At 36.4% G+C, this 144,179-nt stretch overlaps 2 protein-coding genes and 1 long non-coding RNA gene across 6 annotated transcripts; 1 reads left to right on the forward strand and 2 right to left on the reverse strand.

Annotated features, from left to right (window-relative positions):
* Positions 1 to 27,133: 27,133 nt before the first annotated feature.
* On the reverse strand, positions 27,134 to 48,441 carry RPE65 (retinoid isomerohydrolase RPE65). 2 transcript variants are annotated; one of them, XM_043575234.1, is made up of 14 exons: positions 48,318 to 48,441; positions 47,164 to 47,246; positions 45,404 to 45,554; positions 43,549 to 43,656; positions 43,305 to 43,446; positions 40,392 to 40,539; positions 39,095 to 39,176; positions 38,725 to 38,857; positions 38,478 to 38,617; positions 37,652 to 37,781; positions 29,886 to 30,000; positions 29,710 to 29,804; positions 29,491 to 29,602; positions 27,134 to 28,393 (listed from the first exon to the last, which is right to left on the reverse strand). In XM_043575234.1, the coding sequence occupies exons 1-14, from the start codon at positions 48,326 to 48,328 to the stop codon at positions 28,242 to 28,244; spliced, it is 1,602 nt and encodes a 533-aa protein (XP_043431169.1). In that variant the 5' UTR covers positions 48,329 to 48,441; the 3' UTR covers positions 27,134 to 28,241. The 2 variants fall into 2 exon arrangements, with proteins under 2 accessions (XP_043431169.1, XP_043431170.1); XM_043575235.1 differs by lacking the exon at positions 45,404 to 45,554 and having other exon boundaries at positions 48,318 to 48,332.
* Positions 48,442 to 54,391: 5,950 nt separating this feature from the next.
* On the forward strand, positions 54,392 to 83,000 carry LOC122480626. 2 transcript variants are annotated; one of them, XR_006296605.1, is made up of 4 exons: positions 54,392 to 54,554; positions 78,329 to 78,508; positions 81,775 to 81,816; positions 82,058 to 83,000. It is a non-coding gene; the product is annotated as an uncharacterized LOC122480626 (long non-coding RNA). The 2 variants fall into 2 exon arrangements; XR_006296606.1 differs by lacking the exon at positions 54,392 to 54,554 and adding an exon at positions 76,412 to 76,522.
* DEPDC1 (DEP domain containing 1) lies at positions 74,800 to 95,702 on the reverse strand. Of its 2 annotated transcripts, XM_043575236.1 has the most exons (12): positions 95,525 to 95,702; positions 93,174 to 93,439; positions 89,801 to 89,957; positions 89,231 to 89,349; positions 88,673 to 88,803; positions 87,253 to 87,300; positions 83,480 to 83,617; positions 81,343 to 82,194; positions 80,713 to 80,885; positions 78,821 to 78,997; positions 77,218 to 77,403; positions 74,800 to 76,510 (listed from the first exon to the last, which is right to left on the reverse strand). In XM_043575236.1, exons 1-12 carry the CDS (start codon positions 95,570 to 95,572, stop codon positions 76,370 to 76,372), a joined length of 2,436 nt encoding a protein of 811 aa, XP_043431171.1. In that variant the 5' UTR covers positions 95,573 to 95,702; the 3' UTR covers positions 74,800 to 76,369. The 2 variants fall into 2 exon arrangements, with proteins under 2 accessions (XP_043431171.1, XP_043431172.1); XM_043575237.1 differs by lacking the exon at positions 81,343 to 82,194 and having other exon boundaries at positions 95,525 to 95,697.
* Between the last annotated feature and the right edge of the window lie 48,477 nt (positions 95,703 to 144,179).

Here is a 144,179-nt window from a genome sequence, read left to right on the forward strand (position 1 = left end):
GTATTAGTAATACTATTATTATTATTATTATTATTATTATTATTATTATTAATTTCAGTGGACTCCACACCCAATGTAAGGCTGGAACTCACAACCCTGAGATCAAGAATCGGATGCTTTACTGACTGAGCCACCCAGGCATCCCAGCCATGGAGATATTCTATAACTGGTTGTCTCAGATTTGGGTCACATCCTCATTCCTGTACTAAACAGCAAGGCAAGGAGGATTAAAAATTGTATATTAAAAATCATGGAAGCTAGTTGACTCTGTGACAAGTTCATTGCAAAATGACCTATAATTTCAATCAATAGCAATCTACAAACCAGTAATTTTGAGATTGGCTGTTTGTCCAGGCTTTTGCTATTTTTGTTATTCTCAGATTTAGTTCTATTCAACAGATATGTATTTAGTGTCCATCATGGCATTGTGCTAGGTGCTGGAGGATATGATATCAAAATGAATCAGCTTTTATCCCTACCTAAAAGAGGTGTATAGTATGGGTAGGGGAGAGCAATTAATGTAAGAGTAATGATCGTGGGGAGCAGAGAGTGCTGTGAGGGCAAAGAGAGGAGCCACCCAGGTCAGGCGCTGGACTATTCTCAGAAGGAAGACCCAGGATTAGAATAAAAAGTTTGAGCATGTGTAGTAGATTTTCCTGCTCATTATTAGTATGGCTTTTCTCCTTAAAATAGAAGCAAAAAGCATGTGGATATATTAAAATAATTTTTAATGTTTATATTTGAGAGAGACAGAGTGTGAACAGGGGAAGGGGAGAGAGAGAGGGAGAGAGAGAGGGAGACATAGAATTTGAAGCAGGCTCCAGGCTCTGAGCTGTCAGCACAGAGCCAGACATGAAGCTCAAACCCACGGACCCACGAGATCATGACCTGAGCTGAAGTTAGATGCTTAATGGACTGAGCCACCCCAGTGCCCTCGGATATATTAAAGATTCAACTAACAAAATATTCTTGTCTTGAAACAATTTCTGATTCAGAAATAGCTTTAGTTTTAGTTAGAGATAGCTACCCAGTTTCTTCTGTTTCCCTAAACAAAATGTGTCATTATTTCCAGTGTTTTGGTATGATAAGCAATACTTCAATATACAAATTTCTTGCAGAAATAGGGTGAATATTTTTGGAGAATAGACTTCTGGAAGTGGAAGGACTGGGTTCATTCATGTATGTGCATTTCACATTTTATTAGAAAGAAGTGCTTCACAAAAAATGGGTATGCAAATGACCAATTATGCATATGAAATGGTGCTTAACATCATTACCTACCTGGGAAATGCAAATTAAAGCCACAAGGAGATACCATCACATCCTCATGAGAATGGCTGAAATTAAAAGACTGGCAATAACAAATGTTGGGAAGCATATGGTGCAAGTGGAACTCTCATATCTTGTTTGTGAGAATATAAATTAATACAACACTTTGGAAAATGGTTTGGGAATATCCATTAAAGCTAAAGATCTTCCACCTCTATGACACAGCAATCATGCAGCAATGAGGATATATGCCCACCAAAAGACATATGCAAGAACATTCACAATAGCTTTATTCCTATCAACCTTGAATTAGAAATAATCTAAATGTTTATCACCTGGAAATTGACAAAGAATTTGAACTACTGATACACTCAGCTATATGGATGAATTTTTTAGACATGTAATTGAAAGAAATCAGACACAAATGAATACTAACTATATGATTTCTTTTACATGAAATTCAAGAATAGGTGAAACTAATCTGTGATGACAGGAGTTACCATATCTTAATGCTGGTGGTAATTACGTGATATTATACATGTGTAAAAAATCAGTGAATTGCATAAGTAATATTAGTGCACTTTATATGCTTGAGAGCATATATGTTATATCTCCATGAAAAATAAAATTAAAGTAAAAGAAAAAAAACAAATTTTACTAGTTTGTGACTGTCCACCAAAATATTGTACAAATACACACCCCATCGTTAGTAAAGAAGAGTGCCAACTTCTTCCCATCTTCACCAACACTGAACATTTTTAGTTCTTTTTTTTCTAAGCTTCCAAGTGAAGAACAACCCCTACTGGTATATTAATTATGATTTTTGTATTATTACCATTATTAAAAATCATTTCCATATTTTTATTAGACAACTTTACTTTTTTAATCCTATGAAGTATATGTTATATATTTGCCAGTTTATCTATTAGTTAGTTTTGGTTGTTATTCATTGATTCATAGGAGCTTTTTATATATTTGGGATATTAACTGCTGGTTTGTTATATTCTACAAATATTTTCTATCATACTATGTGGATTTTAACTCGTTTGTAGAGTTTTTCTTCTATGGAAGTGTTGCTTTTTACACACTCAAATCTTTGTCCTTTTTCTGGTCGTTGACTTCTAGAGTTTGTCATATGTAAGAAAGCCCCTATTCCAATATGGAATTCATTTTTGTGTTTTATGGGAGATAGAAATCTGACATCATTTTTTTTCTCAAAAGATAAGAACTTTTCCCACTGATTTGAAATACCACTTTTATTTTATATTAACCTATCATACATGCATGGATCTATCTCTGGACCAACTATTTAGCTCCCCTATTCATTTGTTTATCAATCATTGAATACTACACAGTTTTTTTTTTAATTTTTTTGAACGTTTATTTATTTTTGAGACAGAGACAGAGCATGAACAGGGGAGGAGCAGAGAGAGAGGGAGACACAGAATCCGAAACAGGCTCCAGGCTCTGAGCTGTCAGCACAGAGCCCGACGCGGGGCTCGAACTCACGGACCGTGAGATCATGACCTGAGCCGAAGTCGGACGCTTAACCGACCAAGCCACCCAGGCACCCCGAATACTACACAGTTTTAATTACTATGGATTTGTTGTATGTTTTGATATCTGATAGGACAAGTACTCTCCTTCCTGCAGAGTGTGATGGGGGGCTTCATCTCACGATCATGACCTAGCCAAAATCAAGAGTTGGACGTTTAACCAGTTGAGCCACGCAGGCACCCCTCTCTCAACATTCTTTATTGTATTTCCTAGCACAGTCAGGCAATATTAACTACTAATGGTAATAGTATTCCTGACTTAGATTTTATTAGAATGCTTCTACAGTTAATGTATCCTGCTAGTTTGTAACAGATGACTTTTATTAAGTTAAAGATGTTTCCACCTATTGTTGATTTACTAGGAGTTTTCATTACAGTTACTTTAATGTTTAATTATTTTTGAGAGAGGGAGAGACAGAGTATGAGCAGGGGAGGAACAGAGAGAGAGGGAGACACAGAATCCGAAGCAGGCTCCAGGCTGTGAGCTGTCAACACAGAGCCTGATGCAGGGACTCGAACTCATGAGCTGTGAAATCATGACCTGAGTTGAAGTCGGTCTACCAACTGAGCCACCCAGGTGCTGCTCATTACAGTTGCTTTAAAATGTATATAAATACAGGGGCACCTGGGTGGCTCAGTCAGTTAAGCATCACTCGGACTCTTGATTTTGGCTTGTCATGATCCCAGGGTCTTGGGATCAAGCCTTGCATAGGGATCCATGCTGAGTGTGGAGCCTGGTTGGGATTCTCTTTGTCTCCCTCTATCCCTTTCCCCTGCTGTGCACTCTCTCTCTCTTTCAAAAGAATATATTTGAGTACATTTAATTTTGAGATTATTTTAAACAAAGGAAAAATGTAAGTTACTAATCACTTTTCTTTAAATTTATGACTGTTCCCATTTTTAAAACCTCTATTTTAGTAATATGTTAAAAGTATTTTAATATTTTAAAATTTAGAATATAATTTTATAGCTTATAGTTTTAGAGTGCTGAGTCAAAAGTTTGAAGATGTATAAGACATGATTAATAGTATGTGTTTCAACTTGTGATATTTTAAATTTTTTTATGTTAGAGAAAGAGAGAGAGCACAAGTGGGGGAGAAGGGTGGAGGGAGGGAGGGAGAGAGAGAGAGAGAGACAGAGAGAGAGAGAGAGAGAGAGAGAATTCCTAGCAGGCTCCATAGTCAGTGAGGAACCTGATGTGGGGCTTGATTCCATGACTCTGAACTGATATCAAGAATTGATGCTCAACTTACTGAGCCACCCAGGTGCATTCAAATTGTAAATTTTTTAATAGAAATTGATTTTTATTTTATAAGTCTTTAGTGAAGTCTTCTGTGGAACTTATTAGTTTATGTCTGATTCTCTTCTCAGGCAGATTTTTCCAGATGAGAAGTATAGTGGTAGAATGATATACAACATAACATCATAATCTTCAATAAAAATCCCATAGGAAACTTCCAAATTAAAACTTTTTTTATGTAGGATTTAGAAAATGATATTTTTAATAATCTAATATATTGCATTCCATTTATAGAACTGTTACCTAAAAATAAATTTAAATGTCTGAATTTTTTTCTTTCCTATGAAAACGTACATATTTTTCTTAAAGAAGTATCACAGTAACTTTGAAAACAAAATCAAAATTCAAATAAAGGGAAAACAATGACACATAATACTGACAAAACATCACTATTATTCTGACACATTTCTTTCTGGTCTTCTCTTCATATACATATGTGTACATATCTATAATCAGAATATGCATGTGGTCTTTGTAAATTGTATGCTATACTTTACATCAGTATCATCTGCATTTTCCTAAGTTGCTATCGATGGCTGCATAACATTAAATTTTTATAAATGTATTATAATTTTCTCCATCATTTCTTTTATTGAAAATTTAGGTTATCACTAATATTCTACTATAATAAACTTATTTGGTAATTTTTTTAAATGTTTATTTATTTTTGAGAGACAGAGTGCAGGCTGGGGAGGAGCAGAAAGAGAGAGAGAGAGGGAGACACAGAGTGTGAAGCAGACTCCGAGCTCTGGGCTGTCAGTACAGAGTCCAATGTGGGGCTCGAACCCATGAACCATGAGATCATGACCTGAGCTGAAGTCCTACGCTTAACTGACTGAACCACCCAGGTGCCCCTCATATGGCAAATTTTTTAAAGACTAGATTACTTAACAGTGGAATTACTGAATAAAAGGGTTATTAATTTTCTTATTTCTCTTGATACATTTTTGCAAATTATTCCCAGAAGGAAATACAGAACCTGCTTGGGATTCTCCTTCCTCTTCTTTCTCTGTCCCTCTCCTGCTCACATGCCTGCTCACTCGCTTTCACTCTCTCTCTCTCTCTCTCTCTCAAAATAAATGAATATTGAAATAAAAAAAAACTGATCCTTCTTCAAAATGCTCAGATTATAATTGCTCAGTCTTCACAAGAATAGCCTTTGAAAAGTTGATACCTGCTGTCAACTTATTTTAATGAAGGGTATGCCTATTTATAATTCTTCCAGAAATATAGGAGAGGACCAGTTTCATTACATTCTTGCCAGCATTGGGAATTATCATGTTTTTAGAAGTTTTATATTACTGTTTCATAAGATGAATCTTCGGACCTTGACCTAGAAGGTAAATATGACAATATAATCTTAAGACCAGACAAACAATATATTTTGTTTGTTTCTCTCATTCACTTTAGCAGTTGTATATGGTTTTTGTGTAGCAGGAGCTGCTTTCATTTCTAGCCTGACTGAGGAATGTAGAATTGTAAACAAAATTGTTCCTATCAGGGCCAGCTTTAGTAATAGCTGCTACAAAAGAAGATAACTCTTTGGAAGAACTGGGAGGAGCCATTCTGCATTCCTGGTAGGAAAGGAGATGAAAAACAGCTTAGTTGCTCTCAAAAGGTGGTATTCAAAACCCAGGGTAAATTGCAGGCTATTCTTGTGGACACTGAGCAATCTTAGCATTATGAAGAAGGATCAGGGTTTTTTAATGTTCATTTATTTATTTTGAAAGAGGGGGGCATGTAAGCAGGAGAGGGGCAGAGAAAGAGGGAGAAAGAGAATCCCAAGCAGGCTCTGTGCTGTCAGTTCAGAGCCCTGGGCGGGGCAGGATCCCAGAAGCTGTGAGATCATGACTTCAGCCAAAATCAAGAGTCAGACACTCAACCAGCTGAGCCACCCAGGCATTGTGCAATGGCCATAACTTGGGTGATCACCCTGGCTTAGGGATGTGACCCTGAGCATCTCAAACAAAATCCAGAAGATTGAAATCATACAAAGAACAGACCGATGGTCTAAGCAGTCGTTCCAAGATGTTAGAAAAATGCCAACAAACTGAAATCACAATAAGCCAGAGAAAGAAAATAAATAATAAAAGCAGAAAATACTGAAATGGAAAACAAGTATATAATTAAAAAATCAATAGAGTAAAAATATAGTCTCTTTGAAAAAATAATAATATTGGTAAATATCAGGTATTAGTTGTCAAGACAAAAGGTGAGATGCTATAAAAAATGAGAAAGCATGAAAAAGGGGATATTAAAAAGATCACAGAGTGGGGCGCCTGGGTGGCGCAGTCGGTTGGGCGTCCGACTTCAGCCAGGTCACGATCTCGCGGTCCGTGAGTTCGAGCCCCGCGTCGGGCTCTGGGCTGATGGCTCAGAGCCTGGAGCCTGTTTCCGACTCTGTGTCTCCCTCTCTCTCTGCCCCTCCCCCGTTCATGCTCTGTCTCTCTCTGTCCCAAAAATAAATAAACGTTGAAAAAAAAAATTAAAAAAAAAAAAAAGATCACAGAGATGCATTATGAACAAATTCATGTCAGTAAATTTGAAAATTTTAATACAATAGACAAATTTCTAGGAAAATAAAACTTACCAAAAGTAATGGAAGAAATACAAAAGCAAGGAATTCTATAAATGGCAAAGAAATTTTTAACCTTTCTGTAGAGGAAACTTCAAGTTCAAATAGCATCACCAATGAGTTTTTCAAAATATGTAAAGGAAGAAATAATGCATGTCACACAAGCCTTTCTAGAATATGGAGGAAAAAAGAACTTTTTTTTTTTTTTAGGTAAGATTTGTATAACTTTCATAACAAAACCTGACAAGAGCTTGATAAACAAACAAACAAACAAACAAACAAACAAAAACCCCTTAAGTCAATCTTTTTTATTGATCTAGATATAAAAATCCTAAATAAAATATTGTGACACCAAATCCAGGAATTTATAAAAAGAATAGTAAAACCAGCCAATAATGCAATATTCAAAATATTTCCAATAATGAGTTTATTTCCAATAATGCAAATTTGTACAATCAATGGAATTCATCACATCAACATAATATAGAAGATACATCATAGGTTGATAGACACAGAAAAATCATTTGATAACAGTCAATATCCATTTATAATAAAAACTCTCCGGAAACCTGAAATAGAAGGGAACATCCTTAAGCTGATAAAGAGTATTTACCAAAACAAACAAACAAAAGAAAATCCTGTTGAAAGCCACCACTCTGAGGCTGTAAATAAGAATGTTTCATATGACTTTAGCCTTATACTGGTGGTTCTATCCAGCATAATAAAGCAAGAAAAGAGGCACCTGGGTGGCTTAGTTGGTTAAGCATCCAACTTCGGCTCAGGTCATGATCTCTCAGTTTGTGGGTTCAAGCCCTATGTCAGGCTCTGTGCTGACGGCTCAGAGCCTAGAGCTTGCTACGGATTCTGTGTCTCCTTCTCTCTTTGCCCCTCCCCCATTCACATTCTGTCTCTCAAAAATGAATAAACATTAAAATATTAAAAAAAATAAGCAAGAAAAAAATATAAAGATTGGAAAGAAAGAAATAGGTTGTTTTTAAAAAGTATTTTAAGGCAGTTTATTAAGTTATTTTAAATAAGCAATAATTAAAATTCAAAGAAATAAAAAGAAGATGGCAGAGAGGTAGGGTAGGAACATAAAATAGAATGAGCAATGAGTCCATAATAGACGTTTACCACAACATCTTAAATATTTCCAATAACTGAGACACAAACCTGATTCTAACCTTTCTAACAACGAGCAGCAAAAGGAATTCAAATTAATTTTACAAGTCACATAAGTTAAAAACGGTCCAGTTGTGGGGCGCCTGGGTGGCTCAGACGGTTAAGCGTCTAACTTCATTCAACTCAGATCACGATCTCACAGTTTGAGCCCTGGGTTGGGCTCTGTGCTGACAGCTCAGAGACTGGAGCCTGCTTCAGATTCTGTGTCTCCCTCTCTATCTGCCCCTCCCCCACTCATTCTCTGTCTCTTTCTGTCTCTCAAAAATTAATATATATTAAAAAAAGTCCAGCTGTTCAAGAGAAACACAATTCTTTCATTTATTTTTAAATGTTTTATTTATTTGTTTGTTTGTTTGTTTATTAAATTTATTTTTGAGAAAAAGAAAGAGCATGAGTAGGGAGGGGCAGAGAGAGAGGAAGACACAGAATCCAAAGCAGGCTCCAGGCTCTGAGCTGTCAGCACAGAACCCAACGCAGGGCCCAACCCACAAATCGTGAGATAATGACCTGAGCCAAAGTTGGATGCTTAACCAAATGAGCCACCCAGGCACCCCAAGAGAAACACAATTCTTTCTGATGCCAAGATCAGGTAGGATTTTTTTCTTGATGTAAAATATGTACACAATGTGTACTGTGTATATGAGAATGTAATTATTTTCTAATCTACAGGCTTAAATTTTTATCTATAATTTGATGTCTTGAATTGTAGTTTTTCCTGTTCATACCTTAATTTTGTTGCACTTAGAGTTAGTGGTGGTATTGACTATTTTGCACCTATTGAAGAGGAAGCCTACAACTAGTTTAAAATATTTTTCTTTCATTAAATTATGGATATCTACCTGAAGATCCTGTGGAATGTGATGTATGTTTATATAGCCCCAAAAAGCTAAATGGACTGGTATGTCAAAATTTTGAGTCTTATCTAGATCTTAAATTGGTAAGGGAAAAAGAGTAAACTTATTTCTAGATGATTGCTTGGACAAGTGAGTAATCATTTTCACTAAAAATTATGGTGCATTTATTCCAAGCATTTAGATTAGTTTTAAAATGTGGCACCAAAAGTTACAGCTTAGTGATAGTGAATAATTATCCCTTTTATAAATTTTTGTATTTAATCAGGTAGAGAGTGACTTGAGCTAGAAGTCTGACATATTTTCAAGCTTACTCCAATTTCATGGGATTTTATAGCTCCTGTGGAAATGCGATTTTTATCTTTAAACTCTGTTAGTATATTTCAAACACATGGGCGAAAGAAAATGTTAGAAATGTTTGAAAATCTATGATTGCCTAGTTCCAGGATTCTATGGAAGTGGAGAGATAATTAATGGTAGAAAGAAATCTTTGAGATGAAGAAGTTCAGAAAGGTTTATCAAGCAGGGGTAAACGCTTATGAAACTGAAAAACCACAGGAGTCACAAACAGGTTTTACCATTCAATGATCCTGATTTTGAATCTCCTTTCAGCCGCTTAAGACTGTTGACCTTTAGTAAATTATGTACTCACTAGGTCTGTTTATCTATAAAATGCTTACAATGATAACATCTATTTCATAAGGTCATTATAAGAATTTAATCCAATATTCATGTACATTGTCTGGCACCATGTTAAAAAATAATAGCTATTATAATTGGTGGTTATGTAGGTACCAAAATTCGAAGGCACAGGATTGCTATTTTTTGATAGCGTAAGAAAGCAAAGGGTCTGGCCATTAGCTTATTGCTTTACCAAGATTTGTATCCTTTGGAGTGACTAAAATATATTTGTTAGGTAAATGAATGAATATGAGGATACAATGAGTTTTTAAATTGTTTTTTAATTCATCTATTAATTTATTCAGCAAGTGATCACTGGGTACTTACTATGTGACACATGAACTTACTTGGCAGTGGAAAAGGCAGACGTTAACTAAATTAAATTACCCATAAATTTAAAACTATAACTAAATTTCTGCAAAAATCATAAAGACATTTAAATTAGTTGAGTTATGAAGGCATAAGATCATATCTCTTTTTGTAGATGTTGAGCTGGTTAACAGATAGAAGTTGATTCCATGAATTCAAGCCAGAATGCGGAATGACACTTGTAACAAGTTTTGCTCATCTGCGAGGGTAAGATACACTTTTCAGGAGCACTTTTTTTCTTGTGAAGCTAAGCTACAAGAAGACAAAGTACTCTTTCTCCTAAGGCTGATATTTTCAATGATAATCTGAACTAGTTCCTCTAAACCTCATTTTATCAACCATGTAAGAGGACTAAGGGTTTTTATGGTTGAAAGAGAATTTCAAGTTAAGTTCCATTAGAGAGAATGCTATGATGTGAATATTAGTCCCATTCCCAGGGTTTGAGAGTGTTCTGCAGTGGGAAACTTCTTTCAGCATCTAAATCTTCAACAGCTCAAAGTAAAAATTAGGCTGCACTGATTGCTATGCCAGTTGCTTTTTTTTAAAAAAATTTTTTTTTTCAACGTTTATTTATTTTTGGGACAGAGAGAGACAGAGCATGAACGGGGAAGGGGCAGAGAGAGAGGGAGACACAGAATCGGAAACAGGCTCCAGGCTCTGAGCCATCCGCCCAGAGCCCGACGCGGGGCTCGAACTCACGGACCGCGAGATCGTGACCTGGCTGAAGTCGGACGCTTAACCGACTGCGCCACCCAGGCACCCCCCAGTTGCTTTAAAATACTGCACTTTCCTGTGTCAGGCAAATTCACTTTCTCTAGAAGAAGGTCGTTGTTTAGTGCTTAAGTTAAAATTTTTCATGGTAATTAAGAGGCAAATTATACTGAATCATGTATCATCATCATAGATATTTAAAGAATATCCGGTGGGTATGTTTGAATATGCTGGACACATGATGAATTTTGAGTTTCTAGAGAGGTGTAAGAACAACTGGTTTAATAAATCTAGTGTTATTAGTTAAATGTTTCATTGGCTATATTATTTTGGAGGGCCCCCCAAAGCCTGTTGGATAAGGAATTAATGATTTTCCCCGATCCAGTGTTCTAGGAAATAATTGAAGCAGATGCCATTAAAATAAACTGCAAACTTTCAGATGACTATGTAAATTGCCCCAACTGGGATGGTAACACAAAAACATATATTGACTTCTTGCTGTGTGCCAGAACCTGTTCCAAATGTTATATATACGTTACTTTATTTAATAATCAGAATAATCCTATGAAGTAGATACTACGGTCACCCTCATTTCAGGGATGAGACCAAGGCAAAGAATAGTTAAGTAATTTGCCAAGTCAATAGTAGTGAGTACTGAGGTTAGACTTCTAACCTAGTCAGTCGGACTTCAGAGACTGTGCTCTTAACCAGTATGAGGCAGAGGGAGTAGTAGTAGTATAATATAGTAGGAGGAGGAGGGAGGGGAGGAAGAGGAGAATAACTAGAGGTAGAACTAGTACAGTAGTGACAGCTGCTGAATACTGGTGGGTGAGAATGAAGACTGCAGACAGCCTGCCTTGATCCAAACCTAGCTTCCATCTTAACAAGAAGTGAGACCTTAGGCAAGTCACACATCTTTGTGCCTCCACTTTCTCATCTGTGAAATAGGCGTTGGGGAAAGATTAAATGATATAATACATGTACTTAGAATAGAGCCTGATACATGGTAAGTGTTCAATAAACGTTAGCTGTTAGTATTTATATCACTGCCAGTGATACCCTCACACGGATTAGGAAAAACATGCGCAAAGAATCCTTTTTTATTTTTCTTTTCTCTTTGCTCATTTTTAAAATTCTATCATATGATCCTTTCTTAGTTTAGCATGCTTCCCTTTCTCCTCATCCTAGGATGAAATTTTTTAGGACAATCTGATTTCCTGGTTTCTAGAGATTTATGCCTCACTGGTCTAGATATATTATAAATTTCTCCAGAGTGTGGTCAGCAACACATTGGAAATATTGAGTTTGGTAGATGATGAGATAAACCAGTCTTGATGTAATCAGAATCTGGAAACTAGAAATCTATCCTGAGGGGACAGGCACACTTCTTTCAGGGGTATAAAGGGAGAGTTTTCTCAGCTAGTTAGAGCAAGCTTGCCATCCTCAAGGACACATAAAAATCAGAGTAAGGCAAGGAGAGTAGCTTCAGTGCTGTGCTTTGACCCTTGAGAAGAAAGGGTGGGTTAGAGAAAGGAGATTTTGATGAAAGCAGGTAATATGCTTGTTGAGACTAGGTTGTCTTGTTTACAAACAAGCTTAATAAGACATGCTAGCCACATTTAAAATGCTCAGTAGCCATATGTGGCCAGTGGTTACACTATTGGACAACACAAGATAGAACATTTCCATCATCACAGAAGGCTCTACTGGTCTAGACAGTAATTAAAACATAGTGGTTGCTCAATTAATATTAGCCAAGTGAAAGGGTTGAATAAACAAAGAATATTTACTTTGCTATCTTGCAGAGTTTTTTTTGAGAATCAAAAACTTTTTTCAGATGGTGAATGATCTGGGCACGTTGAAGAGCTGTCGTTTCCATCATGCCTTCCAAACAAATACTTCAGTGGATGACCTTTTGTTTATTGTTGTTTATGTTTTAGGATTGGTGTTTCCTCATGGCCACTATTCCTGCAATTAAACGAAAGTTCCTTTTCTGACTACAGGAAATAGGGTGAACTTGACATAACTGTATGGCCCTATTTGCTCTTCCTTTTTCCAGCGGGCTCCCTCAATCTTTTGATTATCTGCTCAAAATGCTTTGGGACAACTCCTAGGAACATTTTGTGAAGTGAGTCTGTGTTAAGGAAATAACATGAAGTGTGTGTGTGTGTGTGTGTGTGTGTGTGTGTGTGTGTGAGAGAGAGAGAGAGAGAGAGAGAGAGAGAGAGAGAGAGAGAGAGATGGTTTTGAGCAGAGCTGGCAGTCAAGGGATTTGTAATCTGCTTGCGGTGGTTTCCCAAGCAACCTGTGTGGATAACAAAAAGTTGCTTTTAATAACAGGAGTAAACTTGACTTTACTTCTTTGGTACTTTCCTGTAGTTTTTTTTTAATTAAGTTTTTGGTATTTACAGTTTACTGCTAATTGAGACATTTATTACTCTCAAATTTAAGTTATATTATTTGAGTTAGCGCCTTACGTTTACATCCTTCTCTTCGATTTACCAAAGATGTTTATATGTGTTATCTTATATGTCTTACAACAGTCTTTGAGGGCTGATAGGGCAGATATAATTCTTCCAACTCTGTGGACAAACTTCATATCAGAGCATTTTGTGTGACTCATTTCAGATTACATAGCTTATAAGAAGCAAAAAAGGGCTAGTACCCAGGGCTCCTGACCCTTACTCCTTTACAGTCTGCTGCCTAATTAACCTCATGGGAAGATGAAATCATTGGTAGGTTTTGCAGATGTACACATTAAGATGATTCCATTGCAGTTTCTTCTGCACCTTCTTCATTTGTTGACGAATCAACAATGAATTTCCATATCCTATCAGATCAAACCCCAAATCCTAACCCAAGGCCCTTTGAATGTGTCTAACTAAACATATCTACTACTTTTCCCTGTCACGAACTCCATTTGTGCGTGTTGATATCCTTAAGAGGATACTGAGACTGGGTTTCTTGCTTATAAAAATGCCAATTAAAAATTCAGCTCCTCAAACACTAGCTACACTCAAAGCTCTTTTGTCACCAGTGACATAATGATATGAAATTATTGACAGTCAAAATTTCAAACCAATAAAGGATAATCTTCCCTCAGATGGTCATATATTCCTGGAAATTTCTGTGTATATTAAAATCAAGAAAAAATATACTAGACTTCTTATAAGATTGAGTTATGTTCTGGTCTCTAACGTCATTAATGAGTTTTTCACTCACCTAAGTGTCAAGATTTTGATTGTGAAGAGTACAGAGTTATTCTTCTTTGATCAAATTGTCCCTTAAATTGCTAGAAAACTGGATTGGCTTAAATGTCATCAGTGTGTCCCCTTTTCCATCTTCATGATGATCCAGTTGTGCCTCACATATTTCCATAATCCCGCTGGGGTTGTTTCACCCCCATGGGGACTACCTGCTCTAAAGTATTTGGGGCTCATATTTCATGGGAGGTTAGACATTGACTGGTTCTAGTGAAAAATGTAACAGTTCTGGAATGGTTCTACCATGAAGGCTATAGTTATAACCACGATGAGAAAGGGCTAATATCATACTGATAGTCAATTTGCTTCTTAGGATGTTTAAACCTTAACCTTTTATTTTCTTAGATGCTATTGCTAGTATTCTAACACCACTTGCTTAGGAACGAAGGGTTCCTTTAAGCATTGAAAATATACAGAAATATTTACTATAAGCAACTCTCATGACAAGAGAATAGCAGATAGAGACTGAGTCTATGTTTAGAGAAGGAAGTGGATAGCCTTATAAGTGGCTTACACAGTTGGCCCTTGGAAATAGTCAAGTGGATATTTAAGGTCAAGAAACTTATATTTTAAATTTTATGGAGATTTTTCTTCATAGATACAAGTAGCAATTTGGTCCTCATTCACTTGTTAATTTATTCACTCATTCAATGAATATTTAAGTCCTTATTAAGGACCATGCACTGTGCTAGCTGCAGACACACAAAGATAAACAAAACACAGATCCTATTCTCAAAAAGTTTAAAATCTAGTGGAGAAGACAGAGAAACAATCATAAAACAGTAGGTAAGTGCTTTAGCAGAAAGGTGTATGGTACATGTGGGGACAAAGAAAAGACTCATTTAATAAGAGGTTGTGTGTTGTGTGTGTGTGTGTGTGTGTGTGTGTGTGTGCGGATGCCTTGTTGAGTAAGTCACAAATGACTTATTGGAGAAGTTGATGTTTTTGCTAAATTTTAAAGGATGAGTAGAAGTAATGAGGGAAATGCATAGGGAAATTTAGCTTCCCAGGCAAGGGGGGCAGCATGAGCAAAAGCAAAGAGGCAAGAGAAGACATGATCAATAAGAGAAACTATAAGAATTATAATGTCACTGAAGTTAAATTTTGGAAATGAAGTATGGAGGTAGGCTGTGAGTGAGATTCTGAATATCTGAAATTCTTGTACTTGATCCTCAATGCAGTGAGAAACCATGAAGAGTTTTAATTGTGGAATGACATAGCTAGACCTAACATTTCATTGTGTTATGAGAACAAAAGACCACTTGGAAGGGGATCAAGACTATTGTGAAGTTAAAATATTTTAATTTGTTGCAAAGTAAATATGGACAAGGGTTTTGTACCAGAAGTTCAAGTGAAAAGAGTATCCACTTGTACATTGTTCTCTTACTTTCTTGAACATAACCTGAATAAAAAATTAGTTGTTCATGACAATGTTCTCCAGCCCATAAATTTCAATCTTTCTGCTTCCTATCATGATTTCTTTTAGATCTGAAGCTTAGTTTTTGGTAAATAGGAAAAAGGGCTCATTATTGTAACTGTAACATTCTTTTAAAATTAAATCCTTATAGTAGTTTATAAGTGATTTTGGCTTAGCCAAGCAAAAATGGAGAAAATGGCTTTATTTTTCCAAAATAGTACTTAGTCTTCTTAGAATCAAAGTGGTCATACACTTAAAAGAATCTTGAGTTTATATTTTAAAGTAATTACTTTATTTAAAGTATACTTGATACTGAATATTGAAAATAATCCTGATCTTGATATTGAAAATATTGAAAATAATACTTGATCTTGTTTGTCAGATGGGCCAATTTACATTTGTTGTTTATATCTTTGAAAATATCAATTTAACATTTGATAAGCACCAAAAAGAAAAGGTAGAATAATGTAGTGATTGATTAATACTTTGGCAATTTTCAATATTGGATGTGTTAATTCAAATTAATTTCAATGAAGTCACTTTGAGAATAAGACGGAGCTACGAAATTTCCTGCACCATCCCTGATTTAACTCTACTGAATCTCCATTCCACTATTGACCTGTCTAAAAATATTTTTTATTAGTATTCAAGATCCTTTTTATGAAAAAACCATATATATTTTTATATATGTATATACCCATTATACAGCACATGAATATATATGTACATATAAGCATATACTTACATGAAAGTATAAATAATTCATTGTGAATATAAAAATAACCCCGGGGTTCCTAGAGGGACTTCAGGCAATGATCTGGCACTGGGGCAGGCCTGCCTAGAGCCTGGGACAACCAGTGCCAGTTTAGAGGGTGGGTTTGCAGGTGCTGGCCTGACTCCTGAGGCTGGGGCAGCTGAGTTTCAACGTTATACTCAGTCTCTTTCCATCTTGTTCCTCCTCTAGGCCTAGCCTTTTGCCTAATCTGCAAGGTCAAAAGTGTCTCTGTACCATGCCCTCTTTGGAGTTAGTATCAAAGAAGAAAGTGGTAGGGGAAGATATTATTTTCTTAATATTAAGGGAAAGATCTCACCTTATCTCATATTCAGCTCATGTCCCATTGTTCAGAAGTTAACAAAGTTAGAAGGGAAGCTGAGAATTGTTGTCATTACCTTAGGCAGCCATTTACCTCCACCATTTAGAGGGTCTGTTACTTTGGCAGAGACTCAGAGGCATACAGAAATTCATTATTATTATTTTTTCTATCTTTATTGCGCCCTCTAGCTTTCCTTTGAATTTTTCTCATCTTTTAGCAGCGTTATAAAGTGCTCTTCATAAAAATCTCACATGTTTCTTATTACTTGTGTTTTACTCCATGGTACCTTTTGTGGTGAGTTTTTCATTTCTTGGCAGTTTTGTTGCACTTTTCACCTTTTTTTTCTTTCACTGATGTCGTGCTAGTCTCCTCTTAGTATTCATTGTTATGGATTGAATTGTATCCCCTCACCTGATGTATTGAAATCCTAACCCCAATACCTCTGAATGTGATCTTATTTGGAAATAGGGTTTTTACAAGGTGATTAGGTTAAAATAAGGTTATTAGAGTGGGTTCTAATTCAATGTGACTGGTATCCTTATAAAAGGGGAAATTTGGACACAGAAACAGACACACACAGAGGGAAGCTTATGTAAAGATATACAGGGAGAATGCCATCTGAAGACTGAGGATACGGGTCATGGTGTCAGAAGCCAAGAAATGCCTGGGGCCACCAGAAACTAGGAAGATGCAAGAAAGGATTCCCTTCATAGGTCAGAGGGAGGCTGGCCCTGGTGATAGATATCTTGATTTCAGACTTCTGGTTTCCAGAACAGTGAGATAATAAATTTCTATTATTTTGAGCTACCCAGTTTGTGGTACTTTGTTATGGCTGTCCTAGTTGAGTTGGATTAATTACTGAGTTGGAATTTCCTGGGTCAGCAATTTTTGGGAGATTTATTTTTGTGTATTTGAGGAGGGTCGGCAGAGGGGCCAAAGTAGCATGCCAACTTCGTGCCCTAATGTTGCTCTTCTTTGCTGCTCCTTCAGAGACAGATAGCTTCCACAACTGTGGCTTGACTGTGTGTAGCCCTACCTTTTTAGCTGATTTTTATCAAATAAATCTTGGAGGCCTAAGGTTGCCAGCCCTTCTTACCTTAGTTTTTTCCCTCATTTTTGCAAGCTTTGTGCTTGCCATGCAAGCCATGGTAATATTTTGAATACCAAGACCTCTTTCTATTCTGCTGCTTCTTTCACTTTTTCCCTGATGCCCCATCCCAATTGCTTTCGATAGCCTTATGCTTATTTTGGAGCCTGAAAATATATTTATATATCTTACTTAAAATGAAGTAGGTAGGAAGTTTGTTGTTGTTGTTGTTGCTGTTGTTGTTGTTCTCCTGTTGCTTTGCTATGGTTTACGTGAAAAGGAATGCAGATTTACACAGCCTCGTTCATGAGGGAAGACTCGGCATGCACTTTCAAAGCTGTTGGCAGTGGTAAGAACAGAGGTAGAAATTATTTAAGACTAAGGGGTGATTTTGTGTTTTTCTTTTACCAGACATCTGATTGGAATTGCAGCAAATAATGGCGGCATCTCGTACAGGGAACAACTTTGTCAATTGTGTAGTCACAGAAACATCCTGATTCTGTTTGTCCCAAACACACCCCACAGCATCATGTAGCAAGTCTCTCACGGGGATGTCACCTTGGACTTTTAAGCTGCTGTCGGAAAAGGCTTAGATCTGGTTAGTTAATAGGCTTTCTGTATTTTCTATTTAAAACTTCAGCAAAATAAGTGTTTCTGATACTTTTTGACTTGACACCCATGGAGTCTTTTAGCATACTTTCCTTCAACAAATATTTACTGAGTGGTTTCAGTGTACCTAGCTTTGTGGCTAGAATGGGAAATAAACAATGAACAGAGGAGACATTTCCATGCCTGTGTGAAGCTCAGTTTAATTTCTTTGAGAGAGAGTTATCAAAAGCAGAGGTAATAGTTATATTTCGGTCTTTTTTTTATTAGCTCCATCAATAAAATCGTGTCTAAGTCATCTTGGTACTTAGTCTCTGAAAGAATTAGTTATGTCCCTAACTAATAGTAAAAATAGCAAAAAATATATCGTGACACGGTTATATTAAATTTTTTATTTTTTTCTCTCGGAAGAATGTTCTTCATGTTTCAGGAAAGTTAAGATCACAAGATTTGGAACTGGATAGATTCAGATTCAAACCCTAGCCTTGTAAATGGGAAGTTATTTAGCCTTTCTGAGTTTCTGAGCTGAAAAATAAAAATAATAATGCCAACCTTTCTAGCTTGTTAGGAGGATGGAACATGCAAAATTATGCAAATCCCTTAGCATGGCACATAGGAAGAGCAGTTTTATTATTGGTATAGTTATTTATGTCACTGGATTAAAGTTAATTATATATTACACATTCCAGGGATGGCTCCTAAGTGACCTCCTTTCTATGATACTCTGTTATACAGAGATTTTTTTTAATGTTTATTTTTGAGAGAGAGAGAGAGGGCAACTGAGGGAGGGGCAAGGGAGAGGTGCAGAGAGAGAGGGAGACACAGAATCTGAAGCAGGCTCCAGGCTCTGAGCTGTCAGCACAGAACCCGACATGGGGGTCAATCTCACCAACCATGAGACCATGACCTGAGCCAAAGTCAGATGCTTAACCAAGTGAGCCATCCAGGTGCCCTATATAGAGATTTTTAAAAATTGTCTTCTCTAACCCATAGCCTTATTTAGTGCATTCTTTATTTTTGTTTTTGTTATTAATGATGATTTATTTTTCATTAAGTTTTGTTTTGTTTTACTTTTCTCCACTTCCTTTGCCTTTGACCCAGTGATACCCACAAAGATTTCTTAGAAATCTTATAGAGTAATTCATTTTTAAAATCTATCCTCCTTGCAGGCAGAAGATCTTTCCAGAGGCTGAGAGCCCAGGCTTTTATGATGGCCACAGTTGCCCATGCAGTTTTACCCAAGTTAACTCTGGTCATTGGTGGTTGTTTTGGCAGCAAAAACTATGCTATGGTATCGACGTGAGATATTTTGAATACTGGCTTCCACAAGATGAGTTTTATTGTTTTCCCAAGCACTCAACAGTACAGAAACAATTCTAAATAGTGTCTTGATTCCATGAGCAGTCCAAGAAAGATGATAGAAATGCTAATTTCAACTTCTCTTCTGGTAGCAGGCTATGGTCCTGCATTCAGAACTACCTCTGCAATCAAAGGTATAAGTAGATACAGTTTTAATAACATCATTATCAGGGAAGACATGGGTGATGTCAAAGAAGCAAGGGCTACTGAGAGTCCTGTGCTCTGTTATAATCCTGGCTTTGTCAATCAATAGATGGACTTGAGGGAAGTCATTACATTTTATCATTTCTTTCATCATCTGAAATGTCAACTTATAGTGTGACTAAACTCATAGACTCTGGAGCCAGACTACCTTTGTACAAATCTTGTTTTTTGGTACTTACCAGCTGTTGGACAAATTCATTAACTTCTCACTATCTCGAGTTTATTTGTAGTGAAGTAGTACTTTATTTAATCATGAATATATAATCATTAGGATCTAATTATTAGGATTAATGCATAGAAAAATGCATTGAGCATAGAAAGTGAGTACATAGAGAAAGTGAGTGAGTGAGTTAAGTAAGTAAGATTACTCCCATGTCAGACTGTCTTTGGTAGGGGTCAAGAAAGTGTCTGGTAAGACCATCATTGCAGCCATCGTCAACAAAGCTCCAGAGTGTCAGTGTCCTTAACTAAGACTACTCTTCTATAGGACTCCTCATCTCTCTCAGTAGGGGCCAGGTGTGAGGCCCTGAACAGTTTTTTGCTTTCTCTCCTAAATGTGCATAACCTCTCAACAACTTTGTGCTTTTGGTGCATCAGAAGTAATGTCATGATATCCTTTGTCACTGTTCATATACTCCCAGGGCTCTATCCTACTCTAGGCATTGCCTCTTCTGTCCTCATCTTTTCTAGCTCCATGTACTAAAACTCTAGAATTCTATGCGAATCATCAGTTAAATCCTCTTTATTATCAGTCTCATTTGTGAGGTTTCTCTTCTCCTTTTTCCGTAATCAAAACATGGCTCTACCCTTTTAACGCTGCATCTCTGCAGCCTTTTCAAGTGGTGAATGCTTCCTTTCCCAAGCACCTCATACATACCATGGAGCCTGGCATTTTCAGGGCATCTTCTCTTTCTCCTCCATAAAAAACACCCACTGGAATCTCCTCTTATCAGATTTTGCCATCCATTGCCCCTCCTAATGTAATCATTTTAGCGCTTCCTAGGTTGTTAACCTTTATTCCTTGAACATTTTATCTGTTAGATAACTCTTTTCCCACCCCAAATCACCCTTGCCATAATTTGGGGGGAAATTCAATATTTATTTAGATGATTGTACATTTGTTCTGGTATTGTAAATTGCTTAATCTCCTTCACCCTTCCTTGGTCATTCATTCTAATGTCCTATCCTTTACTGCAAACTCTCTATAATCTCAATTCCACACATTCTACTTTGCACCCACTATCTCCTATTTTCTCCTACTCCCCAAATGACTTGACCTTATGTGACCTCTGACCTTATGTCTATGATCTTCCATCTTCCTGTCTTACTCTGCTTAAACTACATGACTATTCATTATAATAGTTTTTTGTATAGATACTAAACTTCCTAAACTTATCCAATGTATATGTGTTCTTTTTCCCCATTTTTTTTCTGGTCTATTCAAGGACATTGTCCCAGAAGAGTTCCTTTCTTTCTACTGAATCATCATGTTTCCCTCTCTACCAGATCGTTCTTAGTATTTAAGTGTGCTATAATTTCTCTAATTAAAAAAAATTTTTTTGGATATAAGTCTGTCCCAACCACCCCCACTATTATCTCATTGACCCTTTGCAGAGAAACTTATTGAATGTATGTTATATGCTTTATATTTTCAATTGTCTCTTCATTATTTCTTGTAGCTATTCCAATAAAGTATCTTTTCCCAGAGGAGTGCAGAAACTGCTCTTAACAAAGTCTATTAATGACTCCCATATTGCTAAGTTTGATGAGAAGATGAGGTCAATTCTCAATCCTTTAACTTGACCTATTGCAGCATGTGACACCATTGATTACTCACTTGTTTTAAAACACTTTGCTTCCAAAACACCCATATTGTTTGTTTTTTTCTCCTATATTTCTGTCTACTCATTTTCTATTTTCTTAATCTCTTCTCATCTCTCTGACTTCTAAATGTTGGAGTGCCCCAGAGGTCAGTCTTTGAAACTCTTTCTTCTCGTATCTCTGTCCCTTCCCTAGATGATCTCATTTAATTTCATGGCTTTAAATACCATTTACGAAGTGATAACTATCAAATACATCTTCAGTCCTGAACTTCCCTCAACTCCAGAAATTTATAACTAGTGGCTTACTTGACATACCATGGGATCTCTATAGACATTTCAAATTTACCATGTCAAAAACTGTTCTTAGTATTTGTCACTAAACCTGCTTCCCATGCTGATATTTCCATTAATGATAATTCTATCCCTCCAGGTGATCAGGGCAAAGATTATGGTGTTATCTTGGATTCTTCACTCTCTCCCCTGAGCCTGGTCTGTCAGAAAGTTGTGTTGGCTCTATCTTCACAGTATATCCAATACTCCTCCACTTCTATCACCTTCATCACCACTTCTTCTTCATTACCATTACCACTTCTTTAGTCTAAACCTTCATCCTGTCTCCCTTGGAGTATTGCAGTAGCTTCTTAACAGCCCCCTTATTTTTAGCTCTGCTCTATTTCAGTCAAGTCTCAGAAGAGCTACTTAAGAGATGTTATTGAAATGTAAACCAGATCACCTTACACTTCTGTGTACAACTCTTCAATTACTTGCAATCCAAAAGTCCACATGATCTCACCAACCTCCTCCTAATCCTCTAGTCCTCTCTGCCTTCATCTTCATACTCCCCTAGTTCACTCCGCTGCAGATTCTTCCCTCCAACGTGACTAAAATTTTTACCTCCTTAAGACCATTTCTAGCCATCATATCTAAAATTTTGATTCCCTCCAAGACAAAGAAAGTTTTTTGGTACCTTCCCAATATTTCATATACCTCTTCCTTCTTTATTATTTTCTTCTCAACACTAACCATTATTGAGCATACTTATTTTTACTTACTGCTCATTATCTGCTTAACCCACTAGAAGGTAAGCCTAACCCACTTGAAGGTAAGCTCCATAAGGTCAGGGATATTTGTCTATTTTGTTTCACCACTGTCCTTGGAACAGAGTCTGGAACACAGTAGATAATCAGTAAGTACTGAGGATGTTACTATCTAAGTCTATAAGGAACTAATTATCCCTAGGCTCTACCATCCTATACAGAATTTTCAAAGTTAGAAGAAACCATAAAGGTCATGTAGTCCAGTCCTTCTGATCTGAGGGCACTGGAGACCAGAGAGGTGAAGAGGCTTGCTCACAGATTTATGGATAGCAACAGAGCCTTCCAAAGTGCTTGCATTACCTATCTTACAGTAAACTTTATCTTCAACATTTATGTTGAGTGAAGGCTTACTTATAACTTTAAGTAAACTCTAGGTATTATACTGTAATCTTAATTTACTAATGTTTTTCTTAAATGCTAAGTCTGTTAGCTGTAAGGGAACTTCCACTGAAGTCAGGAAAAAAAAAAGTGTCCCCATTTGACTTGCCTCACACATGACCCTAAACACATTTTTAGTTTGAGGGATTATGGTTCTGCCATTTAACTTGTAAGACCACAAAACTTTAATATCTTAGTGATTCTCTGTTACCAGGCTGTTTTTGTTATTGTGGTTTGTATGTTTTGAGTATACCTATTATTTAAGGCTAACATAAAAATATTCAGAAGCACTGCTTTCTTGGAACAAAGCAAGATTTTTCTGTTGTTCTTCTTGGTAAGAGAGTTATTGTTTATAATGTTAATGTAAGTAGGTTTAATTAGTAAAGACTTTCTCACAAATAGATCTGTAAATAAATGGTACCTATTGTCTCAGAAATAATGGGTTCCTTTCACCAGGGAATTGAAAAAGAGATTATATAATCCCTTACCTAAAATGTGGAAAAGAAGATTTATACTTCAGATAAAGGCTAGTTTGGATGACTTCTCAAGTCCTTTCAATTTCAAGATTATGTGATTCCAAAAGGATGTTAAGTATTATGCATTGTCTATTGTATGAAAAGTATAGTAAGAAATGGGCATAATTATGCATATAATTTTTAAATGTTAAGCTTTTGTTAAAGCTAGCTTTGAAATCAAGTGAATAAAATTTCACCAATATTTCTAGTACTAATATTTCTAGGAATGTTATTAGAATATATACTACATAATCTATTATATATCATATACAAGTTCCTATCAGATATATTTTGGTAAATATTTTCTCCCATTCTATGGGTTGTCTTTTTACTTTCTTGATAGTATTCTTGAGGCACAAATGTAAAAAATATCTGTGAAGTCCAATTTATATTTTTCTGTTGTTGTTTATGCTTTTGGTATCACATCTAAGAAACTATTGCCTTATCCAAGGTTATAATTTACCCTTATGATTTCTTCTAGGGGTTTTGAAGTTTGAGTATTTACATCTAGTTCTATGATCAATTTTGAGTTAATTTTTGTATATGTTGTGAAGTAAGGGTCCAGTTTCATTCTTTTATATGTGGATATCCAGTTTTCATAGCACCATTTGTTGAAAAAACAATTTTTTTCCTCATTGAATTGTCTTGGTACCTTTGTTGAAAATCATTTGACCAAATGTGAGGGTTGTTTTCTGAACTGTCTGTTTTGTTCCTTTGATCTGTATGTCTATCCTTATTCTAGTACCATACTGTCTTGATTACTGTGGTTTTGAAATGGGAGCATATGAGCCCTTCACTTTGCTCTTTCTTTTCAAGATTGCTCTGGCTATTCTCGGTCTTTTACATTTCCATATGAATTTTAGGATCAGTTTGTTAATTTCTGATTAAAAGCAGCTGGAGTTTTGATATAGATTGCATTGAATCTGTAGGGTAATTTGGATTATATTGCCATCTTAACAATATTAAACCTTCAAATCCAAGAACATGGGATGTTTTTCCATTTACTTAATTTGCTTCAACTGTATTTTGTAGTTTCTGTGTACGAGTCTTGACATTTCTTTTATTAAGTTCATTTCTAAGTATTTAATTCTTTTTGATATTTTTGTAAATGGATTTATTTTATTTTGGGTAGCGTATAGAAAGACAACCAATTTTTGTATATTGATCTTGCATCCTGCAACTTAGCGGAGCTGTTTATTAGTTCTAATAGTTTTTGATGTGAATTCTAGTAGTTTTTGATGTGAAATTATGTCATCTGTGAATAGAGATGGTTTTAGTCTTTCTTTTGTATTTTCTTTTCCTTGCCTAATTGCTGCAGCTAAAAGCTCCAGTACGATGCTCAATAGTAGCGGGGAAAACAGGCATCCTTCTTTTGTTCCTGGTCTTGGGGCAGGGGAAAATTCAGTATTTCATCATAAAGCATAATGTGAACTGTGTATTTTTCATAAATGTTCTTTGCCTAGATGAACAAATTCTTTTTTATTTGTAATATTTTTCCTTTTTTTGAATAGTTATTAAATGTTTTCAAATGGTATGTCTGCATCTACTGAGATGATCTTGTGGTTTTGTCCTTTATCAATATGGTACGCAACATTTATTGATTTTTGAATGTTAAACCAACCTTGAATTTTTAGGATAAATACCACTGGATACAGTAATTTTTATGAATTGTTGAATTTGGTTTGCTAGTATTTTATTGATCATTTTTTTCATATAAAATAAAACTGATATCGGTCTGTAGTTTTCTTGTGATGTTTTGGTCTGAAATTGCTATAAGGTAATACTGGCCTCTGAATGAATTGGGAAATATTTCCTCTATGTCTACTTCTTGGATATCGTCCAAAAGAGTGTAGTAATCTAATGTTGAAATTGTGAAATACCTCCAGGTAGTAGTTCAGTGTGCCTAACAGATACAGATGATATTTTGAATTAGATCCCCATTCTGTGTGGAATCTTGGCCAAGTTATTTAAGATTATTGAGCTTCACTTTCCTTATCTGCAATATAAGATTATCAAATCTACACATAGGATTTTATAGAAACTGGTTAGTAGAATCCCTGGCATAATAACCTGATATATGGTCACTATTATTTAAGGAGCATTTTTGCCTACTAATCAATAGTAAGAGCGACTGTCCCATCAAAGATTTTATTTGCACCCAGACTTGAAGACTAAGTAGTATGATAGTTGTTGTATTTGAAATAAAAGTTTCAATTAGTAGGGATATTTCAAAAGGTATCAGAAACCAACCAAATTTTTAAGGAGAACTGTTAGATTTAGATTTTAATTTACGTTTTGCTTCTCATTAGAAAAGTAACTTGGCCTCCCTTTCCTCACTTTTAAAATGGTGCAGATAGTATCATGATGGATGTAGTCTTAGGAATAATTTTCCCTTTTCTCTAAAAGTAAAAGGCAGTCCGAGTATGAGTTTCCTTTCTTCCTGTCTTTCAGAGATAGTTTTCCCATCGAGGCTGAATTTTACCAGATTTGGTGTTCCTTCGGGATGTTCCTTAGGGATTCTTTAAGGGTATATTTTCTCTATAATCCCTAATCATTGATACTCTTCCTATCAGGTTTACAGAAGAAAGCACTGCATTTCAGCCAGACTGTGGGATGATGGAATAATATTGTCACAGAATTCTTGCAAAGTAGGTTGCCTTTGCTGTCTATTGGTATTTTCTGGTTTACAATACAGCACAGGAACTATGTCTAGATTGTCTGCCATAAGGCAATTATCAGTTTTTAATTAGCCTTTGGTGATATTTTCAAAAGTTTTATTTACTTGGCTATGACAAATATAAAGTGATCAAAGTGGGAGAAAAAGCACTCTAAGCAGCTTGTTATTTTAAAAATAATTGCTTATCCACAGGTTTATTTGTCTTAATCCAATTGAATTTTTTTCCTTAAAACAGATTTATTTGTAGATGGGACATGGTTCTCTAGATCCCCCAAATACGTAGCTCTGATTCTTAGCAGTTTCCTTAATTTTTTCAATCTGAATTTCCAAGTTACTCCCTCTTGTCTGACTTAAATCTCCTTTATTCTAATTAAAACACTTAAGCCCATATCCCATTTTGGGTCTTGAAAGGTAGCTCCTAAGCCTTCTTGGCATACTATTTAGCAATGATTGTATAGAGAATTCCTATTTTGGTGAAATGGTATTGGCAGAATGTTACTGTGGCGTTATCTGTTTCCTATCTTAAAAAACACTGGTGTTCTTCACAGAGCACAGTGCTCATAATGAGCTTCTACAGAAAGAGGGGAGGTGGGCACCCCAAATTGCAAGACTTGCTTCATGGAAAATGAATGGGAAGAAGGCACAGAGTGATTGGCAAATGTAGGAAGGGGCAACTTTAGGAACTCTCTCAAATTGGGAGGCTTTATTAAGCACAAATTGATAAATATCCTTCTTTGTGGAATTATGTTCATATGCCATGTCTAGAGACAAAAACTAACAGACTGATGTTTATCTACAGTCACATATTGTGTGTTATTCTCTGGCATTTTTCTTTTCTTTTGTGAAATTTCTAGTTCTAGCTAGGAATGAGCCACAATGAAACAATGATTACATTAAAAATCCACTGGAGGAAAAAAGATGGAAAAGAATTTACCCAATCTTAATGGTAGTTGAGCTTAGATGAGCTCTGTATAATTTTACTTTATAATTTCTACTTTTCTATAATTTTAGATTTCTTTGAGAAGTATGTTTCAATGAGTATTTATAACTTTAAAAAATGAGTTTGCATTTTATCTAAATAAAGAAATCAAATGGATACATCAAGTACCCTCGTCAGTCTGTTCCTTCAAGCTATTTTTACTTAGTCAAACACAATGCTGATTATCTTAAATACAATGATATGTAATACTTCTTAGCATAAAATACCAGGATTAAGATATACAATATAATTTTTTGTCAATCTTCATTTTTTTACATCATGTAGCACATAGGAGAATAATTTTAAAAATAAAAGTACTTAAAATGTATTAATATTGAATGTTAATGATTTAATATTTTCTCTTTTTCTCTCTGTCTTTCACTTAGGTCAGGTGATTGCACAGTGCTTAAATATGATTAACATAAGAGGCAACATAATATAACCCCCTGACATTATCCTATACTCTTATTTTAAGTAGAAATTCTATTTGTGAGTATTTCAAAAAGTTATAGTCACTGCTATATGTAATTGCTTTGATGTTATATAAGTTTTTAATAGATAACTTAGTCTTTGCGATGTTCTTTGGTTAGAGCCCTCAGTCGATTAGAGATAGGCTTTCTCATTGTAAAATCAGAAATAATCAGTAATTACCTATATTAAATGCCTTTCATAAAGCTTGAGAATCTCAGAGCAGTTATATATACACACATACATACATACATGTATGTGTGTATGTATGTGTGTATATATACACAATTACTAGGGTTACCCTTAGATGATAGTTCCTGGTTTGTGAAAAAGTTTGGTCCGATATTTAGGAATTAAGCCTTTTTGCTTGATACTGCTTTGACTCAGCAAAGCCACATACAAATCTGGTATAGAGAACTTTGGCTTTTAAATGTTAAAAAATACTTGGAGCAGATGGGTACCTAAAATACACTTTTATAATAGGAACCAAAAAGTTTGATAAATCCACATTCATTTTCTATTTGATTACTAACTATATAGAGTTTTTACTTATGGTCTGTCTGTCTCAGAGAAAGCATGATTATCTAAATACGTACTTTTTTTTTTTTGTAAAGGAATTGCTTGCTCAACTTTGTGCTTTCTGTAAAATATTGCAAAAATTGTGTGCATCTGCAAGTTAAAACCATATAATACAGCAGGCTAAAATTGAACAGAATCTGATTGCAGACCTGACTGTTTCTCTTAGTTCTGTCAATAGAAATATAATTTGCTGGAATGTGCTCAGGATTTTTTGAACAGCCCATGAAAGGTAACAGGGATGTTAATCTCCACTTCAGCCCTGGCAACTTCACTCAAGTCCTTGGCATTCAGAATCAGAAGATAAGCGGGCTTTTGTCCTGCCCCAGGGCTCACCACCACACTCAGAACTACACCTGTTAATCAAAAGTAAGGAAGGCAATGTTAAATTAAAAGAAGGAAAAAAAATCCCAGGACCATAGATTAAATGTCATTGAAATAATATAGAAGGTATTGCACTGACAAATGTGGTCACCCTGAAGAGGTCTTTCAAACTCTTTATGTTCCCTACAGTATCAGCTTTAGGAAGGGAGTGACCATATCTGTCTTGTCTCTGGGATTGTCATTGGGATACTTGTTATATCCCAGTAGCATAATACAATTACTAGGACAGAGTTAGCTGTTCATTAAAATCTTATTAATTGAATGGATCTGTGCTCTTATCTGTAACATAAGATTTAACATAACTTACTGCAAAAAAAGTGTGACAATCAGATGAAAAATATATATTAAAAGACTTTGAAAACAGTAAGGTGTATTATTTCTGTAGTTTCCAAGACCTAGCTAGAAGCTTACTTCCTTCTAACAAAATGGGAGCAAACATTTTGCAGTTTTGTCTGGGTTGGCTCTATTTGTAAAATTGTTCAGCCTGAAATGGCTCTATAATTCTTTATTTTATTCATTTATCTGTGATTTTCCATATTTTAATCTTAGAGAGTATAATCTACCTTCCTGTCTCAGCTAATCAATAGTTAACAAAGATTGATGCTTTGTAATTGAGTTGCTGTGTTACAGGCTGTAGCTCTGGCTTACTATAAAAGAACAAACCCAAAGCAGAGGCGCAAAGCCTCGTTCTCATTCTCTTTGATCTGTTAAAATACTCAATTTCTCTCCTTAGAAGTCTACCCTTTTTCAGAAATTTATCTAAATCAGAAAAGGCAAAAACAGAATTCACGCTGTTCTCTCTTCACCTTCCCTCCATCTAGAGTAGACAATGATGTTCCATTATGACACAGATGGTGCTTTAACGTTTTCCCATGAGTGATCAGTGATATTGGCCATAGATGAAACTTATTTTCAAATAAGTTTAAATTCTTTAGTGCTTCACATTCAGTAGTATTAAGGATCACATCTGAACATTAGGGAGTAATCACCGTGGCTTCTCTCCTAATGCACTAACATACAGAATTTCAATAAAAAGAAAGTGTTCAGACATATCCATTGCTTTCATTACCATCATCTTCCTCCAAGGCATCTGGGTGAGAAACAAAGATGGGTTCTGATGGGTATGAATCAGGCTCTTGCCATACCCAAGTTTCTTTAGTTTTAACATTCAGCTTACAGAGCTGCTTGCAAGAAAGAGAAATCGATCAATTAATCAGTCAATGTGCTTTACTTGGCTAGTAGAGGACACAAACTACTTTTCTAGCATTAGGTAAGATGGATTAATTACCCTGTCTGGAACAAAGTGATTCAGGCCAAGTCCATACGCGTATGTGTAAGGTTTCCCACCATACTTCTGGTAATTGATTTGAGGAAACTCAAATGCTACAAAATAGAGGACATGCTTAGGAAAACTCAAGTTAATTTCTGAATGGAACAGTTTGTTCCCTCGCTAAATCATCTCACCTTGGCGAGGCCCTGAAAAGAGAACCTCAGGTTCCAGCCAGATAGTCTCGTCACTGCACAGAATTGCAGTGGCAGTTGTGTTGGGGAGTGTGACTAAATTCTTGCCTGTGTCAGCCTAAGGAAAGAGGATAACAGAAACCTCAGTGAGAAGGAAGGAAAAAATCAAGCCGCCATAAATGCAGTCTTCCTGAGTTTTGTCTCTTGAGTTCTTTGTTTCTTAAATCAATGTGTAGGGAGGAGAAGTGCAGACAGCTACAGGCAAGCAAACCCAACCAAGTGCACTACTGGGAAAGCTGTCTGTGCCTGTGTGAGTCACTGCCTATGTATCCCTGGGAAAGTTGTGTAACCTCTAGGCCCTTAATCTTCACATGTGTCCAATGAAATTGTCCTCAAAGAAAATTTAGGGCTCTAAGGGAGGGCCTCTGAGGAAAAAAAAATGTTTTCCTGTAGAATGACAAAAGACTTCAAACTCTAGGGATTCATTTAGTGTTTATCTGTACTATAAAGATACAATGTATCTTTATTGCTGGGATATATTTTGATTTTGCTTGAAAAAAAATCATATAGTTATGTTGTCAAAAAAAATGCAGAAAAACTCTTGGACCAGATGTTGTCTAAGATCTGTCAACCCCTTATCCCGCCCTGTGATTTTCAGATTATCTTATGAAAGGATACCATGAGGTCTTTCTAGGAACACATTTATTTACTAATATGTATATCAAATACTTGAGTACATGTTTTGTGCTAGATTCTGTTTTAGACATTTGGGATATTTCAGAGAATAGATTCCCTCTCCTCATGAAGCTTGCATTCTAGTTGGGGAACATAAACAATAAATATAATTTAAAAGTGTATAGTGTATCATGAGTATGGGGAGAAAACTATACAGCAGAGTTAGGAAGATCAAAAGTGTGAAGGGTAGGTGAGTTACAATTTTATTTGGTGGTGAGGGTGGGCTTCATCAAAAAGGTGACATTTGGGACAAAACTTGCAAGGGGTGAAGAAATCAACAGGGCATGAAGAACATTTAAACAAAGAGAATAAACAGTGCAAAGGCCTAAGGTAGGAGGATGCCAAATATAGCTGAAGAACATTAAAGAGACCAGTGTGGCTGCAAGTAATTGAGCCTGGGGAAAAGGAGCTGGAGAGGAGGGTAGAGCTGTCTTGTGTACAGCTTTATAGGTCATTGTGAGCACTTGGTCTTTTACTCTGAGTGAGAGATGGGAAGCCATGGAATGATTTTGGGCAGAGGATTGGCATGCTATGATATTTAAAAGAATCACTCTGGCTGCTCTGTCGAGATTACCCTTAGGAGTAGGGGGGAAGCAAGAATGCAGTTGGGGAAACTAGTCTGTCATGTAGTGGTCCAGTCAAAAGAAAACAGTAGTTCAGACTAGGCTGAACTGGAGTTCAGACTAGGTAGCACTGGAGTCAGCGAGAAGTGGAAGGTAGGGTCATGAGGTTTTCCTGATAGATAGGCTATGGGGTGGGGAAGAGGCATGAAATTAAGAGAGGAGTCAAGGATGAATCCAAGGTGTTTGGCCTAAATAATTAAAGGTTGGAGCTGTCACAACAAAGATGGGGACTACTGCAGGTGGGGTAAATGGTTTGGTAGAGGAAGAGGAGAAATTTAGATTTTGTCTTACTAAACTTGGGCTGTCTATTGGACAGCTAAATGGAGACTTGGAGTTGGTAGTAGCATATATGAAGCTTGAGTTGAAGTTGAAAATGTGAATATAGGCTGCTTTAAAGTATGAGTCTTTACAAAAGGAATGAATGTAGAAAAAGAAGACAAAAAGAAGGGCTGAGTTCTAGTGCCCTCTCGCATTAAGAGGTAATATACAAGAAGAGGAATGAGGATAGCCGATGGGGCCAAGAAGAGTCAAGAGAAGGATTTTGTAAGAGGCCAAAATAATGGTAGGATATGAGTGATCCAGTGAGAAGGGAGAGTAATGATACAGGAAAGGGGGAGAATTGCTTGGGTGATGTCCTTGAGTGGGTAAGGAAGGGAAAATGGGAAGGATTAGTTCTGGGTGGGATGAAAGATAATTCAATACAAGTACAGATGCTGGTGGGTGGGGAGACGTGGTGGCAGGAGTATAACGTTCTTTTTTGATTTCTTTCATTTGTTTCAATAAAATAGGAAGCAGAGCCATCAGCTGAGTATGAGTGTGGAGGTGGGAGGTGTTAGAAGTTTGAAGAGAGGAGGGTGTGAAATACTTAACTAGCAAAGTGGGAGAGTAAATGAAGTTGAGAAATGTAGCAGTGAGGTTTGTGGTCATGTATTTAAAAATGAACCAATTAACATGATTGTGTGTTTTCAGCACCTAATTTCAGCCTTGGAGGTACAAGTGTAGAGTGGGTGGAGAGTTGAATTTAACTAGGATTGTGGTTTTGACAAATGAGTTCAATAAAGTAATAAAGGTAAGAGAAATGAAGAACTAAGATTATAATTTTTGACAATGGAATTTTAGTTAAGTAATGAGTACAGGTAAGTTCTCAGTGGAGTGAGGTATAGTGAGAAGGTGGTAGGTTCAGTGGATTGGACGTTCCTGGAAAGAATCACAGTAGGACAAGTGATCTTGAAAGATGGGAGGTGATAGTCAGAGTATGTCATGCACAAAACTAAGATTTTGGAAGGAGCACAGTCATAGGTAATGGCAGGGTCAAGTGTGTGACTATGGGGAGTGAGTGGCTGAGATAGAGTGGAAGACATGATCAGTGCAAGAGGTCAAGGAACTGAGAGGACAAGTTGTTGGAAGAATCACCTATGATGTATATATGGAAATGACCAAGAGTCAGGAGTAGATCTGGGGAGTGTGACATTGAGCCAGGAGGGGAAGTGAGTGAGTGGTGGTTCGTACATGACAACAATAATGAGGGAATGAGAGGTGTATATGCCACTTGACTATATAATTCGTTGAAGTGAGATTTAAAATTGGAATATCTAAAGAGTGGATGGAAGGAACAGTGAATCTGGATGCAGAAAAGTGGGACAAAGAGAACCCCTACCCTAACCCCAGGCCAAGTGATATAAGGGCTGTAGAAGACTGGAGGTTGCTGCTGGAGAGATCAGTATCCTTGGAAGAAAGCCAGTTTTTGATTAGAAGAAGGAGAAGAAGGAGAAGGAGAAGGAGAAAGAGGAACATTCTAAGAGGAGGATGGAGGGGATTTTTCTGGTGGTGTATTAAGAGGTGCATTAAGAGGAAATAGTAGAGGAAGGGGTGGGAGATAAAGAGCAAATAGAGAAATGGAGAGAGTTTTATGAGATTTTGTGAAATGGAGTGTTAAGTCACTTGGTGGTTTTTGGGTAGAAGAGATCAAATGCTTATGTCAGACTTATTTATGAACTTGTAAGTTTATATTGATTATCTTACTTCATTCTATCTTATTTTTTCTATTGGTAAATAAAGTTTTTTATGTAAGAAATCTGTAACATTACTTTTGCTTTCCCCAACAAACTAGCTCCTCCTTTTCATCCCCCCCCCTTTTTTTTAATAGATGCAATTATCCTTTAACCCTGAAATCTCACTTCTGAGGATCTATCCTCTTCATATATCTATGCATGTATGAAAGAACACATATACAAAGTTATTCCTCATAACATCTGTAACAGCCGAAGATTGGAAACAATTCTGTTGCTCAGCAGTGTGGGACTTGGGTGTGTTCACAAACAGGATACTGTGCAGTTGAAAACAGCAAGGTCTTCTGCATATATTGTTAAATGAAAAAAGTAGGGCACTGAACAGTGGATATAGAAAGTTACTTTTTGTGTATGAGAGTGGGAAATAATAGTTACATGTATGTGTGTGTGTGTGTGTGTGTGTGTATTCTTATATTTGCACAAACCAACCAAAGAAAAGGAAAGACATGAAAAGTTACACATAGAAAGTGAATGGAGGTGGTATGGACTGGATGTAGACAGAAGTTGGAGTGAGATTTCCCAGTGTGTACTTTTTCATATCATTTTGATTTTTGACCATTTGAAAGCACTGCCTATTCAAAAAAATAAAGATGTATTTTAAAGATGCTACCATTAGCTTAATCACTAGACTGGAAATTTCACTCATCTTGTACTCTTTCCTCTCCTTAGCCCTTCCCTCAATCTCTTTCTTATCTCTCCTTCTCCTAATTTATGACCGATATTTCCCTTCACTGCCAAACTTTTCAGTGTGGACTAGAGTAAGTGCTCCCACATCCTACCACTTGCTCATCTTCAGTGCCTTGAATCCTGATTGCTGCCTCTCTCACCCTCCTCCCTTTGGAGATCACCAAATCTAGTGTGTGGTTTTTAGTCTTCATCCTTTTAACTCGCCCATAGGAGTGGGCACTGATGAAACCCTCTTGCCCTATCCAATGTGGCATTGCCCTCTCTTAGCTCTAGCTAGGGCTCTTTAAAGACTTTTTCTCTCCCTTTCTGTCTCCTCTTTTTATACCAACTTCTGTACATGACACTTTCCCAAACTTCCATGCCTGGCCATCTTTTCTTCTCTCAGCATTTTCTGGGCTATCAAATTCATTTTTAAAATAAGCAAATGGGTAAGTTTCTTTTAAAAAATGTATTTTGAAATAAGATTTATTTTTTCCTGTTAGCAGTCTCATCTATGTGTTCTCATATAGTTGATCATCATTTCTATATCAGTAACTATCAATTCTAATTGATCTCCCAAGGCCCTGCATTGATGTATGAAAGCCCATGAAGCATATTTCATGAAGATGTTTTGATAGTGATTTTGTTGTTGTTGATGATGATGATGATGACGAATATTTATTTAGCATTTACTTTGTGTCAAGGGCTCTATTTAATAACAGACATATATCAACTCATTTATCAACCACAACAACCCAGTAAGATGGCTATAAATAAAGAAAAGGAAATTTAACAAGGTTAAATGTTTCCCTTTACAGACCAAGAGAAGGAAATTTAAGGTTAAATCACCCAGCTAGTAAGTGGCAGAGCTGAAACTCAAGCCTGGCTCTGTTTGACGTGAAATCAACCTCCTTACTCGTTATCCTCTCTCTTTCTCATAGTTTTGCAATTCATATTTGTCCCCACACCTGCTCTGCCTGTTAACTCCCTATTTCCAAAGGTATCACTATTCTAGACATGTAGGCTTACAGGATCTCTATGATATTTTGCATATCAAAGATTTAATTCATTCCTCCATCCAATCAAATGCAAGACCCTTGTAATTCCACCTATAGGAGCTCTTATTTTTGTCTGTGTTTGCCTGTTCCTGGTACTACATTTTTCTCTCGCCTGAGTGATTTTAATTGTCTTCTATTGCAGGTCCCCATCTCTGTCCTTTTTACACTTCCAGTAGCACTTATTCAGAAATTTATTTTAGAAAATCAAGTTATTAAAGCTGCAAATGACCCTCGTTATTATTTAGTCCACTTTAGTTGGGTTTCAGAGCAGGCAAGTGAACTTACAGTGATTGAGTGACTTGTTCAGGGAAGGCGGACATTTAGTAGTAGAGAGAACCATGCAAATCAGCACACTTAGTACCCAGTCCCCTAGCTCTAAATATGGTTTCCTTCTGCTCAGAAACCTTCACTGTCTCCCATCACCTGCCGAATAAAGTACCACCTCTTATCCTGGCCTTAAAGCTTTCAAAAGAGGGCACCTGCGTGGCTCAGTCTGTGGATCTTCTGACTCTTGGTTTTAGCTAAGGTCATGATCTCACAGTTCTTGAGATCAAGCTTCACATAGGGTTCTGTGCTATCAGCTTAGGATTCTCTTTCTCCCTCTCTCCCTCTGCCCCTCTCCTGCTTGTGCTCTCTCTCAAATAAGTGAACTTAAAAAAAAATGCTTTCAGAGATTACCAGCTTGCTTTTTTTTAAAGTTTATTTATTTTGAGAGAGAGACTGAGTGTGAGTGGGGAAGGGACAGAGAGAGGAAGAAAAGAATCCTAAGCAGGCTCTGCACTCACAGAGAAGAGCCCCAAACGGGGCTGCATCCCGCAAACCATGAGATCATGACTTGAGCCAAAATCAAGTGTCAGATGCTTAACCAACTGAGCCACCCAGGTGCCCCAGCCTGCATTTTAAGCTTTTTTATCGCCCCCCCCCCAACAATGTATTCCACTACTTATGCTTATGTTCCAACTAGTTGGATTAAGTCAGTTCCTGCTGCTTTTCTGTCCCTCCCCACTTCTCTGTCTTTCCTCAAACTATTATTTCTGCCTTAAGTTGATCTGCTTCAATTTCATCTCTTCTGCCAGAATATTGCAAATGACTGTGTTCCATGAATCTCTCCAAACAAGTGTGACTGCTCCATCCTCTGAATAGCCAAAGCAATTTATGCCTCCCTCACACTACTTGTCTCATGCTGACATGTGTTATCGTTACTGAATCACCTTCCTCCTCCCTACCACACTAGGTGATGAGTTCCAGGAGAGCAAGAGCATATCCTATTGATGTACGCACTGAAATAATTTAGTACGATGCTGTGTTACAGTGGGTAATTAATAACTATTGGAAGAAAGTGAAGGTAGGGTCTCGGGTGACATTAGACATTTTTCATCATCACTGAAGTTCCCTATTTTACAATTGGGTGGTCTTTCTTCAGACAGTGATGGCTACACATTTAGGAAAATCTTTCCTTTTTCCTCTTTTTGAATGTGAAGACACTGAGGTAAGGAATATTTAAGTTAAATGATCTTATTTTATTTCCTTAATTTAAAGATGATTGTGATTTTACCATTATTAGTCAAATAAGAGTTCACTAAAATCAATGGACTCATTCATTTGGTATTTTATGGGCACTAAACTACATATACCAGAGATATGCTTCCTAAGGGCCAAGTTAGAAGTGCTTAAAGTCCCATATAAGATCATTCCAATCTGTCTTTCCAGTCTCTCTGCCCCATGCCCATCTCCTCTATGCTCCTAATGTATCAGCTCCACCAACTTCTTTATACTTCTGTATCAAGTTTTGCTTTTTTAAACCCTCCCTGCCTTTGTAGAAGCTCATTTACTCCACCTCAACCTTCTCTTCTTTTCTCATTCTTCATAGAGCCTACAAGCTTGCTTAAGAGCAATAGTGTCTAGTTCTAAACTGGGTTTATTTCCCAGTACATCTGATCTAAGCTTTGAGTACAGTGTTTTACATTCCATATAGCTGTCTTACCCAGTGTGTGTCCATGTATCTATTGTGAAAATTATATTTTTCTTGATTTTGACTGGTATTCTATCACACTAACATTTCTTGATGTTAATCTAATATTCTAAAAAGAGAGCCACTGAATACAAGGAAGGAAAAGCAGAGATGAAAAGATGACTGCCAAAGGCTATTAATGGTGTTTATCCTGTGGTGGTATCTTCAGATGGTTTGCAGAAAACCAAAATAATGGGCCGATTTCCCTACAGGGGTACTTTTTTAAGCTTCATTTCTTTAGAATTTCAAATTATTTGAATTAAATTATTTATACTATTGACAAAGGATCCTAGGCATCAGTGGTCTGCACTATTCACGGAGAAAAAATATTTTTAAAGGATTTTGCAAATGAAAGAACAGCAGATTTAGAATCAAAACCTGGTTTTCATTTTGGCTCTGCTGCCATTGGCTTTTGCTAAGTCATGTCACTCTTTGGAGCTTCAGTTTCCTCATTTGTTAAATGAGGGGAGTTGAATTAGTATATTTTTAAAGTTCCTTCCAGCTCTAAAATTTCAAGATTTTATGTATAAACATAAGGCAGGAGAACAAATCCTGAGAGAGATGAAACATTCTGGTTATATCTGAAATCTGTGTAGAGGGTGGTTACCTTGTCAATATTCAGAGGAAGTACGTATCTCCTGACTTCAGGCTGGGGAGCCTTTCTGGCATTTTTTTTCACTTCTTCCCAGTTCTCACGTAAATTGGCTAAATATAGGTAATTATACACAAATTCAAATCTGCAAAAGTAAGAAGTCAGACATGAGCGCAGACAATTGCAAATGATTTCGGAGAGACAATCCATGCCTTTTAAAAGAACAAGTGCCTGCCTGTCCTTCATTCTCCAACTCAGAACCTGCTAATGACCCAGGTATATTAGAGCCATAAGCTGCTGCCCATGCTCATGCTGCATGAAAAGCAAGCAAGCAAACAAACAAACCTGCCTCATGGATATGTTTAAATAACAGCAGACTTATATGATACTTTCTGTTCTGCTTCTCCATCATGATTCCATCTGTGTCTTTAGAGGCTACTGTCTTTTTGGTGACTCGGTATTCTGAAGAAAGCATGCCTTTTTCTTTCAAATCCAGAGTGGGTGGAGTTCAAGCCCCCCCCCCCCCCCAAGGGATCTTGTCAAGTTGCAGTGAAGTTAAGTTTAAATTTACTTTTACTTATCAGGTCATAGCACTTTTTAGTTTCAGGTCAGGTTCATAGACCTGATCGGTTTTCAGTCATTAACTGTGGTTTTAATATTCAGTTTGTGAGTGCTTCTGATTACCTAGCCTTCCTACTGCTTTCTCAATTATATTCTGCGACTTAAGCATACTTTATTTTTCTAGATGTAATTCAGATTAAATATTGAGAGCATCGCTGAAAAATGTCCCTAATTTCTAGGAGTGACTGGAGACATAATATTATCCAATGTCCTTTCTTACCCTTTCCAGCAACAGAGATCCACAATCAGAAACTCACTGTCTTCGTAAGTATTGATGTGATGGAAAAGATTAAAAGAAGAGGTCCTGTATTTATTATTGAGATACTTTCTTCTCTTCTTGTCAGCAATATGAAGCCAAACCTTGAAAAGTGAGGAAAATATTTTGATGGATTTAAAAAGGAAAACAGCATACATTATGAAACACCTTCTTCAGAAGCATGAATCTGGTAAGTAAATGTAAGTCTTACCCCCATGGTTTCATTGGACTCAAAACAATCCATGTAGTTGGCTCCCCAAAGACTCCATGAAGAAAGGAACTTGAACAGGTTAATTTTGACTGGCGTCTCCACAAAAACAATATAGTTGGGAGTCAAACCAAAACTGTTTAGAAACACAAATAAACTTGTGAATGGGAAGGACTGATTTTCAAACCACAAAGAAATACGTGCACATGAGGTATGCTCAGTTATATGAATCAACAGTGCCTACGTGAAATTAATTACATTTAAATTTAGGTTTCTGCAAGAAAATGTCATGATCAGGATTGGTATCAAAGGTAGGCAAAACAGATCTTTAAACTTGGTTTTCCTGAAGATTCATAGCAGGCCTTCAAGTTACCTATGGACGTAAGATGGCTTGAATCGGTCACTGCAGGGGAATTGTACAACGACCTCTGACTTGCTTATTGGATCTTCCTTGTCTGAAATAAAGCGGTTTTAAAAGGCTTTGGAAAAAGCCTCTCTTTTCTCTTTTAATACAAAGCATTTAGAACAGCTCATGCAAGTAAAGAAATACATTTCCAGATCTTGATTGTTTTGTTTTGTTTTAGAGCTTATTTTCATTTTCTCAGTCATTGGTGTTTCTTAGGGAAATTTCATGAGAAGCTGCAGTCACCCAGGAAAATCCAAATAGCAGCAGATTTGGAAAAGTGCACTCAAAGAGTGTTGTGCAGGCAGAGTACAGGGGAGTCACATCGTACAACTGGAGGTGGTAGGTGCTAAGTCAGGGAGTAAAGGAAAACTTTTGTATGGTCAAAATGCCTTTTATAATCTCTTAAGTTTCCTACAAAGTACAGTATATGTGGGTTTGTGTCATTAGCTCTGTACAGTAATTCCTAAGCACATAAAAGTTTGTTTACTGCTAGGTCAGTGGTCTTCAAACCTTAGTGTGCTTCAGGATGACATAAAGAGCTTCTTAAAAATCCTCACTGCGGGCCCACACCCAGAATTCCTCATTTAGTCAACCACGGGTGGGGATCTGGATTTCTAGCAGCTTCCCAAATAATGCTGCTGATTCAGGAACTATATCTTCAGAACCATGCTACCCAATACTAAACAAAAATCCATTTTTATTCAAATAGTTCTGTCACCAAGATGGTTATCAAATTTCTGGCAATGAATGGAGGATGAATGGAGAATTCTAAAGAGTACTCTCTTTCTGTCTTAATATTCTTTCTCTATAATATTAACATGAGTTAATAGATTTGTTTGGAGTTTGGGGAATTAAACACACACAAAATACTTAGTACACTTTCATATATGTGTACGTGCAATTATGCATACATATAGGTTGTTTTAAAAATTTAATCTTCCCTGGCACATGAATAAGTGCTCAATAAACATTTCCTGAATTTTAATCTAACTCTTATATGATCAAATACACATATGCACAATATTTTTGAAACATTGTAGAAAACAACTTGGCCACTCGTTTTCTATATTTTCAAGTTGTCATTTTCTGCTATGGTGCCCTTAACCATCGGTCCCTGGTAGGATAGGGGCAAGGGCAATCTGAGAATAATTTCACCATGCATATATAGTGCTATCCTGGTATACTGATCTGGTATTCTGTATTTCTGGTAGCTTTCTCATAATATAGATACTTGTTTTAGGAAGAGTCAAATTGGTAAACTGACCTGCTTGTAGTGGAGGGATCTTTACAATATTGTAGGCAATTGAAAAATTTTTCCCAAAGCAATTACCAATGTTGTACACAGTTCCATCACTTTCAATATGGGGGTGAGCAGTGGCTCCATTGACAGAGACATAGTTGCAAAGATCAACCTATGGAAAGAGAGCAGAGGTCATCCATGTAAACCGAAAGATTGTATTACCCCTTTGGTCTCTAGGTCTGACCTCATTGCTACCACTTGCAGCCTCACCCTAAGTGCATTTTCTCTTTCTTTGCATCTTTCTGGGTTCTACCCTCTTTCAGGTCTGCCTGAATGCCCGTTTTCAGTGCAGAGCTCTCCTCTGACCCCCATGCTGACTCCCCAACACCTCTGAAATCTTGGAGATGTCCCTGGTTGTGCTCTTCAGTGTATACCAGATGCTACTCTAGTTAGCCACTTTCCTTTTGCGCATACAGGTTGTCCTCAAAGTGGTAATTTGAATCTTGGGGTTTCTTTATATCCCCCTTATTTTATTAAGTAAATTGTGTGAAACTGCTTATGTGCAGTAATTTTATTTTACAAAAATGGCAAATTTGTATAGTATAATCTAAATACCAAACCTGTTGTCTTGCGGAGAGTATAAATTTGGAACTGAAAGAAACCCCAAGATTCTATTTAGTATAGAGTCTTAACCTAAATAGACTTCAGGAGAACCATGAATCTCCTGGAATTAAATTAAATGCAAATGTTTTTGGAGAGAAGATTTAGCGCTTTAATTCAATTTGGAGTCTCATAAGAAATTCAGAATCACAAATCTAGCATAAACCTCTCTGTTTATAGAAAGAACAACTGAGGTCCCAGACAGGTCAAGTGACTTTTTCAAGGATACAGAGCCACATGCTGGCAAAATCAGCACTAGAATTTCTACGTGGGACTGGCTCAACACAGATTTATCGAATGAATAATTGATGAGGTATATATTTATTTAACCACAATTCTTTCTATTTGATTAGGAGAATGTGTTTTAAAGGGAGTTTTTAGCATTCTTATTTAAATAATAGGCAAGACATTCATTCATTTATCAAGTACTCATTGAGCTAATATTACTGTGCCAGGGTCTAGGAAAACAGAGATGGTCTTTGCTTTCAACAACTGTAGTCTAGACTTGTGCTGTTCAATATGGTAGCCACATGTAGTAATAAAAATGTGGATTAATTATGATTAGATAAAACTTTAAATTCAGTTCTTCAGTCATAGTAGTCACATTTCAAGTGCTCAATAGCACTTGGACAATGATGTATAGAATACTGCCATCATTACAGGAAGTTCTATTTGATAGCGCTGTATATAAAATATAGTACATTGCTGGTAAATGCAAAATGGTATCTGTAGAGAAGGGTCATCTAACCCAGACTGGGAGATTAGGCAGGGCTTCTCAAGGACAATGACTCCAATTAATGCTTGAAAGACAAGTAAAAGTTAATCAGGTGGAGAAGGATGACAGTGTGCTCTAGGGAGTGGGAACACTGATGTACAGGCATTGAGTTGTGAAATAGCACGTGCTGTTTGGGGATTACTAGTCATCGAACATGGCTGCTGTCAAAGGCATGCATGCAGGAGGAGAAAGAAGAATCAGGCGGCTGCAAAGCCCTGTTTGGACTTTATTTTAGAAACTGTGGATGCCTCCGATACCGTAACACATTTATGCCTGAGTTTTAGAAACGTTGCTTCTACTGAATTAAGGAAGTTGTATTTAAGAGAATCAGGCTAGAGGCAAAGGCACTGGTTAGGAAGCTATTTTAGTAATAGTAATAAAAAAGTTTCAGATTTTTAAAACTATATTTTTATATGAAGTCAAGGTACAGTGCTGTTGACAATGGAACCTGACCCCTAATAAAGGCTGTTTTGAAGCCATACATGAACATTATATTTGCAGTTATATTCCCATAGCAATTTGAGTACAGGTTTACTTATCAGAGTTAAATGAATGGTTTAGACCTCAGCTCCATGGTGCCTGGGTGGTTTAGTCGGTTAAGCGGCTGGCTCTTGATTTTGGCCCAGGTCATGATCTCATGGTTTGTGAGATCGAGCCCTGTCACACATGATGGGATCTGCGCTGACAGCAGGGAGCTTGCTTGGGATTCTCTTTCTCCCTCTCTCTCTGCCCCTCCCCTGTTCACTCTCACATGCTTTTTCTCTTAAAATAAATAAACTTAAAAAAACAAAAGAACTCAGCTTAAGTTCTTCTCTAAATGATCTAACACATACTCTTATATGATTACAAACATACATTAAAAACAAGAATGAGCTATTGAGAGTATATGTTAAGCCTTAGTAAATAGTCTGCTGAGAATGATAAATCAGCTATTGATATAGAGACTTAGTGTTGGGACTATTATTCCTTTCTATTTACACTACACTGAATTTCTAGTTTTGGTCTTAAATTCCCCTAACTGGTCTCCTAACCGTCTCTTATCTCTTCTTTCTTCCCACACACCTTCCAGATTAAATATCCTAAAGCACAGCTCTGCTTATACCATTTCTCTGAGCAAAAACTTTCAATAGCTTCCCATTAACTCAATAACTTATTCCAGATTTTTGTCTTACCCATGTTGTCTTACCTAGTGATGTGTCCTTTGCATCTAGTGTAAGTTTTGATACATGGAAGGGACTGAATAAATATTTGTGTCACAAATGAATGAATGAATATGTTAAGCATTTTTAAAGATTTTCCTTCAACCCGTATTATAAGTGTTTAAAATTTCATAGATGAAGGAACAAAGTTTGCCCTCTCACATTAGGTAGTAGTTGATGACAAAGCAAGGAGGTGAAACTTAATCTATCTGGCTCTCGTGTTCTTTCCCCCAAACTGCACAATTAATGGTAGGGTGCAAATTCTAAAGTCTTGAGCAATGTTGCCTGAGCACTGTGTCCTACCTGTTTAATTGTCTCCAAGGTCTCAGGATTAATCTTTGTAATGAAGTTGGTCTCTGTGCAGGCATAGTAATCTTCCCCTACTGGGTAGATGTTAACAAGGGCATTGTCAGTGACCTCCACTCCTCGAAAGTAAGAAAAAAACCTGCAGAAACAAATGGAGTTTTCAGTCCAGTAACTTCCAAGCCATGAGAGAGAAGGGCTAATGTAAAATGTCTTTAATAATATGCCGTTGAGTTTCAGTAACCTGGAAAATATATTCTTGCAGGGATCTGGGAAAGCACAAGTGCCAAATTCCGTTATGACGATCCTTTTCTCAGTCATTGCCCGAACGTAAGCATCAGTGCGGATGAACCTGGAGGACACAGAGACATGGCAAAGGGTCATAGGCAGGGCCAGTCAGTATGTCCATATGGAGCTGAGAATGGTCAGAGAGAATGTGGAATCCTAAATCCACTACATCAAGAATAAAGAGTATTGCCAGGTCACTTTCTCAGGGTGACTAAGAAAGAAAGAGACAATGCTGTGGGCTTGAATTTATGCCTTACAAACCTCCCAGTGACAGATGAGGAAATTGAGGCTCGTGGCTTGGACTTGCTGTGTCCAAGCACAGAAATTAAGCGGTTGGCGTCTGTAATGAAGCTAGGTTAGAACTCAAGTCGACCCAAGCCAGGAAACACGCATTTCTCCATATCACACTATGCAGTGGGTAGTTCACATAAGACCTCCAGCTTCCTGTAGCCTATAACCCATCAACTACACTGAGTGGAGAAATACAGAACATGGTGTGTTGAATTATATTCTTTTCAGTCTCTCTTTGTCACTCTTGTTTTTTCTTCAATTGTAAAATTTGTTTTGCTAGTTTTAAAAGTAGGGTATTCTTGAATCCAGTATCTTGCACAGGCAGAACTCCCGAACTATATCCCATACGTTGCCTAGGATTTCTCACATGGAAAATCAATTAAAATCTGATTTTGCACTTCCTGCAATCTGTATAACTGTTTAAAGTGTCATAGATGAAGAAACAAAGTTATGAAGAGGAAAAAGTACCAAGGTCTTTAGTGAGCATATGAAAGCTTTCTCTGACTTCTTAGCTAAATTTTTGCTTGATCTGATCGAATTCTCTTCTATTACCTTCTGAGGTATCCTGACTACTTCAAGCCTCCATTTGCTCTTCAGAATTCCTGATACCTGTGGTGATCAACAAAGTGTCTAACAGGTCTGAATGTTAAAGCATAAGACTATTTATTGTGGTGTTAATGGGTACTTCCTGGAGTGATGGCTTAAGCCTTCAAGCCTTTTAGCAACAATCCCCTGTTTTTAGAAAACTTCTCTTTCTTGTATTATTATGACATAATCTGGTCCTTCCCTCTTTGTTTTTTTTTTAAATTTTTTTTAACGTTTATTTATTTTTGAGACAGAGAGAGACAGAGCATGAATGCGGGAGGGTCAGAGAGAGAGGGAGACACAGAATCTGAAACAGGCTTCAGGCTCCGAGCTGTCAGCACAGAGCCCAACGCGGGGCTTGAACTCACGGACATGAGATCATGACCTGGGCTGAAGTCGGACGCTCAACCGACTGAGCCACCCAGGCGCCCCTGGTCCTTCCCTCTTTGTGCCCCACTCCCTCCTTCCCAGGGGCCTTTCTGATTATTAAAAAAGAAAAGGAGTCAAGAAAACCAATGGTCTAATAACTATAACAGTAACTGTAATAATAACAACTTATTATTACTGAATGCTTCCCAGGTGCTTCATTTAATCCTTGTAACGAACCCTGAAGTAGACTCTATTATTTCTCATTTTAGAGATGACAAAACCAAGAATTAGAGATTAACATCTTGCCAAACGTTGCCCACCTAGATAAATAGTGTCTGGTAGATATAGAATTTGAAGTCAGGCATGTTGGACCCCAAAGCTCTAGTTCTTAGGTTCTTTATCATGGCACACCTCCCAGGTACCTATGCAAATGCACTGGCCCAGTGGATTCTGAGAGTAAGCAAATATATAGGTCTCCTCTTGGGTTCAAGAGGTTCAGAAGCACGTAGGAGGAAGAGCTGAGCTAGGTCTCACCCCTAGGAGGAGTAGGACCTAGCATTCTTTACCTTCTATGATATGTGACATGTCCTTCTTTAAAGTCAAACTTGTGCAGGAGGGCTTGCCCATCAAACAGGTGGTAAAATGGTTCAGATCCAACTTCAAAGAGTCCTGGCCCACATCGAAGGAGACTGCCAGTGAGCCAAAGGGGGATCCTGCCTGTGATGAAGGCGAGACATAGAACATTGCTTCTTACTCCTGCCCTTTGCTGTGCTCATCCCTGGTAAGGTGTGGTGATTATATTAGCAGCTCAATTGGGCAGCCTCTTCGTAAAGCTGGCAGTGATTTTCATTCCCAGTTCTCATGCTGGGCATCCCTGACAAAAATGCCTGCTGACTTGACTCTCCTTTCACTAGGAGACCAAGTGGCGGGAAATGTCACAATGCCTGAGTTTGGATAAAGGGTTGGAAGGAGACAAGGAAAAGGCCCTTGAGGAAATGGATTCTAACAGATTTCCCCAGGTATCAATACATTTGCCTTTTAAGAAAAAATTCAAATTTCTTGATATATTTTGATGGAGTGAGGAATAGGAGAGGTAGATTAGGAGCAGGGATCAAAACACTATAAAAAGATATTTCAATAGAGAAGAGCATTTAAATGGAACAGTAATACTGGCTTTTTGAAATCTAGGGTCCATTGAGGGTATGGGCTACTTTCCAGATGAAGGTTAACCTGCTGTAGCAGGAATTGCACAGGGCTGGGTGTCAGAGACCTGGATTCTGGTTCAGGATTTGCCATGTGACATCTCTAGGGCTCAGTGTCCTCATCTGCAAAATGAGGGGTACACAACAAAGGCCTAAGACTTTTAGTTTAAGCGGTAAGGTCTGTGCCCTTTTATCTATTGAAAAGTGCAGTGTTTGTATAATCCTTACCAACCTTTTTTAAACAAATGGATTATTCCCAACAGTTCAGTTTCAGCAGCCTGCTTCCTAAGAATTTATAGTTCTGATAAAAACTTTAAGAGAGCATGACTTAACTAAAGGCATAACATTAATTTCATTGCTAGAGCCTAAATTGTTAGCATCAGAATCTAGCTGAGAAAGAGCATTTGGCTCATCTCTTCTATTTTACAGAAGAGGAAATGGGGGTAGGGGAGAGACTTGCCATATCCAAGCAAGGATGCTGTACGGGTCACGTGAGGTCTTTGAATGATGCTAACAATAGTAATAATAACTACTTGTTGATTGCTTTGTGTTGAATACTAGGTGAATCTTTCAATTAGTCTTACTCAATCTTCACAACATCCCCATGAGGGAAAGTTTGGTTTTTGATAGGTAAGGGAACTGAGGCTCAGAAAGTTTAAGTAACTTGTGAGATTCACAGCCAGTAAAATAATGGAGCTGCAATTAGCACCTACATCTGTCTGACTCCAGAAGCAATGTAACAGGCACGAAACCTACCACCCTTTATTGTAATGTTTCCAGATGCTTGTCACCCAAGTCCTCACTTATCCGGACACTGATGGAACAGACATTTATAGGAAATTTACTATGTGCCAGACACTGAGTTAGGCACTGACTAGTTTAAAGATGACAAAGGTGTAGTCTCAGTCCCCAAGGGATTCCAATCAGGCAGGATTTTTCTACATTAGGGAAATAAAGGGTAAATGAGAGGAAATAGATTTCTGATACAAAAAGGCCACACCTCCAGATTCCCCTGTCTGTAGCCCACAGTGGGAAACACTACTGAGAGATGCCAATGAACAAAAGCCAGTGAAGAGGGATCTCGACAAAAAAGAGAAGATGGTTTCAAGACCGGTGAGACCAACCTGTAACATGAGCTGTGAGTGGTGAGGACAGTTCCTCCACAGTTTCAAACAGTTTCTTGTAACCACCAGCAGGATGTTCAACTCTGAAAAGGTGGAATAATGGGGAAGAAGCCCATGTTGATACTCAAAAAAGTCCACTGAGACAGAGGCACAGCTTCAGGAGAGAAGGCAGTCTCTGGATCAACGACAATGCACCACTGCCAGTCTAGCCTTTGCTGGGAGCACATGGTATTTGGGGGCTGAAAAAGTCACCAGGTTTGCAAGGCAGGGCCCCTGGGTCAGTCCTCCACCTTTGATGTGAAGGGAAATGACCTCCCGTTTAATGTCATGGTGGACTTAATTCTGCCTTCTGCAGTTTTCCCATATTTCTGAAATCAACTAATCCTATTGCTATCTCTTGACTTCCCGACAGAGTCCTTTTCACAGAATTACCCTGCCCTGTTGCACTGCTTTGTTGATTCTCTTGCTTCATAAAGAATCTCCAAGAGTAGGGAGATGACAGCTTTTTGGGTTAGTAACTCATTCTCTGTTACTCACCTATATTATACTATCATCTCTTCCTATCATCTCATTTCTTCAACAGTCTCCAAGAGTTATGGTGCCCTTTAAAAATAGTCTGACTAGGAGATTCAGGTAATATTCTTGCTTATTTTCTGCCTCCTCACTTTGGCTCCATTTTAGAACTTCTTAGAGTGGGAACTCTGATCAGACTCCCTAATTATGATAGCCATCTTTTATTAAGCACTTACTATGTGCCGCACACCATAAAAAGAACTTTGTATGCTATTAGCTCATTTATGTCACCACAATGGGTAAATACTTGTATGCTCATTCTATATATGGGAAAACATAGACTACAAAAAGTTAAGTAATTTGTCCAAAATCACATAGCTAGGAAATGGCTGGAACCTAGACCTGCCTCATTACAACCTTCATGCTCACCACTGCTTTCAAGGCCCAGCCACAAAAATCCCACAGTAATTTAGACCTAAGTGCTAGATATATGCTTCAATATATAAATAGGAAGAAATTTTCCCTGTCAAGACTGGAGGCCTCCCATAAACAGGCCATCAATCCTCTTCAGGACCCCTTGAAATAGCCCATTTACTATCGACCCACTAAGGCATTTAAAAACATCTCTCAGAGATACTTACTGGATGGACATTTTCTCTCAGTGAAGGATTGAGAGTTCTGGCACGAAGTGCAGAATGAGGAAGCAAGTCCTCAACCAGGGGCCTTTATATGCCTTCTAAGTCTCTCTAAAAGGAGTTAGGGCTTTCCAAACCCTTTCCCACCCCCTCAGCTGAGAGAAGGGGAACAGAAGTGGCTTTCAGCACTTAGATCCTCCTGATGCTTGAGCATTATTTGGGCTTGCCGTTCCCATAACAGTTTTTTGGCTGTTTTCCAGAGACCTCAATCCTTCCCAAAGAGAATGACAAGTGGATTGGAAAGAAAGAAGCTGTGTGGGAGTGGCTAGCATCAGGCCTGAGCTGATCCGGGTCACCCCACTGGAAACTGGCACTATTCTCTGGCACTCACCTCCCTCTACCACCTCTGTGCCCTCATCTTCACCCTCATTTATTCACTCACTTACATCTTTTTAAAACATCTATTACATATCGTCTATGAGTCAGACAGGGATGGGCATTGTCCCCATCATCACAGATGGTGTAATTCTGCAAGGAAAACAAGAAACTAACAAACTATTGAATAAAATTTTTTAAGTGCCATGATTGGAATAATCATGATATGGAGTGTTATGGAAGCATATTGCAGCACCTCCAACCCTCTCTGGCTGCTTCATTGGCCCCATTCAGCACCCCAGTTACAATGAGGCTGAGGACTTTATGTCCTTCCAGTTTGCTAAGGATGAGCCCTTTTCATGTCCTTGCCTGTCACTAATGCTTGCTTGCTCTCCACCTCACCTTCCTGTTCATTGGTATGTGGGGAGACCTCAGAGAGTAGATGGCCTTATTTCCTTCACATTTCCATAAGCCTCAGTTTGCCAGAACAGACATGGTACTGCCTACTGGAAATGGACAAAATATATACTATACAAGCTGATGACTTTAGCATTTTTTGAGAAACTCATTATCCATTTTGAAATTAAGAAGTAGTTATGGCTATTTACCCCAGAGCTCTTAAACAAAATGATTAACCTGGGCATCCCAAGACAGAAGGCAAGAGCTTATTTTTCCAGCTTTCCTTGCAGTGAGGGCACAGACTTGTGACCTGGGCTCCACCAATCAGAGGAAGGGGCAGGGGTACTCATGGTAGTACCCAGTGCCCAGCACCAGCTGTGTCTCTGCTCATCCAAGGCAGTCATAGTGCCTCCATGGAGCCATTCGACAGTGGGGCTTGGTGTATTATCACTGGCCTGGTGTTATCCAAGCCCCATCCTTTAGCCATCTCAGGGATTCTATTAGCTACCTAATATTTAAAATATTTGTGTGCTGTTTGGTTTACTGAAGTCGGTTTCATTGTTTAGAACTAAGAGCTCTGTGTCTGTAAAATGTTGATAATATAGGATATTGTGGTATCACATAGGATGAATATCTATATTGGTATATGGAGGTCCCAGAGGATTTTTGAGGAAGTCTCTAAGCTGAGATAAGAAGAATATGTAAAAGTTAGCCAGTCAAAGGGCAGGGAGAAGAGTGTTCAGGCGTGGCTGGTAGCATTTACAAAAGTCTAGAAGTGAGTGTGATTTGGGGAAATGGTGAAAGATGAAGCTAGATTAGAGATAACCATAGGCCAGATTATGTAGAGCTTTGTAAACTATGTAAAGAAATTGAGACCCATATCTTGAGAACACAAGGAATCACCAAAATGTGTTATTCAGAAGGGTGACACAATCTGATTTGCATTACTAAGACTACTTTACTTACATTCTATATATTGGAAAGGGAGATTTGGGCAAGATAAATTACAGACCAAACAAGTAAAGGTAACTGATGTAGAGGGATGTGTTGGGGTTGATCAGATTCAAGAGATATTCCAGAGATGGACTGATCAAATTTTATGATTGGTAAATGCACTGGAGAAATAAAAGGTAGAAAAAAGGATAAGGATAGATTTCTGGATTGAAATATGGTACAAATACTTGAAGTACATACTGTGTGTGTGTGTGTGTGTGTGTGTGTGTGTGTGTGTTTTAGAGAGAGAGATGTTTTAGCAACGCAGAGAGAATGAATTCTGATTTTTATATATTTATTAAAGAAAGAGATCACTGGGGGCTGTAATAGTTGGAAGACTTCATAGGGAAGTAGAGTGAGTTGGAATCTAAGTGACACGCAGGGTATGGGCACAGAGAAGATAAAAAAAATATCTGGTAAAGGGAGCAGAGTGGGAGAAGGCAGAGTAGGCAGTGTAGGAAGCAATGTTAAAAGGAATTTCTATCTCTTGCACCACTTCTGTTGCCTCAGAAGTGTCTCTTCTTGAGTAGAGTTATGGGCCATGTTGTGATACCTGTCCACTATCCACTGTCATTCCACTGAAGAGAAATTCCAGGAATGCTATAACCCAGCTGCTTTTCTTCATTTTCACCTCCTATTGCAAGGGGCCAAAGTAGAAGGCTTTGTGGCAGCCAGGTGCTAGAAAACCTATACCAGCTGAATGATGAAGCACTGACAAACTGCATTTTCTATTGAAGAGCATTTTCTGGGAGATGAACACCAATCTGATGAGTGCCCATGACTGTACCAAATGCCTTTCATAGGTATTCCTGTGTTGACTTTGGTATTCTGGGACCATAGCCATGTTGTTTAAGAACAGGAATTAATTTTGGTGATTTTTGAATTTAGTTTTGCATCTTTGGTAGCCTTTATTTCTCAACTTGTTTCAATCCTAGAAATCAGTGGCTTGAGGGTCATTTAAAAAAATATAAGTCAAAGTTCATTCCTGGAAGACTTATAGACTCATGGATCATGTGAGTCATCAAGTTAGCATGCTTTATTAAAGTCAAAATGAAAACTAATTACTGTGCACTGAACCTCACGGAACCCGGAGTTCTTCAGGTATAAAACAAAGGAAGTATGCAAAAGCATTTTTTAGCTCAAGGTACTCTGTGCAAATATTAAGTGATATTCAGCAATGCTCATGCTTAGGGAGTGTGAGTTCATGTCTAATCTTCCAGCTAATACCTTTTACCTCAGAGATAACCCATTTCTCCATATTCTCTCTTGGGTGAAGGCAGAAAACAGCTAGGCTCTATCCTTCCCAAAGCATTGTTTTGACCTCTTGGCTTCTAAAGCCCCAAATGTGGATCTCTTTTTCATCCGACCGTACCCTTCTGTTGTTTCGGTGTTATACACTGGATCACCAATGTGTTGTTCCTTTTTCTTTCTTCCTCTCCTCTTATTCTCCACCTTAATTTTTTGTTGTTTAGAAAAATCAGATCTTCAGTTTCTGTCTGCCAAACAAACTATTTCATTTTGATATATTTTGGTACATTTACCAAAATAATATTCCTTTCTTCATGCAGAGCTTTCTTTTTTTTTTTTTAATTTTTTTTTTTTCAACGTTTATTTATTTTTGGGACAGAGAGAGACAGAGCATGAACGGGGGAGGGGCAGAGAGAGAGGGAGACACAGAATCGGAAACAGGCTCCAGGCTCTGAGCCATCAGCCCAGAGCCCGACGCGGGGCTCGAACTCACGGACCACGAGATCGTGACCTGGCTGAAGTCGGACGCTTAACCGACTGCGCCACCCAGGCGCCCCATGCAGAGCTTTCTTTACATTTAGTTATTTCTGAGACACAGAGTGACAGAGCACAAGTGGGGGAGGGGCAGAGAGAGAATGAGACACAGAATCTGAAGCAGGCTCCAGGCTCTGAGGTGTCAGCACAGAGCCAATGCAGGGCTCAAACTCACAAGCCGTGAGATCATGACCTGAGCCGAAGTCGGAAGCTTAACCGACTGAGCCACCCAGGCACCTCTACATGCAGAGATTTCTTAATAGGAACTGATTTCACATTTCTTTGAAGAAACCATTTTTGAGAGAATAATCCCAGCCATGTGGCAGACTATGCTGGGCTTAGAGGTCATGGTGAGGAACTTGAATTAGATTGTATTCTTAGAGCAGTAAGAAGAAATTAAAGCGTTTTGAACAGGGTAATGACTGAGATGATCTGATTTACACCAGTCTCCTGGATATTTGAAGAACAGATTATAAGCATCTAGAGTGGAAGCAGAGAAAGCAATAGTAGTAGTTCAGGTGAGCTGGTAATGATTTTTAGTCTAGAGTAGAGCAATGCAGATGGATTTGAGATCTGTTTGGTAGGTAGAAGTTTAGGGCTTTGTGTGATGTAACTGATATGCCTGGGATGTAAGAAAATGCAGTCACGGGGACTATCATTTATCTCTTGTAGCATAAAAATTAATCATCAAACCTGAGTGCCCTACAACAGTAAGTGCCTGGAGTGGCTAGCTAGGTAGATTTGCTGATATTGGCTGGACTTGCTGTCATAATGGGATTTGCCTGGCTGTTGGTTAATCTCTAGGTCTCAGCTGGGATGAGTGGGGTAAACTGGCTTTACCATACACATTTGTCCAGCAGGATAACCTGGGCACATTCTGCCTGTGGCAGAAATGAAAGTGAGCAAGTAGAAATACAAAAAGTCGCTTAAGGGCTAGGCTCAGAACTGATAACCACCTCCACAATTTTCTGTTAGCCAAAAGAAGTCCTGGGACCAGCCCATACCTCAAGGGGTATGAAAATAGCCTCTGCCTTTAGTGAGAACTACAGTGTCACACAGCAAGGTCATGGATACAGGGAGAGATGAAGAATTAGGGCCATTTTGTAGCCAGATGCATGAAGAACTAAGTACGATTTTTAGCAACTGAATGTCATACTGTTCTTTAAGACTAGGGGAGGAATAGTTGAGTGGAAATGGATGTATCAAGAGTTCCTGATGAAATGTGAGATTCTGCAAGATATTCATCTTCTCCGTAAGACTTGTCCACTCTTCTTCCCTCCTATAGCACCTTGGATCCTCCTTAGCCTGAAGAAACTTGTTCAGTGGAGGTGGGATTCAAACCAAAGCAGTCTGATTCCAGACTGATTCCAGTCTGTATTCTTATAAGTACTATTTCTAACCCCACACTTAAGTTCTGATAAATATTATCTTCTCGATTTTATTATGTGCTTAATAAGATTTTAGTACTCCTTGTAGACAGATGCTCCTGGAAGCCTCCCAGTTAACTTGTCCCTAATCTGCGTCTTCAACCATTCCCCAATAATACTGTCAGAGTGATTCTTCTTAAAGGAAAATTAGACCATGTCCCTTATATTCTTAGAGGCTTTCAAGAGGTCTGCATTACTTACTAGATAAAGTCTAAGCACTTTAGCATGACTATAGGATCCCCCATACCCTGATCCCTGCCTATGTCATTTGTGTCTTTGTGTCCTCATCTGCCATTCTCTTTGATTTGTGCTCCAGCAGTACCAAGCTGCTCATTGCTTCTCATCAGTTGTGTACCATTTCATGCTTCCCTTTGTTCGTAGAGTCTAGCTAACTTTTCTTGGAAAAAGTTTTCTTTTTCTTCTCATCCTTCCCTTGTCCATCTGGTATATGTCTAGTTTCTATCACCACCCTGATAGAGCATCACCTTCCTGTGATGCCTCAGACAGAATGCTCTCTTTTATACTTTTTTTGGAAACGTTTATGTAAGTCCATTTTTATATGTATCATGTTACATTGTTTTATTGTTAGCATGTCTATCTTCCACTTTAGTTTGTGAGCTTCTTGATGATTGCTGAGTGATAGAATTAAATCACCCAGCACAATGACATTTGGCTAAACCATTCAACACCTGTCAGGATGGAAACTGGCAGCCACCCCAGCTACTCCCCCAGGGTGAAAACCAATAGACTAGCAAAATCTCTGCACTCACTTCTGCTGCACCTCCATAAATCATGCAAGGCAAATATCCTGCCCCTCTTATCTCCCCACCACTGCCAAAATTAATCTGCCCTGGCATCGTTGAAAAATGTCATGGGGAAGGAGATAGATATATATATAGTCCCCTGACCATGCACACTCTATCTTCTGTCTTCTCTAGTAGATACCAGAGTGCTCTCTCTCTTTTAATTTAATTTTATTTCATTAAAAAAAATTTTTTTTACTGCTTATTTATTTTTAAGAGAGACAGAGACAGAATGCAAGTGGGTTAGGGGCAGAGAGAGAGGGAGGCACAGAATCCGAAGCAGGCTCCGGGCTCCGAGCTGTCAGTACAGAGCCCGATGTGGGGCTCGAACTCATGAGCTCTGAGATCATGACCTGAGCTGAAGTCAGACGCTCAACTGACTGAGCCACCCAAGCACCCCCAGAGTGCTCTCCTATTGGTGGGTCTTGCCCCTCAGGAAATCCCCTTGCTTTGCACATGGCTATGTGAGTAATAGTTTACTTTGTGGTCTCTGGCTTGGGTGTGATATGTTTTGACATATCCTTAAAAAGGTAGAGCCTATGCATCATTATGTTCAGGGCATCAGTATAAGAACTCAATAAAATTTGTTTGTTCAACCGAGTTAATATAGGTCACTAAAATAACTGCCTTAGTGAATTGAGCACGAGAATAATCTTAGAATTGTGTTTATAAAATGAGTGGAATTTGGGCTTGTTTTCTCTGAAGAATTTAAAATATTTTACTTAAAATGTTGATTATAGTCTTATTTTAATTAATTAGCTCTTGCTTCACACAGACACACAAAGCACAAAAGAGGATTCTGGGCCAGCCCTAGTGGATTAATGGTGCCTCAGCTATTTAAGGCCTTAGTACACTTTTAAGTTCTCTGGTTCTGCAAGTTGGTACAAATGCAAAGAAGAATGCGCAGCTGAAATCTTTCAGAACAGACTTTTTTCACCCTCTCTGGACCAGAGAACTGATTAGACAAAAGAACCTCAAATGTGGATTAGGAATAATTTATCCTCTTAACTTTAGGCACATGAATATCAGAAAAAGAACTATTCTAATAGCATTAGGAATCCTGGTTGTGCTAATCCAGTTTATGAAATTTTAGATTATTTATGGGTCATTCTCAGACAATGGGAAAATAGGTTTACTAATAAAAGAAATTTGTTAATAACAATTGACTGAATGTCCACATATATGTTTATTCCTTTACTTATTGGAGTATATTATCTGTTTTTGTTCTTGTTTCCCTACTTAGAGAGTTTCTTGAGACAGTGCCCTTGTTTATTTGTCACTGTCTGGTAAAGCCCAGCACTTAGTAAGTAGTTATTAAATATTTTATTCCAATGTAAATCGTACTTATTTAAATTTGAATTTCTGCTTGTTAGATGCTAGCTTATGGAAATATATTTTTGTAAATTGATGTTGTATCCTGCATTCTTCCTAAACTCATTTATTCTGGCAGTTTTTTAAGTAGATTCCATCATATTTTCTAATAGAAGATCATGTTGCTGTAAATAAAGACAGTTTTATTTTTTCTGTTCTAATCTAGATGGTTTTTATTTCTTTTCTCACCTTATTTTATTGACTAGAACCTCCAGGACAGTGTTAAATAGAAGTGGTAAAAGAGGACATCCTTGTCTAATTCCTGATCTTAAGTAGAAAATACTGAGTCTGTCACCATAAAGTGTGATGTCAGCTATAGCTTTTTTCATAGATGTCCTTTATCAGGTTGGGGAAATTTTCTACATACTGAGGGTTTTGAATCAGGAATGGATGTTAGATTATGTCAAATGCTTTTTGTTGTTGTTTTCATTAAGATTATCATATGAATATTATTTATTCGTTTGTTAATATGGTGAATTATGTTTATTTTCTTAGAATATTAAACCAACTTTGCATTTCTGGGATAAACCAGAAACATATATCATCATTTTAATCAACTTTTAGATTCTGTTTAAGACTTTTACATCTATGTTCATGTAGGATATTAGTCTATAGTGTATTGTTTCTTGTAATGTTTTTGGTTAGTTTATGATGGCTTTAAAGAATGAGTTGGAAATTGTTATCAGCTCTTAACTTGTCTGGAAGACTCTGTACAGATTACTATTATTTCTCCCTTCAGTGTTTGATGGACTTCATCAGTGAAGCCGTTTAAGCCTGAAACTTTTGTTTTTTGACAGGGTTTTGATGACAAATTCTATTTCTTTAGTAGAGACGGGACTCTAGATTATCTATTTCATTTAAGATATCTATTTGATAAGATTTGTTAGTTTGTGTCTTTCAAAGAACTTATCCATTTCACCTAAGCTAGTGAATATATTGGTATAATGTTGTCTATAATAATTCCATATTATTTTTTTAATATCTGTAGAATCTGTAGTTATGTTGCATTTCTCATTCCTGATATTGGTAACTATACCTTTTTCCTTTTTTTTCACTGATAAATCTGGCTAGGGGTTTATCAGTGTTATTGATCTCAAAGAACCATCTTTTTTAATTTAATTTTTTTATTAATTTTGTTTCACGTTTATTTATTTTGAGAGACAGAGTATGCAAGCAGGGTATGGCAGAGAGAGAGAGAGAGAGAGAGAGAGAGAGAGAGAGAGAGAATCCCAAGCAGGCTCTGTGCTGTCAGTGCAGAACCCAACACAGGGCTTGATCCCATAAACCATGAGATCGTGACTTGAGCTGAAATCAAGAGTCAGAATCTAAACTGACTGAGTCAATCAGGTGCTCCAAAGACCCATCTCTTTAAGCATATATATATGTGTGTGTGTTTGTGTTTAAAACTGAATTTCTTGTTGGCTGAATATAGTTTGGTCTTTTTTATCAATTTGATAATATGTGTCTTTTAGTTGGGATATATAGACCATTCATATTTAATGTGACTATTGATATGGTTAAATTTGAGCCTACCATCTTATTGTTTTCTGTTCATTTCTTCCATTCTTTGTCCCTCCCCTTTTTTCTGCCTTCTTTTGGATTAATCAATTCTGTTGTTGTTAATACCATCTAGTGTATTTTCATATCAGACATTGTAGTTTTCATCTCTAGAATTTCTATTTGGGTTTTTTTTTAATATTTCCTGTATCTCTACTTAAATTTTTGAATATTTTAATATACCTGTCTGGTACCTATAACATATGTGTCAGTGTCAATTGACTGATTTTTGTCTTAATTATGGGTTATATTTTTCTGCTTCTTTGCATGCCTGGTAATTTTTATTGGATACCAGGCATTTACATTTTTACTTCATTGGTTGCTAGGTTTATTTATATTTCTTTAAACATTTTTGTGCTTTGTTCTGGGACTCATTGTTTTTGGAAACAGGTCCTTTTGAGTTTTGTTATTAAGATTTCTCAAGTGGGATTGAAACGTGCAGCGTAAGGCCAATTTGCCAGTACTGTCCAAATACTAAGGCAGAATTTTTCTGTATGTTCTACTAAATTCTCCATGAATCATGAGATTCTAGTCTGGATGGTGGTAATAGATAGGTCCTACTCTCAGTTCAATGCAGGTGACTATAATTTCCTCATATCCAGACAGATTCCTCTTGGCCTTGGGTAATTTGCTTACATAAAAGCACTGATAAATATTTCAGCAGAAAACTTAAGGGGGAAATTATGCAGAGCTTCAGAATTCTCTCTGTAGGTTTTCCCCTCTGTGGGACTCCTTCTTGTGAATTTTAAGTCACTGCATTCTCCTCAGATTCTCAGCTTCATCTCCGCAACTAGAATCTTCTAGGTTCTATCTAGGTTCACTTTCTGGGCATCACAGCACAGAAACATTTCATAGCACTAAGCTGGTACATTTGGATGACTTACCTTGTTTAGTGATCATCATTTTTTATCGTATGATGTTGAGTATCTCGGACACTGTTGTTTTAATTTTTATTATTTCAGGCAAGAGGATAAATCTAGTCTTTAAGAGCTTAATTTTGGTTGGGAGCTGAAGTTCACCAATTGATAAAATTTTTGACATAAATTTCAGAGACCTGCTTAAACTTCATATAGAACAACTTGGGGGGTGTGTGTTACATATCTTTGGAAGTGGGAAAGTGAGATTATAGTATTTTATGACTAAAGGCATTAGGCATAATATGCTAATGCAGGCTGGATAATGCAGGAGGCAAGAAATTTTAAAAAGACTGTTAAGACTTACAAATAGTGTGTACACTATGTATATGGTAGTGAATCAAAAGAGAAACTCCCTATTCTAAAGTTTTTTAATCTACACCCGATATGGAGCTCAAACTCCAAGGTCAAGAGTTGTGTGCTCTTCCGACTGAGCCAACCCGGTGCCCCAAAGTCCCTTTCTTCATCAGACTTCATTAGAGTTTGCATGAGCACAAGTGTTTGCCTAATTTATTATTTTTTTCACTCATTGAGATGTTTTATTTAATTAAGATAGACAATATAACCCCAAGAATATATAACATATGACATGCATTACCTCACAGCTTTGTATTTCCCCATTGTAACACCTGTATTGTATTATAATTGGCAATTTATTTGCTTCCCCAACCAATCTGTCAGCTTCTCTACATCAAGATTAGGGTGTTTTTATTTAGTCTTTTGTCCCCATTGTCTAGCACAATGCAGAACACAGCCGGTATAAGTGAGTGAACAAATGAATGGATGATTAGATGAATGAATGGTATAAATTTTCAGTATTAGGGTTGACTGTCAAGGAAGTTATTTTGGATAAATGGGTCTTTTGGTTACTTTTAACCAAAAGGTCAGGTTAGGTCTGACACCTAACAGTCAAACACATTTATTCTCAAGCCCACAGCCAACAGTCTAACAGCCAACACATTTATTCTCAAGCCCAAATGAGGTTGGTGTGTAATAATAATAGGGTTATGTGCTCAGTATGTTTGTTTTGTTTTGTTTTGTTTTGTTTTGTTTTGTTGTGAGTCAGCTTCACACCCAGTGTGGAGCCCAGTGTGAGGCTTGAAGTCATGACCCTGAGATCAAAACCTGAGCTGAGATCAAGATTCAGATTCTTAACCAACTGAGCAACCCAGGTGCCCCTCAGTACATGTTTTTTTAAAGTTTTAATACTAATCTCTGTGACAACATCAAGCTTTTTATTGCCTTCAAATTTAAACAAATAAACAGCAGTACTTCCTAAACTCAAACAAGTGAGAAGCTAATTATATGTCCACTTGAGCAATATCCAGTACTTACTTCATGATATGGCAAAGGCAGCTCTATATTCTTCCAATATGAAGCAATAAATTGATAGATAAAATTTTTAAAAGGCAGCGGTTAATTGTGGATCATGGCCTTGGCAGCAGGATCCATGTATGGGTTTCTAGGACCAAGAACAATGCCTAGAAGGGGTGCCTGGGTGGCTCAGTCTGTTGGACGACCGACTTCAGCTCAGGTCATGATCTCATGGTCTGTGGGTTCTAGCCCTGTGTCGGGCTCTGTGCTGACAGCTCAGAGACTGGAGCATACTTCAGATGCTGTATCTCTCTCTTCTCTTTCTCGCCTTGTGTTCTATCGAAAATAAACATTAAAATTTTTTTTTTAAAAAAGAACAATGCCTAAAAATGAATGAAGAGGTAAATGAACAACACTTCCTCCTTCTATAGGTTAATTCACTATCTCAAAATGACTCTGGGAGCATAACTCAAAAAAAGGAAGAGGTAAACCCATTTAGCAAGGTAATATCTATATTTGATGAGGATGCTATTATTATGGTTTATGAAGAGAATACCCATTTTTTAAAACAATGTATATTCAATAAAGCATATATTTTATAATCAAATGGCCTTGAGCCACTGTAGAAAATGGGCAGGAAGATTGTTTTTTAGGATATTTGTGAAATATAATGCTGTAGCTTAGCTCAAACTATTCAAGCCATGATTCAATATCCTGAATTCCAATCAAGTTTGTAAAATGAGGTGTCACATTGAAAACCTCTGCCAGAATTAAGTTGCTTCTCAGAAGGTCAGAATAGTACAAGGGCACACAGGGGAAGAGAAGGAGAGAAGCCACACATAAAAGAAAACATGGTAAAGTTGTGCATAAGTTATGGGGCTTTAATGATATTTTATAATTCAACATCTGGCCAGATATTTGATAGGTCATCAAATATAATTATGAAGAAGTGAAATATCAGAAAAGAATTCATTAAAGATGCTCAAGTCAGACTTGTCAAATTGACTTATTTCCAAACTCTGCTTATGTTACATAAAAAAAAAAAAGGTCAAGGGGGGGCGGAAATTAAATTAGATTCTAATAGTTTACCATGCAAGCTTTGTTTTGTTTTGTTTTTTGTTGTTGTTTTGTTTTGTTTTTACCATGCAAGCTTTGAGGATTAGTTTGCAACTGCTGATAATGGCACAAAAATGTGCATTCAAGCTGTGAGATATTCCGTGAAACTGCTACAATGACTTTTTCTGGCATCAATCATAAATGCAGAAATTCACATTCAATCCGATTTGCTAGCTTTTTTTTTTCCCACTATAAATCTCTCATGATCTTTCTTTAGCTAAGTTCATAATAACTGCCTGGTCATATACAGTTGAGGCAATTATTCGAAGAAACTACATCTTGGGGCGCCTGGGTGGTGCAGTCGGTTAAGCGTCCGACTTCAGCCAGGTCACGATCTCGCGGTCCGTGAGTTCGAGCCCCGCGTCAGGCTCTGGGCTGATGGCTCAGAGCCTGGAGCCTGTTTCTGATTCTGTGTCTCCCTCTCTCTCTGCCCCTCCCCCGTTCATGCTCTGTCTCTCTCTGTCCCAAAAATAAATAAATAAAAAAAAAAAGTTGGAAACTACATCTTAAAAATCACTTTCATTTTTAGTGTTCACACTTCTGAGTGGACACTATAGATTTTTTTGTTTGAATCATCTACTGTTGAGCTAAATTGCTTTTTTATATATTTTTGTATGAGGACACATTTCTGAGTGGGTAATGTGTGATTATTTATATTCATTAATTAGGAATTTCTTTTAACAACTGATTTAGAAAGGCTCCAATTGCACTGAAATTACATTTTAACTGTTACATTGAGAAGATCTATTTTAGATTGTTATGGCTGTGAAGCTTCTAACTAGTAGAACATAGATTTGAAAGAATCAGTATAAAGTTCACATTTGAAATAGGGTAGAAGAGACAGTGGTGCCATCTCTTCTATGAAGGGCATTAAATGAATTTCTCTACTATGGAATGGAGGAAAACTATTTAATCAGTCATTGGGCCACTGGATTCTTTCAGAGCTTCTGGGAATGTAAGAGGTGAAGAGAAAAGGAAGTGACAAGGAGTTCCTTCTTCCTCCCTGCCCGATGTCCAAACTTGGATTAAGTTGGAAACATTAGCTGGGTTTACAGAAATAAGTAGATTTGTTGGTCTTTATTGAATTAACAGTCAGATTAATATAGTAAAACTACCAGCAATTCAATAAACATATCAGTCATACCAATGACTAGTTATATTTTCTTTGACTAGACCAACGCAGAATCCAAGATTAGTATAAAGGAGCTTAGAGATTATCTAGTACAAACCTCCCACTTACATGTTAGGATATTAAAGTTTGAAAAGTGTATCTAACTTATTAGTAAAAGTCTCATTGCTTTTACTCTCAGCTTAGAATTGAAATGGCCTTCAATGGAGTACTACGTGGCAATGAGAAAGAATGAAATATGGCCCTTTGTAGCAACATGGATGGAACTGGAGAGTGTGATGCTAAGTGAAATAAGCCATACAGAGAAAGACAGATACCATATGTTTTCACTCTTATGTGGATCCTGAGAAACTTAACAGGAACCCATGGGCGAGGGGAAGGAAAAAAAAAAAAAGAGGTTAGAGTGGGAGAGAGCCAAAGCATAAGAGACTGTTAAAAACTGAGAACAAACTGAGGGTTGATGGGGGGTGGGAGGGAGGGGAGGGTGGGTGATGGGTATTGAGGAGGGCATCTTTTGGGATGAGCACTGGGTGTTGTATGGAAACCAATTTGACAATAAATTTCATATATTGAAAAAAAAATAGAATGGAAAAAAAAAGAATTAAAATGGCCTTGGTGTGGAGTATAGCAACTAGATTTGGGGTATGTCAAAGCATATTTTCATATTTGTCAATTTTAATCTTTTCTCTCCACCAGAGAACATTTACTTCTGACAGCCCATGTGTGGCCCATATGGATGCCAGAGAGCACTTTTCTTTTTCTTTTTTTTTTTTCTAACATTTATTCATTATTGAGAGAGAGAGACAGAGCACAAACATGGGAGGGGCAGAGAGAGGGGGAGACACAGAATCTGAAGTAAGCCCTAGGCTCTGAGCTGTCAGCACAGAGCCCAACGCGGGGCTCGAACCCACGAGCAGTGAGATCATGACATGAGCCGAAGTCAGACACCTAACTGACTGAGCCACCCAGGTGCCCCCAGAGAGCACTTTTCTATGTCACTTTTGATTATCAGGGGTGGGGCTCTAGGTCTTGTCTCTCAATTGGGCTATACCCAATATGAATGTCCAGACTGAGTTCCCTGGCAAAATTTACTTCCCACCATGGAAACCAATTTTCATGAACCCAGCTTGTAGGAGTCTGTCAAGCCAATAAGAATTAAGCTGTGATCTTTCTAGATTCAAACAGTCATGTTAGTTAAAATCATGCTACATGAGAGATAAAGCAGTGTTTACCAAATCTACATTGTCATAAGAATCACCTGGGATACCTTTTAGAAATACAGATTCTCTCTGAAGATTCAGGCTCATTAGATCTAAGTTGGTAGTTAAGACAAGATGGAGAAACACCACAACAGGGCATGCAGGCTGGCTAAGGCAAGGCAGACACAATAGAACTTAGATGCCTGTTATCAGGGTAGGAAAAGCTTAAAAGGCAAGATCAGAGGTAGATCAGACAGAGAGGCAAGGGACCTTGTTCTTATTGGTTAGAGCATGCTTCAAAGTTGAGGCCAGTCAGGGTCATTTTTGGCTCTAAGGAAAGACTCAATTCTCTGGAACTACCTCGTTGGTTCTTCTTCTAGTATTGTCTCATTAATTCCAGTTTACTTTGCTATGTCAAATTGTAAGTTCCTATAATTCCTGATGTTCCCAGTGTCCGGCATCATTGTCACTTGATTCAGATTGCTGGAATTAAAACAAAACGGATTCTATAGGGATGGTGAAGAAAACTTACACAGAGGAATTCTTCCCGTTAAAGATGATTTAAAACTTTGCCTTTTAAAAATCATTGCCTGAGACTGTAAATGTACAACTCTCTCTTTAACAATGGTGGGACAGCTTCATTCTCTTGAGTGCTTTAGCGTCTGAATCTTGTGGAAAAGGAATGCCTTTTGTTGTGACCGGAGGCTATGGAAAAGTGTTCATGCCTTCAGATGATCTGGAGAGCTGTTCACTTCTGTCTTAATTCTCAGCAGCATCACATGGCTCCTCTGAGATCTTTTTTTTTTCCTGGTGGAGAGGATCTCTTAAATTATTTTACCTCCTTGTGCCTTTGTTTCCTCTTTTAATATGCCAGTAATAATTATACCTACCTCAAAGAGTTCTTCTGAGAATAAAATAAATTATTAATGCAAAGTACTTAGAATACTGCCTGGCAACAAGTGCTCAATAAATGTCAGCTATTATTATTTCTGTCACTTCAGAAGGAGAGTAGTTATGATGCTGAGGTAAGACAGAAAAGAATCATTGGGTCATGTGGAAGATTGATAACAAATGGTGGCCCTTATTCATGCCCTCTGCAATCTGTCTTCATAACTCTTTCTATCAAGAGATGGAATCTGTTTTCCCACTCCTCGAAACTGGGCTAGTCTGTGACTTCCTTAGACCAATGGAATGTGGTAGAAGAGATGCTGTGCCAGTTCCAGGCCTAATCCTCTAGAGGTATTGCCCAAGTCCACTCTGTGTCTTAGGACTTTTGACTCTGCCATGAAAAAAAGCTTAGGCTAGCCTGCTTAGAAGGTGAGAGACCACATGAAATGAAGACGATTCATCTCAGCTGAGGACATTCCAGGTCAGGCAAGACCAGAAAAACTATCCTGAGCCCAGCTGAAATTGCTTAACTGCAGAAGTGTGAGTTGCATAAATAGTCATGGTAAGCTTTTACATTTTGGGGGTGGTTGATAAAGGGGTAGAGGGCTTTTGGGAAGAAAGGTAAGTTGTGGGAAGGTGGCCAGAAAACGTATAGTAAGCAACAGTGTAATAAGGTTTAATAAGGTTTGTTAACCAGATTTGTCAGTGCCTTCTCCATTGGTGAGTTGTTGAGTTCTCCTTTTCCTGTTATAGGAAAGGGGGACATCTTTACAAATGGAAATTTCCTCCATAAATGTGAATTTCTTTTACAAAAGGGAAACGTGTGCCCTGATTTTAGATCTTTTTCTGGGTGTTCTGGTTCTCAGTAGCCTTTAGCTCAAAATAACCCATATGCCAAAGAGGCATATTTTGGGGTGGTGTATTCTGGTACTGTTTAAGATACAGAAGAAAAAAACCCCAAAATTTCTGGTCTTCAGGAGTTGTATTAATTTCCTATTATTACCACACACTTAGTGACCAAAACAACACAAATTTATTATCTTATGGTTCTAGAGGTCAGAAGTCTAAATTGGCTGGACAAGGTCACTTTCCTTCTGGAGCCTCTAGGGGAGAATCTATTTCCTTGACTTTTCCGGCTTCTAGAGGCTGCTTCTATTCTTTGACTTGTGGCCCCTTCCTGTTTTGAAGCCAGCTGCGCCGAATTTTCTCTTGTGTTTTTTGCTTCCATCTCCTCACATCTGTCTTCCGTATTCCTCCTGTCTTCTATAAGGACCCTTGTGATTATATTGGGTCTACCCAGGTAATCTGGGATGACCGCTCTATCTCAGGATCTTTATTTTCATCACATTTGAAATGGTTTTTTGTTTGGTTGGTTTTTGTTATTGTTTTTTTTTAAGTTTTATAAGGTTGATAATCAGGGGGTTTTGGCATGAGGACATGAACTTGTTGGGGGGCCTGTTATTCAAGCAGACACAGGAGGATGCATTTTAGTAAAGCTCATCTTTATAGGATAAAGCCCAAATTTTTGAATATGAGTCAGATAAATTTTTATGTTCTTTCTTCCCAGCTGTGTCTCCAGTAACTCCCTGCCTCAAATACGTAGTTCAGCACTTCTGCTTCTATTATTCCTCCCTAACAGTGTATCTCATCCCTATGATTCGCCCTTTTCCTGCATACCCCTCCTCAACATCCCAGCACCCACTGCCTGGAAAAATACTCAGCTAGGGGCTTCGCCTTATCTGAGAAATAGCATCCCTCTTATTTACTCCCAAAGGCCCCTTTGCCTGCCTCCACCACTGACTGTATTATACTATATTAGAACTGTTTATGTGTTGGCTGTCTTGCTCCATTACTCAAAAGCTCCTTGAGAGTAGGGAGTGTGTCATTCATTTTTTAAGGCTCATCACTTAGCATGTATCTGGCACACAATAAGGGCTTAAGAAATGCCAGATGAATATCACTGAAATTATTTATCTATTACTAATTATATGAGGAAGAAAGATGGGAAAAGTTGAAGGAGTTTTTATCTTGAATTGTTAAGAAAGTTTTTGGTAAAGAACAGATTTCTCGCAGAGCCTGGAGAAGGAACAGCAGACAGGGGAAAGATGAGATGAGATACACATGACTCACAGGCAGTGATGATAACAAGAGCCAGAGGCACTGAAGCTTGAGGGCTGCTCCTCTCGGTTGGGGTGTTTTTGATGTGTGCCTGCTTTGATCCCTGCTGTGTAGCTATGGCCCAGGATGTTCTGGAATGAAAAAAACTACTTACTGTTTCCTGTTCCCAAGATCCAGGGTGTGTTACAGAAGAAACACATGGTGAGGGGGTTGGTGGCAAAAGAATATCATTTCCCAAAGGTAAATAGTCTCTCCAACATGGCTTCAGAGCTGAAGCAAAAGCAAAGAGGATGTACAGAGAGGCCATTTCAGTGTGCAGGAGAAAAGCAGAATGCAGCATAAAAGCAGAGACAAGAGGAAAACACTGAAGGGTGAGGTCAGCAAAACTGTGTTGGTAATGGCAGCAGTGGCGCACTGAGCCATGCGTGGAGGGATTTTGTCAGCCTCTTGGACAACACATGGGTACACAGATAGTGACATCTCAAGTGCTCTTATACTAAGGAACAGGACAACACAGTTGAGATCATGATGCGGGGGGACACACAGAAATACACTGCTGCCCCTCCCTGTATGGGAGACCAAGTGGAACTCCCACTGTGAGTTTATTTTTAGAAGCATGAATTCTGTCATGAATTATGTCCAAGTCATTCTTATTAAATTTATCTGAGGTGCGGATTCAATTATTCTCAAAAATTCCTTTTTGAAATAGAGCTTCCAATTTAGAAGTATGCTAAATCTGTACAACAGTCAGATCCTATTGACCATCTCAGGCTAGACTCTCATAAATGTACTGGTAGTTTAATCTTCCCAGCTTGGTAGAGAGAGAGCAGAATATGAATTTTTAAAAGGAAGAAGTACGTAGAACACCTTTGGGAGGTCATTGTGGGAAAATCAAGCACTATCATGCCACACATATTAAACAGTTTAAAAGGCAAACAGCTGGGACTGTACCTAAGCAAATATCTGATGGGACTTGCTTAAAAAGAAGCTCTTTCTAAAATAGGCTACTTTTTAGAGTTAATTGTCCCAGCTCCCATATCCCCGTATTTGATGGGGTATATAAGCCGAGATCAAAGTCACTGTAGTTCCACAAAGGTCTAAATCACATGATTTAGCACATCAGAAAAGAGAACTGGAAAAGTTCTTGCACATTTGGACACTAAAAAAATAGTTGACAGAACGAACACAAGTGGAAAGAAGCTGAAGCACCGAATCTATAAAACTTGTGCTTGTGAATGGGGTTAGCAATTGGGATGAAACATGAATGCCCTAAGTCCTGTGAGCCTCTGAGGCTTGTTTGGGCCTCCACAATTTGGTCCCAGCAGAAAGCTAATAATATTAATAGCTGTGTTTTAATTGAGGGTGCGTTGTGTACTACATTGTGAGCTGGATATTTTAGATATATTGTTTCTAACTCTCAACTCCCCAAGGTACATAGTATCATCCCTGTTTTACACAAGGGGAAACAGCTGTGAAAAGTTAAATAACTTTTCCAAAGTTACATGGCTAGTGAATGACAGAACATCAAACCCAGATCTGACTGCTAAATCAGTGTTTTGTACTCATCATACCACACTATCTCCAACAATATATATATTCCGAAAAATATTATCCTTGTAATAAAATTAGTACATGTTTGTAATAAATACAGGAAACATAGAAATGTATAGGGGAAAAATCAGTAATGACACCTCCACTGCTTTGTAAACATATGGCAATGCAAATAACTGATTCTCATTATTTGCAATAATGTTCTATAAAGTCACCATGGATACTGAGTTAGCAAATACTGAAAACTTGCTTCTAGGATAATTACAAGTTTAGGTTCCTGTGAGATTCTGGTCACATTTTCATCAATCCATTAATTCATAACCTTGTTTTGTGTGTGTTTGTTTAAAGACATATTATTTAATATATGTTGTTGATGCATTAATGTTAACTCATAGCCAACAGTGCTATAACTCATGCCTGAATGAAGCTTATCTGACACATGCATTTTCTCTGTAAGACACATTCCAGTTTTGGTATGCCTAGGGACATTAGATAACACTTTAGCTCTATGCTTGGGGTTAATTTTAAACAGTGAAACCACAGACCAAAAGCACAATAATGCAAAAAAACATAGCACCACATAGACTGCAAAAAAAGGACAATTACTTAGAGTATGAGAGCTGAAACAAGAAGGCAGAATGTCACCTTGTTCAACCTTAGTTGGAAACATGCGAGTTGGTGATTCAAATATTACGCCACTCTGGTATGTCCAGGGATGACCGTGAAGGTGCTGCAAGTGTCAGTTTGAGGGTTAAAGCAGACGAGTTCACAAATATGGAGTTGTGAATAATGAGGATCAAAAACTGATTGGTTCTGTGAAAATCATAGACACTGTACAAGAGAACTTTTCAGAAACATTTATTCTATAAAATCTCATTTAGAGACTTCGGTGCCCCATGCCCAAGACAGATCCGTGCAGCTAGCTATTTATTTCATTTAACATCTCTTGAATCTCTCCTAAGTGTATGCTAGGCACTGATAGGTATTGGAGATAATAATGAACAAGACAGTTCTAGCCTCTAGAAGCTCATGGTTTGATGGAAGGAGACAGACAGGTAAGCAAATTATTTTAACAAATTGTGGTAAGCTCAGTACTGGACATAGGCATGGGGTCTTTTGGGAGCACACACAAGAGAGCCACTTCATAGAGGAGGGGGTGCCTCAGCTAAGTACTAAGGACACAGTCTGATTCAGTCAGGTGAAGATGAGAGGGACTGGTGACTGTTACCGCAAATAACACACGGTAACATAGTAGATGTTAACAAAGGCCAATTAATGTGATTCGGAAGTCTTTGGAAACCAGTAGTAAAATGATTAATTACTAATTATTCTGGCCTGTGTTTTCCAGATAGCACAGGTTTTACTATATTTCTTTTAGCTCAGCCTGGACTTTATGGATCATCATAGCATGATTCATGCTTCCAACATGTCTTAAATGCTGGATAAGCAAAGGATCTTGTCTTGGTGTAGTATTTACCCAGGTAACTGTATTTGTGTCAGCTTTCTACATAGATGATAAAATCCCCCAAGGCAAAGATTTTTCTGAGTTCTTGGTAGAAAAGTCTGCAAAGAGAAATAATTGTCTACTACATAATTCGGGTTCCCTTGAGAGTATATATTAAGAATTTAGAAAGTTTATCCCAAATCTGAATTGTTCAGTTAAGCCTTCTCCTTTTCTGTCTTGTTCCATGTAGAAGCAAAGACTTGAAGGGTAGAGAGAGGGAATTATCATTTTTTTAATGTTTAAAAAAATTTTTTTTTAACATTTATTCATTTTTTGATAGAGAGACAGAGTGTGAGTGGGGGAGGGGCAGAGAGAGAGAGGGAGACACAGAATCCGAAGCAAGCTCCAGGCTCTGAGATGTCAGCACAGAGCCGGACGGGGGGGGCTTGAACTCACAGACTGTGAGATCACGACCTGAGCCGAAGTTGGACGCTTAACCGACTGAGCCACCTGGGTGCCCCATTTAATGTTTATTTTTGAGAGAGAGAGAGCACAAGCAAGGGAGGGAGGACAGCGAGAGAGGGAGACACAGAATCCGAGGCAGGCTCCAGGCTCTGAGCTGTCAGCACAAGCCAACATGGGGCTCGAACTCAAACTGAGTTCATGACCTGAGCTGAAGTGGGATGCTTAGCCGACTGAGCCACCCAGACACCCCTCATTTATATTTTATATAAGGATAATCTCATATATTTTCCTTTTCCAGATATTTATATTTATTTGTTTTCACTTGAAAAAAAATGATAGAATTTAGAACAGTTACAAGGATATACACATTAAAAAATAAGCCTTCATATCCCCCCAATTCAGCATGTACTGTTTATCAATTGCTTGTAATTATCTTGAGGAAATGTTCTTTGCAGTTATCTACATATATTTAAAATGTAAAAGGCATAAAAATGAAAACAGAGGGCACAGTGGATAATAAGTATCCTAAGAAGACAGTTCCTTCAAACTCCATTTTCCCCCAAAAGGTAATGGTATATTTTACAACTCTTAAACAGACTGGGTACAAAGGCAATAAATAGTCTTTAGATTTTCTTACGTGTTTGTTTTAATTTTAAGGGAAAGGGAACTATTGTTCATTGGGACACATTGTATGCATATTCTATGCCAGGCACTTTGTACATGTTATCTCATTTGGGCTCTCAAAGATGTCAAGAAGGAAGTATCATTCTCATTTTATAAATATGGAAACTGCATGTCAGAAAGATTAAAAATGTTAATGTAATGGAGCCACAATTAGAACCCAGTCCTGCATGATCCCAATATTTATGCTCATTCCATATATATTGAAGGTCCGATACATTATGTTTATTATTTTGGCTATAATTATACATACAATTGATATTAGCTCAGTGGGTTAAAAAATCCCTAACAGGGATTTGTAACTGTAAATTTATGCTTCTTAAATTTGTGCTTCATATCACTTTGTATTTAACATTATAAAGCCATAAATATTCAGTAGAGTCGAATCCCTTTTAAGAAGACAATTCAGGACTAATCAGAGCTGCATCAGAGGAGACCTGCAGATGGCCCTGCTGCCCATGAGTCACCAAAATCAAACTTCCTAATAGTTTAAATAAACAAAACAAAAGATAGTCATTGTAGAAATTATCCAACAATGATTCCAAAAGTTAAATTCAACCAACATTAGGGTGATTCCTTCCAATCTATTGTTTGATGTTAAAATTTGATTTTCAGTTTAATGAACAATGAGTATTGTGCTTGATAATTTCTAGCCTAGCAATAGGTGGCATGAGTCTTAGTGGAGGGGACACAAGAGTATCAATTAAGCTGGGGAAGAGAAAGAAATTTGGACTCTTTGCTTGAGCATAAGGTGCTGCCTGACAAATCAGATCGTGAGAATCATGAGACAGAATGCAGTCTTCAGAACTTCCAAGTAACCTGGAAGCTGATGAAAGCCCACAAATGTAAAAATCTGAGACATTGTACATAATGAACAAGAATGGCAGGTCTTGATCATTGTATTTTTAGCTTCGGCATGAAGTTTTGGGAAATTTATTACCAATCTTAAATCCTAAGCAGCCATAGAAGTTTTAGAAGACAAAAAAAGAGCTACTTTCTCTTGAATCATTAAAAGACATAAAGTCCTGGAGAAAGAACTTCCAAGATTTTCATAGGGCTGTCTCTGGTTGGTAAGATTATGGGTGATTTAAACTTTTGTTTCCAAATCATCTACAATAAATGGAAATAACTTTTTAACAAGAGAAATTAAAATTAGTAAATGCTAAAGTAAAAACTAAATGAAAACTGATTCTCACAACCTCTCCTCCCTCCGTCCCCCTTTCTCTCTGGTCTCATATTAACAGAGATCCTCCCCACCAACCCCTCGCCACTTTTTGTTCTTTTTAATGCTAGGGATCCTCTGTGAATTCCCCCAGCTGCCAGGACTATTGGCTGCAGTCCTCTTTAGGAACTGTATGCTTGGCAGAAGGGAGTTGTCTCACTCAAGGTTACACCTCCTCTTCAGAATCAACCCATATTCAGTGACTGGTTTACATAAAGGTACAAAGGCCTAGCACTTTCTCTGTTTGGGACAATTCTGAAGAGCCATCTCAGCTTCAGAGCCCCTCATGGGATCAGCTGAGGCCTCTGTTGCAATTGCACTGTAGTTCAACTTTTTCTTTTGCCCCATCCCAACTCCATCACTTTCTTACAAGTGTTCCCAAGAGTACTTTCCAGTAATATTCTATGCAAATATTTGTCTCAAAATATGGGGAACATGACCTATAATAGAACTAAGACTAGTTCCAGGAAGATGACTAAAATTGAGTTTTAGAGTCAGATCAGCCAATGGCTGGCTCATAATGAGGGGACTATCACTGGTGGCTGGTAAGGTACTAATAGTCCCTGCCCAGACTTTTATTGGTGAACTGCCAACAGCTCCCAGCCAGAATAGCAAATATAAAATAGTATCATTCAATTGTTCTCTGGGATTGCTTTTTTACAAGTCTACTGTTATTTTTATTTTCCTGTATAAATTATGTTTTTCTCTGGATTTTTAAAAAAAATGTTTATTTGAGAGAAAGAGAGTGCGTGTGCATGCAGGGGAGGGGCAGAGAGGAGGAGAGAGCGAATCCCAAGCAGGCTCTGAGATGTCAGTGTGGAGCCCTACACAGGGCTTTCACGACCTGAGCTGAAATCAAGAGTCAGAAGCTTAACCGACTGAGCCACCCAGATGATCCTCTCTGGATACTTTTAAGATTTCTCTATCAATAGTTCTCAGCAACCTGATTGTAGTATGTGCCTTGGTGTGGTTTCTTTCTTTTGCTGGGGGTTACCTGAGTTTCTGTGGATTTGTGGTCTTCATCACATTTAGAGGAAATGCCATTACTTTTGACCAATAATTTTTGTCTTCCTTTTTTCTTCTCTCATTCCTAGGCTCCTGTTGTACACATACTCAGTTTCATAGTTTCACACACTTCACTGAGGCTCTGTGCTTTTTTCTCATTTTGTTTTCTCTTTATCTTGGGTAGTGCCTATTGCTGTTTTCAAGTTCACAGATCTTTTTTTCTGCTGTCTCTAATTTGCTCTTAATTTCATTATATATATCTTTCATTTTGGGTATTGTATTTTTAATATTTACAATTTCTATTTGGATCTTTTTAAATATCTTCTATCACTGTGTTCCCTATTTCATTCATATCCTACAATATACTTATAATAATTGTTAAAGTGTCTGTTAATTCCAGTATATCTGTCATTCCAAGGTAAGTGTCTATTGACTGATTCCCCCACTCCCCCCCCCCCCCGTTATGGGTTATGTATATTTTTTCTGTTTCTTTGCATGTCTAATAATTTTTTTCTTTTTATTACTACTATTATTTTTCTATTGAAGTATGTTGGCATACAACATATTAGTTTTGGGTGTACAACATAATGATATAACATTGTATATATTATGAAATGATCACATAGTAAGTCATGTCTGGTAATTTTTTATTAGATGCTGGACATTGTGATTTTTACATTGTTGAATGCTGGGTTTTGTTTTATTTTTAAAAGTGTGGAACTTATGGTGGCACACAGGAAGTTACTTGATCAATTTGAACATTTTGAGGCTTGTTTTTAAGATTTGTTAGGGTTAATCCAAACCAGTTTTTATTCTAGGGCTAATTTGGTCCCACTAGTAAAGCATAACTCTCCTGAAGATGCTATCCAATGCCCCATGTATTAGAAGCTCTATTCTGGCTGGTAACATGAACTATTCCCAGCTCAGTGAGGTCCAGGGATTATTTGATTTACTGCTTATGTTATTCTTTTGTTTGTCTTGTTGAATAGTACTCAAATGATTTCCTTCACACAGCCCCAATTATTACTCAGAAAAAACCTTTAGACTATTCTGCAGATCTCTAGAGCTTTTTGTTGTTTTGCAGCTCTTCAGTCATCCTGAACTCTGGCCTCCAGCTACTAAATGTAGTGAGACACTGGGCTTTGTTTTGGTTCTCTCTCCCTGTACTGTGGCCTGGCAGTTGCGTCCAGGTAGTAATCTAAGGGTAATCATAAGTCTCACCACCTTTGTTTCCCCTTTTCTCCGTTATCACAGTCCCATATTACCTACAGCCCATTGTCTAAAAACAGTTGTTTCATATAATTTGGTCTCCTAGTTGCTTATGGAAGAACAATTCAGAGATCAACCAGTGTATATGAATCTATGCTTTGATTCAAAAATTGTTTTTATAATGAGCAAAAAATCATCACTACTTTCATTTGTCTTATACATTCTGCATTTCCTCCATGCACATTCTGAAATTTTCAGGAGATAACAGCTAATCTGTACATCCCCCACCCCTAGTTCTTAGAAAATAAGAAATAAGATTCTGAGTCAATAAAAGAGCTATTTTTGAGTAATAAAAGATTGTTAGTTGCTGTACTTTATTGTATTTAGAACTGTTAAGTTTATTTTAGTGAAACTGACTTTATTTCTTTCAGTTAAGAGTTTAATATTAAAAACTAGCTATCCTTCATTTTCTCTCCTAGAAATGCTTCAACGCCACACACACACACACACACACACACACTCTCTTTACCTTCAAAATCAAAGGCAGGTATATCTGTTGGAGAAGTACACAGGTTGCCAGGATATAAAATTTCAGAACTATCTCTAATTCCACCAAATATGAGGTCAAATTATTGCCAATGATAGAATAGAAACATATGGTGAAAACTGCATCCCATGTTTTCACATACTCAAGAATATTGGTTCCGAAGGTATTTGCACTTTCCTTCCTTATCAAATTTTCCCTTTATATTGGGTTAAAATTTTTTAGCCAGTGTGTACAATCAGAACCCTAATCTCGTAACTAAACAATAGTTTAATAAGACTCACCAATTGTTCACAATTTTGTTTGGTTCATGTGTGCCCAAAGCAACTGAAAGAATACAGGACTATGTTTTTGCTAAGATCTCTTCTAAGTGCTATAATTCTAGGTAATTCTAATAATAATTGTTAATATTTATAGAATGCTTCTTCTAGGCTAGATACTGCTAAGCACTACATATGCATTATTCAGTTTAATTCTCACAATAATCCTAAAAGAGAGATACTATTATAATCTTTATCATATGGATAAGGAAAGTAGAACTTAGAGCAGTTAAGTAATTTGTCTGAGGTTACATAGTAAATAGTATGGTAAAATTCAAACCTGACTTCAAATTCATGTCATTAAAATTTTTTTAGGTTTGTTTGTTTGTTTATTTACTTATTTATAACAAGCAAGAGCAAGCAAGAACATAAGTGGGGTAGGGGCAGAGAAAGAGGGAGAGGGAGTGAGAGAGAATTCCAGACAGGCTCCATACTGTCAGTGCAGAGCCAGATGCAGGGGTTGAACTCAGGAATAGTGAGATCATGACCTGAGCCAAAATCAAGAGTGAGATACTTAACCAAATGAGCCACCCAGGCACCCCATGTTACTAAATTGTTACACCAATTTTATAATCTCAATTGCATGCACACTAGCTCAGATGAAAAATTACTCTGTCTTTATAGTATTTATATATTTAATATCAATAAATACAAAAACAAAATTAAGTTGTTACAAAACCCACAATAATTTTTATCTCAATATGCATCGAATTCACATTATTATACATCTTTAAACAGGAAGTTTTAGCATATAAACACCTTAGAAAAAGCTCTAATTTGGTCCTATAATCTTATAGCTAAGGTTTCTGGGCAAAAGATATGTAGTTGCCATTTTCTATTCAAGTTTTTAATAAAAAATCTCAAATGAAACACTGTCATTTTAGAGTACATTACATTGATAAATCAAAAGTCATTGAACAATAAGTGTTTATGACATCCCAGATACTCTGTACACTTTTACACTTGAATGGATATTAAATAATCTTAGAGTAAAATATGGAAGAAAAACTGCCTCAAGTTTGTGTTAAGTCACTAAAGCAGAAATATGGATAACCCTGTATTAAGATGAAAAGCATTTATAATCTGTATTTTCTTCCAGTGAAATAATAAAGCCAATGTGCCACCAGCTTGGTATTTACTTGTTTATAAAAAGTGTTTAGGGACTGATTCTCAAAGTTGGGTAAATATTGGTATCATCTAGAGAGTTTGAAAATACTGATGCCTATATATCATCCCTTAAAATTTGGATGTAACTGATACAAGGTAGAGCCTGAGCATGTATTATTTTAAAACTTTCCAGGTGATTCTAATATGTAACAGTTTGAAAAACACTAGCTGAGAGAACTGTTACATAATTAAAGAGCTCAGTATTCAGCTGAAGGACTCCTTCAGAGTGTGTATTGTTATTTTAAGTATCTGATAGGTGTGTCCCTTGATTAGAAAATAAATACTTTCAAGAAAGACATTTTGTTTTATTCACCTTAGTCTCTCCATAACTGGAATCATAAAAGGCACATAGTAGTTGCTAAATAAATATATTTTGAATGAATACATGATTGCTTTATACTTCTTTTACACCACTATCTTCCAGTAGATACATGAACATAAGAATGAAAGAGATATTTATTGAACAATTGAATGACCGAAGCACTCGGGATAAATGTTTAAAGCCAAATGAAGACTTACATGTACATATTTTAAAAATACACATATATAAATAGATCAAAAGTAGAAAAAGAGTATACAAAAGAGTGCAGCATTTAACAGTAGAGAATTCACTGAGTTTTCCAATATTCTTCACATTCTTATTCTTAGAAATAAGAGTATCCCTAAATAACTTGTACTTTAACTAATATTCATAAGCACATGTGCAGATAAGTTAATTTCTTTTAAAAACAGAATTATAGCTTAATCTTGATAAACATGTCAGGTTTCAAAATTCAAGTAAATAAAATTTTAGCACACACTGTAATAGCTTTTCCAGATGTTGTGTCAAAAAAAAAAATGTTTCTGGTTAAAGTATCTGGTATTGCTTTTGTTATTTGCTCACAGTTGAGACTCACTACTTTCTTAGCAGTCTTACACTGATAAAAAATTACTTTGGTACCTCCATACGTGTGTTTTATTTAGAAAAACCTTATTAATAAATAGACTTCCTTTTTTAGTAGCTAAATTCTTAAGTATGGCTTCATTCACCAAAGTTCTACAAGTATTACATAATTTTTAATACAGTTAGTATCTTAGACTACGAAACTTTGTTTTTTTTAAAATTAGCATTGGTTGTTTGATTGTAGGTTTGTCACCAAAAAGTACTGCTTCGCTCTCCGTGGTTGGAAATCTTTTCTGATATATCAAGGGATATTCCTTCTGAAACTTAAAAATGAGGTGAGGAATTAGAGAGTATTTAACATTATTATCCTAGCTGAAGCCAAGTTCAACATTTTATAAGAATTCAGTGACTTTCTCAAAGATGTATTTCAGAAATGAGTATCTTTTCAATTTATCCTTTCCTCTCCCTCTGCTTTCTCATATATGAAAGGTATAAGGTAAAATTTCTTAGATCCCAGTTAACATTAATATACTAGGATTCTCTTCTGATGTGTTTTCCTCCTAAATTCTAGATGTTCTTCCTTTCCATTGGTAAAGCCTATGAAGGCCAGAATGATCTAGTATATTTCATATTTGAGTATCTTAGACCTGGAATTAAACTTGCCAGAATCATGTTACTACTGAATTTTGGTAGAGATAAAAATTGTAAATGGTAATAATGAGTCACCAAAAGCTATGTATTACAATCAAATTTTATAACTGTTTTTTCAGGGCAATCTAAGTTATAATCATTGGAAGTAAAGGAAGAGTTATCTGTTATTATTATTGTTATTATTTAAATTTAGTAAGAGTATATTTATATTTATAAAGAGTAAAACCAGGAATGTAGGTTACATTTACATACACACCTATATATACAATATCTAAAATCCAAAATAATGAGAAATTAGATGCTAAATGTTACTAAATAACAATCAGCAACGGCATATTTAAAAAGATTTATGTGATTGAGAACTTATGCATTCTCTTACCTGTTTTAGTTTTTTCCTTTTCTCCTTTAGAGGCAAACTCTTGTTTTTAATAATATTCTCTAAAAGTTCTGCAATTGCAGCTTGTGAGGTAGACACTTTTTGTTCATCAAACTCCTGAGCACTAATCTGCTTACAGTATGAATATGTTGGCAAAGGAACAATCAGTCCATCTCCAGGATTTTTAATCTGTTTTGAACAAAATGATATAGTCCAAGTCTATTAATTCTGTTCATGTTCCTGTTTGCTAAGTGTTCTTTTGATGGGATTTAGCATGTATTCATTCGCCACCAAACATTCAACATTAAAAAAAAAAAACTGTGTTATGCAATAGAGTAGTGATAAATCCCAGGATCTACATCCCAGACCCACAACCTACTAGCTTTGTAACCTTCAGCAAGTTATTTAACTTCTCTTGGTCTGTTTCCTCATCTGTAAAATGGGGATTACATGAGATAATGTATATAGAGGGCTTAGAACAGAATAAGTATTAAATAAGGCAGCCATCCATCATCATTGCTATTAACCATGTATTTTATTCTTTTAACTACAAAACAATAAAAATCAAAGTAATATTTGAAAAGTTTTATTTATTTTGTGAGACAGGGAGGGAGGGAGAGAGAGAGTGTGTGTGGGCAGGGAGGTGCAGAGAGAGAGAGATGGAGAGAGGGAGAGAGGTGGGGGGCGGGGAGAGAGAGAGAGCAAGAGAGAGAGAGAATTCCAAGCAGGCTCTATACTGTCAGCGGAGAGCCTGACACGGGGCTTGAACTCATGAACCACGAAATCATGACCTGAGCTGAAATCAATAGACGCTTAACTGACCGAGCCACCCAGGTGCCCCAAAGTGATGTTTTAATTCACTTTAAAATATTAATGTTTTGACGTAGTAAGAGTATTCATATACTGTTTTTGAGGTGTAGGAGCATGGGAAGATACTATAACATCTGCTCATAAAGGAAGGAAATTATAGGGATAATTATGTTAAGCCAGGGCAATATTAGAATGGTATGTATGGGAAGAAACATGAATATATGTGCTGGGCTGCCAAAGAGTGAATATAATAGACATCTGTTGTTTTGGTTACTCAGTATTCCTTCTCTCCTTCTTTTAATAGTTTCTTCCCGTTCCACCTCCACTATCCTCACCTTTTTTGAAAACAGATTCTCCTCTAATCTATGGAGAGCCAATCAGAGCATGGCCCTGTCTCCAACGCACTCACCCTCAACCACCTAAAAGATGTGTATTTAGCCTGGATGGGGCCAATCAGAGTCCATGTGAAGAACTTTTCAAACTGGTAGGTGAAGGGATAGTTCTTTTTTCCTTTGGATTAAAAATGTTAAGTCTGTGATTTAAGAACTTTAATCACACTTATGGATCCCCCATCATGTGAAGGAGCCTTTTGTCAAATACAGGACCAAGATGGAAATAAGAGATGAAGGAAACAGTTTTATTGCTATTTGAGTCTCCAAATTCTGTCTACATTCCTGACTTTTAGAGGTTATTTACGTGAGCTGATAAAGTCTTCCCTTTTCATTAGGCTAGTTTGAGATGAATTTGCCACTTGGAACTGACTAATGCAGACAATTTTAAGATTTACAATACATACATAGCCCTTTTTTAAGTAGTCAAGATGTTTATCCACTGCAGTCTGTAAGTAAGAGGGTACTTGAAGAATTTCCTGGTGATGATCCATTAAGAAAGAAACTAATCTTGCAGCAAGAAGCTCATCAAGATCCACCTCTTCAGCACAGCATAGCACACACCGAGAAAAAGTGTGTATCATCTAGAAACAAAAGATGTGAATTAAAAAATTTAAGGTATTATATAAATAAGAGTATCAGTAGTTTCTGGGTATCATGCTAAAGTACTGAGATAAAGTGATAAGCAGACTTCAGCTTACAAATGAGGACAATTAATTACATTAGAAAGGTAAGAGCTTAAAGTACTTGTTAAGTATTTCCTTAATATAATTCCAAACGATTATAAAAGGCTTAGTTTTTTCTTTAATTTTGTCATAATTGTATCAGTAAATATCATGGGTTCTATTGGTATCATATAGATATGTTACTTAAAGAATGTTAAAGAATAATGACTTATTACATTAAATTAATCTCATAAAACACAAGCCAGGAGAATGCATAATATATAAACTTAGTGGTTATAAAGTTGGTACCATTTAGCTTTTGAAATTCTGGAAAATAGTCTTTAATTATTTTGTCACACTTTAAAGACAATACATGTATTGTTCAATTCCATCATAAGGAGTCTTCAAATTCTGGGATAAGTTTTGTGTTTCATAACTCATTTACTCTCAATCATATCCATATTACCCACTAAGTATTAGACACACGTAAACAGACACCTCATTCTAAAATAATTACAGTTATAAGAATTCTATTTTAAGAATTTTGTACATAATAGACAATGAACATATTTATTGAATTGAAATATTTTTGGTTTTATTCCTACATGTCAGTCATGTTTTCCTTTCTCCTTCCAAGACTCAGTCCTTAGCTTTTCTAGTCTTCTTTCTTAGTTTTGTAGAGTTCATTTACCCTTAAAGCTTCAATTACCACCTCCCTCCAAACAATCTGCCTTCTGCCCTGATCTTCACCAGGCTCACATTTCTAACAGTCTGTTGGATAAATTTCACTTGAATGTCCTGTATACACTCAAACTCAAAAAGCATAAAACTGAAATTATCTCCTTTCTAGTCATGTCTCTCAAAATATATTCCTCTACAAACTTCTCTGTGCTTTTTAATGGTGTCACAATTATGCAAGAATAATTCTTCTTCTGTAGTTTGGGTCTATCATTGTTAAAGAACTGTCCTTAATGAGTAGAAGAATAGAGCTCAACTCTAGATTCCTTGCTATAAGAAAATCATTTGAAGTTGCACTGAGGAAGTGGCAGCTCTTGAAGAGAGAGAAAGAGAGAGAAGATACTATTTTAAGAGTTCATTTCCAATCAATAGCTGTATAAAATGCCTCTACCCTTATCCTCTTATGGAGTCTGAGACTGCTTCACAGTAGTTTGTCCCAATTTCTTACCCACAGTGACATGCTATCCTGATTCACATAATTCATCAAATACAACTTTCCCACTACCATAATATTCCCATAATTCTCTAGAGTTATAGTGCCCTTATGCTTTTAACTGTGCCTGCTATCTCCTCTTCCTTCCCCACCAAACAGCATTGGCATAAAGCAATGGAATGTGGTCTGATGGTCTAGGTCAATCACTACGAAGTGATATGAATGAAGAGGTAAAGTGCTCAGACAAGATAAAGGTCAGGATATGAAAGTACAACATACTGGGCACAAAGGATTAATGCACCAACATTCTGCTACTAGGAAAGATATTTTTAAGAGCCTTTCTACCCCAAGAATCTAGGATTTTGAGACTAGGACATCATTCAAGTAGTACTTTTAGGTGATTTGCTTTTCTTTGTATAGTTTATGAACCAAGGCTTATTCTTTCCTTAAGAAATCAACTTACCAGTGATCTTGTACCCATTGCATCATGAAGTTGGGGCATATCAACGTTTTGACTCATTCGAGAAATCATGCGCATTAAAAGTTGAAGCTTTCTACGATTTGGTGGGGGAAGTAACAAACAACATAACTGTAGTGCATCGATGGCAACCCTCTCTAAATGAGGTTGCAGCAAACCTGGAAGGCAAATTATACCCCACCCCCGAAAAAAAATCATCAATGACACTAGTTGCTTTCATACTATGCACATATACAGTTACGTAAAGAATATAGTTATATAAGTATTAAAATAATATTTTAGTATCTAATTTCTTATAACTGTCCCTAGAAATTTCCACATTTCTCAAAAGCATGGTAAGATGCTCATTTTCTTCATAACCTATTTGAGTACTAATATCCTTCACTTACTACAAATAAAGTGACTCAGAATAAGTTAAAATGAAGTAAAAGAAAATAAGTGCTTTATATAAGTAGAATAAATCTTGGTTATGCCATGACAAGAGTCTTTTACGATAAAAACTTCTCCTTTTGGAGGAAAAATATAAAGCAGTTTCAGAGAAGAAAAGACAGGTAAGCAAAACAGTTAGTAAGCACTAAAAGTTAATATTACATGCATTGAAAGCATCAACCTTACTTTGTGTGCCAGTCAATACAGAAGAAGCTGGAGGTAAAGAATTTTCTGAAAGTTCTATTGTACTTTTGCAGAGTCTTTTATTGATTGTGGTACTAGACTCTCCGAGTTCATTTTCCATAGCTGTTTGTATACTTGTGCTGAGATGTCCAAGATTTGGTTTCATGATAATTTCAGCCACTGGCATATTGATATAACTATTACTTCTTGTACTACTTCTTAAAAGTAAACTCTGAGATCTACAAGGCTGTTTTGACTTGCATTTCCCAATACATAACTCCTCTTGGTCTTGAACAGTCAAAGTAGAGGTTCTCTTAAAACCAACACAGAGTGGTTTTTGAGTACTTTCCTCTGAATGAAGATTCATTAGGGATTCCTGTTTGGTCTTAGACTCTAAAAACTGCTTATTATGTTGTCCTTCTCTATTCACAACAGATTGATGGAAGACATTGGAGACCTCTTTACTTGAACTCCCTGGTAAGTCTACAATTCCTTCTAAAGAATAGCATCTTGATTTGACGTTAGAGGATAGAACATGCATACTACTTAAGCCTATTAAATTATGACAACTTCCTCCCATTATGTCATTAGCACTGGCTCTTCTATTTTTGAAATTAACTAGCTGCATTTTCTTAGCACATTTTTCTTGAAATCCTTGATCACTTATCTGCAGTCTCTTAGTAGTATCTGATTCTTCTTTGTTTTTGTCTTTATGAAGCAGACTGAGAAGAAGACACTCAGTTGATTTGAAGGAATTCAAATTGTTTAAGCGAAGGATTTTTGAAGACTGTGGATCATCTTGGATTTTATGTATCCCACTGGGTCTATCTGAAACTGTGACGTAGCCACAAACAACTACCAGGAAATGAAACAAAAATTAAGATGCAACTGTGTGACAGTGGACAAAAATAAAACAAAAACAATAGTAAAGTTAAAAAATAAAGCATTACTATAGTATATATTGTTAGTATAGTACAACAGCAGTTGCTTAATTCAGAAGCCACTTAAATAGGACACATGCAACATTCAGTTACAAAGTGCAAGACTGAGTAGAGGTTTTCCAACTTGTGATATAAATCACTTAAAAATCTTTTCAACAATCTAATTAAAGGAATTGAGTCAAATACATTAAAAAATCACTGGCTTCGTCTACAAGTATTAGAAAGCTCTTAATTATAAGACAACTAACTGTACTACAATAAAACTTACACATTTGGTCTTTGTCTCTAGTAACTGGTATAGTGCTCCTAAAACGTTTGGAATTTCCAGAGAGGGCGTCTTTTGTTATCCATAGTACATCTACTGGAGAACATCTGAGTTTTTGGTAATGAGGTGACTTAGGGCTGAACTTGCTTAGAAGGTTGGAGCTTTCAACCTACCTCAGACCTCCCTGAACAACAGAAGGATGTGGACTGAAGACTCAGCAAAATCACCAATAACTGATGATTTAATCAATCATGCCTATGTAACTAACCCTCAGTTAAAACTATGAAGTAACAAGGCCAATGGAGCATACAGGTTGGTGAACACATTGACATGATTGGGAGGGTGGAATCCCTGGAGAGGGCATGAAAGCTGTGTACAACCCTTCTTCCACATAGCTGTTTCTGATTTGTATCTTTTATAAAAACTGGTACTCATTAAATAAAGCAGTTTCCAGAGTTCTGTGAGTTGTAGTCAATTATTAAACCCAAGGAAGGTTGTAGGGACACCCAAACTGGTAGTTAGGGCAGAAATGCGAGTGAGTAAGCCTGAGGACCTCATCTGCAGGTGGTACCTGAAGTGTGAGGGCAGTCTTGTGGAACTGAGCCCTTAATCTGTGGAGTCTACATAACTTTGGGTGGTTAAGTATCAGAATTTAAGGAATTTGTCCTTCACTTGTAGGGTCTGGTCTAACTCTGGGTAGTCAGTGTCAGAAATGAATTGAATTGTAGTACACCCGATTGATGTGAATAACTGGTGTGAGAATGATATATTTGAATTACTGGAAGACAACATAACGGGAACCATAGTATTCCCAAACTGTAAAATAATTTATAGCTTGCCATCTTCATATTTACCTACACTTTGAGATCTTTTAAATTATGGGAAACTTGAAAATGTTAATAAATTTACATAATAAGTAAAAACTCATACATACCCAAAATGCTTACAAATAATTCATAATATTCAAAGGTAAGCAGAGGTTCAGGGAGATCTAGAAAATAATCTGCTATTGTTCTGAATACATCTCGTTCAAATCCAACGTAAGTTGGATTATTCATATTACTTCTTGGCCCTAAAAGATAGAAGGCAAAAAAAATTGGTAAAATATATTTTATTTAAAAAATTTTTTTTAACATTTATTCTTTTTTTTTTTTTTTTTTCTTTTTTGAGAGTGAGAGAGACAGAGCATGAGTGGGAGAGGGGCAGAGAGAGAGGGAGACACAGAATCCAAAACAAGCTCCAGGCTCTGAGCTGTCAGCACAGGGCCCGACGCGGGGCTTGAACTCATGGACTGGGAGATCATGACCTGAGCTGAAGTTGGACACTCAACTGACTGAACCACCCAGGCACCCCAATATATTTTATTTTAAATAAAAATTTAGATATACTTATAAAAAGTGTCAAAAAGTTCTCCATGATGGAGCAAAGTTTAACAAATTCTGTCACAGTTCAAACATTTCAAAGAATTGTGCACATCACATCTCATTCTTTCTCATTATGTTTTCATTACAAATCACTGCGAATAGGGGCACCTGGGTGGCTCAGTTGGTTGGGCATTCATCCGAGTCTGGATTTCGGCTTGGATTGAGCCTCCTTGTGTGGCTCTGTGCTGACAGGGTAGAGAGCCTGCTTGGGATTCTCTCTCTCTCTGCTCCTCTGCTGCACCCATGTGCTCTCTCTCTCAAAATAAATAAATAAACTCTAAAAAAAAAAAAAATCACTGCAAGTAACTACTAGCATTTTGTCTTAATACTTATTTACCTAAAAACTGTATATAAGGCAACATTTGAAATATATTTTAAAGCAGTAAGGTTATTTAATGAGATTTTATTGCAATTCATTTTACAAAACAAAGAATATGTAGATAATGAAAATAATTCTTCCAAATTATCTTTTGTAAATTTACATTTTCATGAATAAATTTTGTCTGACATGAAGCATACCCTTAATGAGTTTAAATAATATCTTTACATTGCCATTTCATTAGCTTAATGTTCTTTTTTTAAATTTTTATTTTTTATTTTTTTAGAGAGAGCAGGGGAGAGTGGCAGAGGGGAAGAGAGAGAGAATCTTAAGCAGGATCCATGCTCAGTGCAGAGCCCGACGCAGAGCTGATCCCACAACCCTGGGATCCTGAGGTGAGCCAAAATCAAGGGTTGGACACTCAACTGACTGAGCCACCTAGGCGCCCCTAGCTTAACGTTCTTCAAAGAATCATGCTTGCTCACTAGTTTTTTACTCAGAAATAAGATCTGACTTCATATTACAGATGAGGAAACTGAAGGTTAGAGTAACTTGCCTAAGATGAAAAAAAACATTGGTGGCAAAGCTAGAATTAGAACTTAGAGCACTTAAAGCAAGACTCAGAGCTTTGAGGTCTAACAACATTTAAAGTGTGCTCCATGGACTACATAATCAGACTCATTCAATGTGCCTATTAAAAATATGTAAGTTCCTCTGTACAAACCAGAATTTATGGAGGTGAAGCTAAGAATTACTGACTTAGAAATGTTTGCTGCTGGCTCACTAATTTAGTAGTTTCCAAATGCTGAGTGTGGGAATCTTCACTAATAAGAAGCTTTTGAGGCATGTTTAGTCCAACTGGAATGAACCTACCTAATGAATCATCTAAATCAGAATCTTTGGCTAGTCTCCCTAGTGACTGTAATATGCACTCAGGTTTGAGAGTCACTATTTTATCTTTCAAGTTAAAATTTTTCGCTTCCCAAACCCAAATAATTTTACTTTTCTGCCAGCAAATTTTTGTATGGTCATAATGTGAGCACACACACTGAAAAAGGATTGAAGAAAACAATCACACACATTTAACGGCTTAAAGGCTAATATGGGTTTTATGTAGAGCAAAGTAAAAATCTTTTTAAAAATTATTGTTAAAGTTTTAAGTTTATTTATTTGTTTTTGAGAGAGAACGTGAGCAGGGGAGGGACAGAGAGAATCCCGTGCAGGCTCCACACTCAGCGTGGAGCCTGACATGGGGCTCGATCTCATGACTGTGAGATCATGACTTGAGCTGAAATCAAGAGTTAGATGCTTAAGGAGGATATAAGATATATTCTTAATATGTAGAATAAAAAAATGTGATAATCATTAGAAAATTTTCTAAGAACATACTCTTATTAGAATTAAAAATACAAAATTTATAGTTAGTGTGTCTAGGTTTGAATACATATATCTTTATGTATCAGTAGAAGACTTTCAAAAGCCTTACTTTCTCTTCTAGAAAAAAACTGGGGATAGTATATTAATCACTCATTCCTATATGTCACAGGATTACTGTAGGGGATTGAATAATAACTAAAAGTTTAAATGCTACCTCTAGCTAGATATATTGGTAAACTGGAATCCAGTAAGTTATATCTTTGCTATCATTTAGGTATAACATGGACTGGTAAGAAAGGGGAAAAAAAACCTCTAAACATGGGATATTTGAGAAATTCCTGAAAATATAAGCATTGGGTTGCTAACCATGAGCCAAAGTATAAGACAGAAGGGCAGTTAGGTGGGGGAAGGCAGAAAGAGAAACTCACAAATCAAGCTTATGATTAAGATCTTTACACCTCAGTTTGATAAATAAAATCTTTCTATAACTTACATTATTTACTTTATTGCTATTTATTCTGTTATTTTGTCATATTGACACCCAGTGGACAACAAGGGAATATGTACCTATCTTGAACATTATTAATAAAATACTCATTTCATAAGAACTAGAAAAAAATCCTTTTATAAAAAAATTATTAAAATATAATTTAACTTTTAATGATTTAGAAGCACACATTTCTGCATATTTTTAAAACTGATTTTTAGGGGCACCTGGGTGGCTCAGTCAGTTAAGCATCCGACTTCAGCTTAGGTCATGATCTCACGGTTTGTGAGTTTGAGCTCTGCATCGGGCTCTGTGCTGACAGCTCAGAGCCTGGAGCCTGCTTTGGATTGTGTCCCCCCCAACCCCTGCTTGCGCTCGCTCTCTCTTCCAAAAATGAATAAACATTAAAAAAAACTTTTTTTTAAATAAAAAAATTGATTTTTAAAGCAATTAGGGCTTTGTACTTGAGCCAGTGTCTCAAATTATAAAAATTAATTATCACTGCTCACTATTGAAAAAGCTTTTTTTCCATTTACTGATTAGTGACAGATCATTTTTTTTTTATAAACATAAAAGTTCCATTAATGTATCTTATGGAGTACAAGCATGTCATGAAGCAGCTCAGTGTTGACGCTGTGTACAATGGCAAGGGGAATGAAGTAGATTTAATGTGACTTCATTTCTGATTGAACTTTTCCACTTTATAAGAGCTATTACTTGAAAGTTGCTATTTGAACTCTATAGGCCTCACTAAGGCAACTGGTGTAAGTTATACCTAAAAATCCTTTGATATCCACTAGCCTGTGATTTTATGATTTATGAAAACTGAGCTACAAATGATGAACTTAAATTATGAAATCACCATCTGCATAGAAAAAGTTATGGACTTTATAATGTATTCCACATGCAAGGAAATGCAATCAGATCTACTAGATTGTCATTCAAACATCAAAAGAAATAGCATACTTTATCAGGATTTCTATAAATTGTTTTCAAAATTTCCTTAGCTCTTATTAAATAGTATAAATATATATTTTATATAAATATATTTTATAAATATATATATATATATACATACACATTTTGTTTGTTTAACTTACAATTTGCCAGGCACTTCATGGCAGATAATACCCAGTGAGGAAGGTCATCTATACAAAAAAAATTTATATTGTTCAATAATATCACCTAATTTCCATGATACTATATTTAAAACTTTACGCTTATTATATATAATTACATACACACATATATATGTATGTATGTATATGTATGTATATTACCAGGATTAAAAATTATTATATGTTTAATAAGACATAAGGTGAAGACAATATTTTAAAATACAAGTTTAAAAGTCATAGAGATCTTGAGTTTGATTCTTTCCAGAATACATAAAACAATTACCCCCAAATTGAGGATATTTTGGTGGAGGGTTCATAAATAGTTAATGTTCATACTTGTCCACTGTCACCATGTTTTCTTTATCTTAATTTCCATTCTGATTATAGGTATGCTATTTGAATATTACTGATTTGAGTGAGACCTATGATTGAAATTATATATCTGAATATTAGGGTGCTTTTAGTGAGGCTTGCTTAAAATCTTTCATTTGCTACTAACTGAAGTATGCTGCATGAAATTGAACTGTTTTTTGACACCAGCACAAAAACCACACATACACTTAACTTAAAGAGTTTATGGTTATAAAGAATAGAAAGTCTGAATAAGAGAATATACTGTTAAATATGTGATTTTAGGTAATTTAAGATGGGAGTGGTACAAAGCCATATGCATATGCAACATAACTTAAGTTTTTGCTTTTTGTTCCTACAATTCAAACTTTAAAGTTCTTGCCAACACAAAGAAACCCAAGTAATACATACCAGTTAATTCTACAGACAACAATTCATTATAAAAAACGAGTCAACATTTTGAGATTTATTGATACATTTCTTAAAATGTTAAGTTTTAAATGTAATGCCGCTGGGTTGAATATATCATTGATTTTTCCATCTTATATCTAAAATCAATACATTATATATATATAAATATATATAATAAACCAGTGATCTTTAAAATACTGGTCTTGAGACTTTGGTCTTGAGGGTTTTGAATATGTCTTGACTTGTGTAAATTTATATATAACTGCTCATGTAAGCTCCAAGAAGCCATGGACCATTTTTCTCTTGTTCATCACTAAATCTTTAGTATAATGCCTGGTACATTGTAGGCCCTCAATAAAATGTAGTTAATCAATAGTTTTAATTATATTTTCATACCTTTTGGATGTTTAACCTTGCCATTTAAAAAAAATCATGCATAAATACCATGAGAGGCTAAAATAATAGTACCAATAATATTCACTTAAATGATTACTAAAGCACTTACGATATAATCTCCCCCTAATACTTTTTCAGTTAAAGTATTCTACTTTCTACATTTTTAGTCTCTCTACACCCCCACAATAGCTGCAACCTATGTTAGCAAGTTTAAAAGAGTCCAACTTCTTTTATTGATACCAACCTGATTTGTCTTGTAGTATAACTATTCCATGTTTACTTGTATTGGTCATGTTGTACATTATGTATTGAGGAACTACTTGATTTGGATTTATGACTTCTTCTAGGGATGACACACCTAAAATGGTTTGCAGGCTAAACAGAAGAAAAAATACAAACTTCTTTTTTCTACATAAAATAAGTGGAATGGGATATAAATATTAAAGAGTACGAATGGCAAACAAAGCCATCAGAATATTTTTCTTAAGCCAAACTGATAAAGGTTATAGTTAGTATCCACTTTCAAATATACTTACCTTAGTAACCTTGTAATGATTCCAATACAGACCCCGAACTATAGCTATATATAACTTTGACTCAAAGAAAAAACAAATCATACTGCAAACATTCTATTTCAACTGTACTAGAAGTTCAAGAGCACTTATTAAGAAATACAAATACAGGTTAAATTCTAAGCTTTAAGAACTAATCTGTTTTTTTGCATTTGTAGATCTTGATAAAAATGTCAAATTAACATTCTAGAACACCTGTGGAACTTGGTTAGAGCTTAGTTTTAGCTTACTAGATCAGAATAATATATCTCCAAACTTCTTCAATATCTTCTGGGCTTATTTCTCTATTATCAACTGAGTTTTCTTGATCTTCATTGATTATTACATGGTTCATTTTCTCTATATTTTCCTGGAAAAAAAATTACTTTGGTTTAACATGCTATGCTCAAATTAAGGAAATATTGAACTGACATAATTCCTAATATTTAGTAATTCTACTAGTAAACAGTCCACAGTGAAGCTGTAAGTTTAAGTGTCACCTGAAGGAATAAGGTTAACATATGGCAATAAAGCTTTTTGGTTTTGTAGCTGCCCCTACCACTCTCAAATCAATTTAAAACAAAACATGTTTAAGTTATACAAATACTGTTTCAGGTGTGTCTTATTACCATTTTTATTATTGTTCCTATGGGTTCTATTGTTCTACAGTAAAACATATACACATATTTTTGGAATATAATGTAGGTCAAGAGACTTTAGTATTGGCTTCAAATATTAAATGTTTTATAACATTTAATGTTTTATAATTAAGCACATGGTAATAAAATTTAAACTAGTGATTAGTAAAAAGGATGTTTTACCTGAGAGAAATGTAATCCAGGTTTTTTAGGAGTTCTACGAGATAAATTTCGTAATTTAAAAATGCTATCTTTATCTTTGGAAAAGTTCTCTATGCTGTTTTTTCTCAATTCTGGATGCCTTCGTGGAAAACTTTTAAGCGGAGAATTTGCAGGAAATCTGGTTTAAGAATAATATGCAATTAAATAATGTAAGATCAGAAACAAAGTTTTAGTGTCTGTTTATCTTTTAAAAATCACAAAAGAACTGAATTTATTTATATTATTTATATTACCAAGGAAGGAAGATTCTACATAAATTGATTTTCCCATTAAACCTTTAAAAACATTTTAATGGTTTCCTACTTTTTTAGTATATTGTATGTATTCTAACTTTATATCTGGATAAGTAAGAGTTATTATTGGGATCAATTCTGTTGAAGAAAAAAATAGTTCCATTTTCTAAATTTCTTTGACAAGCTATCTAATTTATATATATTTTCTGATCTTTGTCTGACTGTTCTTGTTCTGATTTCCAGAGCTTGGTCTCTGTTATTCCTTTTGACTATAATGCTTTTTCCCCTTTCCAGTATAATAAAAAATATTTCAAAGATACAAGAAAGTACGGAAAATAATGTAAACAACATCCAGATATGTAATCATCAACCATCAAACAATACAATATTTAACATTTTATTCAAGACTTCATTATTAAAAAAAAAAAAAAGACTTCATGATTATTTTTTTGTTAATCAAATTCTTTGCTTATTCTATTTCTTTCTCTTTCTGAGGGAAGCCATTAACTTGCAGTTAGTGTTTCTTTCTTATTCATGTTTTTATACTTTTAATAAGTATACATAAACAACATATGGCTTGGTTTTTTTTCTCTATGGTATTTATATATTAATATATAAGATATATGTATAATGTATAAAATAAAATATGCATAAGTTTTTAGTGACCTCAGAAGTTCTTATTCCATGATCCTAAAAATATTTTCTTATACCAAGTTCCCATGTACAGTTGACCTTTGAACATGGGTTTGAACTGTGCAGCACACTTATACACATTTTTTGTATATACAGTACGGTATTATAAATGTATTCTCTCTTATGATTTTCTTAATAACATTTACTTTTCTCTAGCTTACTTTAATGTAACAATACAGTATATAATACATTTAACGTACAAAATGTGTGTTAATTATTTATTTTATTGATAGGGCTTCTGGTCAACAGTAGGCTATCACTAAAGTTTTTGGCGAGTCAAAAGTTGTATGTGGATTTTTGACCATGAAGGGGAGGGGGTTGGTGCCCCTAAGCTGCGTTATTCAAGGATCAACTGTATGTATAGTTTTGTTTTTTCAGTACTTAATTATTTAAATTTAAGCCCAGATATTGGGTAGGGAAATTCTCTCCTCCTTGTTCTTCAAAATTGCCTTGGACTTTTATATTACTAAAAATACTTTAGAACCTGCTTGTCAAATTCTATAAAAAATTATATAGGGGTTTTGAATGAAACTGCATTTAATTTATATATATATCAATTGGGGAGAAATGACTTATTTATGATACTAAGTCTTCTTTCTTTAAAAATGTTTATTTCTCTTTGAGAGAGAGAGCTCATACACATGAGTGAGGAGGGGCAGAGAGAGAGGCAGACAGAGAACCCCAAGCAGGCTCTGTGCCATCTGTGCCCTTAGCACAGAGTCCAACATGACTGGAACTCACAAACTGTGAGATCATGACCTTAGGTGAAATCAAGAATCCAACGCTTAACCAACTGAGCCACCCAGGTGCTCTGGATACTAAGTCTTCTGATTCATCAACAGGATATCCTTCTTCACTTATTACTTTTAAAACAATTATATAATTTTCTCCAGTAAAGTCTCACACATTTTTGGTAAAGTTTATTTTTAAGTATACTTTATAAATTTGCTAACATTATAAAACACTTAGAGGCAGAGAGACTAGTTGAAGAGTTATGCAGAATTCTGGGTAAGAGAGAAAAATGGTTTAACAAAATGAACTATCAGAGTGAAGGGAGGAGTAGATCAGAGAACTGCTAAAGTGGTATAACAGAGATGGTCTGTTAATTAAATCATATTTAAAGGGGAGAAAAAGGAAAACAATCAAAACAGCTATAGGGAAGACAGTGCTATTCAGTTAAGTATGGAGTAAGAAGATAAAATTTGGGTTAAGACATGATAGTGATTTTTCTATATGTTATATCTGAAGTGCCTAATGGGCAAAAATAGGTCTGAAGCTCAGGGATATATTTGGGTTGGAAGTTTGAAAGTTATAAGGAAAGTAGGTGAAGACATGGCAAGAGATTGCCCAGGGAGACAGTGAAGTAAAGACAAGTCTAGGACCTTTAGAACCAGTAACAGCTAAAGGATGGATAATAGCAAAGGAGCTCACAAAGTGCCTAAGCAGTAGTTAAGACAGGCAGGATTTGTAGAGTGCTATACAAAAGGAACTACTCACATGTTTGTTACTGCAATTTACTTGTACAACATAAATCATCTTTGATACACAAGAATCAACTACTAAGGCACTTCATTTGAAAAGTACTAATTTTTTAGAGAGAAAAAACATGGATATTAGAATCCAAAGACCTAGTTTAATGATATATAACATAGAACCCTGCACATGAGAGAAAAAGCAATGGTGCTGGCCTAAGGGAGTCAGAAAGGCTCCACAGAGGAGGCTGCAATAGAATTGACAGGAGAGCAAATGTATTCACTAATCTGACAATGTCTACAGTGTTTCAAGGTAGAAGAACATATTTCAGACAGATATAACAAGATTTACTGAAGCATGGTCTCAGCTTCCTCATCTGTAAAAAGAAGTTAATACCTAACCAGGGATTAAGTAAGAAAACATGTAAATCATAAAGCAGGTCTTCTGATATATGGTAAATCCTTAAAAAATATTCTCTTTAACCTATAGTATATTTCTTCTGTTATTTATTATATAAATTTTGCTATTATTTCTTTTATCACATGTATTCTTAGGTTATATAAGATTATGTTACTTGGAGGCAAGGACCTGTGAGAATTTGTCTTATAATTCTTGAATCTATGAAACTAAAGGTTAATAATGACCTATCCTTGAAATGTTACAGATTTCAGAATATGCAGAAGTGATATCACATCCTTTCCTCCCAATATTTATTTTATTATATATACTATCTAACATTTTAAAAGTTTTAATTGTGTAGCAATTAACTTTAAATTCTAAGTGGTTTTAATTGCACTAAGAGCAGTAACAGTTTTATAAAGAAAACATGTTTTTTTTTTCTGAAAAAGCTGCAATTTTAGTAAAAGTATTATAGAAGTGGAGTTAAATTATATTGTTAAGTAATTCAGTTTTGTAGTTATTTATCTGTTCAGTACCTGAATAGCTGACTGTTGTCATCAAGATTTTCTGATCCCCATCTGCCTTTGATATCTTCAATTACATGATTTTTAAGAAATTTTCTTAACAATTGGATTGTCTGTTGCCTTGTAACTTCAGGACCAAAATTATTATTATTTCTTAATAGGTCATAAAGCCAGTCCACTGCTTCTCCTGCTGTAAAACAATTGCCATATTTTTTAAAGTGTTGCCTGTGTTTTCTTAGAGGCATTCCTGCTCGAAAAGATGTTGTAATTTCATTCCACTGCAAAAAGAAAATATTAAAAAAGAAATTAAACATTGTGCTGACTCAAAACAAATTAGACAAAGAACATTATTTTATTCATATCTGATTACATCATAATTCGTGAAATCATTGATCTTATTTACTATAGAAAATTTTATATATCATACTGATTTCTCTTTATTAATTCTGGCATTGTAATAATATGTCTTTGTAATAGTGTAAAGGCACTTATTGGCTGGTTGGCTTATTTAGGAAACCTAGAAATAATGAAGAACTGTAATGAACTTGCTTCTTAACCTTCAACAGAGAAAGTACCCCCTTTTTTTTTTAAATTTTAACTAATATTAGTAAAATGTTGGTAACATTTGTGTCAGACACCGCTCTACATTCATTACTTCACTTTCATTCTCACAATTCTATGAATAGGTACTATTATTATCCCGTTTTCATATAAGGAATATGAAGCACAGAGAGACTGATAATTTGACCAAGGTTACAGAACTAAGTGATGAACTCAGGCATTGAAACCCAGGTTTGAATATTCTAGAACCTGCAGTAATAACTACCAAGCTGGCCAAACAAAATTGATGGCAGGCAGTAGTTTTACTGGTAAAATACCTTTAATGTTGCAATATCTTATATATTTATTATAGTATTTTTTAAACGTTTATTTTTGAGAGACAGAGACACACAGAGAGAGAGAGAGAGAGAGAGAGAGAGAGAACGTGCGTTGGAGTGCAGGGGAGGGGCAGAGAGAGAGGGAGACACAGAATCCCAAGCAGGCCTCCAGCTGTCGGTGCAGAGCCTGAGGAAGGACTCAAACTCAGCAACTGGGAGATTCCGACCTGAGCAGAAATCAAGAGTCCAACGCTTAACCCACTGAGCCACCCAGGCGCTCCAATATTTACTATAGTGTTTCTTATGTAAAGATTCCAATAGTGAACACCGAACAGATGAGGCAAATTAAGTAAGCTTTAAGTCCACTATATATTTAATAACACTGATATACCTATGTTTTAAAAAGATACTCATATTTTCTAAATTGTCCCCAACCCAAGCTTTCAAGGTTTGTGGCAGCTAGAACAGCGGAGAACTAAGGTGGTGGTGGTGGTGCAAAATGAACACCTCACTTTTTAATTGAAAAATCCTCCATTAGAGGCCAAGAAATCTGACTTGTAACCCCAACTGTGTGGCACCACAACACAAAACCTAAGAGTTGAAAACACAATAACTGTATTCTTTTCTTCCCACCACACCTCCCATTTCACACATTTATTTACTCAAGAAACACTGAGCTGTAGCCTATCCATAGGATCTATACATCACAACACACGTTCACACGCAGTATCCTCTCAGGATATCCTTAAGGTAGATATGCATCATTAGCTCTACTTTCCCAATGTGGAAACTGAGGCTCACAGCAGTTAAGTCACTCTCCTAATGTCTCCTACCCCGTGGCGCTGTATTCTCTTGGTTTGAAAATTTAAGTGCACAGAGACTCTGTACAAATCCAGTGACTACCAACAGTGGTTCCTGACGAGTATCTTAAACACTCTGGGTTTAGTTTTTAAACGGGCAGCTGTTACCTAGTGCTATTCAGTCGGTAGATCCTGCATTGAATTCTACAGGCCCCGCAAAACGAAGCTGTCACATTCGGACTGTCCCCATTCTGACACTCCAGAGTAATGGAACTCCGAATTTTTTTTTGTATCCAGATGGGGGTAGAAAATCAGACGTGGGGAACGGCTAAAATCATAATATTCTCTGATGTTCCAGGGCAAGCTGACAACTGCAGGCACAGTTGTCGCCCAAACAAGGCCAGAGTATGATGCGCCATCCCGGGGACGAGACCCTTTGGACAAACGGCTCACAGGGAGGGACACAGCCCCGACCTCCAGGTAAGGGGGAGAGGCGTGTCCCGCAAGGGTTTCCTGATACCGGTTTATTCCCCCGCCCCCCTCCCCCGACGTCTCAGAAAACCAAACCCAAACCAGGTTCTGGGACCCGTCTGTCCGCCCCAGGCAAAACTCCGAACGCTCTCACGTAAAGTCGGTGGCGGCCACGGCTGCGGTTGGCCGGTCTAGTCGTTCTGCGCTGTCTTACCAGCTTGGTGGCCCGATAAGGTCCGGGAGGCACACTCCGACTCTCCATTCCGCCCGCCGGGCCCGGAGGTCTGTCAGCGCTCAGCGCGGTGCATGGCGGCCTTAGGCGACTCTAGGGCTCTGGGGGCCCCGACGGCGGCTGGCTGGGAACAACCGTCCGCCGCGCCGCGGATTTGAATAGCGCAGAGGGCTGCGCTGATTGGTCGCGGTCCTGAGTCACGTGGCGCGCCGCCGGGATCCGGCTGCGGTTGGCTTGCACAGTGGAGCCTCTCAGGGCTGGGGCGCTGGCGGTGCGTGGCTGGCACCCGCTAGTCAGCGCCGGGGCCGGGCCCGTGGGACGGGCGCTGGGCTTCACCCGGCTGTCCTGGAGCTGCTTCTCCCTCTTGCGGTTGCAGGCGAGGCGGAGTCTTGTTTCCACACTAAGAACCGGTGAGGCAGTTTAGTCACGGACTGGATGGTTTGGAGACCAGGCTTTGGATTAAGGGAATTTGAAATTTGAAAAGAAAAAGGAAAACAAAACCCTAAGCCCTTTTAGCCTGGCCCTACAGGATCTCCAGCAGTGGTTGGCATGTAAAACAAAGCATCTCTGGGGCGTAGCTTTCACCTGACAAATCCCTTGGTTTTGCTTCTAAAAAGCTTCCTGGGTGTATGTTGCTGTGCTGTCGTTCTGATACAGCTTAGCAGGGGCCATGATTCTGTTCTCAGTGCAAAAATGTAGGTTATCCACACCCCCTTTAATTTGGAGGTAAAATGGAGCGTAAGTAGATTTCCGTTAAGTACACACACCATGAAGGGCTTGGGAAAGGTTGTGTAAAACTTGCCAAGTAGCTCCCCTGAAGAAAATCTACCATGTCTTTATAGGAATGCTGGTTATGTTTAAATCACAATCATAGGCTTAAAAATTCGATGGGATTTTAGAAAATCTGTAACAAGCGTTCTTTTTCTTCTTCTTTTTAAAAGTTTATTTATTTTGAAAGAGAGAGAGCAGGGGAGGGGAAGGGAGAGAGGGAGAAAGAATCCCAAGCAGGCTCTGCACTGGCACTTGAACCCACAAGCAGTGACATCATGACCTGAGTCGAAATCAAGAGTGGGATTAACCGCCTGAGCCACCCAAGTGCCCCCAAACATTATTTTTTCAAATGATATAAACTAAGTTCTGAACGTTGAAGAGACTTACCCAAAGTCCCGGATCTCCTTGGCGGAGGTCAGAAAATAAATGCTCTATCACCAATTTGAAACTGTTTGATCGTAGGAATGCCTTGCACAGCATACTGAGAGGTTGAGTGATTGGTAACTGTAGAATAATTAATTGGAAATTAAACAGCAATTTTAGAGGATAGGACTTAGCAAAAAGACCAGGTAAGGGGAAGTGTTCTAGGGAGGAGTAGTATAATGGTCTGAAGTTTACTTTAGCTATTGAACTTAAGATAATTTAGATGGATATGCATCTGTTTTGTGAACAGGACCAGTGGATAGGAATTTTCAAAAACCACTTGGTAAACAGAAACAATCAACTCCATCTTGCTTTTGTTTTAAGGAAAAGTAGAGTGATAGATGTTATAACATAGTGCTAACTATTGTTTATCTGGCTTTATGATATATTGTCCTTTCTTTTCTCTTTTCTTTTGCCTCCTATTTCTCTTCAGAATGAAAGAGAGATGAGAATGTGAAAGCCAAATTCATTTTGCATTTTTGCCTAACTCGTTAGCTGAAAATGATCTCATTACAGCCTTTGATATGAATAGCAACAGCTTAATATGACCTAAGTTTTTAAGACGTAACCTGACAGAGGATAATATTAATGGCACAAAATTAATTTAAGTTATAAAGTATCAGGGCGTCTGGGTGGCTCAGTCAGTTGAGTGTCCCACTTTGGCTCAGGTCATGATCTCACGGTTCATGAGTTCGAGCTCGGCTGGCTCAGAGCCTGAAGCCTGCTTCGGATTCTGTGTCTCCCCCCTCTCTCTGCCCCTGCCTGGCCTGTGTTCTTTCTTTTTCAAAAATAAATAAATAAATAAATAAATAAATAAATAAATAAATAAATATTAAAAAAATGTATAAAGTATCATCTGGCATGTTTTAAAAGGTGACAAGTAAATCCAAACTTTTCATAAGAGAACGGTTGGAGAAGTTCTAAAAGGGTGTGCAACAAGATGTAGGTGTCACATCTTGAGAAAGCCTCTGAGACTCTTTTTTAGGTGCTTTTATTATGTCTGAGGACTTGATTTGCATCATTCAGCTTCACGTTGACTGTTTCTGTAGACAAGAAAATATCTAAAAGTTAGGATTTTGTCAAATGTGAGTCGTTTATATTCCTTTAGTTAGTTTTGTGTATTTCTGCTCTTAGCAACTATTTATTGATTTCATAGTTTGATTCTTGCAAGTAATTTTATTTCACTATTTTTTTCCTCATACCCCTACCTCAGGATTTCTTAGGTGGGGAACAAACCACCTCATTAGGATCACCTGGGATACCTCTTAAAATGCTAATTCCTTGGATTCCCCAAATAATTTTGGGAGATCAGGTGTGTGTATGTGTGTGTATATGTGTGTGTGTGTGGTGTGGCCAGGTAGGTACAGGATACATTGTTAGGGATGGAGGAGCCTAGGTCTTTAAAGACTTCATGGAATTGAACTATTAGAATGCCCACAGGCCACCTACCTGTCGATTTATATATAAGAGAAATATGAACCTCTGTTAATTTAATTTTAGAGCTGAACATAATCCTAATTGATAGAACAAATATCACAAAATAAATGTAGTATCACCTCTTAAATATGATGAAACAAAATACAGTGAAATGCAAAGTTTCCTACCTACATAGAGATTATTTATCTCAGCAAGCTTTTTCCACTTTGCCTGCAGTTTCATTTGGTCCTACTAGAATATAAGTTCCATAGCAGAAACTTTATCTCATTTGTTCACTGTTGTATCTCCAGCTGCTAAACAGTTCATAGGAATTTAATATTTGGTGAAAGGATGAGTTTTTCTTATCACTAAAAAGAAAGCTTGTATATGGATAATATAATCCAATCTTTTCTTCTTAGGAAACTTAAAAAAATTTCTTTTTTTTTTATTGTTTTATTTATTTTTGAAAGAGAGAGAGACAGAGCGTGAACAGGGGAGGAGCAGTCAGAGAGGGAGACACAGAATCCGAAGCAGGCTCCAGGGCTCTGAGCTGCCAGCACAGAACCCGATGAGGGGCTGAACTCACAAACCGTGAGATAATAACCTGAACTAAAGTCAGACGTTTAACTGACTGATCCACCCAGGCGCGCCCACTAGGAAACTTTTTATAAAATATTTCTCCATATTTGTAAGATTTATTTGTTTATTTATTTCTTAGTCTTTCCATGCTATGGAAAGTTTTGGGTCTGATTTCATAAATCTTGACTAGTATTTGGTCTGGTCTGAGAAAATTTCCTCTTTTTCTTTTGAGTCGCTCCAGCCTATTTTTCTCCCTGCTTTTGAAACTGTTATTGGCTATTTGATATCTTGGGTGTATCTTATTTTTCTAATGTCCTTCCTTCTGTGATTTTTATTTTATTGTCTTTTTTTTTCTGTAAGTTTTGAGATGACTGAGCTTTGAATTCACTGGTCCAATTTCCTTTACACCTTTATGTTTTATAGTAACTCACTATGAAATTCTCAAAAATGACCTTCTCTGAACTGATTTTTTTATTGTGTGCATTGATTTGCTTTCATTTACATATTCTTCTAAGATATATATTTTTAAAATTTGCCACCAGTAAATGAGGTGAGTCCTAGCAAATACTGGCTAAGTCCATGAAAATATTAAAATAACTACTTTTTATTTTGTAACCATTAATTTCCCAGATCCTGCCCGCTCAAGTATGTTGACAGCTGTTATAGTTTAAGGTTAGAAGTAAAGTTGACGCTTATTGTTTTGTCTGGCAATTGGCTCTCATTTCTTTTGGGAATAGCATTCCTCCTCCTTTGGACAACTACTTCTTCCACTATAACATGCGTTCTGAATGGATTTTTCCATGTTCCTTGCTCTCAGGAATGAACACTGTATCCAACTGAGGTATAGCATTCAGTTCCCCTGATTCAGTGAGGTGGTTAACACGCTGGATCAAGGAGAGTCCTTTGAGATTTTTTTATTTCAAATTGGGTCCAGGGGGAAGAGCCTTCTCTTTCTGGTAACTAAACTGAGAAAATATGAACCAGGGGCCAATGCTAGCTATAGTTACAACTGAATGAAACGTCTAGTCTGTAAAATACATTAATGCCTAAAGAGAAACAGAAACGAAAGCTAGAGTAGTAGTTTTAGTGTTTCTGAGGCTAGCTTACATCCCTAGAATTTGATTGTATGGTACAACATTTTTTTTTTGTTTGTTTAGATTTTCGTCACTTATAATTCAATGATCTCCAGTAAAAGATTTTTTTTAGAGTGCTAATGATGATATTTCTCAGCGAGAATGCCTTTCAATTCCTTGGTAAGGTTTTATATCATTTCAGTATGTTACAGAGCTGTATATAGAAAACAGAGAAGTCATATAATTGCATTGGGGAGATTATCAGGACTGCTCACAATTAGGTTCTGGCCTTCCTGAAGAGCTTCTCACATGTTTGACAGCTAAGCTAATTTTGGGACCTATGACTTTTTTCTTTAGTAGGGACTCTTACCTCCTGAGACTTCTAGTCTCCTACTTAGTACACAGTATATGAAAGTCCCTAACTTACTTTTCCAAAGCTTCTAGTAAATCCTATAGTCTCAAACACACTATACAAATATACTGAGGCTTGGGAAGAGGAGAGTGACAGGAACCAGTAGTCAGGTTGCCATATTCCATATTTTTCTGTGTTGTGTTTTTGTGTGGTGGGACATTTTATAGTAAAGAAAGATTTGGGGTTGAAAAGACTATGAAGAATTCAATTATGTGATTTCTTTTTCTCTATGTGAGATTGTATTAGCCGGTTGCCAGTGATCCATGCTTTTGGTGTTGTGTTATCCCATCACAAACCAAATAGGGCCAACCTGAGTAACCAATTGGATGTTGCAGAAATGACAGTATGAATCTTGACACTAGGTCATAAAAGGAATTCCTGTTCTTGCCTTGCTAACTCTTGGATCTTTTGCTCTGAGGGAGGTAAGCTGCCATATCATGAGGCTAATTGGAAAGTCTTTTGAAGATGACCATGTGGAGAGGAATCGAAGCTTTCTGTTAATAGTCAGCACTGATTAAGTGTGCCACCTTAGAGTGGATACTTCCAGCCCCACTCAAAGTTTTGGATGACCAATCTTTGACAATATCCTGACTGCAATCTTACGAGAGACCTTGGGCTAGAACCAGTAAGCTGTACCTGGTTTCCTGACCTACAGAGTCTAAGATTAATAAATGTTTATTGTCTTAAGCTGTTCTTTGGGAGAATTGTTACAGAACAATACATAATATAAAGACCCTTATTGTTCTTAAGAAATCAACCTGATAAATCGTAAAGTTTATTTTGATAAAGAAGATTGGGGGAAGAACAAATTAGAATCAAGAGGTCAGCTTTGGACTTGTTAATTATGAGATGCCTAGTAGAAATTCAAGTGCAGATGTCAAGTTCACAGGTCACTATAAGAGAGGTCAGAGTTACAGAATGAAATTTGAAAGGCAAATGTATATAGATTGTATTTAATACTGTAGGAGAAGATGTAGAAAAGAGAATGGAGCTCACCATTGGGTCACTCCTAAGGTTGAGGGGAAGAAGATGAGTCAGCAAAGAAGTTTAAGAAACAGTCGTTGAATTAACAGGACAAGAAACTAACTGTGTGTTAAGGGAGCTAAGGGAATAAAATGTCTTTAGAAGAAGGGAGTGACCCACCTTGTCAAATGACCTGAGAGGTTGAGTTGGATAACAGAGAAGTGTCTATGGGCGTTGACAACATGGAGATCAGTAGCACCTTCCTGATAGCAGTCTTAGTGTAGTGGTGATAAAAAAATGAAGCCTAAATGGAGAGAACTTACAAGAAAATGGGAATGAGGAAGTTAAGACAAATACCACTAACACATTCAAGAAGTTTTACAGTGAAGGGGAGATGAGAAACAGCTTCTTAAAGAAATAGTAACTGGAAGAGGATATGAAGGCAAGACAGGGTTTATTTTTGTTTGCTTTATTTGTATTTAAAAATTTTAAGAGACAGGATACCAGACTATGTAAACTGATGGGAATAATTAAACTGAAGAGAATAATTGATGATGCAGGAGAGAGGAGATAATTGTGAGAGCAAATCCCATGAAAAACCAGAAGGGATGAAATAGAATTGGAGAGGTTAGTCTTTGATGGAAGCAGGAAATACTTCTTTCTTTGTATTAAGAAGGCAGTTATAGGCCTTTTCTTTAGTAATACAGGGAGTTTGGGAATGGAAAATATGTCAGAGACACTGTCTTGCCATCTCAAGTCTTATTCTATATAATGAACTGGAGGAATGAATCTCTGATACAATGTTGATTGATCATTCCTTCATTTAACAAGTATATATTGAACTCCAACAAAAGCAAACGTTGCTTTGGAAAAATAATAGAATGTCTTTCTCTAGGAGATTAAAATTTGCATTGGAAATGGTCATGCAAATAAGGAATTAAAATACAAGAATTTAATGGCAATAATGGAGGTATGTTTAAAACACTGTGGGAGCATAGGAGAAAGAAGGTCCATCCCTGTTCAGGGAAGACAAGGAAGCCTTTGTGGCTGAGGCTTAATGGAAACTGGAAGGAGAAGCAGGAATTTACAGTTCAGCTGGTTAATAAACAACCATGATAATAAAAATAGCAGTGATCATTCTGAGACCCTTCATTCATGTACTAGGGAACACAATAAAAGAGTGAATCCTTTCCTCCCTTCCTCCCTGTGGTTTATGTGAATGCTCTCACATAATTGCACATTAGGTCCTGAGTGGATTGTCTTTGGAGTTCTCTGTTTAGTAGCACATCAGGATACTGATATAAGGTTGATTACTTCTAGGCCATACAGATTTAGAAGTCTTCAGAGACAGGGATTTGAACATTTCCTTAAAAACTAATAGCAATATTTAGTAGCTTTTCAACTGGAAATCCTACATTTTAGAGTGTAAACTAATCTCTGTGAAAACAGACTAAGTATATCTTATGTGTACATAAAATTGAAATTCAGGTAAAAAAAAATACTTGATTTATATGGGGTATTCTAGCCAATCAGAATTTTTTGTTTAACTAGAATAATTTTTTGTTTAACATCATTGTTGAAAGTTTTTCTAAAATCACTTTTCTTTTATGTCTTGTTGATGCTTAAAAATGTGTATTAGAAATTATGTGGAAAAATTTTTAATTAAGTAATTTTCAATTTCATTTTGGTTAAGATTTTTGTATACTTGAATATTATTGTTTAGGTCCCTCCCCTTGGATTTCTTCTCTTTGAATAATTCTGATTTGTGTTTGTGTGTGTTTAGAGCATGATAGTAACAGTAATAAAATTTTATAAATTATATTCTGCCATTAATGTAGAACTTTAGTTTTTTCCCTAAAGTCATTCATATGAAGTAGTTTCCATTTACATTTTCCTTCATTCTCTCTTTTTTTTTCTTACTCTTTTGTCTCTCCTGGTAAAGAGATAGTAGTAAGGGAGGAGGCTGTAGGGAATGCTGGTCTTCATTTGATATGTCATTTTATAGACTTCTACATTTCTTTGAACTTTAACACCAATCCTATCTTCTTCTTTAAACTCTGCTTAGTCAGGACTTATACTCTCCTGGAGGGAGTAAAATTCATTAATGAATTTTAGTAAGTATACATAGAAAATGCTAATGTAATAGACAATCATCAAATGTCTGCCCTTGTTTAATATGATTTCTATGTTTTTCAATTAAAAGTTATCCATTAAAAATTAATTGGTCTGTAGATATACAGTTATACATGTCTAAGACATATCTTGGTATGTAAGTATAATACGTATGTGTTCTCAAATCAGAAAAAAATCCTTTGGTGGACTGCTCTGTAACTACAGTATGTACATGAGAAATCCGGTGAACTCAGGGTATGACAATAACATTGGTAGAAGGGGATTTATAGAGAAGATGGGGCGGTTGGTGAACTTTTTGGTGAGAAAAGACTGCATGAAGTCTGTAAATGACTCTTGCCTTGCAGGATGAAGGAACATTCTCTCCTAGTATAGTGGACATTTACTGATTGATTAAACAGCATTGCTTTCCCTTATTCATCTTTCTTATATCCCAGATTGTTCTTACACTTTCCATTCCTTTGATACATGGTGCGTAAGTTCAGCTGTAGGTATAGCCTGGATTGCCTTAAGCTAATAAGGATATTAAGTTGCCTTGGATGCAATTAATGTTGATTGGGTTTAAGCCATTGACTATGTTGAATCTGCCATATTTTATAAAAGTCCTTCCAGCACCTCTAGGAAGGTTTTGGGCATTTAACCACATTAGTTAGGGTCATTATAATAATGGTACTAAGATACATCTTGATGGGATAATGTATTAGACATAATTTTTTTAAATATGAAATTTATTGTCAAATTGGTTTCCATACAACGCCCAGTGCTCATCCCAACAGGTGCCCTCCTCACCCACTTTCCCTTCCCTCCCAGCCCCCATCAACTCTCAGTTTATTCTTAGTTTATAAGAATCTCTTATGGTTTGCCTCCCTCTCTCTAACTTTTTTTTTCCCCTTCCTCTCCCCCATGGTCTTCTGTTAAGTTTCTTAGGATCCACATAAGAGTGAAAACATATGGTATCTGTCTGTATGACTTATTTCACTTAGCATAACACTCTCCAGTTCCATCCACATTGCTACAAAAGGCCATATTTCATTCTTTCTCATTGCCAAGTAGTATTCCATTGTGTATATAAACCACAATTTCTTTAGCCATTCATCAGTTGATGGACATTTAGGCTCTTTCCATAATTTGGCTATTGTTTGAAAGTGCTGCTATAAATATTGGGGTACAAGTGCCCCTATGCATCAGCACTCCTATGTCCCTTGGGTAAATTCCTAGCAGTGCTATTGCTGGGTCATAGGGTAGGTCTATTTTTAATTTTTTGAGGAATCTCCACACTGTTTTCCAGAGTGGCTGCACCAGTTTGCATTCCCAACAGTGCAAGAGGGTTCCCGTTTCTCCACATCCTCGCCAGCATCTATAGTCTCCTGATTTGTTCATTTTAGCCACTCTGACTGGCGTGAGGTGATATCTCAGTGTGGTTTTGATTTGTGTTTCCCTGATGAGGAGTGACGTTGAACATCTTTTCATGTGCCTGTTTGCCATCTGGATGTCTTCTTTAGAGAAGTGTCTATTCATGTCTTCTGCCCATTTATTCACTGGATTATTTGTTTTTTGGGTATGGAATTTGGTGAGTTCTTCTAGATTTTGGATACTAGCCCTTTGTCTGACATGTCATTTGCAAATATATTTTCCCATTCCGTCCATTGCCTTTTAGTTTTGTTGACTGTATCCTTTGCAGTGCAGAAGCTTTTTATCTTCATGAGGTCCCAATAGTTCATTTTTGCTTTTAATTCCCTTGCCTTTGGGGATGTGTCAAGTAAGAAATTGCTGCAGCTGAGGTCAGAGAGATTTTTTCCTGCTTTATCCTCTAGGGTTTTGATGGTTTCCTGTCTCACATTCAGGTCCTTTATCCATTTTGAGTTTATTTTTGTGAATGGTGTAAGAAAGTGGTCTAGTTTCATTCTGCATGCTGCTGTTCAGTTCTCCCCACACCATTTGTTAAAGAGACTGTCTTTTTTCCATTGGATATTCTTTCCTGCTTTGTCAAAGATTATTTGGCCATACTGTTGTGGGTCCAATTCTGGAGTCTCTATTCTATTCCATTTGTCTATGTGTCTGTTTTTGTGCCAATACTATGCTATCTTGATGATTACAGCTTTGTAGTAGAGGCTAAAGTCTGGGATTGTGATGGTTCCCTCTTTGGTCTTCTTCTCCAATATTACCTTGGCTATTCGGGGTCTTTTGTGGTTCCATACAAATTTTAGGATTGCTTGTTCTAGCTTTGAGAAGAATGCTGGTGCAATTTTGATTGGGATTGCATTGAATGTATAGAATGCTTTGGGTAGTATTGACATTTTAACAATATTTATTCTTCCAATCCATGAGCACAGAATGTTTTTCCATTTCTTTGTATCTTCTTCAATTTCCTTCATAAGCTTTCTATAGTTTTCAGCATACAGATCTTTTACATCTTTGGTTAGGTTTATTCCTAGGTATTTTATGCTTCTTGGTGCAGTTGTGAATGGGATCAGTTTCTTTATTTGTCTTTCTGTTGCTTCACTATTAGTGTATAAGAATGCACCTGATTTCTGTACATTACTTTTGTATCCTGTGACTTTGCTGAATTCATGTATCAGTTCTAGCAGACTTTTGGTGGAGTCTGTTGGGTTTTCCATGTATAATATCATGTCATTTACAAAAAGTGAAAGCTTGACTTCATCTTTGCCAATTTTGATGGCTTTGATTTCCCATTGTTGTCTGATTGCTGACGCTAGCACTTCCAACACTATGTTAAACAACAGCGGTGAGAGTGGACATCCCTGTCGTGTTCCTGATCTCAGGGGGAAAGCTCTCAGTTTTTCCCCATTGAGGATGATATTAGCTGTGGGCTTTTCATAGATGGCTTTTATGATCTTTAGGTATGTTCCTTCTATCCCGACTTTCTCGAGGGTTTTTATTAAGAAAGGATGCTGAATTTTGTCAGATGCTTTTTCTGCATCGATTGATAGGATCATATAATTCTTATCTTTTATTTTATTAATATGATGTATCACATTGATTGATTTTCCATATTTTATAAAAGTCCTTCCAGCACCGCTTGGAAGGTTTTGAGCATTTAACTACATTAGTTAGGATCATTATAATAATGGTCAAGATACATCTTGATGGGATAATGTATTAGACATAATTTTAAATGCAGTTTTTTACTGGTTCTAAATGAGTTTAAGTCTGTTCATTTATTTTCCAGTTATTCCTGTGATATATTGATTTGAGAGGACTTTTATTTCCCAAAATAATTATTACTGATTTATAATTTTATTATGTTACTCATTTAATAGTATTCATTAGAAATTTTAAGACAAAGAGTTTTTGCATGTAATTAACATTAGATATGTATATAATAATGTGATTAATGTTACATACAGTTAATGAATGCTACTTATATTGTCAGTCTTTTAGCCTACTTTATGCCAGGTACTCTGATAGGATCTAGGGGTAAAAAATGTACGGCTGTTGGTTGCAAGGAGCTTATGGTCTATGAGTAGAATAATCAGGTAAAATGGCAGTTGCATGGCCAGTTAACATATGAAAAGATATACATTCACTAATAATCATGGGAATGATAAATAATTTATTACAGTTTTTGTAGATGAGATGGTTGATAGTATCACACGTACCCCTGCCAGAGTGTGGCAAAGTGATGCTGTTTTGGATGCTGTCTTTATCCCCTTATCCTGCTTTATTTTTCTTGTTAGACATTATCAGCATCAACATGGTATATGCTTATATGTATGTCATCTGCTTTTGTGAATTAGAATGTGAACTCCATGGAAGAATGGATTTAGAATGTTTTTGTCCACTGCTAAATTCTTAGTACATATAGTAGTGCCTGGCACACAGTAGGCATTCAATAAATACTTGCCGAATAAATGAATGGCATGGATTTTTGTTACACAGTATATTAGAATTCAAGCAAAACTGAAATTACCTGTGTTATGACTTAGAAATTCCACTTTTTAAGGATGTAACTTATAAATATAAATTATTTTTATCCACAAAAATGTTCATTGGAACATTCTTTAAGTAGTGAAAAAATTGAAAATGAACTAAATTTTTTAAAAAGTTTATGTATTTTGAGGGGTGGAGTCAGAGAGAGGGAGAGAGAGAGGATTCCAAGTCAGTCTTGCACTGTCAGGGCCCGATGCAGGGCCCGAACCCACGAACTATGAGATCATGACCTGAACTGAAGTTGTACGCTCAACCAACTGAGCCACCCAGACACCCCCAAAAATAAACTAAATTTTTATCAGAAGGGAAATAGGTTACATAAAGTGTGCCACATCCATGCCTTGAAGTAGATACATGTTTACTGTCATGGATAGATGCCCTGGAAAGGGCATACTTTTTTTTTCCCTAGGGCATACTTTTAAGTGAAAAAGAAGTTATAGAACAATACAAATAGTCTTATCCAATTTGTATGTGTGCAGTTATATAAATTAGTAAAAAAACAAAAACAAAAACAAAAAAACCCAGGATAACACACATCAGTCTAGGAGTAGCAAAAGAGTATGTAATGTTACTTCACGTAAAATTTTTATTCTTATCTATGAGGTTTATATATATATATATATATGTATATATATATTATATATTTATAAATATATATATTTATAAATTTTTATATTTATAAATATATATATTTATTTATTTTCTGTTTGAAATTTTTATTTTGGATATAATATTAGTGTACTATTTAAATACCTAACTAAATAAACAGATAATATATTTTATTAAGTGCCATGACAACCATAATAAATTCTGTGGGATGCATAGGAAAGTCATGAAAATGAAATTTTGGAGGGCCTTTGTGAGAAGAAAATACCTCAGCTTATTTTGATAAATAAATCAGAGTTAGCCAGGTGAAGAAAGGAAAGAAGGAAATCTAATAAGAAAGAATAGTTTTTACTGAGTTATGGAAGCATGTGAATATGGAATATTTGGGAAATTGCAAGTAATTTTTATATGGTAGTACAGGAAAGAAAGATTGAGATGAAGCATAAGTTAAATCACGTGGATTCTTATATGCCATGTAAGGATTTCATATTCCACCTCTCCCCAGTCTATTCCTTATTGATCTTGCTTCTGACTTTAAAAGTCATTTTCCTAAAGTCACACTGCAATTGGAATTCTTACATCTACTTTTGTTTCCCTAGAATTTATTTTCTATAAAACACTCAGTTACCTTTCCACCTTAGAGTTCCCTTCATTAACCCCTTGTATTGTAATTCCTTTGTGTATTACATTTACATACATTGAAAATCCTACCAAGACAATGTTAAAATGTATACTTTAAAATATCAAACATATTTTCAAGAACTATAGACTGTAGAGGATAAGAATAGTCTATTATATTTTCCTAGATATTTACCTTTTCTGCTGCTCTTCTTTCATTCTCAATGCTGTAGGCATCTTTTGGGTATTATTTCTGTTCTGTTTGAAGAAATTCCTTTAACATTTCTTTTGGGATAGATTGACTGGCAATAAATTCTGTTGGTTTATCTTCCTTAATCTGAGAATATCCCTATTTTACCCTCATTCCTAAAAGATATTTTCTCTGGATATGGAATTATGGATTGACAATAATTTTCTTTCCACATTTTGTATATGTTATGAAATGTCCCATTTCTTTCTGGCCTACATGAGACAGTAATTTGAATAATTTTTCTCTGTATATAATACATTATTTTTCCTCTGCTACTTTTATGTTATTTCCTTTGTCTAGTTTTTAGCAGTTTGATAATGATCATTCAGGGCATGGATTTCTTTGGGTTTATTCTATTTGGGTTTACTAAATTTCTTGAGCCTGTAGTTTTATGTCTTTTCTACAAATTTGGATACTTTTCAGCCATTATTTCTTAAAAAAATTTTTTTATAAATATACTTTTTCTTGACTTTGTGTGAAACTTGGATGATACCAATATTAGACCTTTTGTTACTGTACTACAGATTCCTGTGGTTCTGTTTAATGTAATTTAATTTTTTCAGTCATTTTCTCTCCATTTTTCAGATTGTACAATCTCTATTACTCTATCTTCAAATTCACTAATTTCCTTTGTAATCTCTATTCTGCTATGGAGCCCATCTATTCAGTTTCTAAGTTTGTTATTGCATTTTTTTAGTTTTAGAATTTCCATTGGATTCTTTATATATTCTATTTCAAGATTTTTCTACTTTTCCATTTATTTCAAGATTATTTCCTCTCACTTGTTGGAGCATTTTTATAATAGCTGCTTTAAATCTCCATCAGAAAATTACAAAATCCATGTCACTCAGCATTGGCCTCTGTTGATTTTCTTACCCAATGTGAGGTGAGATTTTTCTGGTTCATCCATCATATGTCAAGTAACTTTGAATTATATCCTGGGCATTTTTTTTTTTTTAATTTTTTTTTCAACGTTTATTTATTTTTGGGACAGAGAGAGACAGAGCATGAACGGGGGAGGGGCAGAGAGAGAGGGAGACACAGAATCAGAAACAGGCTCCAGGCTCTGAGCCATCAGCCCAGAGCCTGACGCGGGGCTCGAACTCCCGGACCGCGAGATCGTGACCTGGCTGAAGTCGGACGCTTAACCGACTGCGCCACCCAGGCGCCCCTATCCTGGGCATTTTGAATATTATGTTATCAGACTCTGAGTCTTATTTCAATTTTATGAAAAAAAAAATTGATGTTTTTGTTTTAGTTGGCAATTGGCCTACTTGGGTTCAAGCCATAAACTGCAACCAGCCTTCTGCAGGTTGTGGTTTCAATATCGGTTTTGTTTCTAAAGCTTTTATAGTATAAAGCGTCTTTTTTGTGTATGTATCACTCTCAGCGGCCAGTGTGAGATCTGGGCAGTGGTTTACATCATGGTTCACTTCTTAGAGTTGTTGGTCTGCTGTTTAAGTTCAAATACACACATATGCAGCTGGTGGGTGAGCACAGAAGTTTATAAACAATTTATGGTATTACTTTCCCACACTGTTCATTCTGCAATTTTGTCTGTACTTTGCTGCTTCCTTGGGCTTCCCTTTCTGGTCCTCTGGCCAGAACCATGGGTCTTTACTCCACTCATACACTTCCTGTGATTCTCTCCATATCTGGTGCAAAAGAGCAGGAGGACAGTGGTGGGAAGGGGAGCAGTTTCCTTATTCTCTTTGGAACACAACTCATATGAGTGAAGATGAAGATTCCCCTCACATAAAGTTTTAGGCTCCTGTTCTTCCACTGTCACGTCTGTTATGGTCACTGAGCCACCAATGGATTGCTTGGGGGCTGGGGCATGAACAAATGGGAAAAAGAAAAAAAAAAGGATTTCTTGTTCTCTCTGTGAGTGTTAGGGGACCCCTTTACTTGCCCTGAAGTCCTTGATCCAGCAGTAGAGGGATTCTCTTAGCACTTTCTCTGACCAAATTCTATTTCTAAGTTATCTAATCTAATTACTCAATTTAGAGTACAGCCCAAAGGATTCCAGAGTAAAATAACAGTTAAAACTCACTGTCAGTTCAGTGGTGCTTTGATTTCTGGTTTTTCTTTCTTGGTATTCTTACTGCTGTTTACTTTTCAGAGTCCTCAAGTAGCTGCCCCATGTATTCTAGGGTTTTATAGCTATATTTGGTGTAGTAGTGAATTATTAATAAATAACTGGTTAAAAAAACAAATAACTGGTTGATTGGTTATGGTGAGAGATTATCCTAGCATTTCAATTTAGGAATTTTTGAATAAAATATTCTTTGGAAATAATTTATTGTTTTTTATGAGAGGAAATTTGTTTCTCTCATGTACAAGTCCTCTTCTAGACATTAAGCGAGTCATTGTTCTTTGTTATCCTGAAAGAAATAATGTTCTTCATGTAATTATAATTGTTTACTCCTCAAAGTATTTGCTGCAGGTGTAGTAGGTGATTGATTTTTAAAAAATCTCTCTTTATGTATCTCTTTAGTCTAGTTTGTCTGTTACTATACTTGCTGCCTTTTTTCTTAAAATGGATAGGTTCATTCTTATAACTTGAAAACCAAATTGAAATTCCTATGTAATTGAACATGAACAATGGAGATCCTTCTTTAATCTTATATTAAATGAAAGAACTTATAAGTAGAAAACCTCTATTCAGTATACATGTTAACTATTAAGGAATTGGTGGGTGGGGAAAGAAAGTGTTCATATATACCAAAATAACCTAAACTCTAATTTGTTTCTGAGTTTGTCCCTTTATAAAACATAGATCTTGTGCAGTTACAAGCAATTGTAGGGGGATTATATTGTAGCTGTTACTTTAAAATTCATGAACATTTAGTTATTCTAACTTAATTGTACCTCAGAGACTTTATAGTCTCATTGGGCTTCGGTCGTTACAAGGAATTCTAAATATAGGACATGGTATCATGAACACTGTAAAATTGGACTTTTGAGAATCAGGCTATTGCAGGTTGGATGCTTACTTCCTAGAGTCCTAAGCTTCTAATAGGCATACATTTCTTAGGCACCATAATGCTTTTAATTGTCACCTTAATGTTAACATTGATCCTCTCTAAGATTTTCCAGGAATACTTATCAGGAAGTGACAGATTTTTTAGACTATATATTCTTGACTCTTTGGTAAGTTATCACTTCTATCTAAGCATTCATTCATTGCTTCAGTAGATATTTATTAACTACCTACTATGTTTTGGAGACTTTGCTAGATCTGTGGCTATATTAGACAGTAAAACAAAGTTTCACTCAAAATTACTTGCAATTTTGCAGGAAATACAAGCCAATAAAATAAGGCTTAATTGGTTTTGTGATAGAAGTATAAGATATTATGATGGTACATAAGATGGACATCTAACTCAAAGAAGATCTAAGATAATACTCAAGGCCAAAAACAAATTAGCCAAATATAAAGATTGTAGAGGCCCTTTCTGACTTATGAGTAATTTCACAAATAGATCTCCCTGAGGACTGTGGTCTGTAAAAATAGTGATGCTTGAATGTTATTTTATCTTTTAAAGAGTGAGTTCCTGGAAAAGTTTACACACTTTTTCCTACACTAAATGACACTAAGAACCTAATTACTACATGATTTTGATCAGATATATGTTAATGAAATAATTATTTGTCATAAATGTTTTCATGCATAATTTACAATTACTAATAAATAATTTTATATGTATACAGACTCATAAGTAAGGCTTATTATAATTATTCTTGATGGCATCCATAGCAGCTTTCTTCCTTAACTGTTTTCTTATCTGACAGTGGGTCCATGTATCTATTTGCTTGTCTTGAAGTTTTATTTTCGGATCCCTTCTATTTTTCTTATCTGTTATGAATAAGGGAAAAACATGTCAATTTTGAAATGTCCCTTTGAAATTTCAATCCCATTTTTGTTCGATTCATTACCTATTTTATCCTCAATTTTACAGATAGATCACCATGGCTTTCAAGTATAGGATATATCAATTTAATATCTCTCCTAGCTTGTTTTTTGATACCTTTTGTTTTCATTTCTCCTCTTGTCACTGGAAGTTTCATTTCTGAGTTTATTCCTTCAAGTTAGTTTCTCAATATTTTCCCAAAGCATAGTGAGAGAAAAACAATCTTGTTTGGCTGGATAGCATGAAAGAATGAGTAAAAGGAGGGAATAGGCTATAAATCTAAAGCCTTCAGGAGAGAGAGAGCATGACTGAAAGGTGATGGTGGAAATGAATATTTCTGTCTTCATGGACAAGAGAGCTTTGGAACATCATGATAATTTATTTTTAAGTTATTTGCGGGTGGACTCCAGACCTCAAGGAGAGTGACAGCATATGGGGACCTAGATACTCTGATGGAGAACTTCGGTATTACAAAATGTATGCATAGATAGGCTTGTACTAAGTTTAGTACATAGAGAAAAATAACTGAATTTGCTTAGGTTGTGCTTGAATGTCCGTGTTCTCAAGGATGTGGTGAGCTCAAGTGTTATATGCTTATTGGACTGTAAATTGCATGAAGGGGTCGGCTGACATTGTAGCTATTCAGTAAGTGCTGTTGACTGAATCAAAAAATATGGCATAAACTGCAATACTGAGCTCTTCCCAAAAGGCAACCTGTCTGTCTCTTTAGAGAGATCTAGGTTATACTCTCACATGAAATAAAACAAAAGTTGTACTCTGGCGGTTTTTAATGTGTATTTGTGGTTGGGTGGGTGGTTTGGGGCAGTGTTGGAGAGAGAAATACACTTGGATAGGATAGCATTTGTTCCCTATGAACATGGCCAATTTTATAGAACATTATAATCTAAAGAGATTTATTTACTCTGAAATCAAGGGGCCTTCAGGAATAACTACACAGAGCCAAATTTATGTTGCCTTTATTACTAAGAAAGTTTCTATTATTAATACAAAGGAGTTAGTAAGAATAATCTGTGATTAATGGTCTAAAACAAAAAATGAGATGGATAGCTTTTCACTTAAAGCTTTTCACTTAGTTTCTAATATGCTATCTAGTTACTCAGTTGTTTAGTTTTAAGACTTTATTATCTCTTTAAATCCTAATTAATATAGAAAATATGATGCATTTCTGTCTCCTATTCACTGCTTATCCAAGCACCTACAATCTTTTATAATTCTATTTTGTATTATCATCATATTTTATAAATGAGAAGTATTAAGTTTTCTGTTTTAGTGAGAGAATCTTACTATGGCACTTGAATAAAGCAAAGTTAAGTCAAAGAGTTAGAATCTAAATACATGTTGATGCTAAGACGTGCACATATTTTTGGAAAATTTAATTACAGCAATACCAAAGAAATTTAAGATCATAGAACATTCATTTTTAAAAAGTGCTTAATATTTCCATTTCAAAGATTTTAGGAGTATTTTTGTATTTTGATATGAAATATGGCAGGGATATCCTGAGGATTTACAAGTTCCCAGAACATTGTTCTTACTTAGTTTAATACAAAAGACATGAACAGATATATAGCTCTGAAAAAAGAATGCTAAGGTCTGGTACCTGTCTTCAAAGAGTTTACAGTCTGACTGGGAAAATTTCAAAACAATGTTTTTATAATTTTCTTATTCAATGATAAAATTGATGATTTCAAAATAATGCCGTGATAGATGCTTTAATAAGGGCATGCACATAAGTGTGCTGTAGGTGCATATAAGATATATTTAATCTCATCTAAAATGTGCTGTTTTCTCTAGGAATAGCTTCCTGCATTGTAATAGAGAGTACAGTTTGTGGTGTCTTGGCCGTATATTCTCTAGAAACTGGAATAATAATTAGGGATGATTGGTGTACCCTGGGATAAGAGTGCCTGCACTGGAAGTTTGGATGACTTGGAAAGCACTCTGGCAGAGATGCCTTTGTGTCAGAGAAATAACTCAAGGATAAGGCACCATGATTACAATTGAGTGATTGCAATGCTAACCACTTAGTGATTTAGCATCTCTGTACCTGTTGAGGTAGGATCCTCAACTCCACACAGATAGGATCCTTGTGGAAATGGTGGGCTGTATATGAGTTTTTCTTCTTCACCTTTTCTCTTACCACACCAGTCACAAAAAAACAAAGGAAAGTGAATTTGGAACAATGAAATAATGGGAGTAGAAACCCTAGGAAAGACTAGAGACTTAAGAACTTAAGCACAACTAAGTGTTGCTTACACTTTGAAATGTTTATACTCAGTTTTATCTATGCTTGATGAAGAGGTTGTAGATATAAAGTGGAAGAGTTTTGGAGAAAATGAAAGTTGCTTCTGCCACAGCAGCAGAACAAGACCTGCTGATATTGGGCTCTCTAACCTTCAAAGTTTACCTCACTTTGCAGTGAGGCATGTGTGGGGATGGTAGTCAAGTGTCCAGCATGATGTACTTGCAGTTGGTCTGGAATTCTAGGCATGATGGGCTTGTGTGTTGAAAGGTCGTTTGATGGCTCAGCTCCAATCAGGTGTTAGGTAATGTTTGATAGAAGAACCTACGCTTCTTAGGACCTGAGTGGAGGTATTCCTTCCCATTTCTTCTTTTCATGGGAGCTTGTCTGTGGCAAGGATTTTCCTGGAACCGGGAGGTTTTGGTACCCTGTAAACAAATTCAAACTTCCTGGAAATAATGCCATTGTGCATCCTGGAAAATATGATTCTGAAAGTGTTGCTCAGTTGTTGCTAGTGGTGAGAGATGATGTGCAATATTCTAGATGTATAACATTCAATCACGTTATTAGAGAGGTTAACAAATTACTTGGGGCACACATTTGGTTGGTGCTAATTCGGAAGGTGAAAGTTCACTTTGATATTTATCTTAAAACCTTTTCTACTTTTGTGCCTTTAACTTGAGTGAAAATTATCATTATAAATAAGCATGTGATAACATAAACCACACAAGAAGGACAGAAGAACTCTAGTGGCAAGCAAATTGCTTGGCAAAATTGGAATTAGAGAAAGTTTTTTAGAGAAGGTGAGTTAGTTCCTTCTTGAAGGAGGTCATAGATGCAGCTTGACATCTATGTTATAATCTGCATTGAACAGCTCATTTAACCTTATCAAAGGATTTTCACATTTATCATTTCACTTTATCCAGATAGAAATTCTATAGCAGTTATCATACTAATTGGATTAATAAGGAAACTAAGTCATCAAGAGATCAAATATTATCTAAGGACACATTTTGTTAGCTAAATATCTGAAACTTGAACCCAAAGCCCCTGTGTTGTGATCTGTGTTATATTTTTGGCTATAATCTCTTTTCAACTTTGTCCATCATTATATAAGAAATGCATAATAGAAAAGAAAAACACAGATATTTTAATATTTTTGCTATCAAGTTAAAAGTGCAAAAATGCTAGCACAATAAAACTAAACAAATAGTTAAACTTTTAAAGGTAAATTATTAAACAAAAAATGGTTATGACATTTCTGAAATATTCCTCCAAAGTTAGAAAAAATGAATTGCCATCAAGGATTAGGTCAACTTGAAGAGATAAAGTACACTAAACAGTTGATTTTTTTAAGTGCGATGTAATATTAATCTTTTAAAATTCAATGCATATAGTTTTTTTTTTTTTAATTAACTGCTTGCTCTAAGTGAGGTGTCAAGATTTTTACCCCCTATTCTTTTTCCATGCTGTGTCTGGGAATGGAACTGGGTGTGATGTTCTGGTCTTGGGTTCTCATTCCTGAGGCCAAGAAGTATTACAGAGGGTTGGGTTGTCAGCATTAGCTCTGATTCCTTTCTCAAAAGTGAGGAGGGAGCTTTGCCACTGATTCTTCAACATGTGGTTATTGTCTCTGATAAGCTACTGGTCATGGGCTAATTACAAATGGCTTGAGTACCCACATTTCATATATTATCATCATTCTGATTGTTTTGTTTGTAGGTCTTTGAAGTCAGAAATCATTTCTTTGATCATAGCCTCCTTGCCTCATTCATATACCCTCCAATATTTTGTTTCTTTCTGGTATTACTATGATAGGAGAAGATAGGATTCAATGGGCGGAGAGGGAAAGGGTAGGACCTGAGGTCTCTGGGTGGGGCAAAACACCTATTTTGGAACAATGCTAGGAGTGTCTGACCACAGCACACACCCTCAGGTGTAAGGTTCCTCTTAAGAATGTAATAGACACCACCTACTCCCCTGCAGTTTTCCCTCAGGAATTTGAGAAAAGACATAAATATGGCCATAGACCACCCCTCATACAATGCAAATGAGCCAATCAGGAATGGACAACCCAGCACCTAGAGTTATCAAGCCAATAAGGGTAGAACCTGAGAAAGAACAAGGAGGAAGGGAAGGGGGAAGGCTAACCAAAACCTTATAAAACAAAGACCCTTGCCTATTGTCGCAGGCATTCACTTTCCAATGTCCCCTGTCTGTAAAGAGAGCTTTCCTACTATTCTTCCTTTCTAACCTTATACTCTAATAAACTTTTGCCTGCTGCTCATTTTGTGTCCACCTCTTAATTCTGCAAGTGGCGAGACAAGGAATCCCAGGTATTGTAAAAAAATCCTCCAACCTTGGTAGATAACAAGGGTTCCTGCTTTTAGAAAATGAAGGCAGCAGTTTTAACTCTCAAAGAGCTCACACAGTCTACTATGATAGGCAAAAAAGAAATCACATAACAGCAATACCATGTGGCAAAAGTTTTGTCAGAGATTGTTATCTATTTTTAGTAGTGTGGTCTTGGTTAACCATATGAAACATAAGCAGGGTTTTGAGACTAAATAGTACAAGCCCTAGTGTATATTTCTATGTAACAAATTACCTCAGAACTTACTGGCTTAAAACAACATTATCTGGAAGCTTCTGTGAGTCAGATGCCTGGGTCTAGCTTAGCAGGTCCTCTGACTCTGGGTCTCACAAGGTTGCCATCGTGGTTGGGCTGTAGTCATCATAAGGTTTGTCTCAGGTGGGTCTGCTTCCAGTATACTCTTGTTTGTTGTCAGGGTTTAGTTTCTTATCAGTTGTTGGATTGAGGGGCTCAGTACTTGGCTGCTATTGCCTGGAGGCTACCTTTCGTTTCTTACGAAACCTCTCCATAGGGCAGCCCACAGTATGGCAGCTGGCTTCATCAGAGTGGGCAAGTGAGAGGGCAAGAGAGTGTAAGCAAGATAAGAGTTATAGTCTTTTATAACCCAGTCTTGGAAGTGACATCTATCACTTTTGCCCTAATCTGTTGGTTAGAAGCAAATCTCTAGGTTCAGCCCACACTCAGGGAGAGAGATTATCCAAGGGCATAAATACCAGGAGGTGATGATCATTGAGGACCATTTTAGAAAATTTCCACCACACCCAGAATAAAACATTTGTCAAGAAATCCACGAAGTTTGCCTAGTAGGAGGTAAGAGCATATCCCTCAGGCCATTTCTCTTTAGGTTTGGCATGTACTAGATTAGATATAGCCAAAAGAGCTAAAAGAAACTGAAGCATGACAGGGTAATAGACACTTATCATTTATTGAAAGGCTGTGTGCAAGAAACTGTGTCGAGTGCCCCATACTTTCACTTAACCTTCAAAAGATATTGCATGAAATAAGGAGGCAACCTTAGGTGGCAGGGCTGCTTTACTTTATGAGGTGGTGCCCTGCATAACTCTAGGGTCTTCACCAACAGTGTGAGCAGCACACGTGGGAGTGCGCACATAGCGGCAGTGTTTAGTGGTTACATCCTTGCATATGATATCAACACTTCCTTACTAGTGGTGTGACCTTGGCAAGTTATTTAAGGTCTCTGAGCTTTAATTTCCTCATCTCCAAAATAAGTAATTGTAAAATTAAGTAACTCAGGATTGCTAGAGGGATTACATGAGATCCTCTTCCTCAGCTTTATCACTATCACTCAATGCTTACTAGGATCTAGGCACTCCTCTAAGTGTTTTGGATATTAACTTTCACAATAACTTTGTGAAGAAGGTATCTTTATGATCTCATTTTTACTAATGATGAAAGTATGGCATGGAGAGGTTAAGTAATTTGCCTAAGGCAACAGTGCTAGGAAATGATCCAACTCCACATTTTTTTTTTTTAACACTTGCACTATACTGCTCATTCTGGAGTCAAGACCATAGCATAGTAGCCAGCACTTAGTACCTACTCATTATTAACTCTTATTTTACCTCCATTTTGCTAATGGGAAAACAAAGCCTATGAAGTGGGTAGTAGCTTACCTAAAGAGTGACTTAGCTCCTGAATAAGAGAGCCAAGATTTTAATCCATGTGTAGCCGAATCCAAGGCACATGGTGTTCTTTGTTGTGCTTTGTTTTATTCAAGTAATTATGCCTATTCTGAAGTGGTCTTAGTCTAAAGGAAAATGACCTGAATACCTCCTGGAAGTATTGCTAGTTTAGAGTGTACCACAGATACTCTAATGATATTTATGAGTCTAGACCATCAAGAAAAGGATACATTTTATATAATGTACCTTCTGAATAAAGGACTGAAAGTATGTAACATATTTTTAAATGTTTCCATCAAATTAATTAAAGTAGAATCAATTTGATACTACAGTAAGTAAGGTTCAGCTACCCTGGAGAGTTTATGTTGCACCTCTCCTTCCTGTGCTGTGTCAGTTAAATGAGGTGTGGCTATGTAAAGAAAGAAGGATAGTGAATGCAATAGCTTTGGATGTTTTGCTACAAATGGACCTCAGCAATTTTAGTGCAGTTTTCTGCATCTTACCGGAAATATAGAATGTTCTATAACTTATGAAATGAATCACATTAAAAGAATGTAATCCACAAAATATACCACTGTTGTTAAAAAGGTATATATATATACTCATTCACTATCTGTACCTTTTTTGTATAAGTATATAAATATAAGAAACTTATTAATAATGTACTTTATTCTGTGCTGCTGTTATTAAGGAATAGAGAATGGAACTGATAGGTGAAATGTGATGTCTCAGAGAAAACAAGCATTTTGCTTGTAAAGGCATATCCACCACCAGCAAAGTAGGTGCTATTATAAAGTTATGTTCTTCATTCTAAGTTGGCTCTCAACACTGTTTTGGGAAACAAATCAACCTTTTATATTTCTGTAATGACCTCACTGTCCTCATCTTACAAAATATCTAAATTAATCTTTCCTATTTTTTATCTATCTTTTCTTCCTTCTTACTTTATCTCTAAATGATAATATCTACTTTCATACTGTTGAAAATCTTCAGAAGGCAGTTTATTGAATTCAATAAAGCAAGTGGCCATTGGAGGAGTCAGAACTACTTTTGTTTAGATACTTGTTCTGTTATTTACCAACTAGGAGACAGGAGCAAGTCCCTTAAATTCTATAAATATCATTTTCCTTCTCTGAAAAATGGGTACAAAATGGAACCTTTGGTATATTAGGATGTCCTAAGGATTAAATTCTCTAACCCCTATAAGACTCATAGTATGGTGCCTGGCAATTAGGTCAATAAATGTTACTTGTTATTGTTAATATTATTTTATTATATTTTTGTTAATATTATTATTTATTGGTGATATTTTAGGTGCTGAGAGCTTTCAAATCTGTATCTTAGTTCAGATATCTTTTCTGGGATTTGGGCCTGCCTAAATCCCACATCTAGCTTTCAGTGACACATCTGCTTGGTTCCATTTGTATCGCTGTTAGCTTTCCTCATGACTTGAGCCAGACTCTTGGGAGACCAATGCTATTCACTTTGCCTAATGGAATTGTAAATAGACTCTTTAATATTCCAGGCACTTTCAGTTATTAGAACAGTCCTATTCAGCCTTTAACATCCCAGTCTTGTATATTTTAAGACTTCTGTCTCAAACTCTACTCAAAACTCTGTCTTCAGAGCATAACTAGTACTGTCTGGTCTTCAGTAGCTTTGAACACAATTTCCCCATCTGACTTCCTCTTCTAGGGTCTAGCTCCTCTCTCAGGTTCTGGTGGAGAGGAAGGAGATAGGAAAAAAAAACCACACCAAACCTCTGCTTATTGAACTGAGAATGGATGCAATTATTTGTTAATTGATGAGAGGTCTCTGGCTGCCATTGGTCATTTCTGTCATGAGTCAGAATCTGTTCAGATTCCCTGATGACTTCCTCATATGGGAAATCTAGCTCTGTCTTAGAGCTACCTGTACCCTTAGCTCTTTGCTTGCCCCATAGCATCTTACTGTCCACTTGCCTCAGCCTTAACAGTATAAGTGCAGTTTTACTGTTCCCTCTGTTTTAGCCCTATCTTCTTTCTCTCTTTCCAGCTGATGGTTTCCCAGGGGTAGATTAATGAGTCTGTTGGTTCCACAAATATTCAATTGGGAACAAAACGTTTTTCTCCTTTTCTTGTAGAAATCCTACTATTGTATAAGTGATTTTCATGAAGCTCCCCATTTCCAGTGGATTTTGGAAGGAGAAGCATTCATTTAGCTGTATTGAGAAAAGAAGAAATTTGTCTTTCCTTGGATACTGCACTTCTGAAAAGGCAATTCACTCTCTTTTCCCCAGTCTTCTATGTGTTGTGACTGTCAGAAATGATGAGCATTGAGTGTAGTAGAAAAGATTTTGGATTCTTGCCCCTCATTTGGCCTTGAAGATAAATGTGAGCCCAACTGTTGATGAATTTCTGAGCTTAGAATGTAGGAACTTTACATGTTTTGCATATAATATCGAGCCTTTGCAGTAATTCCTAGAATGCAGGACCAAATCTCATATGGTCCTCCTGTTATATTCCACTAAAATTTCAATACCAGAGGTTTGGGACCATTATTCTTCTGTTCTCAGTTTGTGTGTGTGTGTGTGTGTGTGTGTGTGTGTGTGTGTGTGTGTATTTTTAATTGCAGCTTAGTTGACATATAATATATTAGTTTCAGGTGTACAACATAGTAATTCAACAATTATGTAATTTTTTTAATGTTTATTTATTTTTGACAGAGAAAGAGAGAGACAGAGCATGAGTGGGGGAGGGGCAGAGAGAGAGGGAAACACAGAATCGGAAGCAGGCTCCAGGCTCTGAGCTGTCAGCACAGAGCCTGACGCGGGGCTTGAACTCACAGACCGCGAGATCATGACCTGAGTGGAAGTCAGATGCTCAACTGACTGAGCCACCCAGGCACCCCATCAACAATTATATACATTATGAAATGCTCACCATGAGAAGTGTAGTTACCATGTGTTAACCAGACAAAATTATTACAGTATTATTGTCTACATTCCCTGTGATATACTTTTTGTCCCTGTGTCTTAGTTATTTCATAACTTGAAGTTTGCACCTCTTAATCCCCTTCACCTATTTTGCCCATCCCCTGACTCCCTCCCCTCTGGCAACTACTAGTTCTCTATGAGTCTGTTTCTCTTTTGTTAATGTTGTTTGTTCATTTGTTTTGTTTTTAGATTCCAAATATAAGTGAAATCATATGGTATTTGTTTTTCTCTGACTTATTTCACTTAACATAATACTCTCTAGTTCATCCATGTTGTCACAAATGGCAAGATTTCATTCTTTTTTATGGCTGAGAACTATGCCATTATGTATATGTACTACATCTTTTTTATCTACTCATCTATTGATGGACACTTAGGTTGCTTCCATATCTTGGCTATTGTGAATAATGTTGCAATAAACGTAGGGGTGCATTTATTTTTTCAAATTAGTGTTTTCATTTTTTGTTGTTCTCCTTTTATACCTCCAGTGTCTCACATAGTATCTGCAAAATTGTAGGTATTCAGTAAATATTTGTTGAATGGATGAAAAGCCAAACATGATACATAGAAAAGCTGATCCTAAACTCTATGGTACACAATAGGGAGAGAAGACCCTATTCTGGAAATAAACACCCAGAGAAATTGCTATCAACATTTTAATACTTTAAAACACCTAAATTTCTTAAATTAGTGCCTTTGATACCTTGTGTTTATTATGTGCATTTCTTTTTTTTTTTTTTATTGTTTAGTTTTGAGAGAGAGACAGAGACAAAGATAGAGAATAAGTGGGGGAGGAGTAGAGACAGAGGGAGACACAGAATCCAAAGCAGGCTCCAAGCTCTGAGCTGTCAGCACAGACAGGCTGATGCAAGGCTCGAACCCATGAGCCATGAGATCATGACCTGAGCTGAAGTTGGATGCTTAACTGAATGAGCCACCCAGGAACCCTGTATTTTGTGCATTTCTGTTCTTTTATGCTTTGGTTTCACTTTCTACTTACTAGTTAAATAATTACTTTATAAGAATTGTGGGGATATATTTAAAATTTTACTGTGTTTCTACAGTGTTCTGCTATAATGTAAATACCATAAAATTATTTCAAATCTGCTCAGGATTATTAACAGGCATGGTCCAAGAACTGTTTTGATTTTTCTTCGTTCTTTGCCACGTCACATTAAAATGATCCCCTTTGCACTTCAGTAATTTTTTTAAGAGTTTTATGCCCACTTTAGAATGCCAGATTCTTTTTCTAATCTTTAAAATTTCTTTTCTGGAAACTTGATTTCCAAGCAAAGTATTCAAGAGAAAATCTAAATCTAAATTTAGTCTGTCAGATAAATATGAATAAAGTTTTGTGAAAAGTTCTGAATGCTGTCTTTTTATAAAATTTCCTTTAAAAGTTTGGGAATTTTGCTGGGTTCCCAAGTATATTTACCTGAGAGATTAGCCATGAGCCATCTTAAGGTACATTAGCTTGATCCCTTGATATGAGCGAACTCCTATCTATCTTTGTTAAAAACACAAACAAAAATAATCATAAGGTTCTGTTCCAATACATTGCAATAATGCTTAGAATAGGAAAAAAGATATAACTGTTTTAAGAAGTCCTATTCAAAAATTTCTTGGACTTTACAGAGATTGTTAAAAAAAATAACTCACACACTCAGTGGTTGCTTGGCTATTTCAGGTACTTATGGGTAAAAGGCTTAGTAAGGCAAGTTACCAGGGAAACCTTTTCCAGAAAAGGATAATTGTGCACTAGGAGTCCATGCATAGCAAGTCTGTAATCTTGCTATGCTTTTATTTCATCTAGGTTAGTCACAGAGGAACAAACATTGTAGAGACTAGATGCTAAGAATGCAGAAGGGTAAAAGCAATTTTTATAACCTTAAGTTGATTATTCAAACTAGTAGTGTGAATAGTAGTACTGATATTATTAATAAAAATAATTATAAGCATTTATAAATCACTCTATAGTTTAAAAATTGCACTCACTTAGGGGTGCCTGGGTGGCTCAGTTGGTTGAGCATCTGACTCTTGATTTCTGCTCAGGTTGTGATCCCAGGGACATGGAATCACGCTCTGTGCTGGCGTGAAGCCTGCTTAGCAGTCTTTCTCTCTTCCTTTGTCCCTCTCCCCCACTCATACTCTCACTCTCTAAAAGCAAGCAAGCAAACAAACAAACAAACAAAAGAACAACAACCCTGCATTTACTTAAATATGTGTTTTGTGGAGACATTATTACCCACCAGCCTCATCTTTGATGTGAGGAAACTAAAGTCAAGTGCATGGCCCATGACAAACAGGGCATTAAGTAGGAGCCTCAAAGTTGTGCCCAGTCTTCTTGAGTCCAGAGCATTTACCTTTTAAATGTCACCCATTTTTCTTTTTTTTTTTTTTTTGTATTTTTTTTTTTCCATTTTTCTAAAATAAAGCCAACTCCTGGTGTGTCTAGTGGGAGGATATAGAGGTAGGTTTAGCATGAATTAAAGGCAGCATAGTTTTAGGGCCTCTTACTTGCATGGGTTCATTCCAAAGTCTTGGGAGAGGCCCTATCAGTTTTCATATATTTTTATAAGATTTTGTAAGATTTTTTTTAAAAATAAGATTTTTTTTCAGTCTGTAATAAATCCTTCTACTGCATCTTTGGCTTGGCACTCAAGTAGCTATGGATAGTTTCAGAATCTGGCTTAGAGGAAATTGATTTGCCAATATACTTTGTTTAATGAGATTTATTTATGTTATTTGTTTTTTTAAAAAAAAATTTTTTTTTCAACGTTTATTTATTTTTGGGACAGAGAGAGACAGAGCATGAACGGGGGAGGGGCAGAGAGAGAGAGGGAGACACAGAATCGGAAACAGGCTCCAGGCTCCGAGCCATCAGCCCAGAGCCTGACGCGGGGCTGGAACTCACGGACCGCGAGATCGTGACCTGGCTGAAGTCGGACGCTTAACCGACTGCGCCACCCAGGCGCCCCTTCTTTTATTTTATTTTATTTTATTTTTTTTTAAATTTTTATTTATTTTTATTTTTTTTTTCAATTTATGTTATTTGTATTCATTCCCCCATAGAGTTAAATCATTGCTAGCCATGCTGATGCAGAGATGTTTTCTAGGAATATTACTATAGCCTGCTGTGTTGACTCAATCAAGATTGAAGCTTAAAAGTGCAGCATAGGCAGTAATTATAATATGAACTCACTACAGCTTCAGGACCTAAAGTATGTGGGAAGAGGAGAACAAACAGAATAGTTCAGAGCCAGAAGCTAATTTGTGGAAAAGTCTTCCAAATATCAGATGAGTAAAATATAAGTAGATAAATAAATTTTTCACTTATCAACCCCTAGTCAAAACAGTCCTCTTCTTGATGGTTTTTCCCAAATATGACAATAATTCTAAAATTTTTCGTGTCATTACTAATGACAAATTGTGAAGCTGAAAGTTAATTTAGTAAAGGAAGTTAATTAATGGACATATTTCACTTTCTGATTTTATATTTTTGGTATTGCAACTTAATACAATTTGTAATTTATTGTGGTTTACTTTTTCATTATTTTTATGGAGGATTTTATGCGTATAATTTTATATAATTTTTCTTAAAATTATATAAAATTTTGTGCTAGATTGTGCTAGATTAAAGCCTATGAAGCCTGGGTCTTCCACTGAAGTATGTGTGCCCAAAAAGTATTTGTTGAATGAATAAAAATCTACAGGAATTGGTTTTGACACGAAGGTGATTTGATATACTGAAGTTCTGACCTTAAGAGATTGTGGGGGCGCCTGGGTGGCGCAGTCGGTTAAGCGTCCGACTTCAGCCAGGTCACGAACTCGCGGTCCGTGAGTTCGAGCCCCGCGTCAGGCTCTGGGCTGATGGCTCAAAGTCTGGAGCCTGTTTCCGATTCTGTGTCTCCCTCTCTCTCTGCCCCTCCCCTGTTCATGCTCTGTCTCTATCTGTCCCAAAAATAAATAAACGTTGAAAAAAAAAAAAAAAGAGATTGTGGGTGGATTCTGTCTTCCAGACTGGGAGATAGCCCTGTACTGTATGAATCTTGTGTAATGTATAGATTTATTATATTTCAACTCTAGTACCTACCCAAAGCTAATGACTTGCATTCTATATTCAGAGATTTTCCCTTCTTTCCCAGTAACTTAGCCTCTTGCCCTCAATATGTCAAACAGAACCTTTAGTTTTGAAAACTTAGGCTCATCAAAGTGATGCAAATGGATTATTATAGATTGGGAAGGATTCCAATAGAAGTGGTTCATTCTGGGAAAGATGTTAGAGATGTTCAAGTCCTTGAGTTTGGGTATCATAGATGATGGAAGGCTGTTGGGACTAATAAGGATCAGCATCTTGTTCCCCCAAAACTCATGGTTCATGGAAGTGATGGTTCTTCAACAAGGCTTAGAGGTCTAGGTCATGACACTAGAAGTCATGGCTTCAGACACTTGTTAACAGTTTCTGAAGTCCTGATTTATCACACAGTGGGTAGAAACACTAGTGTATTAAGGGGTGCTTGGATGATTGGATGGTTCATATCGCAGCAGGGTCATCTAGATTGAAGACCATAGTTTCTTTTTTCCAATTTGCTGACCTGTGTAATGATACCATATCATCGCTCAACCACCCCATCCCATCACTCGAACCAAAGACTTTTTTGTATACATAATGACCTTAAAGTAGTAATTCTCAAAGTGTGGTCTCCTTTCCACACTTCAGAATCACCTGTAAACATTTTGGAAATACAGATTCTCAGGCCTACTGATCAGAAGCTCTAGGGAGCAGTGCTGTAGAGAAAATAAATATGTATTATATATGGATTAATGGTATTTCACACAAGTGGGGAATAGGAAGGTCAGCTGGGCCTCACAGGATGGGAAACAGAAACAGGAAGCCCATCAGGAGACAAGGTAATGACACAGATTTTTTTCTAGATACAGAATAGCATAGTCTATTCTGGCCTTGCTCTGTGAATCTGAACATTTCCTTGTTTAAAGATTTTTTTTTCCTGCTTCTCTATAAATATGGCTTAAGACCCCCCACCCCTACTTTTGTTCCACAAATGCTCAAGCAGTTAACAGAGATTGACTATGAATCTGAAACCCCATTTTAGGAGAAAGATTTGATTGCATCCATTTGGAAGGATTATGGCTGGGCTAACATGATCATATGGGACAAATAATGCTGGGGGGGGGGCTCAGCTTGTGTGTAGTAAGTCAGTTCCGAGAAAAGGGGTTCATGTATCTTATCTATATAGTGAACAACAGGATTCCTAAGATTGAAGACCACTAACATTATGGGTTACATTTTTAATTTTTATTAAATTTCTTGCCTGCAATTTGATTCTTTTGTACCTTGACTAAGTCCTGTGCTCATTTCCATATGCTTGGGCATATGAAAATAAATCAGGTTTGGCAAGAAAGTTAAATTTCTGCTGGAGTAAGAGGTAGTTGGAAGTCTGACTTTTATGCTGGGGTTTTTATTGCTTGCTTAACACATAAATTGTATTTCCTCCAAAATTCTGAAATAACAGCTCAATAAATAACTACTAATATTGCAGTTCAAGCACTTTAATTAAACATCTTTAACTTCCACTACTGTAATATTCAAGTAGTGTATGGTGCAGTGAGCCTGCTTGGTTGCAAAACTGGAAGCTTTCTAGTAATTTAAGCAACATTTCAAATGAATTTAATTTTAACTCAGACTCTAGGTAACTAAGAATTATTTTTACTAATATCTAAAAATAATCACAGATTTGTTATACCTTTAATCTTTATTTGGTTTCTTTATTGTTAATAAACACAGTTATTTCCAAGTCTAGGTTTTTATTTATTATTTCCTTATAGCTAATTATGGTGAATTCTCAATTCCATGCAGTAAGATGAGGTTTCAGATCACAATGCCTTCAGGGTATAATCCAGAAATGTTTTCATTTATGGGTCTGAATATAAATATTTTTGGTGTTCTGGGCCACATATAGTCTGTCACATAGTCTCTTCTTCCTCCTCTTCCCCATTTTCTTCCTCTCCTTACTCTTTCTTTTGCTCCTTCCCCTCTTCCTCTTCCTTCTTTGTAACTTACTCTTAGCTCATGGGTTGGTCATGTAAAAACAGGCTGCAGGCTGAGTTTGGCCTGTGAGCTGTAGTTTTCTTACCCATGATTATAATCCAAAAAGGAACTAGAAAGTGATTGAATTTTCTCTCTTCAAACTCATGAATTATCAATCATCCTTTTGTGATCAAATTATATGATCAGATTATGGTGTAGAAAGAGGGCGAAACACGTAGAGCAAGGGAAGGGAGAACAAATTGATAAATTACTTCAGAATTAGTAATAGAGAAGATATTTAGAAGCATCTATGTCATTTCAGATACTAAATAAATATATGTTGTTCACTTAATCTTCCAAACCACACTGGTAGGTTTTACAATACCCACTGTATAGATTAGAAAACAGATGTGAAGAGGTAACATTACTAAGTAACTTAAACTATTTGTCAAGGTTCCCTCTCAGGTTTGTATGGCACATAAAACCCATCTTCTTTGTGATATACCACATTGTGATCTTTCATAGGATAGAGTGAGGAATACTATACACCTTACCACAAATTTGTAAACATTAAAAAAACTGCTTTCTAAAAGCATCTTATAAAATTGCTAAGATGTTAAAAGAATTTTACAAGTGCTTATTAGAGTCAGTAAGTGCAAATAAATTCAAACTATTTAGAAATAACATTATCTGTGGGGTGCCTGGGTGGCTCAGTTGTTTAAGCATCTGACTCTTTATCTCAGCTCAGGTCTTGATCTCAGGGTTGTGAGTTCAAGCCCTGTGGTGGGCTCCACATTGGGCTCTGCATTGGGTGTGAAGTCTACTTAAAAAAAAAAAAAAGAGAGGGAGAGAAATAACATTGTCTTTAATGATAATATATTGTTTTTTCATAATACATATAGTTTGAAAGTTCCAAAGTTTTTTTCCTAATAAATTGAAATGACTTATTCCCTAAAATGTGCGTATATCTGTTCCCTTTCTCCATATCAGTACACTTAAAATCACAATGTATTCATGAAATATTCAAGATAAATATGAAACTATTGTTTTACACTGTTTTTCTGAGGCACTGAAACATAAAAGAAGGAGCCGAAATGAACTTGCTTAGTCACTGGTGGAGCTAAGACTGCCATTGGAATTATATACATATTCTTAAGCTAATGGATGCTTTACTAGATTGCCTCTTGTATGTTGCTTTATGTTTTAGGGAGAGCATTTTCCTTATTTCTAATGAATATACAGCTGGACCTACTTTTCTCAAATTAGCTTATCATCAAAGCTATTATTCCATAAAAGTACATCAGATGTTACTTAAATCTAGCTTGATTACAAATATCCCTACAGTTTTATTCAATTGCTTCACTCTAAACATTATGCCATCAAACCATTTAATTTGTCCATCTCTAGAAGTTTTATTTAAATTGTTTAATATTATGGGAATTAAATAACTCATTACCCAAACCATAAAGGGAGGTCATAACACAATAATAATGTTACCATCTGAATATTACTTTTCCTAAATCTCCAATATAGTAATAAAATACTGTATCAACTCTTTTTTTTATGTTTATTTTTATTTTTTAGAGAGAGAGAGACAGAGACAGAGACAGAGAGTGAGTCAGAGAAAGAGGGAGACACAGAATCCGAAGCAGGCTCCAGGCTCTGAGCTGTCAGCACAGAGCCCAACATGGGGCTCCAACCCACGAACCATGAGATCATGACCCAAGCTGAAGTCAGACACTCAACTGACTGAGCCACCCAGGTGCCCCTGTATCAACTCTTAATATAGCTTTGTGAGATGTAGTAGCTATCAGTTTATATTTTGACTTTATAGATGAACTCATATGCATTAAGCATAAAGATAATTTCAGAATGTTTCATGGCTTAATGGTCTTTTACAGAACAAGAATGTCTTGATCTGTTTGGGCTTCTATAACAGAATACCATAAACTAGGTGGCTGAAGCAACAAACATGTATGTCTCACTGTTCTGGAGGCTGGGAAATCTGAGATCAAGGCATTGAGAGATTTCTGGTAAGAGCCAGCTTCCTGGTTCATAGACAACCATCTTTCTTCTGTGTCAAATGGCTAGCAAATTGTTACTGTTTATTGGTGGGAGGCCTCAGTGTCTCTCCATATGAACCTCTTCACAGGCTGCTTTATTGTTCTTACAGCATGGTTGTTGGCTTACCCCCTGGTGAGCGATTTTAAGATCATAGGGCAAAAGCAACAATGCCTTTTATAACCTAGCCTCAAAAGCTGCATATTGACTCTTCTGTCATATTCTGTTTGTTACAAGTGAGTCAACAAGAGTAACCCATATTTAAAAGAAGGAAAATTAAACTCCAGCTTTTGATGGGATAAGCATCAAAGAATTTTCAAATTTATTTTAAAATCATATTGTTTTTTGAAGATTTTAAATACTTCTTACAATTTAAAAAATACATGAGCTCAGATTAAGAAGAAATTAATGAAAAAAAATGACCCCCGGAAATGAAGATCATGTGATTAATATAACAAAAGATAATGGAAGTGATTGAAAACCCAGTAGGAGTGGGAGAAGCAGGCAAAATGAATTGGAAATGAACAAGTAATTAAAAAGGATTTGTGGTAAATTGAATAATGCCCCCAAAGATACCCATATCCTAATCCCTGGAATTTATGAATGTTATCTATATGGCAAGGGTGACTTTGCAGATGTGATTAAGTATCTGGAGATGGAGAGATTATCCTGCTGGCCCCTAATGTAATCACAACTGTCCTTACGGGAAGTAGGTAAAGAGATATTTGACCATGGTGACAGAAAAGGAGAAAGTGATTTAATAAAGCAGAGATGTATTTAAAGATGGAATGTTGTTGACTTTGAAGATGCAGGAAGGGGCTATGGTCCAAGGGATGCAAGGAATGCAGGTCTAGAAGCTGGAAAAGGCAGGAAAACAGATTATCCTCTAGAACTTTCAGAGGGAGCATAGCACCACCCACACCTTGGTTTTTGCCCAGTGAAACCCACTTCACATTCCTGACCTCTAGAGCTGTAAGAGAGTGTTTATTGTTTTAAGCCACTATGTTTGTGGTAATTTATTACAGTGTCTATAGGAAGATAAAAAAGGTTGGAGAGATATTTGTATGGAAGAGAGACTAAGGAGAATTTCAAGTACCCATAATTATTTTGATTGAAAAATATAATAGAAAGATTGAAAACTATAGTTCAAGAAATGTTTTAGAACCAAAATATTTGAATCAAAAATTGAAAAGCAATACTATATCCTAAAAAAATTATCACAGAAAAATCCATAGTGATTCTGATAATCTACATTTTTAAACACTTTTTTTAAAAATGTTTATTATCTGTCTTTGAGAGAGAGACAGAGTATGAGCAGGGGAGGGGCAGAGAGAGAGAGGGTAACACAGAATCTGAAGCAGGCTCCAGGCTCTGAGCTGTCAGCCCAGAGCCCGACGTGGGGCTCGAACCCACAAACTGTGAGACCATGACCTGAGCCGAAGTCAGATGCTTAACTGACTGAGCCACCCAGGTACCTCATGACAATCTCTACATTTTTTTTTAATGTTTATTTTTGAGAGAGAGAGAGAGAGAGACAGACAGACAGACAGACAGACAGAGTGCTAGCACGCACAGGGAGAGAGAGAGGGAGACACAGAAACTGAAGCAGGCTCCAGGTTCTGAGAGCTATCATCACAGAACCCAATGCAGGGTTTGACCTCACGGACTGTGAGATCATGACCTGAGCTGAAGTCAGACACTTAACCAACTGAACCACCCAGGCACCCCGACAATCTCTACATTTTAATTGGCATGTTTAGACTCTTTATATTTAACATAATTTTAAGTGTATTTGGATTTAAGTCCAGTATCTGCTGTTTATTTCTTATTTGTGGCATATATTCTTTTTCCTGATGTTCTGCCTTAATTTATTAAAAAACTTTTTTTTAATGTTTATTTATTTTTGGGAGACAGAGAGACAGAGTGTAAGCAGGGGAGGGGCAGAGAGAGAGAGAAAGGGAGACACAGAATCTGAAGCAGGCTCCAGGCTCTGAGCTGTCAGCACATGGCCCGATGTGGGGCTTGAACTCATGAAGTGCAGGATCATGACCTGGGCCAAAGCTGGATGCCTAACTGACTGAGCCACCCAGGCACCCCTCTGCCTTTATTTAGATTGTGTGTTTTAATATTCTATCTTACCTTCATTATTGCCTATTGGCTCTACTTTTTTTGTAACAGCTCTAAAGTTTAAAATATTTAAGATATATTTATCACCATTCACCTTCAAGTAATATTAGACCACTGCATAAATAGTGTAAAAACTATACAATTTTACACTTAATCACCCTCATTTGTGCCATTTTTGTCATGCGTTTTATGTCAATATGGGTCATAATCCCCACAATATGTTGATATTATTTTTGCTGGTAGTATTCAATTATCTTACAGTTTTTTAATGGAGAAAAAGTTTTTTGTATTTTGACATTTACTGTATGCCAGCAATAAAGACAAAATACTTTGTGCATACAGGCAAAGAGGTTAAGTTATCCAACAACAAAATATATCAAGCTGGCCACAGACTTTCCAGTAACATATAATACTGGAAGATTGTGATCTGAGACTTATATATCAGTCCAAATATTATTTAAATGTAAATGGAACAAATATTTTTGAATTTACCTAAAAAAGAAACTATAAAAATTATCTGATATTTGAAAAAAATCCAGAAAAGTTCTTTAAATGGACAGTTGGATATAAAATGGATGGGTTACTTAGGAGACTGAAAGATCTGAAGAAATTAAAGACAGTAAAACAAAAAGTAAATAAGTAATGAGAAATAGTAAAGAGAAACTAAGAGATGTGGAAAAATGAGAACATCTAACTATATCTAATTAGAGTTCTAATTTTTAAACCAAAAGAAAAATCTTTAAAGCAGCCAGAGAGAAAAATAAAATGGTTATTTACAAAGAAATATAACTATTCTGACAAGTGACTTGTCAACTGCATCAAGGAAAGCCATAAGGCAGTGGGATAAAATCTGCAGAGACTGGAGAGAAAATAATTGTCATCATGGCATTTTAAGGTATATAAAAAGAGAGAAAGAAAACTTTCTATTAACTTCTCACTAAAGAACCTTTAAAAGATACATTTTATTTGGTATTTGTATTTCTCTGACTTATTTTGCTTAGCATTAATACTCTCCAGCTCTATCCATGCCATTGCATATGGCAAGATTTTGTTCTTTTTAATGGCTAAAATTCCATTGTGTATATATATACCACGTGTTCTCTATCCATCAGTTGGTGAACACTTGGGCAGTTTCCATAATTTGGCTATTGTAGATAGGCTGCTATGAACACCATGGTGCATGTATCCTTTTGAATTAGTATTTTTCTGTTCTTTGTGTAGATACCTAGTGGTGCAATTGCTGGGTCATAGGGTGGTTTTACTTTTAACTTTTTGAGGAACCTCCATACTGTTTTCCGAAGTGGCTGCACCAGTTTGCATTCCCACCAACAGGGTAAAAGTGTTCTCTTTTCTTCATATCCTTGTCAACACCTGTGTTGTGTGTTGTTGATTTTAGCCATTCTGACCGGTGTGAGGTAATATCTCATTGTATTTTTTTTTAAATTTTTTTTTTCAACGTTTATTTATTTTTGGGACAGAGAGAGACAGAGCATGAACGGGGGAGGGGCAGAGAGAGAGGGAGACACAGAATCGGAAACAGGCTCCAGGCTCTGAGCCATCAGCCCAGAGCCCGACGCGGGGCTCAAACTCACGGACCGCGAGATCGTGACCTGGCTGAAGTCGGACGCTTAACCGACTGCGCCACCCAGGCGCCCCTCATTGTAGTTTTGATTTGTATTTCACTGATGATGTTGAGCATCTTTTCATGTGTCTGTTGGCCATCTGTATGTCTTTGGAAAAATGTGTATTCATGTCTCCTGTTTCTTAACTAGATTATTCATTTTAGGGTTTTATTAAGTTCTTTATATATTTTATATCCTAACAAAAATAGACTTTTAACCATAGAGAATTGGTGGTTATCAGAGGAGGGGTTGGGAGAAATGGGTTAAATAAGTGATGGAGATTAAGGAGTGCACTTGTGATGAGCACTGGGTGTTGTATGGAAGTGTTAAATCACTGTATTGTACACCTGAAACTAACATAAAACTGTATGTTAACTAACTAGAATTTAGATAAAAACTTGAAAGAATAGGTGATGGGGATTAAGGTGTGCACTTGTGATGAGGAACAGAGTGATACATGGAACTGTTGAATTATATTGTATACCTGAAACTAATATAACACTATATTTTAACTAACTGAAATTAAAATAAAAACTTAAAAATAAATAAAAATAGTTTGTGTTATAAAAAAGAAATATAAAAGGTTAATACTTCCTGGGAAAAAATTAAAAAAATAAATGTTTCATTTGAAAAATAATGACAGAAGGTCTGAAATGAGAGAAGAAAATGGTAAACATTTGAGTAAATATATTATGTCCAATTTGTGAGGTAATAAAAAGATGAAACTACTATAAATTTAAAAAAAAGCCCTGAGCTTCTGGACAATAGAAGTTAAAAGATAGTGATTTTAGTTAAAGTATTTTAAGCTTTTATACTTTTTCTTTCAAGTCTAGATTTTGATGGAAAATTTCTAAAGTTATTAAAATAAAGTGGCATGATTAAACTAACTTTAAAACTATACAAGGAAAAAGCAGAATGAATAAAAGAAAAATTGAAGAAACTACATGCATTCAAAAGAATGCAGGAAGAAGAAAATGAAATCATATAGAAAAAGTAAAAACAAATATAACACAGTAAATGTAAATGTTAGACTCAATTATCCATGTAAAGGCAAATTTTCAAACTAGAGTGAAACAAATACTAGAAAAAGTTATAGTAGGCAAATGTAACTAAAAGAAAGCTAGTTTAACTCCTTTAATGTAGTGGCTATATTGAGCCATCAGTGTTTATGGAGTATAACTATGAAACCGACTTTACCTTTGTTACCTACTATTTTTTAATACCTACTCAATGCTTTAAAGGTGATTACTACTTTCCTTGCTATTCAGTGACACTTCTAGATCCCACCACTTTTATGTTTACTCTTAGAAAAGAATTCCAATATTATATTACCTTGCAAAACAGATTCCTTTCAAACATTATTGAACACTTCTACATTCATTGAAGGATTTAGCTGTAATTGGATAGTCTTTGGGAAAGGAGCTATATTGTAGTTGGAAAAGAAGTAAAGGGTATATCCAAATTTTTATTTGACTGATTTAAATTTTTATTTGACTGATTTTTCTCTTGTGGAGTCCTTTCATGGCTTCTCTGAAAACATACGCCCATCAAACTACAACTTTCTTAGTGGGCAATGGCTCTTCTTCAGATGATGCTCTTTTATCAGGTGCCCCGGCAGTACTTTTCACATTGTCTTTTTGTTATGATCATCTTATCCTAGTAATAAGTTGTCTTAAGTAGTGACTTTTAAAAATGATCCCATACTGACATTCCAACTATGAATTTCACATCTGATTTTGGGATTCAAGAACCTTTGTAAGAAACAAGTTATTAGAACTTCTGCAGACTTTTTTTAATTTTATCAGACCTGAAGTTCTCAAGCAGTTTGGAAATAGTAGCATGGTGACAGATGCCAGTAGCTTGTCTTCCATAATTTTGGCTGATCAGAAGACAATGATCCCAAATGGATTTAGAGTTTATTATTTACAGCACAGCAGGCGGCATGAGCTGCAGGTTCACGTCAGTTTTCCTTTTCCTGAAAGTTTTACAAGAAGTGATCTGGAAGTGGATCCAGGTGGATTCTGTGCTGAGTAGGTCAGTGTCAAAGCTGAGGAACACTGATCTTAGAAAACCTCCAATCTTTTTTTTTTTTAATTTTTAAATGTTTATTTATATTTGAGAGAGAGGGAGAGATTGGGGGGGGTGCAGGGGAGGGGCAGAGAGAGACAGAGACAGAATCCAAAGCAGGCTCTAGCCTCTGAGCTGTCAGCACAGAGCCTGACACGGGGCTCCAATTTATACGAGCAATGAGATCATGACCTGAGCCGAAGTTGAACGCTAAACCCACTGAGCCACCCAGGCGCCCCAGGAAACCTCCAATCTCATGAGAGACTGCTGGCAAACCTACCCATCTTCTCTGGAGAGAGACCTTATCTTTATTACCTGGTCTATAAACAAGTACCTCTGGGGAGAAAGGGAGACATCTCTATCATTATTACCTTGTAATGTTTTCAGGAGAAAAGATGTCTCTATCTTTATTATACATAAATGTAAATAAACTTTCTCCAGAGTGAGTCTCTGTTTCTATCCTGCCAGGGCCATCTGAAAACCATTCCTGATGAAAGAGTCATGGAGCAAAAGGGCTGTTAATGCCTAAACATGTATAAATATGAAAGATACATAGGGAATTGTTTCTAACATTTTATATTTCTGTCTGTGGTGATAGTGGAAGGGTTGACTGCTAGTAGTACAATGAATAACTATTCTTATTTAATCCTTTCTATCCCTTTTGCTATGTTTTGATGCTCCGTGTGAGCAAATGATTTTTAAATATGTGAAACCAGTTCTCAGATCCATCATTTGAAAATATAGTCTTGCTGCACGCTTTACTTTGGAATTTCCTACCTGTTGCATATTGATGCCACACGAGAAAGCTTTCATATAAGCTGCCTATTACTTAAATATCAGACAAGAAAGAATTTAAGACAAAGAATTACTAGGGAAAAATAGCATGCCTTGGTAAAAACTTCTTTTCACTATGAAAATTCAAAATTCTAAAGTTGCATGCACCTAGTATTTAGTTTTAAATATCTATGAAAACCACTGACACATTTGTAAGACAACTGACAAATATACCATCTTATTGGGAAATACTAAACTTTCTAACTCATTTTATGAGGCTAGTAAGGCCTTGATAACAAAAACTGATAAGAAACAAAGATTTTATAGAGGTATTTCACACAAAAACACACAAAACAATTAAGTAAATATTAAGGAATAGAATTCATTAAAGGCTAACACATTATTATGAAATTGGAATTATAGGAATGCAGCATTAGAATTAGAAAAATCAATGTATATTTAATAATTTAAAGGACAAGAATGATATAATCATATCAAGATATAAAATAATATTGAAAAAATGTAACACTAATTCAATATTTAAAAAAACCAACTTCTTAGAAAGAAAATTCTTGAAGAGAACTTTAGCCTGCTAGAGCTATCCATAAAAATTCATACCAAACATCACTCCTAAGAGAATTTCTTTAAAAATTAGAAACAAGACTTGTCTACCTGATATCACCACTTTAAGTCAACATTTTTGTAGTTATCAGTTTTTTAATAAGTTAATTAAAAGAATAACATTTGGAATACATGTTTAGAAAAAAACCTAAATGATTATTTTCAGCCAATATAATTGTCTACTTGAAGAACCAAAAGAAATTTATAGAGAAGTTATTAAAACTAATGAGAGGTTTACAAGGCTATAATATATAATATTGATATTTAAATCAATTTTATTTTTCTTTCCCATCACAACTAATTAGAAAATGTGATTTAAGAAGATATTTGCAATAGCAACATAATGTTTTTTGAATATAACAAAATGTTTAAGATTCCTATGGAGACAAACACAACCCTTATTGAAAGACATTATTAAATAAGACCTAAATATGTAAAATGATATATCATAGTCATGGGTTGAAGTCAATATTATAAAGAAAGTTTAGTATGATGTTCCAAAATGACAAGTTATACGGACTCAGTTTCTTATGTTCTGTAATATGAAACCTCTAAATATCTCTGGTAGTTATAATAAAATACTAATAGTAAATTCAGGTATTAAAATATACAAAATGTGTTGATATATCTTAATAAAAAAGCTATGAGTTAGGGACTATCAGCCATGCAAAATGAAAAGAACACATCATTTTGGGGAAGATATCAAGTCTCAAAAATTAAAATCACATGACAGAAGTTTAAAAAATTCATGTTGTATCAAGTAAATCTTCACATTAGTAATGGTCTCATTCTAATAACTGGTGGCTGTTGAATCATTTATATGTAAGCCACCAGGTTTTATTAGTCCCAACCAAATTCTGCAACCTGGATTCCTGTGAAGGAATGAAAATTATTCAGAATCATAGGAAACTATCAATATAAATAAAGCAATAACCTTGGAAGTTATAATAATAATAATAAATAATTTATATCTATGGTGTTGATGCTTTAGATCAAGTTAGGCACACTGTGCAAAGCTGAGTTTATAATCTTTGTACCTGTACAGGTTTGTCTGCTATTTAAAGGAGAGTATTTGGAGACTCAGCCATAATAATAGTTTAAATTTTTTAAAGAAGGTATTGAGTAAAATATGTAGTAGTTACTGTTTAAATTCTTGAGACAAATTGGCTTTCAGAATTTATTTAATGGAGATGTAACATCAATACATCAAATATTAAGCCAAGTACAAATAACAGCAAATATGTCTCTTCACATGTATGATTAGTTCTCACAACTAAAACACTGGTACTACAGTGATACAGAGGTGCACAGCCAGATCCCCTCTGCTGGCCCAAAACTTTCCTTTCTGCAGGCGTTATTGTGTAATGATGATTCATTCACAGGTAGTCAGTCCCTCTAGTAATTACTTCTTGCTGAAAGGAGTTGTCTTTTCCAAGGTTATGCCCCTTCCTAGGGACAGCCTCCATTCAGTGGATGATGTGGGGACATAAAGTCTCAGATTTCAACGTGGGACAGCGAGAAGAGCCATCATGGCTCCAGAGCTCCTGTAGGACGGGCTGAGGCCTTTGTTGCAATAGTGTCACCCTGTTCTGGGTGTTCTGGAGCAGACATTCCCCAGTTGATCTTCTATATGCAAATCTCTGTTCAAAATCTGTTTCCTAGGGAACCCTACCTAAGGCAGGGCTAGTTTATTTTTTATTTCCATAAAAATATTTACTAAATTGACAACTATATGATAATTGTTGAGTTATTGGTTTAGGCATTTGAGATACGAAGACATATTTCCTAATCTAGATTTTCAACTTATACGGGTAGTCAGGGCATATATATAAAACACTGCTAAACAATATATATACACTGTGAGTCAAATGTGTGAAAAAGAGAGTATATATTATAGGAAGTCAGGGAAGGGAGAGATCTGTCTTCTTGAGCTGTGAAAGATAAGCAGGATTGAAGTAAAAGGAGATAGTATTATTCCTGGTATGGTGTAAGGCAGTTTGTTCATACTCTTTACTAACATGTATCAGGTGGCACCATGATTTATATAGTTCACAGTCCTCTTTTTTCAACTGGAGTGTGAATTTCTCATTGATGGGTCCATATTGTATTCATCTTTGAATCCACAGAAAGTAGAATGTTTACTAATTTACTAAATATTTATGTAGCACTAATTAGTCAGATAGTGTGCCAGGCACTGGACATTAGTATATAAATGAAGTATTGTCTCTGCTTTCCAGGAGCTTACTGTCCAGAGAGGAAGATTATTAATAGACACTTAAAGAGATGATTTAGACACATTGTGACAAGTGATAGTCATTAAATAAATACACATTTATTTAATGGATGTGCCATTTATATTCCAGGTGCAGTGCTGTTTATGATGAAATAATCAACAAAGTGCTATGGGAGCACACAGCAGAGACCCTCAGCCCACATGGAGAAGAATATATTGTTTAATGAAGGCTTCCCATAGGAGGTGATGTTCAAGTGTGTCCTTAGGTGAGGGGACTCTCTTTCTTTGGGATCGGTTCTCTGAGAAGGACTCAGCTGAGAACTGTCAGTTGCTTTGCTTCTAGCAGCAGGTGGATTGAGTGCTTTCATTATGCACGTCATTTGGGCTGCACACAGCAGTATCCACCTTGGTGATTTGGTGAGAACAGAGGTTCTTAAGCTGGAGGGTACATTGGAATTATCTGGAGGGCTTTTTATTTTTATTCTTTAAAATTTTATTTATTTATTTATTTATCTATCTATCTATTTATTTATTCATTCATTCATTCATTCATTCATTCATTCATTCATTCATTCATTCATTCATTCATTCATTCATTCTCAAGTTAGTTAGTAGATCCCAGGGGTGCATCACTTATGTGTGATACCCAGTGCTCATTCCAAGTGCCGCCTGGAGGGCATTTTAAAACATAGATTGGTAGGCCCCATCCTCAGGTTTTCTGATTTAGTAGATTAGGAGAGGGGCCCCAAATTTTCATATCTAATAAGTTCCAGTGACGCTGATGATGCTGGCTTAGGATCCACACTTTAAGAGCCACTGATGTAGAGAAAGCTGTATTTGAAATCCACTTCAGGTTGTTCATTGTGAGTAAGTAAAGTTTTGATAATATTTACTGAATAAGTATCACCAAGTTCAAGAATCCTCCTTACAACTGAGGGAGAAAAAACTTGATTACAGTGCAATGTGATAAGTGCTGTAAGAAGTTAGTGCAAAGTGTTAGCAGGGTTTGAGAAGAAAATGGCTAATTTTTCCTTAGTGCATCATGAGAATCTTGACAAAGTAAGTGAAATTACCTTCTGGTTGTGAGTAAATTATTTATTATCTTTGCATTTTAGTTTCCCTATTAGTAAAATGTAGATATTAATAATGATATCAGATGATGGTTGTTAGGGTTAATTAAGATAACACATGGGAAATTATCTTATAATTTGAAGTAATATTCAAAGTTCTAGCTTTTGTTCTTTGCTTGATTATCTTTCTAGAATTCTTTGCTTGCTTGTTTAAGTATTTATGACTGTACTGTTGTAGTAAAATAAATGATACTTTCATAGGCTTTCAGATTTTTTCTTTTGTTTTACTGGTAATACACAAGGAAACAGGATGGAAGCCGCTATTCACAGTCTAACTTAAATGAGAAGAATTAATTACAGTTTTCCTTTGTCATATAAACTTTGCCTTTATTACAAGAATTTGGAAAAGTTGAAAATTATTTATTGAGAGATAGGAACATTATCTAAACGATACAAGAATGGATGTACATTTGGTTAGAACTTCTATTCTTGGATTTAAATTTCATCTTTGGAATTTTTTTTATTTTTTAAAAAATAAATTTAATCTCTTTTGCCACATGATGGTAGTATTGCTTTTCTTGTTAAGCCACAAAAATAGATTTCAAATGCCAGTTGAAATCATAAAAAATTATATTTCTCCAAGGAGACCTAACAATAAAAAATTAGTTTCATAAAGAAATAAGGACTCCTACACATTTATGTTATTTTTAAAGAGCAGGAAACATCAATGTCAGTGTTTCCTAAGGAGAATTGCCATTTCTTCTTTAGGAAACAGATCTTTGCATGTCAGGAACATTCTCATCCTTTCTCTTCTTGCCAGAATTTTGTTTTAGGCATTGTCTTTCAAATTGCTGCCCCTTTTAATTGGGTTGACCAAGATAATTTATTTCCTTGTAAGCCGATGTAGATATTTATCTTGAAGAAGAGAAATTTTAAATGGCACTTATATTAGTTGTATTTTACATAATCTTTTATATCAGATTTAGAATTAGAAGCTAACTTAGAAGTTGTCTAGTGTGACCCTCTTTGCATGCAATAATTTTTTCTGTATCATCCAGAACAGATGGCCATGCAGTTTCTCAGCTGCCTCTAAAGATGCCCTTCAAGGCAGCCTCTATTCTTTGTAGGACCCCTAGTAAAAGAACTTGCTTGTTGTTGTGCTCAACATAATGTGGTGTTGCTTGGAAGCTGTGAAGCTTCTGTTTGCTTGAATTCAAAACCATTTCTTTTGTCTGGAGGCAACCATCTTGTTGAGAGAATGAGTCATCAGATAAAATTATGAAATGCAGTTTGCTGCATACTGTCGTCAGTCACAATCTGTCCCACAAATCAAAAAATATTGAAGAAATATAACAAGCTACATTTCATACTCTGAGAGATCTGGGTTTAATATGTCAGAAATTTATTTTCTTCATGACCATCATGGACTTACTGAAGTATTGAAACAACTAGGACTTTTGGTTGTCCTTTTCCCAGAAGGGCAGTATACATTAACATTAAATTTTACAATAAGGAGGTGTAGTAGAGGAAAATAAATTTCTTTGTCACCTTGTTAATTGGGGGACATGGTGTGTTGAGAAGGCACACATGTCTCAGCAGGGCCTTGGTTATTTTCTCAGAGGATGCGTTTTCTATCACCTACTTGTTCAGTGTTCTATAACCTGTTGAAGGTAAGATGGTAGGAGGAGGTTTGTGCAAAGATTTAGACTGAGTAAACTGAACTTACAGGAGTCTGAATGGCAATGGGGTCACCATGGGTCCAGAATGCATTTCTCAGCTTTGTAGATTTAGAAATGTCCTCTTAATGGTTCAGCAAGGGGCTGATTATGCTCTGGGGGAACCTACCACATTAACTGATAGCAGAAGAGAATGTGATATAAACCTGAATGCTTCTTTATTACATTTCTCATGAGAAGTTCACCTGGAAGATAATTCACAGTGGTCATTGTCCATGCCATAGCATTTTGGTGGATATTACAGTATCAGCTCCCTGAGGGACACTATGCCAAGGTATAGAGATGAATCAGACCTTATACAACATGCTACTTCTGCAGATGGCTAATTACTTCCATTTTGTATTCATTTTGTTGGTTATAATTTCAGAGGGTGATATTTCTGACTCTGACCTCCTGAAGCTACTTATGCATGACAACTGCATAGATTGTTATGATTGTAAATTTTATGATGTCCAAATCTAAAAATTAAATATGAATCGTGTTTTTCTTTTTTTCTTTTTTTTTTCTTTCACTGTGGGTATGCATTCCATTTTTTATTTATTTATTTATTTATTTATTTTTTTATGAAATTTATTGACAAATTGGTTTCCATACAACACCCAGTGCTCATCCCAAAAGGTGCCCTCCTCAATACCCATCACCCACCCTCTCCTCCCTCCCACCCCCCATCAACCCTCAGTTTGTTCTCAGTTTTTAACAGTCTCTTATGCTTTGGCTCTCTCCCATTCTAACCTCTTTTTTTTTTTTTCCTTCCCCTCCCCCATGGGTTCCCGTTAAGTTTCTCAGGATCCACATAAGAGTGAAACCATATGGTATCTGTCTTTCTCTGTATGGCTTATTTCACTTAGCATCACACTCTCCAGTTCCATCCACGTTGCTACAAAAGGCCATATTTCATTTTTTCTCATTGCCACGTAATATTCCATTGTGTATATAAACCACAATTTCTTTATCCATTCATCAGTTGATGGACATTTAGGCTCTTTCCATAATTTGGCTATTGTTGAGAGTGCTGCTATGAACATTGGGGTACAAGTGGCCCTATGCATCAGTACTCCTGTATCCCTTGGGTAAATTCCTAGCAGTGCTATTGCTGGGTCATAGGGTAGGTCTGTTTTTAATTTTCTGAGGAACCTCCACACTGCTTTCCAGAGCGGCTGCACCAATTTGCATTCCCACCAACAGTGCAAGAGGGTTCCCGTTTCTCCACATCCTCTCCAGCATCTATAGTCTCCTGATTTGTTCATTTTGGCCACTCTGACTGGCATGAGGTGATACCTGAGTGTGGTTTTGATTTGTATTTCCCTGATAAGGAGCGACGCTGAACATCTTTTCATGTGCCTGTTGGCCATCCGGATGTCTTCTTTAGAGAAGTGTCTATTCATGTTTTCTGCCCATTTCTTCACTGGGTTATTTGTTTTTCGGGTGTGGAGTTTGGTGAGCTCTTTATAGATTTTGGATACTAGCCCTTTGTCCGATATGTCATTTGCGAATATCTTTTCCCATTCCGTTGGTTGCCTTTTAGTTTTGTTGGTTGTTTCCTTTGCTGTGCAGAAGCTTTTTATCTTCATAAGGTCCCAGTAATTCACTTTTGCTTTTAATTCCCTTGCCTTTGGGGATGTGTCGAGTAAGAGATTGCTACGGCTGAGGTCAGAGAGGTCTTTTCCTGCTTTCTCCTCTAAGGTTTTGATGGTTTCCTGTCTCACATTTAGGTCCTTTATCCATTTTGAGTTTATTTTTGTGAATGGTGTGAGAAAGTGGTCTAGTTTCAACCTTCTGCATGTTGCTGTCCAGTTCTCCCAGCACCATTTGTTAAAGAGGCTGTCTTTTTTCCATTGGATGTTCTTTCCTGCTTTGTCAAAGATGAGTTGGCCATACGTTTGTGGGTCTAGTTCTGGGGTTTCTATTCTATTCCAT

The sequence above is a fragment of the Prionailurus bengalensis genome, chromosome C1, assembly GCF_016509475.1.
Source record: "Prionailurus bengalensis isolate Pbe53 chromosome C1, Fcat_Pben_1.1_paternal_pri, whole genome shotgun sequence".
Lineage (NCBI taxonomy): Eukaryota > Metazoa > Chordata > Mammalia > Carnivora > Felidae > Prionailurus > Prionailurus bengalensis.

Excerpts from the sequence above, each read along its gene's own strand:
- RPE65 (XM_043575234.1), bottom strand. Across the intron at positions 39,177-40,391 it reads GATCCCTCCACTACAAGCAG|ACAAGGAAGATCCAATAAGC; the intron begins GTCAGTTTACCA and ends GCTTTATTTCAG. Across the intron at positions 29,805-29,885 it reads CTTTTCAGGGCCTCGCCAAG|CATTTGAGTTTCCTCAAATC; the intron begins GTGAGATGATTT and ends TCTATTTTGTAG.
- DEPDC1 (XM_043575236.1), bottom strand. The coding sequence starts at position 95,572 with ATGGAGAGTCGGAGTGTGCCTCCCGGACCTTATCGGGCCACCAAGCTG. Across the intron at positions 88,804-89,230 it reads AGATATATTATTCTGATCTA|CCTGCAAACCATTTTAGGTG; the intron begins GTAAGCTAAAAC and ends TCTTCTGTTTAG. Across the intron at positions 76,511-77,217 it reads AAAGGAAAAAACTAAAACAG|TTTCAGAAGGAATATCCCTT; the intron begins GTAAGAGAATGC and ends CTCATTTTTAAG.